General features: G+C 46.1%; 3 protein-coding genes, 1 long non-coding RNA gene and 1 other non-coding gene across 6 annotated transcripts; 4 read left to right on the top strand and 1 right to left on the bottom strand.

Annotated features, from left to right (window-relative positions):
* Window positions 1-32,011: 32,011 nt before the first annotated feature.
* Window positions 32,012-99,904, top strand: B4galnt2 (beta-1,4-N-acetyl-galactosaminyltransferase 2). Of its 2 annotated transcripts, XM_045159240.1 has the most exons (12): window positions 32,012-32,451; window positions 52,834-53,025; window positions 56,228-56,365; window positions 60,553-60,659; window positions 62,808-62,845; window positions 68,542-68,722; window positions 75,417-75,503; window positions 93,618-93,805; window positions 94,519-94,659; window positions 96,769-96,988; window positions 97,931-98,138; window positions 99,252-99,904. In XM_045159240.1, exons 1-11 carry the CDS (start codon window positions 32,246-32,248, stop codon window positions 98,134-98,136), a joined length of 1,704 nt encoding a protein of 567 aa, XP_045015175.1. In that variant the 5' UTR covers window positions 32,012-32,245; the 3' UTR covers window positions 98,137-98,138; window positions 99,252-99,904. The 2 variants fall into 2 exon arrangements, with proteins under 2 accessions (XP_045015175.1, XP_045015176.1); XM_045159241.1 differs by lacking the exon at window positions 99,252-99,904 and having other exon boundaries at window positions 96,823-96,988; window positions 97,931-98,544.
* LOC101608691 (heterogeneous nuclear ribonucleoprotein A1-like) lies at window positions 86,333-87,979 on the top strand. Its single transcript, XM_004655538.2, has one exon. It carries the CDS (start codon window positions 86,547-86,549, stop codon window positions 87,621-87,623), a length of 1,077 nt encoding a protein of 358 aa, XP_004655595.1. The 5' UTR covers window positions 86,333-86,546; the 3' UTR covers window positions 87,624-87,979.
* Window positions 99,905-106,732: 6,828 nt separating the features above from the next.
* Trnaq-uug lies at window positions 106,733-106,804 on the top strand. Its single transcript has one exon. It is a non-coding gene; the product is annotated as a tRNA-Gln (tRNA).
* A 571-nt stretch (window positions 106,805-107,375) lies between these two features.
* On the top strand, window positions 107,376-108,299 carry LOC123463499. The gene is made up of 2 exons (XR_006638976.1): window positions 107,376-107,518; window positions 107,647-108,299. It is a non-coding gene; the product is annotated as an uncharacterized LOC123463499 (long non-coding RNA).
* Window positions 108,300-122,108: 13,809 nt separating this feature from the next.
* LOC123463437 (solute carrier family 25 member 39-like) lies at window positions 122,109-123,458 on the bottom strand. Its single transcript, XM_045158913.1, is given in 2 exon segments — window positions 122,109-123,018; window positions 123,021-123,458. Coding segments are annotated over 2 exon segments (1,074 nt in total). The 5' UTR covers window positions 123,385-123,458; the 3' UTR covers window positions 122,109-122,308.
* Between the last annotated feature and the right edge of the window lie 19,287 nt (window positions 123,459-142,745).

The following is a 142,745-nucleotide window of genomic DNA, read 5'->3' as shown; positions in this document are numbered from 1 at the left end:
CAGACAGAGCCTGGACCCTGGGGGCAGAACATCAGTGCCTATTAACCACATGGTCCATGGGCATCCAGTTTTTCTCACCAGTGGTGCAGTTTTTATATTTTAAAATATTGCCTCCGTTTTATCGAGGAGAGAAATGATAACTAAAAAATATACCCTTTAAAGAAAACCTCTATTTCTTTATAAATATGGGAGCCAAGATTCCGTTCGTGGGAGAAAGACAAGGCCACCCTCTCGCCCTCAGAGAGACCAACTGGTTGGTCACTGTAATGCTTTGCATGTTTATTTTTTGGTTATTGTTTCGTTTCCATCCCATCTTGCTATTCTTCGTCTATATCATTCATAGACCATGGGGCAAGCAGATCCTTGGGTAACTGCCCCTCCCCATTTCCCTGTCTTCTAGAACTTGATGTGATTGATTCTAAAAGTGGACCCATTGTTAGGAAATTACAGACTTAGGTTGGTGTGGTGGCCAAGGGAGGCAAGGGATAGGGGGATGTACTTGAGACAGCTTCCTGCCTTGGTGTATCCTCCTACCGCTTTCTCTCCAAAACACCCCTTCGTAGGTCCCAGACCATCTAGTACAAAGAGAAGAAGCAAGAAAGCCTTTAGGGATGGTATCAGGCCAGTAGAATTAAGCCTCCCACCTGTTCCGGTCACACAAAGGGTCTCCCAGCTTCCCATCTCTGGCTCTATATGCTTTATCCCCAAATGAAGCAGACAGCATTCAGACATCGGCCATTTAGTGATTTAAAGCGGATTTCTAGCAGCAAGCATGCTTTGATTATCTGGTTCAAATGATCATCAGGGGGGGAAAAGTCCCACAGTACCTGAGATGTGATTGTTGCAGTGTTCAATTCCTCCGGGGCCTGCTCCTTCATACCTGAAGCCCAAGTCCTTTTCCTTTGACAGACTCAGCTCCCAGAAGAGACCAGGAAGTGTGGCAAGGGACTGGACAACTTACTTGGATTAGGCAAGGCTCCACTCATAGCTGATATTTGCCCAGCAGGAAGATTGTGAAAGTTAGCCCACCAGAAATCAAAAGAGTACAGGTTGGTGGCTAGAGGTTGGCAGGAGGAAGGACCTGTCTTGTTGGGTCTACCTGTGACCCAAAGGTCGGATCTTAGGGCAGCTCCTTGTCCTGCCCATCACCTCCTTTTTCCCATCTGTAGTGAGATAACTAACTATTGCAAAAAAAAGCACTTGGGAGATTTGGATAGTTTTGAGAAAAGTGACGTTTTGAAATGTTTCCATGAGCTGAGATAATGTGTGTATGAGTGTGTGTGCTACACACATTTTTATGTAAGGACCATCTCTTTAGGATCTATTTTTAAATTCTTTGAAACACATAGAAAACCAAAATGGTTTGATTCACTGACTTACTTTGAAGCTGCATCTGCCAGTTACACCCCAATGGCTTTAATCCCCTCTGGGGCCCAGTTGCCTTTTGCAGTTTGAGTCTCGGACTCAGCTCCTGGGAGGGTCTGGGTAGGAGAGAGCCATTATTCAGGTCAGGGCGCTGTATCACTCTTTCCTCCCCTCCTCCTGGTTCTTATCCACCTGTGTTTCCTTTTTCCTGAGCCTCTCCACTTCTGGGGGAAGTTGGGGGCTATTCTTATTTTTCTTCACTGTTGGCAGACAACACCCTATATAAAACCCAGAGGACACTGGAGTGGAGGGGGTGCTCCAGCTGGTTCTATGTGTCCGTTTTCCTCTGTGCCAAAGAGACAGACAGAGGCTGATAGGCTATTTCTGAATCAAGCAGTGGCCAGCCATCTTGATGCATTTCCCTGGGCCCTCTGTGAGGGGGAGGACAACCAGGAGACAGTGTGAACTAAAGACAGGTCCCCTCCCTTCTGAAGCTCCTTGGGGGACTTGGGAGTGGTGCTTGCCAAGGGTTAGAAAGCAGAGAAAAAGGGGTCCTTTGGCTCCCAGTTGCACTTTGGGAAGGGAGGAGATATTTAAGGCTCCTCTTTGTGGGACTGCTCTTGTCCCCTGCCCCCACTGCAGAGATGGCACCGTGGGGTTCCCTTCAGGCCTGGCAGACTGGCAGTGAGGAGGGGCCTCAGTTAGCTCTCATGGGTGCCTTCCCCTCCTCCCTCCCCAGACATACCCTCTGCCAAACTGGGAACCAGCCGTGCTGCGAACTACCTCAGAGCCCCGGGGGAGCTGGCGCCCTCAGGCACCTCGTCCTCCTCCTCTCTAGGGGTGGGGTCTCCTTTCTTTCCCCTCAGCGTTCATGCTGGAGAGCCCAGCGGCTTTGCCAGTCACACCACACGACTGTTTTGCCTGCTTGTTAAAGGCAGTAGAAGGAAAACAGCCCAGCCTGACACAGCGTTGCAGGAAGATTGAAGACAGATCCCCGCCAATGCCAGGGGACTTAAAAGCCATTTTCTTTCCAGATACTCGATGGTTTAGATGCAGAATGTTTCTCTTGTATTCAGACGTACAGTAACACCAGATGAACCTTCCGTTTCTTTCCTTTGGCTCCATCTCAGTGAGAGTACAGGACAGGGAAGAGGCCTCCTGACTGCGGAGGGATTGAGCGGATGGGCCTAAGCCCCAGCCTGACCCACAGTCTGGTGACGTCATTACTGATGCCCTCTAATAGTTGAATCTGGACTGACACGATGAATTTTTTTTTTCTTGTGGAATAGCAGGAAGCTCCCCTGGAGCGTGCGTTTTGAGTAACTACAGGTGATTGAATGCTACGAGTATAAATGGATTAACTACCTCAATCCTCACAGTAAGATTGGAACTAAAGGCAGGGTAGGAATCCCAGCCAGGACAAGAGAGGTGAGGCTCGTGCCACAAAAGGTTTGTCTTGGGGATCAGGCAGGCCTGCCAGGATCCCCACTCTTCATCGGTCGGGTTGGATATTTCGTCCCCCTTTCTGCCTTCCACGCCCGTGGTTCACCCCTTTTTCCACTAGCCTGTCCCTCTCTCCCCTGCTTTAGCTTGGATGGACCAGATAGTGAGGAAAGAATCGGGCAGAGGGGGCTGGCTGGCAGTGAACACTTGGGCTTGGTCTCCCAAGCCCAGCAGCCCTGGGAACAAAGGCCTCTTCAACGGGGTGTCTTCGAGATCCTCTACTCCACTGTACCCCTTCTCTGCCAAGACAGTTGGCTCTGAGAGAAGAGGTGGAGCAGTATCCTTCGCCCGTGGAGAATCTGATGGCCAGCCCGGTCAGGCTCACTCGGGCCATCTTTGTAGTTGGGGAGCCCCTTTGGGCAACCCAGCCCCTCCCCACCCTCTAATGGACCTCCTCATAGAAACCCCATTTCACTTTTGTTTTATCTACCTCTTAGCAAAACAATAGATAAATTAGGTAGTGGCAACTCCACTTGCTTAGGTTGGGGGGGTGGGATTTCTTTTTCCAAAGGAAAATAAACATTACCTTAAAAATAATTTCCAAAAAATCAAAAAAATTAATAGAAAAAAAAACAAAAAAAATTAAAGGAGGGAGATATTTTCCAGTGACCACTGGATTTTAATTTCTTAAACTGTTCTCCCCACGTCCCACAAATAAGTTTTACTCTTTGGCGATTTTTTTTCACTTGATAATGCGCTGGCTATGAACAGGTACAGCTTTCCCAGTGTGCCCCTTGGCTTGCCGCATCCCCACCCCAGACCTGCCAGTGAGACCTCCCTGTGCTTCTCACCCTAACCCTCCCAGCCAAGTGATTTCAGCCCCCCTCCCCCAGGAGCAGTGTCTTGGGAGTAGTTAGGTCCTGACTCACCTTTTCCTTTTGGTGGGGGGATTACCATTTGTGACATTTAGGTACAAATTCACATGAGCCACTGCTACTAAAGGTGTTCAGAATGAATTTGAGCAGATTGCGAATAAACACCCTTTGACATCTTGTTTTCCTTCACAACCTTGATTCTCATCCCCAAAATCAGAATGAATCAAAAGAGCTCCTATTTCCTTAAGGCAGAGTGGGTTGGTACAGTCCTGAGCTGTCCCTTCAAATAAGGAGTTATTTTTTCTGAATGCAAATGGGGGAGGGGCCGGAGGGCTAATTGTGATTTTAAAAGGAAAAAAAACCGTGTGATACCTTATTCTGTAATTGCAACAACTTTGGAAATTGTACTTGCCTGGAATTCTGCGAGCCATCACCACCCCGCATTTGATTGTGCCCGTCCTCCTCCCCGTCACCTGCTCTCCACTCTAGCGAAGGTGGGCAGCTGGCTCACTCAAGACTTGTGTTTTTTTTTCCTAATGAATGAGTACTCCAGGTTTCTTCCCTGTGAAGGTTGTTTCAGCCACAAACCAATTCATTCTGCTGTTTCAATTCAAAATAAAAGGAAACTTATATGAAAGTTAAATGTGTTTGTGTTTCGGGGGTCGGTTTTTTGGTTGGTTGGTTGGTTCTGAGGTAAGATGCACAAGTCTCTGCAAAAGAATTCTGCTTTCTAGGGACTTTAGTTGGAAATGTGTAAAGTTAGTTGTATTACTGACATTTAAAAACAGGCTTGGGGGCTGGAGAGATGACTTAGCAGTTAAGGCGTTTGCCTGCCAAAGCCAAAGGATCTCAGTTCCATTCTCCAGGGTCCACATAAGCAGGATGCGTAAGGGGACGCATGCATCTGGAGTCCGCCCGTTTGCAGTGGCTGGAGGCCCTGGGGTGCCCATTCTCTCTACCCCCCCCTCCCTCTTTCTCAAATAAGTAAATAAAATATTTTTAAAAAAGAAAAGAAAACAGGCTTGGAGTCGGGCATGGTAGTACACACCTGTAATCCCAGCACTCAGGAGACAGAGGTAGGAGGATCACTGTGAGTTCAAGGCCACCATGAGACTACACAAGTCAACTTGGGCTAGAGTGGTACCCTACCTCGAAAAACAAACAAAAATAAAGTAAAATCAGACTTGGAACATACAGACCAGACTGGCCTTAATTTTTTTTTTTTTTCCCAAGGTAGGGTCTCACTCTAGCTCAGGCTGACCTGGACTTCACTATGGAGTCTCAGGGTGGTCGCACCTCTGCCTCCATGTGCGCCACCACTGCCCAGGCCTGGCCTGGAATGTTGACTGATGCCTGGTGCAGCCGCCACCAGACTGCTTCATATCCTGCCAGACCCAGCTGGGGTTTTGTTTGGTTTTTTTGAGGTAGCGTCTCACTGTAGCTCAGGCTGACCTGGAATACACCTTAGTGACCCACTTCCTCTAGTAACACTCCATAATATTCCCAAACAGTGCCCCCAGTTTAGGGATATATAAAGCTATCTAGGGGATATCTTAAATTCAGATCACAATATAGCTTGTCTTCCATTGTTGTTTTTTTTTGTTTTGTTTTGTTTTTCGAGGTAGGGTCACACTCTGGTCCAGGCTGACCTGGAATTAACTCTGTCATCTCAGGGTGGCCTTGAACTCATGGCAGTCCTCCTACCTCTGCCTCCTGAGTGCTGGGATTAAAGGCGTGCGCCACCATGCCCGGCTTCCATTGTATTTTATTTTCACTATGCAAATCAGAAATGGCCATTGAGGATACGGAAAAAAAATACTCCATGTCAGAATTTTTTTTTAATCTTTTTATGTTTATTTATTTGAAAGTGACAGAGAGAATGGGTACTCCAGGGCCTCCGGCCACTGCAAACGAACTCCAGACACATGTGCCCCCTTGTGCATCTGGCTAACGTGGGTCCTGGGGAATCAAGCCTTGAACCGGTGTCCTAAGGCTTCACAGGCAAGCACTTAACTGCTAAGCCATCTCTCCAGCCCTCCATGTCAGAATTTTTTAATGTTTTTATTTTTCAGATAGAGAACAGGTATGTCCAGGCCTCCAGCCCCTGCATACAAACTCCAGATTCATGTGCCACTTTCTGCATCTGGCTTTGCATGGGTACTGAAAAATTGAGCCTGTGTTATTAGGCTTTTCATCACAAGCATATAGAAAATAAGGTAGGCTGTAGCTGGAGCCTGGCCAAGCCTACTGGCCCAGGTTCAATTCCCAAGTCATGCCCATAGGTAGGACACAAAGAGTGGTGTGGCACGAGTGTCTGTTCCTTGGCAGTGGCAAGAGGCCATGACACGAAATCTTTTATTTATTTGAGAGCGACAGACAGAGGGAGAAAGAGAGAGAGGGATGGGGGCACCAGGGCTTGCAGCCCCTGCAAACGAACTCCAGACGCGTGCACACTTAACTGTTAAGCCATCCCTCCAGCCCATAAAATCTTTTTTAAAATAAATTATACAGGGCTGGAGGGATGGTTTAACAGTTAAGGCGTTTGCCTGCAAAGCCAAAGGACCCAGGTTTGCTGCCCTAGGACCCACATTATTAGCCAGATGCACAAGGGGGCGCACGTGTTTGGAGTTTGTTTGCAGGGGCTGGAGGCCCTGGTGTGTCCATTCTTTCTCCCTCTCTCTCTCAAATAAATAAATAAATATGAAACATTTTAAAGCCTATATATATATATATATATAATTTATTTAATTTTGGTTTTTCGAGGTAGGGTCTCACTCTGGTCCAGGCTGACCTGGAATTAACTATGTAGTCTCAGGGTGGCCTCGAATTGATGGTGATCCTACTACCTCTGCCTCCGAAATGCTGGGATTAAAGTCATGCACCACCACTCCCAGCCTGTATATATTTTGTTTTTGTTTTTGGAGGTAGGATCTCACTGTAGCTCAGGCTGACCTTGAACTCACATTGATCCTCCTACCTCTGCATCCCGAGTGCCACGCCCAGACTATATATATATTTTTAACATTTTTATTTATTTCATTTATTTTCATTTATTTATTTGACAGAGAAAGAGGGAGACAGAATGGGCGCACCAGGGCCTCCAGTCACTGCAAATGAACTCCAGATGCATGTGCCTCCTTGTGCATCTGGCTAATGTGGATCCTGGGGAATCGAACCAGGGTCCTTTGGCTTTGCAGGCAAGCACCTTAACCACTACGCCATCCCTCTAGCCCAACTTTTTAAAATATATTTTGTGGGCTGGAGAGATGGCTTAGCGGTTAAGCGCTTGCCTGTGAAGCCTAAGGACCCCAGTTCAAGGCTCGGTTCCCAGGTCCCACATTAGCCAGATGCACAAGGGGGCGCACGCGTCTGGAGTTCGTTTGCAGAGGCTGGAAGCCCTGGCGCGCCCATTCTCTCTCTCTCCCTCTATCTGTCTTTCTCTCTCTGTCACTCTCAAATAAATAAATAAATAAAATATATTTTGTTAATTTATTTGAGAGTAAGAGGCAGAGAGAGAATGGGCATGCCAGGGCCTCCAGCCACTGCAAACAAACTCCAGATGCATGCACCACCACCTTGTGCATCTGGCTTACTTGGGTCCTAGGTAATTGAACCAGGATCCTTTTGCTTTGTAGGCAAACGCCTTAACAGCTAAGCCATCTTGCCAGCCCTTTTAAAAAATGTATATGTATTATTTATTTATTTGCAAACAGATAGATAGAAGAGAAACACAGAAGGAATGGATGCACCAGGTCCTCCAGCCACTGCAAAGGAACTCCAGATGCATGTGCCACTGTACCTGGCTTTACGTACTGGGGAATTGAACCAGGGTTGTTAAGTTCTGTAGGCAAGCACCTTAACCACTAAGCTACCTCTCTAGCCTCATAAAATCTTTTTTTGTTTTTGAGGTAGGGTTTCACTTTAGTCCAGGCTATCCTGGAATTCACTGTATAGTCCCAGGGTGGCCTCAAACTCAAGGTGATCCTTCTCCCCATAAAATCTTAATATGCAGCTTAATGTGGGAGCGCATGCCTTTAATCCCAGCAGAGGTAGTAGGATCCCTGTTAGTCCAAGACCCACTTGAGACTACATAGTGAGTTCCAGATTAGCCTGAGCTAGATTGTGATCCTACCTCCAAAAACAAAATTAAAAAAAAAAAAAAAAGCCTGTGGTGTATGGTGGAAGGAGCATTTAATCACAGCACTAAGGAGGCAAAATTAGGATCTCTGAGTTCAAGAACACCGAGACTACATAGTAAATTCCAGGCCAGCCTGGGCTAGAGTAAAAACCTACATTGAAACTTCCCCTCGCAAAAAAAAGGTGGCATGCTGTAGAGATGGCTTAGAGGTTGTTATTGTTTTGAGACAGGGTCTCACTTTTATCCAAGCTGATCTAAAACTCAGTCTGTAGCCAAGGCCTTTTGAGTGCTGGGATTAAAGGCATGGACCACCATACCTGGCTGACTTTGTTTTTTTTTGAGGTGGTGTCTCACTCTAGCCCAGGCTGACCTGGAAGATGAGATTAAACAAGAAAAATTTATTCATCAAGTAGAATTTACATAAGGATTTCAAGAAAATCAAGTAAATCTGTCACTAAAAAAAAAAAATACTAGTGTGCTCCAAGAAGTATAATACTTAACATCCTATTTTGATTATAAAGAGACATTAAATAACAAACATTTTAATAATGCCATTAAGATACTCTGATTCAAATCTTTGGTACAAATGCACTCCACACTGGTTATTGCTAAGGTCACAAATGAAATCCAGAGCTGGGTGTGACTCAGTAGAGAATGTTTGTCTGGCATGGCTCCTAATCACAAAACCAAGCAAAACAGTTACTACTTAGCCACATGCTAAACTTTATAGTTAGTATAATAGTACTAGACATTTAGTAGGGGGGAAATATAATATGAAGCCAGGGATGGTGGCGCATGCCTTTAATCCCAGCACTCAGGAGGCAGAGGTAGGAGGATTGCCATGAGTTCGAGGCCACCCTGAGACTACGGAGTAAATTCCAGGTCAGCCTGAGCTACAGTGAGACCCTACCACGACAAACCAAAAAGAAAAAAAGTGCATGGTGGTGCATGCCTTTAATCCCAGCACTCTGAGACTACATAGTGAATTCCAGGTCAGCCTGAGCTAGAGTGAAACCCTACCTTGAAAAAAAAAAAAATTCTATTGTCCTTTCCCTCCTGCTGAACCCCTTCTTCCCAACTAGTCCACATCTACTTTGATGTGTGTGCTTTTTTGTTTGTTTTTTTGTGTTTTGAGGTAGGGTTGCACTCTAGACCAGGATGACCTCGCTTTGTATTCTCAGGGTGGCCTTGAACTCATGGCGATCCTTCTACCTCTGCCTCCCGAGTGCTGGGATTAAAGGTGTGTGCCACCACACCCAGCTGTCCCACTTTTCAATTAGGATTGCTTTCATGAGCATGGGTGGAGGGTGATTTTCCCAAGCAAGGGCAATTTACCAGCATCTATATCACTGAACAAAATATCTCTTCCTCTCCCAGCAATCATTAACTGCCATTCACATACCAGATGGGGTGGGGCCTCCTGAGCCCCTTTACTGTTCATGAAATGTTGATAGGCTCAATCTTGGGCAGGTGACCCCAGCTACTGAGAATTCGTGAGTGTAATAGCCAGAAGGCTTCCTTCCACAACCACCTGCTACTTTTCTGAAAGTTAAACCTTTAAACCAATTTGCATGCCATGTGTTTGGACTGAAGACTAATCAGGGGCTGTTAGAATGGTCCACAGAAATCCTGGCTTCCAGGGCTGGGGAGATGCAGTGTCGCACAAGCCTGGCAACCGAAGCTTGGATCCCAGGAACCCACGCAAAGTAGTGCTTCTCTCTCCCACAGCAAGGGGAGGCCAGAGTCAGGAGAAGCTGGAAACTTACAAGCAGATTTTAGCTATGCAGTGACAAGTGGAAGGCAAGAACCAATACCTCAAGGTTGCTCTCTGACCTCCACACACGTACCATAAAATGTGGGTGCCTGGCATACCCACATACCACACCCACCCATCGACAAAGGAGTTCTGGGGTCCAAAAATCTAAAGACTGGGCTGGGGAGATGGCTTAGAAGTTAAGGAACTTGCCTGAGAAACTTAAGGACCCAGGTTCAATCCAGATGCACAAGATGGCACATGCATCTGGAGTTCATTTGCAGTGGTTGGAGCCCTGGTGTGCCCATTCTCTCTCTCTTTCTCATAAATAAATAAATCTGAAGATTACTTAGACCTTCTTTTTAGATGCAGGTAGAAGGGAGGAGACTTTTCAAAAGCACGAGGAAGAAGACCTCTGCCAAGGACAACTTCCCCACGAAGCTGCCCCATCACCAGAACACAAATAGTATAAATCCAGAGGAGTGACTACTGGATGCAAGAATGTTTAGTTCTCACTGCAGTCTATTACCTGAACGGACCTCACATTCCCTTAGTATCCCCAGATCATAGCTGGGGCATGGTAGCTCACACCTTTAATCCTAGCACTGGGGAGGTTGAGGTAGGAGAATCACCATGCATTTATAGTGAAATTCCCTAGTCACCTGGCCTGCAATGAGATCCTGTAAAAAAATAAAAATAATAAAAATAAAAGCCAGGTGTGGTGGTGCATGCCTTTAATCCCAGCACTTGGTAGGAGGCAGATCCTTTCTCATCTTCCTCCTTGATCACTTTATGGTGTCTTTTCTTAATTTTTCATTTATTTTAGTTAAAGTTATTTACTTGAGAGAGAGGGAGAATGGGCACGCCAGGGCCTACAGCCACTGCAAAGAACTCCAGACGCATGCGCCACCTTGTACATCTGGTTTATGTGGGTCCTGCGGAATCAAACCGAGGTCCTTTGGCTTTGCAGGCAAGCTCCTTCACCACTAAGCTATCTCTCCGGCCTTTTTCTTGCTTTTTATTATTTCCTGGGATGAGGACTTGCTCTGCAGCTCAGGCTGGTGTAGAACTCATTATGGAGTCCAGGTTGTCTCAAATGCGTGGCATGGCATTCCTCTACTTCACCTCACCAAACGCTGGGATTCCAGGCACGAGCCACCATGCCTGGCTTTCCTCAGTCACTTTAGAAGAGACCATGGAGGAATACATTGTTGTGTTGGCTGCAAACCTTCCTGTCTGGAGAAAGGCATGGAGATTATTTTACATCATTAGTCTCTTTCAGTCCAGGTTGGGGCACTATGCCAAAATAATTCACTCAAAACTGAACATTTTCTGGTTATTTGATTTCAAGCAATTTCATGGGCCAAAAGCCATGCCCACAATTCTTTCAAGCTTTTCTCTTCAGACTTAATATAAGATACAGAGTTTAACAAACTACATATCAGGCTTTTGTGGGGCCACATAGTTAATCCTGCTAGGAACCTTTTTGTCTAGTTGAACAGATCTCTAGGCACCACCTTAATCCTTTCAAACTCCTGCTACAAAGGGTGTGATAACCACACCTTTGATTTAGTCTTTGCCCTCTGGCCATGTGGTAGACTGCAGAAATGGCCACAGATTTCTCCAATGGCTGCTGCACTCCGCCTTTTTTGTGACTCTTGACAGTCTTCACAAGGAATGGGTTCTGTTTCTCACCCTCGTACTGTGAATTTAACCAGGTGGCCTTTTCTCTATTAGCTAAGTGATAAAAGGAGAGCCTTGAAAAGGGTTTTCTAGAAATAGGAGTCTAGCATGGTGGGAGGCCCTGGGCTGTCTCCAGCACTGGGCGTGGGGAGTGGAGAGGTATGCCCTCTCTTGCTAATCTTGTGACTGGACTGTGACAGCTCAAATAAACCAGGCTCATCCGCCCATTCGTAGTGAGCCAATTAAAACAGCCAAATGAGTAGAGAAAAGCTAGGCTGGGAAGGTAGCTCTGTGGGTAAAATGTTTGCAAGTCTGAGTTTGATCTTCAGTATACATGTAAATGGTAAATGCCTATAATTCCAGGGTTAAGGAGGTGGAGACAGGAGGTTCCTGCAGCTCACTGACCAGCCAGACCTCCCCTGTCTCAAAGGAGAGGGATGGACTGATTCCTGAGGATAACACCCAAGGCTGCGTTCTGGCTTCCACGCGCACGCAAACAAGCACCCACACAGAAACGAATATGCATGCATACTCACCACACGCATCCTGACTTGAGGATTCGATTTAAATTAGGCTTGCATACACAAGCAGTGTCAGTCAAGACGTGTCTTACCAACCACCTTAGCCGGGGTTCCTTTGTTACAGATTTTGAGAGTGGTCCTGTCTTTTTCTGCTCTGTCTGGGCTTAGCTTCAGGGTTAAAGTGTAGAGCACTAAACCTAGAACTCATTGTCTAGAAGGCAAACGCAGGCGTAGACAAAGGAGGACAAGATAAACAAGGCTCCGTTCTTAGAAAGTGAAGCAGCGCGCCCCAGGCTGCAGAAACCAGGGTGTCATCTGCTCTCAGAGATGTAAGTTAGGCATCAGGCTGAAGCAGTTTAGAGGTAACAAGGTCCTTCTGAAATGGGGTGTTGGGGGTTCAGCAGAATCCTTGAACACCAAACCCTGGGTTCATGTCTACTTTAAGTATATATATATTAGCCAGGCGTAGTGACACACGACTTTAATCCCAGCACTTAGGGGGCAGAGATAATTCCAGGTCAGCCTGGGCTAGAGCAAGACCCTACCTCACAAAACCAATAAATAATTTTTTTTAAACGCGTGTGTGTGTGTATACACATACACACACACATTTATATTTTATATTTATTTAACAGAGAAAGAATGAATGAGCACATCAGGGCCTCCAGCACTGCAAACAAACTCAGCACTGCAAACAAACTCCAGATACATGTGCCACCTAGTGCATCTGGCTTTATGTGAGACCTGGGGAATCAAACTGGGGTCCTTAGGCTTTGCTGGCAGGTGCCTTAATTGCTTAGCCTTCGCTCCAGCCCTCATGTTTACTTTTAACCAAAAAAAAAAAAAGTAAAATAAGATAATTATTAGATTATTTTATTTATTTAGGAAAGTACAAAAGCAAGGGAAGGAAAATCAATACACTTACGAGGCTTGAGAGCCCATGTGGTGGGCCTGGGAAAAAACCATGGAGGGAGTAAACTATAAGTTCAAGCTGGGCATGGTGGCGCAGTTGGGAGGCAGAGGTAGGAGGAGCACCATGAGTTCAAGGCAACCCTGAGACTACATAGTGAATACCAAGTCGGGGCTGGAGAGGTGGCTTAGTGGTTAAGGCACTTGCCTGAGAAGCCAAAGGCCCCAGGTTCAATTCCCCAGGACCCACATAAGCCAGATGCACAAAGTGGTGCATGCCTCTGAAGTTCATTTACAGTCAAAGGCCCTGGCTCTCTCTCTCTCTCTGCCTGTTTCTCTCTGTGTGTCAAATAAATAAAATATAAAATTAAAAAATAAAAATCCAAGTCAGCCTGAGCTACAATGAGATCCTACCACAAAAAAAAAAAAAAAAAAAAAAAAGCAAAGCTGGAGAAATGGCTTAGCAGTTAAGGCACATGCCTGCAAAGCCTAAGGACCCCGGTTCAATTATCCAGGTCCCACGTAAGTCAGATGCACATGGTGGCAAATGTGTCTGGAGTTTATTTGCAGTGGCTAGAGGCCCTGACACACCCATTCTCACTCCTTCTCTTTCTCTCCCTCTCTCTGTCTAATAAATAAATAAAAATAAAATCTTTTTAAAAAAATAAATGCTAACCCATAACCTGTTGGTCAAACAAATCACTCAGACAATATCTGAACCATCACAATGTCAAAAGCTTTTTTTTAAAAAAAAAGGCTGGAGAGATGGCTTAGCAGTTAAGGTGTTTGACTGCGAAGCCTAAGGACTCATGTTCAACACTCCAGATCCCATGTAAACCAGATGCACAAACGTGAGACAAGTGCAAGGTCATACAAGCCCATTAGGTGGTACAAGTGTCCGGATTGCAGTAGCTGAGGCCCTGGGCCAGTTCTCTCTCTCTAAAATAAAAAGGAAGGAAGGAAGGAAGGAAGGAAGAGTTCAGAGTTTCAAAGGGGAAAGTGGGGAGAGAGAGGAAATTACCATGGGATATCGTTTACAATTATTGAAGTTGTCAATAAAAAAAATAAATAATTTTTTAAAAAATAAATAAAAAATATACCAAACTGGGTGCTGGACTTGGTGGCACACACCTTTAATCCCACAATTGAGAGGCAGTGGTAGGAGAATCTCCGTGAGTTCGAGGCCACACTAATACTACACAGTGAATTCCACGTCATCCTGGGCTACAGCGAGACCCTATCTCAAAAAAAAAAAAAAAAAGATACCAATCTGGGTCTCTAGGGGCTTTCCCATTTTTCAGGAAGCCTTACTCCTGTCCTAGGTGGGCATAGCTTCTACATTTCTTTCCTTCTCTTAAGTTTAACCTGCCCTCCTAAACTCGAAACTCTCCCTGTAATAAAATCCCTCAAAGCGGGCGTGGTGGCACATGCCTTTAATCCCAGCACTCGGGAGGCAGAGGTAGGAGGATTGCCATGAGTTTGAGGCCACCCTGAGACTACATAGTTAATTCCAGATCAGCCTGAGCTAGAGTGAGACCCTACCTCGAAAAACCAAAAAAAAAGAGGAGCTGGTAGTCATCCCACATCTTGGCAAGTCATAGTGAGTCAAGTCTTTTTGGTATTCAGTCCTTGGACTCTGTTGTCTGGACAGTGATATCTTTTTGGGACCTGTAACCCAAACTACCTAACCTAAGTATTGCTTTTGTAGACTTTTTTTTTGGGGGGGGAGGACTTTTTGAGGTAGGGTCTCACTCTATCCTAGGCTGACCTGCAATTCACTATGGAGTCTCAGGGTGGCCTCAAACTCACAGCAATCCACCTACCTCTTCCTCCCTAGAACTGGGATTAAAGGCGTGCGCCACCACACTCTCTTTGCAGACTTTTTTTTTTTTAATTAAAAAAAATATATTTATTTATTTGACAGAGAAAGGGAGTGAAAGAGAAAGAATGGACACACCAGGGCCTTCAGTCACTGCAAACAAACTCCAGACACGTGTGTCCCCTAGTACATCTGGCTAACATGGGTACTGGGGAACCAAACCTGGGTCCGTTGGCTTTCCAGGCAAACACCTTAAATGCTAAGCCATCCTTCCAGCCCTTTGCAGACAGTTTTTTTAAAATTATTTTTGTTAACAACTTCCATGATTATAAGCAATATCCCATGGTAATGTCCTCCCCCCCCATTTTCCCCTTTGAAATTCCACTCTCCATCATATGCCCTCCCTCTCCAATCAATCTTTCATTTTGATGTCATGATCTTTTCCTCCTCTTATCATGGTCTTGTGTAGGTAGTGTCAGGCACTATGAGGTCATGGATATCCAGGCCATTTTATGTCTGGAGGGAGCACATTGTAAGGAGTCCTACCCTTCCTTTGGCTCTTACATTCTTTCTGCCACCTCTTCCTCATTCTACCCTGAGCCTTGAAAGGTGTGATCGAGATGTTTCTCAGTACTCCAGTCACTTCATTCCAGCACCATGATACCTTCTGAGTCATCCCAAGGTCAGTTTTAATGATGGCGTTAAGCTGTATACCTCACTACTTGGATACTGAGGGGACGTGTAAATTGATCTTTTATAACTTAGTGCGAACCATGACTGTGTAAATGATTCTTTCCTTGAGGATACACAGAGAGCTCTAGGGTGCTCGGATCTGTACATGTTCTTGTCTTATATGCACACTGTTAATACAGACCACTGTGGACAGCATTTTTATTCTTAAGTCTTGTTTCAAAGGGATTACTTTTTTTTTTATTTAAAAGGAAAGATTTTATTTTAGAAACTGACAATATTTTAGCTGAAAATTTCCTAGAGATGAATCAGATAAGAATAACTATAAACAGAATATAAAGTATCAGATATTAAAAGGCTATTAAAATTTAAAAAATAATGTAATCCAGTGTTAGTCAGTTTTCATTACTGTGGCAAAATCTTAACATCTTAAGGGAGGAAAACTTTATTTGGGTTCATGTTTCAATCCATGGACAGCTGGATTCTTTGCTGTTAGACTGCAGCGAGATAGAAAATGATGGTAGGACACACTGGTTGGCGCATGAGGCATAAGCTCACTTCATGGAGGCCGAGAAGCAGAGCAACGCGGAGGGAAAGTCGAGGGACAAGACCCACTCTTCAAAGGCTTGCTCCCAGTGACTTCCTCCAACTAGGCCCCGCCTCCTAATATTATATTCACCTGTGAATTTGTCAGTGGGATAATCTATTCGTTGATGAAGTTAGAGCCTGCATGATCCAAACACCTCTCAGATGCTCAACCAAGCTGGCTACCAAGCCATTAACACATTAGCCTTTGAAGGACATTTTTAGATTCAAAGTATAGTAACCAGATATTTAAAATCTAATAAGATTAAAAAGAGTGTGACCCAGTCACTAATCAAAGGGATTACTTTTCTTCCCATGCCTTATTGTATACAGAGTCATTTTTACAGCTCTGAGAGCAGCAGTAATGTCACCCTGCTGTCTTCGGTGCTACGACATATATATATATATATATATATATATATATATATATATATATATATATATATTTTAATTATTATTTTATTTATTTGAGAGTGACAGACACAAGAGACAAAGACAGATAGAGGGAGAGAGAGAGAATGGGCGCGCCAGGGCTTCCAGCCTCTGCAAACGAACTCCAGATGCGTGCGCCCCCTTGTGCATCTGGCTAACGTGGGACCTGGGGAACCGAGCCTCGAACCGGGGTCCTTAGGCTTCACAGGCAAGCGCTTAACCGCTCAGCCATCTCTCCAGCCCACTACGACATATATTTAAGCACTTTTCCTGCCTATGAGTTCGAGGCCACTCTGAGACTGAAGGGACCAAACTGACACCATGACAGGCTTCAGTGAGCTGCCACTCTAACTAGGCCTAAGTTTCAGTTTCCCAGAAAGGCGGGCAGGACTTCTGGAGAGAGCCTGTCCTGACATGTGGCCTGGACAATAGCAGCCCAGACGCTGAGTCAGTTCCTGGACATGCTGCCTGCCTAGCCAATCATTTTAAAGATTACCTAATACGTCAAAACCTTAGGACCAATCAAAAGAATACAAATACAGTTACTTTTCAAATTAGCCAATCATCTTAGAAAAGACTAAGCCCGCCAAAATTCCTCTAGCTGTGCTTAAAGGGAGCCTGTGAGCTCCTCTCAGGGTTGCCATTCTGCATGAGTGGTTGATCCCCGCATGCTGGCTGATTCGGCAGAGTAAATGTTCTTCATTTTTCCATACTGTTTGAGTCTTGGGTCTTTCTTCAGTGATTCTCGGACCCTTACAAGACTATGTAGTGAATTCCAGGTCAGCCTGAGCTAGAGCAAGACCTTACTTCGAAAAAACAAAACAAGCAAAATATGCAGGGATAAAAGATGTGTCATGACACCTGAACAGTATGAATAGGAAAAAGCCACACCTATGCAAATTTTCTTTCTTTCTTTTCTTTTTTTTCTCGAGGTAAGGTTTCACTGTAGCTCAGGCTGTCCTGGAATTCTCTATGTAGTCTCAGGGTGGCCTTGAACTCATGGTGATCCTCCTACCTCTGCCTCCAGAGAGCTACGATTAAAGGCGTGTGCCACCACGCCCAGCTCTATGCAAAATTTTATAGTATTATATTAACTGATTAGAACTTTGTGATCTTGGAGAATTGGGGTTGCAGATTCAGAACCAAATTATCTTGGGCTACCTTTATTCCCCATAAAAACCACACATTGCTCACCCAGTGTGGACCTAACACTCTCTTAACTATCAGATAAAAACCTTGGGGATACATTAACTTAACAAACCACTAGCTTCCACCACCCCAGAAGCTAGGAATGTGACCAGATAACAGCTAGGACCTGTAACTGATCTTTCCCTGATTTGCTATTACCTGTCTGCCTAATGTCCCCACCTACGTGCTGGAAACTTCTTTGATGACTTTCCTTTGTTGTGCCACTGTGTACGGAACTGCTTCCACACTGGACTGTGTTATTCAGGGCAGCCCAGACCATAGTTCCTAGTGTTTGGCTCAAAATAAACTCACTGGCTGGGAAGATGGCTTAGTGCTTAAAGACACTTGCTTGCAAGGCTTGTCAGCTCAGTTTCAATTCCCCAGCAATTCACATAGAGCCAGATGCAAAAAATGGCACGTGGGCTGAAGATACGGCTTAGTGGTTAAGGCCCTTGCCTGTGAAGCCTAAAGACCCAGGTTCAATTCCCCAGGACCCACAGAAAGCCAGATGCACAAGGTGGCCCATGTGTCTGGAGTTTGTTTGCAGTGGCTGGAGCCTTGGCATGCCCATTCTCTTTTATCTGTCTCTCTCTCTCTCTCTCTCTCAAAATAAGTAAAGAATATATTGATTTACTTTCTGAGAAAGAAACAAATAGACACCGAGAGAGAATGTCTCTTACATAAGAATATGAATAAATAAATAAATAAGACTTATATAGGAATAACTGCAAAATGGGATTCACGTTGTAACACTTTTCTGGAATGTATTCTTTTCACAAACCAAGTTCTTGATTAAAAACAAAGTTGGTCCAGGTTGGGGAAAGAATGTGGAGTTCTCTCTCTCTCTCTCTCCCCTGCCTCTGTCTCCCCTTGCCCATTCTCCTGCTAACTTCCTCTTTCTCCCTGTCTCTGAAATAAATAAATAAAACGTAAAAAAAAAAAAAAAGTTCAGAATGGAGCTGGGAATTTTTTTTTTTTTAATATAGGGTTTCATTCTAGCTCAGATTGACCTGGAATTCACTATGTGGTCTCAGGGTGGCCTTGAACTCATGGCAATCCTACCTCTCCCTCCCTAGTGCTGGGATTAAAGGTGTGTGCTACCATGCCTAGCTTCTTAAATATTTTATATTTTTGAATTTTTTTTTTGGTTTATTCTATTTGTTTGAGAGTGACAGACAGAGAGAGAAAGAGGGAGAGTGAGAGAGAGAGAGAATGGGCGCGCCAGGGCCTCCAGCCACTGCAAACGAACTCCAGATGTGTGCGCCCCCTTGTGCATCTGGCTAACGTGGGTCCTGGTGGAGTCAAGCCTCGAACCAAGGTCCTTAGGCCTCACAGGCAAGCGCTTAACCACTAAGCCATCTCTCCAGCCCACTTCTTAAATATTTTTAAAAAATATTTAAATTTTACTCAGTGGTAAATAAAAATGAAGTTATGAAATTTTCATGAAAAAGGATGGACCTGGAAAGGATTATACTAATTGAGGTAACCCAGGCCCAGAAAGCCAAACATCACATGTTCTCTCTCATATGTGGATCCTAGCTGCAAATGATTGGACTTCTGTGTGAGTAGGAAGAAAACTAGTAGCAAAGGCCAGTAGCTAGAAAAGAGATATAAAGGGAAGAGAAAGGAAGGGGGGGGGGTGGGGCGTACTTAATAGGATGGTATTGTATGTATGTAAGTAGAAGAATAGATTAATGGGGTTGAAAAGGCCCAAGTGAGGTCAGGGGAAGAGATTGAGTAAAGGAAAAGGTGGAGGGAGGGCTAATAAAAATCTAAGAGGATGCAAATAAATCATATGGAATCTTAGTTTTTTGAACAATGGAACACTCAGGAACCATCGATTGTTAATAGAAAATTTTCAGTGCCAGGGACGGGATACCTTCCAGTGAGTTGTTGGCCAGAGAGGTCCCTGATGTTCCCAAAACATCACAGGCCATGGCGGCACTAGGACCCGGCGGGCGGCACTAGGACCGGGCGGGGCGCGAGGACGCCGCCCGCCCCGCACACTCGCCGGCTCGGGCTCGCGGCGGCCCGAGGCCCTGGGCTCGGGCGGCGCGGCGCGCGGGTTGCGCGGGCTTTTGTTCGGCGCGTGGGCCGGCCGCTCGGGGGCCGGGTCCTGTGCCCGCCCGGTTCTGTCGCCGCCCGCCCCGCGCCCGCCCCGCGCATCTCTGTTTCGCTTCCCGCCCGCCAGGGCGCCCGTCCGCCGCCGCCCGAGCCGGACCAAAGAAGTAAACAACGCACCCTTTGTGGAAGTGACTGACATGTTTGGAGGGAAATGTACAATAGTTAAAAAGTAAAATCGTGTTTAAAGCTGCTCTTGGTTGGGTGATTTCTGCCAGCAATGCGAATCTGACTGAACCGGTAATGTTGGTACCAAGAGTGGTGTTGCTGCTAGGCACCTGACTGTGTGGCTTTGGCCTTATGGAGCTGATTTTCAAGAGGAATGTGGAAGGATTTTGAAACCTTGGCCTAAGAGACGCCTTGCCATGCTGCAAGTGCAGCTTGACGGACTACTCTGGTCAGAGTTTACAGACCTGAATGCGGTAAGAACTATGCACTGTGAGGTTTGGCTTGTGAAGGCGAGAAAGAGCTTTGTCTGGACTGGGCTTGAAGCAGTTTGTGTGAGAGGCTTGCTGTTATGCCCATGTCCTGAGAAGTTGTGCACGGTTGCTCTGTGTAGAAATGGATTGCTGTATGCAGAGGGGTTTGGCACCAAAAGAAATTTTTGGGCCAAAACTGTCTGTTCAGCTACAATTGTATGAAAGATTACTACCATTGAAATTGGGCCAGCTGATCTTCCTTATGACAACAGAAAAAATGCAGTCTTGAAGGGGCCTGAGTGTTGAAGGAGTGTCCTGTTCTTCAAAATGTGCTTTATTCCCTTCTGGATTAACAAATTGGCATGCTACCTGGTATTATGGAGTATAAGAAATTCAGGAAAGAGAGGGTCATTGAATTTGCAACATGGTTTTTGTGTGTTGGAAACGGCTGTGGGCAGTGTGAAGCAGGTTTGCTGGATGCCTGATGGAGCCCTGAGGATGAACCGTGGGTTGCAGTGGAGACCCAGTGGAGATGCCGGGACCACGAGACGGCTGCTAAGGAAAGCTGCCAGCCCAGATGTTTCCTGGACTCTGAGTAGCCTAGATGGAGGGGCAGAATTGGAACCCCAGAGAATTGTTACTGGTTAGAATTATCAGAGTTGGAGGTTTGTGACCGACTAGAGTTGTTGGTCTTGGAGCTACAGAGTTTGATGTTTGCCCTGGTTGTTTTAAATCTTGTATTGGTTAATATTTCTTTGCTATGCCCCCCCCCAAAAAAAAAAAAAACATTACAGGCCATGACTGAGACCCTTGGTTTCCCACCAGGAATAGATGGTTAAGACCCTATTGCTGAAAACTCCACATATGTGGGCTGCAAGGTCACTGAGAAATTCTGCTAGAGCTGAGCTGAAAACCTCCTCCATGTAGACCAGCTGACAGAAAGCTGGAAGAAGCCATTCTACATGCAGTTCAATGGCAGAGAGAGAAACCACCAGTAGAGATACTCAACAGTGGACACTGCAAAGGCTTATATTTGGCCAGCAAGGCCAAATGAGCCAAAGGGTGCAATAGTGGCACGTCTATCATTGTGGAAACCAACTGCCCTCTAAATGGACTAGAGGCCTGCTCTATGGGAGGGAATACATCCGTGATACTGAAAACCTACAACAGGGGTAGTCATGAGCCCTAGAGGTGTAACATCTGCTGCTATCTGACTAAATGTATATACTGTGCTCATCAAACTGCCCAGTAAACACTTCTCTTAATGTTCATTCCTATATAATTAATGCTACTCTCACTTTTGGTAGAGAACCTTCTCTTTTCAGATGGCAGTGACCTTGGGATGACTCAGAAGGCTTCGTGGTGCTGGAAAGAAGTGACTGGAGTGCTAAGTACTGCAGTATCTCTATCACACCTTCCAAGGCTCAGTGTCCATTGCGGAAGAGGTGGTGGAAAGGATGTAAGAGCCAAAGGAAGGGTAGGACTCCTTACAACATGTTCCTCCAGACACAAAATGGTCTGGATATCCATGATCTCACAGTGCCTGACTCTACCTACACAAGACCATCATAATAGGAGGAAAAGATCATGACATCGAAATAAAAGAGAGACTGATTGGAGGGGGAGGGGATATGATGGAGAGTGGAGTTTCAAAGGGGAAAACGGGGGGGGGGGGAGGACATTACCATGGGATATTGTTTATAATCATGGAAATTGTTAATAATAAATTGCAGGGAGCGGCTACAGACGCCATTACAAGATGGCGCTGACTTCCTGCTGAGAGTTGTGATGCACAACTCCCTACTTGGTCATATCCTGGCGACAGTCTTGCTTGATGCTGCGCGTGCACATGATGTAATGCATCCTGGGCCTATCCCGTGGCCCTGGGTGGTGGGTGAGCAGGTGGTGGCCAATCCGTAGGTGTCTTGTAGTATTACACCCTATAAAAGCAGCTACAGTCCTGCGCCCCGGCCCCTTCGCCATCAACTTTCCTGTTAACCAAGAGGCTCTCCAATAAAGTGTGATCGAGAAGGATCTTTGTTTGCTGGTCGTTCTTCTCCTGCTGGTCAGGGAGTTTGCCGCAATAAATAATAAAATAAAAAATTTAAAGCAGTAAACTTAACTCAATGCCTAATTTTTATCCCCAAGGTAATAAGAAAACCAGATCCAAGTTATCATGCCAATTACCTGTGTGGAACCCTTCCCCATTTGGGATAGGAGTTTTCTGCTGAACTGTTTTTTGTGTTGTTTTTTTTTTTTCCTTGTATGTGTGCATGTCTTTGTGGGTGTGGTGTGGTGTATGATGTGGAACCCCATATACTCTCCTGCAGTGGCTGGAGGGGAATGTCAGGTGATCTATTACATTGCTCTTCTGCTTGGTCTTGGTCTGAGCCTGTGTCTGTTTATTTTTGAAAGAGAGAGAGAGAAAAAGGCAGAGAGAGAGAGACAGAGTAGACACACCAGGGCCTTCAGCTGCTATAAAAACTACAGATGCATTTGCCCCCTTGTGGTACATTGTGACATTGTGTGCTTGCATTACTGCATTTGGCTACTTAGGACCTGGAAATTTGAACATGAGTTCCTAGGCTTCACAGGAAGCACCTTAACTGTTAAGCAATCTCTGCAGCCCTTTTTTTTTGGTGGTGGGGGGAGGTGTAGGGCCATGGTATAGCCCAGGCTGACCTGAAAATCATTATGTAGTCTCAGGTGGCCTTGTTCTCTTCCTACCTTTGCCTCATGAGTTCTGGGACTAAAGTCATGCACCGCCACACCCAGCTTTTTTCTTTTTTATTGAGGCAGGTTTTCACTCTAGCCCAGGTTAACCTGGAGTTAGTCACACTGACCTGCAATTTTCAACTTTCTGTGTGCTAGTAGTTAACTAAGGGTGTGGAAAGTGTGAGCTACCACTCCTGGCTCTTTGGTTTTTTTTTTTTTTTCCAAGATAGGGTCTTGCTCTAGCCCAGGCTGATCTGGAATCCACTGTGTAGTCTCAGGATGGCCTTGAGCTCACACACTCCTCCTACCTCTACCTCCCCAAGTGCTGGGATTAAAGGTATGTGCCACCACGCCTGGCTTTTTTTTTTTAATTTAATATTTTTATTTGTTTGAGAGTGTGTCTGGGACAGAAAGAGCATGGGTGCACCAGGACTTGGAGCTGCTGCAAACAAACTCCAGACTATGCACCAAGTGCATCTGGCTTACATGGGTCCTGAGGAATCAAAAATGGGTCCTTTCGCTTTGCCAGCAGGTGTCTTAACCTATAAGCCAGCCATCGCTCCAGCCTCCTTTATTTTTTAATATTTACTTATTTATTTATTTTTATTATTCAAGGCAAGGTGTCTATCTCAGGCTGACTTGGATTTCACTATGTAGTCTCAGGGTGGTGTCAAACTCATAGTGATCCTCCTACCTCTGCCTCTCAAGTGGTGGGACCTTTTTTTTCTTCAGATTCTCAGATCTCTGCTCCCCTATGTAGCTGGGGTTACAGGTGTGCAAGGCCAAGCCCAGCTGTTTAGGTGGGAGCTTGGCAGTATCAGGTCCCCTCAGGCCCTCAAGTTTGCATAGGAAGTGCATTTAACAGCTTGAGCCATCCTTCCAGCCCTGCTGTACTTTCCTTTTAAATTTGTTTTGTTTTTCTGAGGTAGGCTCTTGCTCTAGCCCAGGCATGGGGATCCTCCTACCTCTACCTCTTGAGTGCTGGGATTAAAGGCGTGTGCCACTATGCCTTGATTTTATTTATTTATTTATTTACCTTATTTTATTTTCGAGGTAGGGTCTCACTCTAGCCCAGGCTGACCTGGAATTCACTCTGTAGTCTCAGGGTGGCCTTGAACTCACTGTGATCATCCTACCTCTGCCTCCCGAGTGCTGGGATTAAAGGCGTGCGCCACCACGCCCAGCTCTTTTTTTCTTCTTTAAATGAAAGGCAGATGGACAGAGCCACTGCAAATTAACTCCAGTGTGTGCCCTTCTTGTGCATCTCACTGATGTGGCTACTGGGAAACAAACCTAGGTCCTTAGGCTCTGCAGACAAATTCCTTAACCACTAAGCCGTCTCTCCAGCCCTCTCCCACTCTCGATTAGGCTATAACCAAGGAGTTAAGGTGCCATAAAATCAGTAGTCACCCAAAACTACCTAGTCAGTGACCAGAAGGTAAAGCTTACAGGCTTTTTTTTAGATTGGAGCTAGAACTCAGAAGGCATGAGCGAGGGTCAAAGACATGGGAAAGCCCAGAATTTAAGCACAAGAAGGAAGGCAGAGCTCTTGCCCAAGTGATGACAAGAGTGGGTTTCTGGAAAAGGAAAAGCTTACAGATTGAGCCAGATAGGAACTTTCTAGATTTGGAGTGGGGGCTAAACTAGCCAGGCCAATAGATGGCTGTTCCTTTTTTCTTTTTCCAACACAGGGTCTTGTTCTAGCCCAGGCTGACCTGGAACTCGCTCTGTAATCCCTGGCTGGTCTTGAGCTCACAGTGATTCTCTTACCTCAGTTTCCAAATGCTGGGATGAAAGGCTTAGAAATGGCGCCATTAACCCCCACAACACGGATAGAACAGAGCTGAATGTACAACTCCAGTCAACCAGGAAAAAAACCAGCCTGCCTGGAACAGTAACGTTGCCCTGTGTTCAGCCTGGCTGATGGTGAGAGCCTCCAGAGCTTCTTCTGAACCAGGACAGTGTCAGTCTTAAGTGGTCAGTTCCAAGAGGTCAGCAATGGAGAATCTGGACTCTAAATTAGGGTTTGAATTGACTAGCCTTTGCCCAGGGGCTCGTGGACAGTCATTTCCAATGTCCCTTCTTTGCATACCTGTCACAGTCCCAGAAAAGCTTGCGGATTGGGGCAAGCTCTTGCTCAGTGACCCACGTGGCCTCACCTGCAGTAGGGTCCTGGTGGTGGTCTGTCAGGAGGAAAAGATCTTCTTTTGTCTTGGATGTCATACTTCCCTGGGGAGTGGGGAGGGAAAAACAGAATTGGCCCCAGTTCACTAAAGACACTTCAGGCTGAGAACAGAAAGACCTACTGGGGGAGAGAACATTAGCAGGTAACACCTCTCAGACCCTGTGTAGTACTTTTATTTGTTATTTATTTATTTGCGAGAGGGAGAGAGAGAATGCATGCACCAGATCCTCCAGCCACTGCAAATAAATTCGACTCATGTGCCACCTTGTGCATCTGGCTTATGTTGGTACTGGGGAACTGAACCTGGGGCCTTAGGCTTCACAAGTAAATACCTTAATTGCTAAGCCATCTCTCCAGCCCCAGTGTGGTGCTTTTATTAATAAACATATAGCCAGATGTGCTGGCACACACCTTTAGTCCCAGCACTCGGGAGGCATAGGTAGGATGATCACGGTGAGTTCGAGGCCACTCTGAGACTATATAATTAATTCCAGGTCAGCCTGGGTCAGAGTGAGACCCTACCTCGGGGAAAAAAAAAGAAAAGAAAAGAGCATGAAAAAGCATTGTGACTTGTAGGGGAAATGTGTTAAGAAACTTTTGGATTCCATATATTGCATGAGAATACATTCAAGTGTTCTCTGTGAACACTTTCCCCCTTCTTCCTGCTTAGTCTCCATGGCCACCGGTTTCCCGTTATGGAACTGGTCCCTAACATTCTTTGGCTATACCTTAAAGTGATTACTATTAATTAGTATTTGCCCATTCTTCTCCATTTCTGGTTTTTATTCTCTTCTTCCCTGTTATTATTTATTTATTTACTTTTTTGGGGGGGTTGAGGTAGGGTCTCACTAGCTTAGGCTGACCTGGAATTCACTACGTAGTCTCAGGGTAGCCTCGAACTCACAGTGATCCTCCTACCTCTGCCTCCCAAGTGCTGGGATTAAAGGCTTGTGCCACCACGCCTGACCTAAACTCATTTTAATTGATATTTTACTATGCTGATGTTGATATCTGTCTCATTCCACATTATCCTCAGCCAAGCTCTGAGCACTTACAATTCTCAGACTAATGACTGGAAGCTCAGAGAGAACCATCTGGAACGCTGAAGGTGGTAGCCTGCACAGCTGCTGTGCAATTGCAGTTGGCAGATGATCCTCACCCCTCTCATGTTCATCTGGTACCAACTCTTCGACAAGACCCTGGAAATTCTTTTTTTTGGGGGGGGTGGGGTTCAAGTTAGGGTCTTGCTCTAGCCCAGGCTGACCTGGAATTCATTATGTAGTCTCAAACTCATGGAGATCCTCCTACTTCTGCCTCATGAGTGCTGGGATTAAAGGTATGCACCACCACATCTGGCTTATGTATTTGCGTCTTTACTTATTTATTTGCAAGCAAGAGAGAGAGAGAAAGAAGAAAGATAGAAAGCACACAAGCAAATCCATAGGGATGTGCTTTTACGTGGGTACTGGGGAATTGAACTGGGGTCATTTGGCCTTGCAGGCAAGCACCATAATTGCTAATCCATCTCACCAGCCTTGTGTTATTTTTTATTTACAACTACCTTATATATAGTTTTAAGAATTTTTATTTTTCTTTATTACTTACAAGCAGAGAGAAAAATGGAGGGGGAGAGACTGAGAAAGAATGGGCTCACCAGGGCCTCTTGCCATTGCAAATAAACTAGATGCATGTGCCACTTAGTGCATCTGGTTTATTTACTTCAAAACTAGGGAATTGAACCCAGGCCTTCAGGCTTTGCAAGCAAACACCTGTAGCCACTGGGTCACCTTTCCAACCCAACTACTTTGAGTGTCATAGCCTGCCTTTTTTTTTTTGGAGGTAGTGTCTCGCTCTGTCCCAGGCCAACATATCCTGTCCTTTGTGGACACAGTACAGCATATGGAAACTGTTAAGAGTCTCAGGACCAGAACCCTAACAGGAAATGAGTTTAGGAGTAGACTAAAGCTGCAGATCAGGTCTGGAGAGACGGCTTTGCAATTAAGGCGCTTGCCCGTGAAGGCTAAAGACCCACGTTCTACTCTCCAGATCGCACATTAGCCAGGACACACACAAAGGCGAGGCAAGCTCAGGGTCGCACATGCTCACTAGGCGGTGCAAGCATCTGGAGTTCAATTACAGTGGCTGAAGCCCTGGTGCACCAATTTTCTTTTTCTCTTTCTCTCTAAAATAATTAAAAAAAAAAAAAAGTAAAGGTACAGAGTCGGGTGTGGTGACACACGCTTTTAATCCCAGCACTTGGGAGGCAGAGGTAGGAAGATGACTGTTGGGCCTTGAGAGGCCCGGTTGCAAGGGCTAGTGCAACTTTCTGAGCCTAGCTAAAGTTTGGCGACCTGTCTCTGGCCAGCTAGGACTCATCAGGGCGCCAAATTGCCTCTGGCCTGTTACTTCTGCAAAAAAGTTAAGAGTTCCTGCACTTAGAACCAATCATTTCAAAAGTCACAATATGCTATTGGCCCTTACACCTCATCCTTTCCTGAGATCCCCACCTTTGTTCTCAACGCTATATAAGCATGTGCCTGTTACAATAAAGTGAGATCCTGCTTCCACAATCTCCCGACTCAGTGTGTTTCTCTTTGGTGACTAGGAGGGGTCTGGGTCGTTGACACTCACCATCCCGCTGAGCCCCAAGGAGAGACCGGCGGGACCGGACCCGGCAGATGGCTGTGAGTTCAAGGCCATCTTCAGTCTACATAGTGAATTCCAAGTCAGCCTGGGCCAGAGTGAGATCCTTACTTCAGAAAAAAAAAGGTGCAGATCAAGATCAATTTCTTCCTGTGTCAATCCCACTGTTTCTACACCACAAAGCAACTGAACATCTAATAATCCTCCTGTGTCAAGGAGCAGTTGGCCATTTGAGGGTTCTTGCAAACACTTTTCTAAAGATTAGGCAATCTGGGGATGGAGCCAAGGATCACTATGTTGGGAAATAAGCTCAATTGGCCATTATCAACAGCCAAGCAGAGCAGTTTCCTCACTTGGAATGAGAGTTACTGCATTTGGCTTCAGAGGTCAGCACCTAAAGGAGAAAAGACCTGTTTAAAGAGGGTTCAACCCCCACCTTGAATTTTTTTTTTTTGTCTCCTCTAGCCCAGGCTGACCTAGAATTCACTAAGTAGTCTTAGGGTGGCCTCAAACTCATGGTGATCCTCCTACCTCTGCCTCCAGACTGCTGGGATTAATGGTATGTGCCACCACGCCTGGAACCCAAATTATATTTTGAACATAAACTCCCATCACTCTCTCCAGTGAGTATCAGGCAGTCCAAATTTCATGTTTGGTAAATTCTAGAATTAGCACGCTCTTGCTGCTACCTCCCAGATAATGGGACAAGATGTGATGCCCAGCCTGTACTTTGGCAAGCTATTCCCTGCTATGATGAACCTTCCCCTTGAGACTGGAAGCCAAAACAAAGCCTTCCTTTCCATGTGCTTTTGGGAAGGTGGTCAGGTGGGGAGGGGCACAGGCTGGGAGTTTGGAGATGCTAACCAGCTCATTTTGTCTACTTAAAAAAAGTTTTGTTTTTTTTTTTTTTTGTTTTGTTTTGTTTTTTAGAGGTAGGGTCTTACTCTAGCCCAGGCTGACCTGGAATTCACTATGTAGTCTCAGGCTGGCGATAGTCCTAACTCAGCCTCGGGAGTGCTGGGATTAAAGGCATGCACCTCCACATCAGGCTAAAAAATGTTTTATACTTGCCACTTAGCTGGGTCACAGTAAGACAGTACAATTCCATTTAAGAAGAGATCCTAGTTACTGAGGAAGTAGGCTCAGTCACCAAAGGCACTTGCTTGCAAAGCCTGCTGGCTGGGTTCAATTTCTAAGCCACCAATGTTACCCAGACTCAGAAAGTTGAGTGAGCATCTGGAGGAGTTTGTTTGCTGTGACAGGAGGTTCCGGAGGGCACCCTTCCCCCCCTCCCCAAGTGCATGAAGGCCAAATAAGAACACAAATTTTAGAGCCAGGTATGGTGGCCCACCTTTAAGCCCAGCACTTGAGTGGCAGAGGTAGTAGGATTGCCGTGAGTTCAAGGCCGCCCCTGGGACTAAAGCAAGACCCTACCTCGGAAACCGCCCCCCAAAAGAAAAACAAATTTTAAAAATTCTTAGAATCCCCCACCCCAAACACTGTTCTAGGTAATAAAAAGAATCAAAAAGGAGGGTGTGGTGGCGCATGCCTTTAATAACAGCACTTGGGAGGCAGAGGTAGGATCGCTGTGAGTTTGAGGCCAACCTGAGACTACAGAGTGAATTCCAGGTCAGCCTGGGCTAGAGCAAGACCCTACCACAAAAAAAAAAAAAAAGCAAAACAACAAATGGAATGAATAGTAAAAAGCAGCACCATCATGGCTCAGGGAAATTTTGCGGAAGAGGGGGCGGAAAGAATGTCAGAGTCACATGTTGGGTCATGATTTACAAAGACATACCAAATAACTGGGGGCTAACTCCACAATGCACGACCCATTTTCATTAACAAGGAGGGTCTAATGGGAGGGGGTAGATCACAGATGAGCCTAAATAATGGTACCAAACTGCCTGTATTTACTGAAAAGAAAACTAATAAATTAAATTAAATTTTAAAAAAAGCAGCAACAAAAATAAAGAGAGAGATTTATTCAATGTGGCTATTGAACAGAGACCCAGTGGCCCCCCTTCCCCCCCCCACACTCATATTCCTTGACATGAGGTTTAGGTTTTAATAGAGGGCTTGGGGGGGGGGGGATAAGAGGACCAGAGGTATGCATAGTTCAGCAGTCCAGGTCAAGGTATGGTCCCCTCCACCTTCCATCCCCCCAGTACTGGCTGGCCAGTCGCCACTGAGAGATGATCTAAAGAGTAGCGAGCTACAGAGTGTGAAATCTCTTGGGGGGTGGGGAGGGAGACACAGTTTTCCCCTGGGATCTGCAGCAGGCTTCTACCTTATCTTTCTCCCAACAGGAGATTCCGGAGGAAATGCCACTGTTTTGAGGTCTGTTGTTTCCACTAAGCCTAGGAACAGACACCAGTGTCTGTAGAATATCTATCTCCCTTCCTTCTAGACGCTCCCCTGCCGAGCCTCCATTCGCTCCATTCCATCCAGGTGTATGGGTGAGATGCCCAACACCTCTCATCAGAAAGATCTGAACGCAGGAAGGAAGGAGGCTTGTGGTGTTTGTTTGGTTTTCGAGGTAGGGCCACTCTCTCTAGCTCAGACTAACCTGGAATTCAGTGCAGTCTCAGAGTGGCTGCAAACTCACAGCGATCCTCCTATCTCAGCCACCCAAGTGCTGGGATTAAAGATGTTCACCACCATGCCTGGCTTTTTATTTTTATTTAAGGCATGGCATTTTTAACTCTTGAGCCTGAAGGAAAACAACAAAAACTCAACTTGAAGCCAGGTGTGGTGGCGCACACTTTAAATCCCAGCACTCAGGGAGGCATGGGTAGGAGGATCAATGTGAGCTCAAGACCACCCTGAAATTACAGAGTGAATTACAGATCAGCCTGGGCTAGAGAGATAACTTTAGCGGTTAAGGCGGTTGCCTGCAAGGCCAAATGATCCCGGTTCCATTCTCCAGGGCCCACATAAGCCAGATGCACAAGGGGGTGCATGTGTCTGGAATTCATTTTCAGTGGCTGGGTGCCCTGGCGCGCCCATTCTCTCTCTCCCCCTCTTTCCCTCTCTCAAATAAATAAATAAGATATTTAATAATAACAATAATAAAGCCCAGCCCAGCTTCTCCACTGACTGGTTCCCTTCACTTTTCTTCAGTTTCCTCCCCTTAACAGTGAGACCAAAGCTCAGCGCGGTGGCTCATGCCTTTAATCCCAGCTCTTGGGAGGCCGAGGTAGGAGTACTGTTGTGAGTTTGAGGCTAGAGCCATACCTATCTGGGAAAACAAAACAAACAAAATGTGACTCCAAACCAGGCATGGTGGCGCACCCCTTTAATCCCAGCACTTGGGAGGCAGAAATAGGAGGATTGCCTTGAGTTCAAAGCCACCCTGAGACAACCGAGTGAATTCCAGGTCAGTCTGGATTACAGCAAGATCCTACCTTGAAAAACAAAACAAAACAAAAGGCCATTACTTGCTGCGACCTGTCAGGGCCATTGTAATCGAAACAAATGACACGCTTACGTTAGTTCAGTTTTTCCAGAGGAGCTCACTGTGGATCTCTTAAGTGCCCTTAAACTGGGCGGGTGGTCACCGTCACGGTAGAGAGGCCGGGCGGGTGGTCACCGTCACGGTAGAGAGGTCTGGCGGGTGGTCACCGTCACCGTAGAGAAGCCGGGCGGGTGGTCACCGTCACGGTAGAGAGGTCTGGCGGGTGGTCACCGTCGCGGTAGAGAAGCAGGGCGGGTGGCCGCCGTCACCGTAGAGAGGCCGGGCGGGTGGTCACCGTCGCGGTAGAGAAGCCGGGCGGTTGGTCATCGTCACCGTAGAGAAGCCGGGCGGGTGGTCACCGTCACAGTAGAGAAGCCGGGCGGGTGGTCACCGTCGCGGTAGAGAAGCCGGGCGGGTGGTCATCGTCGCGGTAGAGAAGCCGGGCGGGTGGCCACCGTCACCGTAGAGAAGCCGGGCGGGTGGCCACCGTCACCGTAGAGAAGCCGGGCGGGTGGTCACCGTCACAGTAGAGAAGCCGGGCGGGTGGTCACCGTCGCGGTAGAGAAGCCGGGCGGGTGGTCATCGTCGCGGTAGAGAAGCCGGGCGGGTGGCCACCGTCACCGTAGAGAAGCCGGGCGGGTGGCCACCGTCACCGTAGAGAAGCCGGGCGGTTGGTCATCGTCACCGTAGAGAAGCCGGGCGGGTGGTCACCGTCACAGTAGAGAAGCCGGGCGGGTGGTCACCGTCGCGGTAGAGAAGCCGGGCGGGTGGTCATCGTCGCGGTAGAGAAGCCGGGCGGGTGGCCACCGTCACCGTAGAGAAGCCGGGCGGGTGGCCACCGTCACCGTAGAGAAGCCGGGCGGTTGGTCATCGTCACCGTAGAGAAGCCGGGCGGGTGGTCACCGTCACCGTAGAGAAGCCGGGCGGGTGGTCACCGTCGCGGTAGAGAAGCCGGGCGGGTGGTCATCGTCGCGGTAGAGAAGCCGGGCGGGTGGCCACCGTCACCGTAGAGAAGCCGGGCGGGTGGCCACCGTCACCGTAGAGAAGCCGGGCGGGTGGTCATCGTCACCGTAGAGAAGCCGGGCGGGTGGTCACCGTCACCGTAGAGAAGCCGGGCGGGTAGCCACCGTCACCGTAGAGAAGCCGGGCGGGTGGTCACCGTCACAGTAGAGAAGCCGGGCGGGTGGTCACCGGCCCTGTAGAGAAGCTGGGCGGATGGGCGCCGTCGGAGAGCTTCTGGAGTTTCTGGGTCTTCGGATCCGGGAAGTCCCAGGGGAAGCAAACCCCAACAGCGTAGGAAAACCATGTGCGCCCTGAGCGGCGGGAGGCCGGGCACAGCCGGCGCCCATCAGCTGGGCGGGGTGTGGGCGTCGAGGACTGGCAGCGCCCCGGGACTCGCCGCAGTCTCCTACGGACCGCCGGGCTCCGAGACTACCTGCCCAGGGGGCGCTCAGAGCGGGAGCCAGCGCTGCGCGGGGACGCCGCAGGGACTCGATATGGCTTGCGCGGGGTGAGTGTCCGGGGCGCGGGGCGCGGTGGTGCGGGGCCCCGGGAAGGAGCAGGTGCGCGGCCCCCGGCGTAGGTGGCCGGGGACGGCGCGTGCCCACGACACCGGCCGGACCACCCCCGCTCCGTCTCGAACACGGCGTCCGCACGCAAAGGACTGGCCGGTCCGTGGAGGTGGGGAGTCTCGGGAAGTGCAGGTGTGTTGGCAGAGGGCCTTGGGGACGCGGCTCCCACCTTGGTACCCAGGAGCGCTGACTTGGGATGGGGGCCGCCCTAGGGGCTGAGGGACGTGGTGGCGCACCCCTTTAACCCCAGCACTTGGGAGGCAGAAGTAGGAGGATTGCCATGAGTTCGAGGCCAGCCTGAGACTACATAGTGAATTCCAGGTCAGCCTGGGCTAGCGTGAGACCCTACCTCGGGGGACTATATACATTCCTCCGATATACATACACACACACACACACACACACACACACACACACACACACACACGTATGTATGTATAATTTCGACTCTTTAAGGCTGGCGAGATGGCTCAGGGGTAAGGCGCTTGTCCAGGGACCCAGCAGCGGCCAGCGGCAGGCACGGAGGCTCTGGGAAGCCCCTTCGCTGTAAGGTCCCCTCCCAGCTTTCCCGCAGACCCTGCGATTTCAAGCGATGGCTTTCAAGTTCGCGCTTGGCCGTGCGTGTCTGCGCCCTAGCGGATGTATGCAGAAGAGGGTGTGAAGTTAGCATGATAACAACGCAAAGGTGCTAGAGAGAGTAAACAGCTGGGTCACAAATCAAAAGACTCAAAAAAAAAAAAAAAAAGATTCAAATGAAGGGATCTGGGTCCAGAAGCGTGTGTGGCGCCAAAAAGCTGGTTAAGTAAGGACAGGAGTGTGAAGGCCTGTTTTTTTTTTTTTAATTAATTAATTAATTTTGTTTTGTTTTGTTATCCTTTGCAGGATCTCATTCTATCTAGCTCAGGCTGACCTGGAATTCGCTATGTAGTCTCAGGGTGGCCTCGAACTCATTGCAAACCTTCTATCTCTGCCTCCCAAGTGCTGGGATTAAAGGCGTGCGCCACCACGCTGGGCAAGTGAAGGCCTTTTAATCCTTAAAGCTGAGGAGCTTCAGCATCGCCTCATGTTCTATGGCCCATTAGTTAATCAGGGCACACTTGGCGTGAGGGGAAGACCAGTAGCTAAGTTAACCGTTAACTGGTTACAACTTGAAGATTTAATTCCAGGAAGTAGATTACATCAGGATGTACAAACATCTTTTAAAAAATGGAGATTGGCTAAGGAAGGAAGGAGGCATATATGTGTGTGAGGGGAATCCAATGGTTAGATCTATTTGATAGAAAAGACTTTGTGACACTATGGTGACAATTTTGACAGGAATCATTGTTCCCAGCCAGTCTTAGAATAATGCCATTATACAACGCATGCCTTGAAGATAAGATGTCCCTCCCAGTGAGAAGGAGACTATTTGGGTCTCCAGATGCCCCTCAGCCCAAGTGTAATCGTCAAGTGAACAGAATGTTTAAACCACCCCAGTCAGGTACTTGTTCCCCCATATCCTGTCTATCTGTATAGTTTCTTTAATTCCTTTATCTCAGTTATAACGGCTTTAGTTTGGTAGTTTGGTCATTATTTAAAGACAAAGTCTGACTTTTTTCTTTTTTTGTGAGAGAGAGAATGGGTGCTCCAGGGTTCCAGCCTCTGCAAATAAACTCCATATGCATGTGCTATTTTGTGCATCAGGCTTTACATGGGTACTGGGGAACCAAACTCCAGTAGTTAGGCATTGCAGGCAAGGACCTTAACTGCTGAGCCATCTGTCCAGACCCCACATTTCATTTTATTTTAAGGCAGAGTCACACTCTAGCCCAGGCTGACCTGGAATTCACCCTGTAGGCTGGCTTGGAATTTACAGTGATTCTCCTACCTCTGCCTCCAGAGCGCTGGGATTGCAAGCGTACATATACCACCATGAACACCTCTTTTTTTTTTTTTTTTCTTCTGAGGTAGGGTCTCACTCTGGTCCAGGCTGACCAGGAATTCACTATGTAGTCTCAGGGTGGCCTCGAACTTGTGGCATTCCTCTTACCTCTCCCTCCAGAGTGTGGGGATTAAAGGCGTGCGCCACCATGCCCAGCTTGTCCTCTTTAATTTCTAAAGGAGAAAAATGTGTTTCTTAGCCGGACGTGGTGGCACTCGGGAGGCAGAGGGAGGAGGATGACACACCTGCCCTTCAAGCACCCGGGCTCTGCTGCAAGGAATGAAGGATGAATGTCCTGTGGCCTTTCTTGGGGAACACATGTTGCAGACTTGACTCAAAAGATGTCCATGTGTCCCCCCCACACACACTGTGACTTTGGTGATCAGCTGTGAGGGGAGGAAACAGGGATCAACAGGGCCATGGCAGGCTCCAGAAAGAAGAGGAAAGAAGTGAATGGAGACACAGCAGTCGCCCGGTTTGATGCACGGAGCCCCAGAGGCACAGCCCCACAGTGGGGCCCATGGGTGGTTAGATCCTGCCATCTCAGCCTATCTGGAAAAATGACAGCACCTAACTTCATTCAGCTGGTGCCCAGCAATAGTTCAGTGTGTCCATTAGCTTCAGAAGGGCCCAGGACATAAACCTATTTGATTCTTCTTCTAAACCATCAACTCCAGGCCAAGGGCTGGAGCTGAACCCAGACACCAGCCTATCTGCTGCTCAAATCACCTTGCCAAAGAATTGCTTTTTTTTTTTTTCTCCTTCTTCTTTTTTTTTTTTCGAGGTTGGGTCTCAATCTAGCTCAGGCTGACCTAGAATTCACTATGTATTAGGGTGGCCACGAATTTACGGTGATCCTCCTACCTCTGCCTCCCAGCTGATGGAGTTTTGGGAATTAATGCTTTCTGGATGGAGTGTATTGTTGGGATCAGGCTTTGTGGGTGTTATAGCCAGTTTCCCCATGCCAGTGTTTGGCACACTCTCCTGTTGCTATTGTCTACATTATGTTGGCCAGGGGGTAATGTCCACCCTCTGCTCATGCCATCATTTTCCCCTGCCATCATGGAGCTTCCCCTCGAGCCTATAAGCCAAAATAAACCTCTTTTTCTCACAAGCTGCTCTTGGTTGGGTGATTTCTATCAGCAATGCGAACCTGACTGCAACACCCTCTCTAAGAGGAAAGCCTCGTCTTATTTTAATTTTTATTTTTATTTCGGTTTTTCGAATCAGGGCCTCATTCTGACCCAGGCTGACCTGGGATTCACTACATAGTCTCAGGGTGGCCTCGAACTCATGGCGATCCTCCTACCTCTGCCTCCCAAGTGCTGGGATTAAAGATGTGCACCACCATGCCCACTTAAAAAAAAAAAAAAATATATATATATATATATATATATATATATATATATATATAAAAATTTATTTGAGCAAGAGAGAGAGCGAGAGAGGAGAGAGAGACAGTGGGCATGCCAGAGACTCTAGCCACTGCATGCCAACTCCAGACTTGTGCATCTAGTTTATGTGGGCACTGGGGAATTGGACAATTGGACCTGGGTCTTTAGGCTTCACAGACAAGCTCCTTAACTACTAAGACGTCTCTTTAGCCTGTCCTTCTGTTTGAAGATCTGAGAAAACAGTAAGTCAGCTCTTTACCTTCTGGTGTAGGATGCCTGATGGGGGTTACTGATTTGTCAGTGTTCTCCCCAAAGGTCAATTTTTCTTTTCTTTCTTTCTTTCTTTCTTTCTTTCTTTCTTTCTTTCTTTCTTTCTTTCTTTCTTTCTTTTTTTCTTTCTTTCTTTCTTTCTTTCTTTCTTTCTTTCTTTCTTTCTTTCTTTCTTTCTTTCTTTCTTTCGAGGTAGGGCCTCACTCTAGCCCAGGCTGACCTGGCATTGACTAAGTAGGCTCAGGGTGGCCTCGAACTCACGGTGATCTTCCTAACTCTGCCTCCTGAGTGCTGGGATTAAAAGTATCTTTTTACCTTCAATAATTGCCTGGCCTTGAACTCACAGCAATCCTCCTACATCTACCGCCGGAGTGCTGGGACTAGTGACATGCACCATCATGCCCAGCTAAAAAAAAAAAAGGTTTTTTTTTTCTGGTTCTGAAGCTCAGTGCATTTTTTCTTTTTCTTTTTCTACTATCCAAGGCTAAGAACTCAGTAAGTTTAGATTTCCATCTTTCATATTTTTCTAATAAAATCATTTTAGTTTTATGTTTCCTTTTTGAAAGATATATGTAACATTGATGATGAATATAAAACAGTATAAAACAAATACTATCAAGCAACCACATTTAACATTAAAGATCAATGCTACTGATAAAAGGAGTTTGAAATCATGAGGATGACACAGAATTCCACAACACAATGACCATGCATTGAATTTAAAGCACAACAATTAAGTAAAAATGGCCTTCCTTGCAGATTCATTCAGACAGAAGCAAATCTGGTATTTTTTTTCCCCTGAGGTAGGGTCTCACTATAGCCCTGGCTGACCTGAAATAAACTATGCAGTCTCAGGTGGCCTCAAACTCATGGTGATCCTCCCACCTCTGCCTCCCAAGTATTGGAATTAAAGGTGTGCACCACCACACCTGGCTAAAACTTTTTTTTTTTTTTTTTTTTTTTTGAGGTAAGGTCTCACTCTAGTCCAGGCTGACCTGGAATTCACTATGCAGTCTCAGGGTGGCTTCGAACTCATGGCAATCCTCCTACCTCCCTGAGTGCCAGGATTAAAGGTGTGCACCACCATAGCCAGCTCAAAAAGCACTATTTAAATATATTTTTATCTATTTATTTTTGTTTTTTTGTTTTTTTTTTTTTTGTTTTTGTTTTTCGAGGTAGGGTCTCACTCTGGCTCAGGCTGACCTGGAATTCACTATGTAGTCTCAGGGTGGCCTCGAACTCTCGGTGATCCTCCTACCTCTGCCTCCTGAGTGCTGGGATTAAAGGCGTGCGCCACCACGCCCGGCTCTATTTATTTTTGAAGAGAGAGAGAGTATAGGCACACCAGGACTTCTTGCTTCTGCAAATGCGCTCTAGATGCATGCACCACTGTGCATCTGGCTTTATGTGGATACTGGGAAATTGAACCAAGACTGGCAGGCTATGCAAGCAAGCACCTTTAACTGCTGAACTATCTCTCCAATCTTCACCAGACTCAAGAATGGGAATTATCTTTCCTTTTCTCCATTCTGAGAATTCTCTTTTAAAGTGTCCCCCACTTTATTTTTATCTATTTATTGTGGTTTTTCCAGGTAGGGTCTCACTGTAGCCCAAGCTGACCTGGAATTCATTATGTAGTCTCAGGGTGGCCTCCAACTCACAGCAATCCTCCTGCCTCTGCCTCCCGAGTGCCGAGGCTAAAGGCGTGTGCCTCCACGCCCGGCTCCCCTTATTCTTGTCGGGCCTCCAGCCTGGGACAGACCCCCTGAGAGTCCTCTTCGTGAAAGTTGAGTTCATTAGTATCTAGGGTCCTGGGGCATCTGCCCAGTTTAGAGAACATAGTCTTACGTTCTGTTTCTCTCCATCTCTCCTTTGTGTCTCTCTAGGAGTCTGGTGGAACCAAATCAGGGCCACCAGACTTTGCAAGTAAGTGCCGTTAACTGCTGAGCATCTTCCAAGCCTGACAAGGTGCAACATAGAATAACTAGGGTTGAGCATGTAGCTCAGTTGGTAAGTTTGCCCAGCATTTGTGAAGCCCAGGGTTCTAGTCTCTGATTGAGGAAGATCACAAGTATGAGGCCAGGCTGGGATACTTAATAAGATTCTGTCTCAAAAGTTTAGGGCTAGACAAATGGCTTCGCAATTAAGGCGCATCCTGAGAAACCTATCCAGGCTTAATTCCCCAGGACCCAGGTAAGCCAGATGCACAAGACGGCACATGCATCTGGAGTTGGTCTGCAGAAGGCCTAACCTGCCCATTCTCTCTATCTGCTTCTTTCTCTCTGTAAAAAAAAAAAAAAAAGAGAGAGGTAAACCTTTACAAAGCGTCTGAAGGGCTGGAGAGATGGCTTAACGGTTGAGGTGCTTGCCTTCAAGGCCTGAGGACCCTGGTTCATTTCCTCAGCACCCATGTAAAACCAGATGTAGCTGGGCATGGTAGCACACACCTTTAATCCCAGCACTTGGGATGCAGAGGTAGGAGGACCTCCATGAGTTCGAGGCCACCCTGAGACTACATAGTGAATTCCAGGTCAGCCTGAGCTAGAGACCCTACCTCGAAAAACAAAAAAAGAAAAAAAAGAGAGAGAAATAAAACAGATGTACAAGGTAGTGCACACATCTGGAGGCCCTGGTATGTACCCATTCTCTCTCTCTCTCTACCTGTTTCTCTCCCTGTCTCAAATATTTAAAAAAAATTAAAAAGGGGGGTTGGAGAAATGGCTTAGCGGTTAAGTGCTTGCCTGTGAAGCCTAAGGACTTTGGCTCAAGGTTCAATTCCCCAGGACCCACGTAAACCAGATTCACAAGGTGGTGCATGCGTCTGGAGTTCCTTTGCAGTGGCTGGAGGCTCTGGCGCACCCATTCTCTCTCTCTCCCTCCCTCTTTCTCTCGGTCTATTGCTCTCAAATAACTAAATAAAAATAAAACTAACAAAAAAAATTTTTTAAATGTTTAAAAAGCGGGTAGTATGCGACAGGCCAGGCTGTCTGGGTTCAACTCCCAGGACCAAGCACCAAACCTAGAATGAGAACACTGACAAAGAACTCATGCGACAATGGCAAAAATTCAAGTGGGGGGAGTGCTTGCCTGTGGCATGCACAAAAGCCTGGGTTCTCAGCGCAGAGTTGATCCCAGCAAGCCTCCACTTCAACCTCCGAACACCTGAAATGATGGAACACTCAGGAGGAGGAGGAGTGGGGAGGAAGAGGATCAGAAGTCCTAGGTCATCTTCAACTACAGAGCAAGTTGGGGAGGAGGAGACCCTCTCTATAAAGAAACACTGGAAACTAGTACTTCGGCACATGAGCCAGCGGAGTAGAGTAGGTAAACACAATTCAGCACATAAAATATACTACTATAAAAATTTATCATGTCGGGTGTGGTGGTGGACGCCTTTTGTTCCAGCACTCTGGAGGCTAAGAGGATTGCTAAGAGTTTGAGGCCAGCCTGGGCTACAGTGAGACCCTTGGGGAAAAAAAGGTCTTTTGGCCTTGAAAATAAGTCATATACATATGTGTGTGTGTGTGTGTGTGTGTGTGTGTACACATGCATAATGTATGGTGGGTCGTCTCCTTCTGCTTCATATTGAGGCAGGGTTTCTCCTTGGTCACCATTCCCTTTGTGAGCTTATGGTAAACCCTGGGCTTGATCTTTCTTCTTGCTTTAGGGGCGCTGGGATTACAAAACCCTGCCTCAGCTTCCTGCTTCCATGTGTGTTCTGGGAGGCCAGACTCAGGCACTCAGAGAAGTTTTTTTGTTTGTTTCTTTGTTTTGCCACAGGACATAGCCGTGGGCTGGACTGGAACATAGGCCCTCCTGCCACGTGGTATTTAAAATTATAAGCGTTGCTGGGCATGGTGGTGTGTTGCGTACTTTTGATTCCAGCACTCTGGAGGCAGAATTCCAGGTCAGCCTGGGCTAAAGTGAAACCCTACCTCGAAAAAACAAAAAGAAAAGCAAAATAATAATAATAACTAAATAAAGAAATAAAACAAAATTACAAACAAGGCTGGAGAGATGGTTGAGCCGTTAAGGCACTTGATTGTGAAGCGTAAGGGATCCAGATTCAAAGCCCCAATAAACCCCATGTAAGCACAAGGTGATGCATGTGTCTGGAGTTCATTTGCAGTCACTAGAGATCCTGGTGTTCTCACTCTCTTTGTGCCTCCCTCTCTCTCAAATAATAAATAAGTATTTTAAAAAAAATTATAAGCATCAGAAAGAATGTAAGAGTCAAAGGAAGGGTAGGACTCCTTACAACGTGCTCCCTCCAGACATAAAATGGCCTGGATATCCATGACCTCATAGTGCCTGACACTACCTACATAAGACCATCATAAGAGGAGGAAAAGATCATGACATCAAAAGAAAAGAGACTGATTGAGATGGGGAGAGGATATGATGGAGAATGGAATTTCAAAGGGGAAGATGGGAGAGGGAGGGTATTACCATGGGATATTTTTTATAATCATGGAAAATGTTAATAAAAATTGAGAAAATAAATAAATAAAAGTACAGATTTATTCTGTACAGAGTAAAACATAAAAAAAGTAAATAAATAAAAATTGACCCCAAGTAAACTCAATGGCAATAAAGGACTTACTAAGAAAAAAAAATCATAAGCATCAAGGCTCAGAAGATGGCTTAGTGGTTAAAGGTGCTTGCTTGCCAAGCCTGCTGACCTGGGTTCAATTACCCAGGTGCCCACATATACTAGATGTACAAAGTGGCATATATATGCAGGGTTCTTTTGCGGTGGCAAGAAGCCCTGGCATGTCCATTCTCTCTCTCTTCACGAATTAATAAACAAAAATAGTCTCAAAAATTTAGGCACCGAGCTTAGTGTGGTGGCGCATGCCTTTAATTCCAGCACTCAGGAAGCAGAGGTAGAAGAATCGCTTTGAGTTCAAAGCCAATTTGGAACTACATAGTGAATTCTTGGTTAACCTGAGCTAGAGTGAGACCCTACTTTGAAAAAAATAAAAATAAAAAAGGGGGCTAGAGAGATTGCTCAATGGTTAAAGGTGCTTGCTTGGACCTGACAGCCTGGATTTGATTCTCTAATACCTACATAAAGTCAGATGCACAAAGTGGCTCATGCATCTGTAGTTCCTTTGCAGTGTCAAAAGGCCCTGGTGTGCCCATTCTCTCTTTCTCTGTCTCATCTTCCTTCCTTCCTTGCAAATAAATAAAAAGTAAAGGGCTGGAGGGATGGTTTAGTGGTTAAGGCGTTTGCCTGCAAAGCCAAAGGACCCAGGTTCGATTCCCCAGGACCCATGTTAGCCAGCTACACAAGGGGACACACATGTCTGGAGTTCATTTACAGTGGCTGGAGGCCCTGACTTGCCCATTTCCATTCTCTCTCCCCCTATTTCTCTGTCAAATAAATAAATAAATAAGTAATTAAAAAAAGAAAAATAGTGGGCTGGAGAGATGGTTCAGTGGTTAAGGCACTTGCCTGCAAAGCCAGAGGACCCTACTTCGATTCCCCAGGGCCTACATAAGCCAAATGCACAGGTGGTGCATGTGTTTGGAGTTTGTTTGCAGCAGCTGGAGGCCCTGGTGTGTCCATTCTCTCTATCTGTCTCTTTCTTTATCAAATAAATATATATATAATTTTTTTTTTAATAAGAGAGAGAGGATAGGTGGGTCAGGGCCCCTAGCCCCTGTCAATGAACTCCAGATGTGTGCATCACTTTGTGCATCTGGCTTTACATGGGTCCTGGAAAATCAAAGCTGTTCTTAGGCTTTGATAGCAAACAGCTTAACAGCTGAACCATCTCTCCAGCACACACACACACACACACACACACACACACATGCAAGCGTATATGTATGTATTTGGTTTTTCAAGGTAGAGTCTCGTTCTAGTCCAGGCGGACGTGGAATTCACTGTGTAGTCTCTGGGTGGCCTTGAACTCATGGTGATCCTCCTACCTCTGCCTCCCAAGTGCTGGAATGAAAGGCATGCACCACTATGCATGGTCATATTTATTTTATTTTTTTCTGATGCAATTATTTTTATTTTTTGTCTTTTTGATCAAGTAGAATATGAAGCTAATTTAAGGTGATATAGTTATTGAAAAATTATGAAAAAGTCTTAAGAGTTCACTAAGGGATTGAAGGTTTTTTTTTTTCTTTTCTCTTTTAAAATTTTTCTTTATTTCAGAGAGAGAGAAATAGATGGGGAGGGAGAGGGAGAGAGAGAATGGGCATGTCAGGGCCTCTAGCCACTGCAAAGGAACTCCAGGCTCATATGCCCCTTTGTGCACCTGGCTTACGTCCTGGGGAATTGAACCTGGGTCCTTTGGTTTTGTAGACAAGCGCCTTAACCACAAAGCCATTTCTCCAGCCTGGGAATAAAGGTTTTTTTTTGTTTTTTTTTTACAGTTTTAGATCAGTGGATTCTTAAGCAATTATAATTTTAAGACTATTTACATTATACTAAGTTATTCTCTAATGTTACATGTGAAATGTATTAAAGTCCTTTTTATTTATTTATTTTTATTGACAGTTTCCATAATTGTACACAAAAACCCATGGTAATTCCCTCCCTCCCCCCATTTTCCCCTTTGAAATTCCACTGTCTATCATATCCCCTCCCCCTCTCAGTCAGTCTCTCTTTTATTTTGATGTCATGGTTTTTTCCTCCTTGTTTGATGGTCTTGTGTAGGTAGTGCCAGGCACTGTGAGGTCATGCATATCCAGGTCATTTTTGTGTCTCTCTCTTTCTTTTGGTCCGATTTGCTATTGTTGTCTCTTTATTTAGGCCAAGGGTTGCTTGATGAGGAAGTACAGATTCCTGACTCAAGTCATCTCTGCATTCCATTCTTTTCAGGTGTCCCGTCATCAGAATGGGGACTGATAACCTGAAAACGCCTTGACCTCTGCCCTGGTAGTTCAGCATCCTCATAGATGACTTACTTCATTCTCAAATTCACTAACTTTCTGATGCATGTTTCCCCCAGGATTCATAGGCAGTTTGCTCATCAATATTCTTGTTTCTGACTGTAGTCGCTCGTTCAAGATAAATGTGGGTATATCTGTATCTTTTGACCAGTGTTCCATTCGTACCTCAGTCTTCTTTGCTTTGGCAACGTCTCTGTTTTTTGCTTCAAGACTGAAGCTCAAAGCTAAAACCCTAGGTTCTTTAAAAAGTCTTCAAATAAAGCTGTGGTAAGCTTCTTCTTTTCCAATTTTATCTAACTGTGTTGATCTGGAGTTGTCAATCCTTTTTTTAAGTTCCTCATTTACTTTTGGATTAGGTTGGAATACAAATTCCAGGTCTGCCCGCGTCACTATATCCTCCAGGTTACAGTCCAAAATACACTCTGATGAACTTTAATTTAAAAATTAAGCACATGCAGCCAGGCGTGGCACACACCTTTAATCCCAGCACTCGGTGGGGCAGAGAGAGGTAGGAGGTTCACTGTGAGTTTGAGGCCACCCTGAGTCTAGTGAATTCCAGGTCAGCTTGGGCTAGAGTAAGACCCTACCCCAAACTGCACACACCCCCCCAAAAAAAGAGAAAGAATTACAAGTGTGCACCACCCCACTTGTCTCTAAACATATTTGAATGAAAGTTACTATGACTACTTAAAAACTTGATGGGGGGTTGGAGAGATGGCTTAACAGTTAAGCGCTTGCCTGTGAAACCTAAGGACCTTGGTTCAAGGCTCGATTCCCCAGGACCCACATAAGCAGATGCACAAGGGGGTGCATACATCTGGAGTTCGTTTGCGGTGGCTGGAGGCCCTGGCGTGTCCATTCTCTCTCTCTCTCTCTCTCTCTTTTTCTCTCTCTGCCTCTTTCTCTGTCTGTTGCTCTCAAATAAATAAAAATAAACAAAAAATATATTAAATATTATATATAAAATATTTTTTAAAAAAGCTTGACCTGGGCTGAAGGATCCACTTAGATTAGAGTACCTTTTGGCTAAAGACTATAGTTCCTCTTTAGTTGGAACTCCATGGAAACCTACCATATGGCAGCTGGCTTCCTATAGCAAATCACCTAAGAGCACATGAAAATGAAGGCCACAGTGTCTTTATTACCTAACCACAAAAGGAGCCCATGTTATATATGTGTTCGTTTATCACAAGCTAGCCGACAGCACAGCCATGTAGCTAATCCTCCAAAGACCCTGATTGGTGAGCTGAATCTCTGTTTGCTATTGACAGGTGCCAGATGTTGGGTTTTATGGATACTGTTACAAGAAGCCAGTGCAATGTGGTTAGTTAACTGATAAGGGGGAGGTGTCTTTCTTGAGAGGAGAGGAGAGGAGAGGAGAGGAGAGGAGAGGAGAGGAGAGGAGAGGAGAGGAGAGGAGAGGAGAGGAGAGGAGAGGAGAGGAGAGGAGAGGAGAGGAGAGGAAAGGAAAGGAAAGGAAAGGAAAGGAAAGGAAAGGAAAGGAAAGGAAAGGAAAGGAAAGGAAAGGAAAGGAAAGGAAAGGAAAGGAAAGGAAGAAAGAAATGGGTATGGGGCTGGGCATGGTGGCACACGCCTTTAATCCCAGCACTTGGGAGGCAGAGGTAGGAGAATCACTGGGAGTTCGAGGCTACCTTGAAACTACATAGAGAATTCTGTCCCCTCACTGCTGACAATGGCTTCTAAAATATATACATATATTTTTTTAACCTGTGAGAGTATGTGTGTGGATGGGCACATGAGTTCATGTGCCCCTGCGGGAGACTGCCTGCGGGGGGGCGCTCACCTGCAGAGGCGGCTGGAGCAGAACTTTGGCTGTCCTGCTCTGTTGCTCTACCATCTATTCTTTCTTTGAATGCTTTTGTTTGTTTATGTGTCAGAAAGAGACAGAAGGTGTGTGTGTGGGGGGGGAGTGAGCATGAGCCCGGCGAAGCAGAGAGCATACCTTTAATCCTGGCACTCGTGAGGCAGGAGGATCTCCATGAGTTCGAGGCCACCCTGAGACTACAGAGTGAATTCCAGGTCAGCCTGAGCCAGAGTGAGACCCTACCTCGAAAAACCAATAAATAAATAAATAAAAGTGAGTATGGGCCAGGGCCTTACTGCCACTGTCGAGGAATCCCAGATGCATGTGTCACTTTGTGCATCTGGCTTCATGTACTGGGAAATTGAACCTGGGCCATCAGGCTTTGCAAGGAAAGTCTTTTAACTGCTGAGCCATCCCCCTAGCCCTCTTCCATCAATTCATATATATATATATATATATATATATATATATATATATATATATATATATATATATTTGAGACAGAGAGAGAATGGGTGCACCATGGCCTCCAGCTATTGCAAACAAATTCCAGACGCATGCACCAATTTGTGCATCTACGTGGGTACTGGGGAATCGAACCTAGGTCTTTTGGCTCTGCCAGCAAGCACTTTAACCACTAAGCCATCTCTCCAGCCTTATTTAATTTTAGGTTTATATAGGGTCGTGCTACATAGACTAGGCTACCTTAAATTTACAGCAATCCTCCTGCCTCTTAAGCACTGATGTTACAGTGTACATCACCAGTTCAGCTGATAATTGTTTTATTATATAAATGACAAAATTATGGTGATGTGGGGCCTGATATGTAAGGCAGTGGCTAAGCACTCACCTGGATTTGATCCCCAGCACTGAACACACACACAAAAAAAAAACACCAACAAGCTGGGTGTGGTGGGCTCACCTTCAATCCAAGCACTTGGGAAGCAGACGTAACAGAATCATCGTGAGTTTGAGGCCACCCTGAGACTACATAGTGAATTCCAGATCAGCCTGGGCTAGAGTAAGACCCTACTTCATTAAAAACAAACAAACAGGGCTGGAGAGATGGCTTAGCGGTAAAGCGCTTGCCTGTGAAGCCTAAGGATCCCGGTTCGAGGCTCAGTTCCCCAGGTCCCACATTAGCCAGATGCACAAGGGGGCGCACGCATCTGGAGTTCGTTTGCAGAGGCTGGAAGCCCTGGCGCGCCCATTCTCTCTCTCTCCCTCTATCTGTCTTTCTCTCTGTGTCTGTCGCTCTCAAATAAATAAATTAATTAATTAAAAAATATTTAAAAAAACAAACAAACAACAACAACAAAAATTGAAAACAGCTGTGCTTCCTGGCTCTAGGGAGATTTGTCCAGCTCTGTTCCAGCTCAGGCCTGACAAGCCTTCCCTACCACGATCAAATCTACCAACTGGATCTGTAAGCTAAAAGAATCTTTTTCTCTCCCTTAAAACACACACACACACACACACACACACACACACACACACACACACATAGATACACATCATGACCTATAGTTTAGTCATCTATTGTATAGTCTGGGAAGGTACTGATTGTTCCTTGGGACAAACAATCTGCCACGTGTTTATCGGCTTGTAAAATCCTAGTGGTAAATCTTAAACTTATAAGCAAATAAAGGCATTTACTGTAAAAAGAATTGTATGAGATATGATGTCATAAGCTTGTAAATTTAGCATTTGGTATGTGGGAGCAGGAGGATCAAGAGCTCAAAGTCCTAGGCTGGAGAGATGGCTCAGTGGAAAGGAGAACTTGCTTGCAAACCTGATGGCCTGGTTTAAATTCTCCAGTAGCCACGTAACTCCAGTTGCACAAAGTGGCACTTTGGTCTGGGCTTTGTTTGCACTGGCCGGAAGCCCTTGTGTACCTATTCTCACTGTTTCTGTGTGTGTGCGTGTGAGTGTGTCTGCAAATAAAAATATGTTTTAAAAAGCCAAGAGTTGTGGTACATGCCTTTAATCCCAGTACTCAGGAGGCAGAGTCGGAGGAACACTGAGTTTGGGCCCAGTCTGGGACTAATGAGTGAGTTGCAGGTCAGCTTGGGCTAGAGTGAGACCCTACCTCCCAAAACAAAACAAAAAGACTTCAGAATTCTTTTCATGGGCTGAAGAGATGGCTTAGTGGTTGAGGCATTTACCTTCAAAGCCTGAGGACTCAGGTTTGATTCTCCAGGACCCAAGTAAGCCAGATGCTCAAGGGGCACATGCATCTGGAGTTTGTTTGCAGTGGCTGGAAGCCCTGGTGTGCCCATTCAATCTCTCTCTCTCTCTCTCTCTCTCTCTCTCACTATGCCTTTTTCCCTCTCTCAAATAAATCAATAAAAATGAAATGTTAAAAAAAGGTTTTAGCTGGTGATGCATGCCTTTAATCCTAATCACTGTGAGTTCAAGGCCACCCTGAGACTACATAGTGAATTTCAAGTCAGCTGGAGCTAGAGTGAGACCTTACCTCAAAAAAAGAAAAGAAAAACAAAAAGGTTTTAGTAATACTTCAAATTGATGAGGACATGTTATTTGATTTTTTGGGGTATATTAAAATTTATATGGAGTACTCTACTTGCTTGTGAGCCGATGTTTTCTTATCAGCAATATAGGCAATATATTTTAACAGCTGTTTGCAGTTTAAATTTAAAATTAATACATTTTTTTATTTTTCCTGGAGAAGACTCTAGCCTGTGGGAGTGGCCTGTATGCCTTTGGGGGAGGCATGTAGTCAAAGGTGTCACAAAGGACAACTTTTTTTCTTTTGGTTTTTCGAGGTAGGGTCTCACTCTAGCCCAGGCTGACCTGGAAGTCACTATGGAGTCTCAGGGTGGCCTTGAACTCACGGCGATCCTCCTACCTCTGCCTCCTGAGTGCTGGGATTAAAGGTGTGCACCTCCATGCCCAGTGATCTGCCAGATTTTTAAGCATTTTTTTTTTTAATTTCAAGTTCCACCTTGCCCGATTTGTTAACATAATGGCAGTTTTCTTCTTTAAGAAGAGGCAAGTCAGCCGGGCGTGGTGGCGCACACCTTTAATCCCAGCACTCGGGAGGCAGAGGTAGGAGGATCGCTGTGAATTCGTGGCCAGCTTGAGACTCCATAGTGACTTCCAGGTCAGCCTAGAGTGAGACCCTTCCTTGAAAACCTTCCCCTCCACCGAAACAAAGTAGAGGCAAGTCCCTCCCTCCTTTGACTCCTGTCAAGGGGTTGGCAGTTCTGTAAGGTCAAGCACTGAGAAATGAGCGGTAGCAGAGGGAACGGGAGAGAGAAGGGCACATGGGTAAGCACTACCAGGTGGATGGGCAAGGCAGCAGCACTGATTAGCTGGAGGTCTTGGACCAAGTGGAAGGTGCCCTCAGGACTGGTTATAGGCCGGACAGGGGGGTTGTGGGTAGAAGAGGTGGGCAGAGGCCAGCCTGAAGGAGGTGAGAGATAATGGGTGTAAGTCCCTGACAGTGTTTGAGTGAGATCCTTGAGTTTGATATAAACAGGTGGGTGGTGAGAGGCAAATATAGGCGATTAAGTGTCCCACACTTGGGGGTCATCCTCAGAAGAAGGAAGGAGAAAGTTTGGGGTCTTGGTAAGGAATGCAGCAGGGGTAACAATGAAGATTGAGGGTCAGTGGGAGGCCAGGAAGAGGAAAAGGTTTTTTTTTTTCCTTTTGGTTTTCCGAGATAGGGTTTCACACTAACCCAGGCTGACCTGGAATTCACTATCTTAGGGTGGCCTGGAACTCACAATGATCCTCCTACCTCTGCCCCCTTAGTGCTGGGATTAAAGGTGTGCACCACCGTGCCTGGCTCAGAGAGAGAGAGTTTTTGCATGAGGTCTAGGCCCAGAAGTGGAGTGGGGCAAGAAGGCACCCCGAGAAAGGAGTGGGGGAGCAGAGTGCCCCAAATATTGCAGGACGGGCATGTAAAAAGAATGAAAAATGCATGAATATAGAGAATTTTGGACCATTTGCCTATTATCTATAAATAAGTACAAATTTGGAAATCAAAATTTCTGGCCATATAGACCCATTGTGCAATTTATATTGTGGCCAAGCTATATTATAGTAAAAAATTTGGTGGCAAGGCTTAATATCTCCCTGGATTCCTAGTGGTTTTAAGTTCGTACAGAGACAAACCAGCGGGGTGATGGGGCTGATTTAGAGGCCTCGTTTCCCCTCTCAGGTGAGAGGAAGGGTACACAGGAGACGGGAAAGGAGGAAACCAGAGCTAGAAGTAAAGGAGAGGAGAAAGGAGGAAAGTGTCCCAAAGCTGGCAAAGTAAGCCAAAAGGCATCCCTTAGGGCTCGGTAGTCCAGACAGCGTCTCCCTCGAGACCTGGGGTGCCCAGCAGCGTGCAGGGAGTGTAACCTGGCGTGCCAACACAGCTTAGACAAGAAAGGGATAAACCCAAGACCAGGCCAACCCGTGAGGGACACTTACTGAGGAGAGAGGAGACCAAGAAAGACAGAAGAGGGAGGGCAGATCACAGTGGGCGGGAGAGCTGGCGCCAGGTGGAGATGGTCCAAAGCCTTCAGAGGGTCAGTGGCAGCTCGGTTGATCGGTCAGGGAAAGGAGGGCCAGCTCCCCGAGAGGGCAACCGGGAACCTCCTACCCAAGTCACAGCTCCAGATGTAAGGTTTGAGAATGACCATGCAAGAATGCTCAGAAGCAAAATAAAAGTTTTATTTTATTTAAATTTATTTTGACTTTTATTTATTTATTTGAGAGTGACAGACAGAGAGAGAAAGCGGCAGATAGAGAGAGAGAGAACGGGCGCGCCAGGGCTTCCAGCCACTGCAAACGAACTCCAGACGCGTGCGCCCCCTTGTGCATCTGGCTAACGAACCGAGCCTCGAACCGGGGTCCTTAGGCTTCACAGGCAAGCGCTTAACCGCTAATCCATCTCTCCAGCCCCAAAGTAAAAGTTTTATTTGGGAAAGACATGGCTGCGAGGCTGTCTAATGAGAGAAGAGCCTGGCACCTTGGTTTGTGAAGGTTAGGTTTTATAAATCCTGTCACTGGGTGGGGGGTAAGGGAATGGGGGCTCATTTGTGAAGAGGAGTTTCTTCAGGGGAATTTTCCTGTTAATCCCAAAATTATGGCCAGGCAATTAGGGTGTGTCATCCAAACAGAGGCTCTTGAGATAAAGTAAACAGAAAAGTGTGGCCTAGGGGCGAGGATGGCTTCTGAGGAATGCAGTCAGCCTGGTTCTTGCATTTTCCTCTTATCACCATTTTGTCTTCTGTAATGACTCCATCATGGGACCTGGTCAGCACCAAAAGGTGTGAGTCTCCCACAGCAGGGAGAAGAAATGAGGATCCCTGGGGTCTATTAAATGAAATCCAAGTCCTAGTCCGCACTGCGAAATCAATCGATTGATGCCTCACCGGAAATTCCTTGGGTTGAAGTGGTCAGAAACGGCCAGTCCTGACCCCTTTATGCCTGAGATTAAGAGGGAAGAGGGGAATTTTAATGGAGTGAAATTCCCCCCCCCCTCCAAGGAGGAATACCTGGACACAAGAGTAGAACTGACAGTGTATAAAGAAATCAGAAGTAGGAGAATGTTGTGGATATGGGGTATTATCCATGCCAGTTTTTTTTATTCTTATTTTTATTTTTTGTTTTTTTTTTTTTAAATTTTTTTGTTATTTTTATTTATTTATTTATTTGAGAGTAACAGAGAGAGAAAGAGGCAGATAGAGAGAGGGAGAGAGGGAGAGAGGGAATGGGCGCGCCAGGGCCTCCAGCCACTGCAAACAAATTCCAAACGCGTGTGCCCCCTTGTGCATCTGGCTAACGTGGGTCCTGGGGAGTCGAGCCTAGAACCGAGGTCCTTAGGCTTCACAGGCAAGCACCTAACCGCTAAGCCATCTCTCCAGCACTATTTTTTGGTTTTTTTGAGATAGGGTATACTACAGCCCAGGCTGACCTGAAATTCACTATGTAGTCTCTGGGTGGCCTTGAACTCATGGTGATCCTCCTACCTCTTCCTTCTGAGTGTTGGGATTAATGGCATATGCTACCATGCCCAGTGACCATTTCAGTTTTTGAAGTTTTAAAAATCTTTAGCTACCAGGTGTGGTGGCACAAAACTTTAATCCCAACACTCGGGTGGCAGAGGTAGGAGGACTACCACAAGTTTGAGGCTACCCTGAAACTATATAGTGAACTCCAGGTTAGCCTGGATTAGAATGAGAACCTACCTTGGGGGGGGGGAACACTTAAAAACTTTGGAATTTGGCTGGGCATGGTGGCTCATGCCCTTAATCCCAGAACTCAGGAGGCAGAGGTAGGAGGATTGCTGTGAGTTCGAGGTCACCCTGGAACTACATAATGAATTCCAGGTCAGCCTGGGCTAGAGTGAAGCCCTACCTCAAAAAAACAAAAAGAAAACTAAAAAGAAGAAAGAAAAAGTGGATAAAGAGACAAGAGGGAAGGTCCAGCTCAACAGCAGACTTTATTTGGGCATCCTGAGAAGGGCTCTGACCAGGCAGGTCAAAAAGCAACCGCCCGGGCTGGGGACATGACTTAGCAGTTAAGGCACTTACCCAGGTTCAGTTCCCCAGATCCTCGGTAAGCCAGAGACACAAGGTGGCGCATGAGCACAAGGTGGCGCACACATCTTGAGTGCCATCACTGTGGCTGGAGGCCCTGGCACAACATTTCTCTCTCTGTGTCTCCCTCGTTCTCGCTCTTGCTCTTGTGGCTTGTATCATTAAAAAAATAAAATGAGGCAGCCAGGCGTGGTGGCGCACGCCTTTATTCCCAGCGCTCGGGAGGCAGAGGCAGAGGTAGGAGGATCATCGTGAGTTCAAGGCCAGCCTGAGCTGGAGTGAGACACTATCTCGGAAAACCAAATATAAATAAATAATAAAACTCCATTATAGAACATGGGATACTTATAGGGTGGTGGGAGTCACTGGAATTCTTTGGTTGCAGGGTGGTCTGTCTTGCCTCAGGCCTTGGGTCCCTTCAGGGACATGATAATCAGACAGGTGGTTTAGGCCATCGCAGGAAAGTGACTTTGGGGACCAGTGCTCCGGCTCTGGGAATGTGAGAACTGGGACGGGTGGTTGGGTCAGAGTTCCAGGATGAGCCATTCTGGTTCTAACTAAAGGTGTGTTTCCCTTTCTGCTACGTGAGATTATAGGGGGATCGAGTGGGGCTTTAGATGGAAAAGAGCAGGAGCTGCTAGGGTGGCACAGGATCTAGAACATGTTCTTTGACTGGAAAGAGATTCCCAGAAAGTTGCAGGCTTGCAGCTGGCAAGGGAGAAGGGTCTGTGTAAGTACTAACTGTGCTGGAATTCCTGATCCTCTGCTGGCTCGGGGCTTTAGCCAGATGCCTGTGTTTGTGTTTGGGGGGAGGGGGGTGTTTCCCTTCCCATGTCCCAGAGTTTCCCCTGTCCTTTTGTCCTGCCTCAATTTTAAGACGTTTAGAAATTGTATGATTTTTTTAAAAATTTATTCTTTTTTTTTTTTGAAGAAGGGTCACACTCTAGGCTGACCTGGAATTTACACTGTAGTCCCAAGCTGGCCTTGAACTCACAGCAATTCTCCTACCTCTGCCTCCCAAGTGCTGGAGCTCCTTTTATTTATTTATTTATTTTTCCGAGGTAGGGTCTCACTCTAGCCCAGGATGACCTGGAATTCACTCTGTAGTCCCAGGATGGCCTCGAACTCATGGTGATCCTCCTACCTCTGCCTCCTGAGTGCTGGGATTAAAGGTGTGTGCTACCACACCCAACTTTTTTTAATTTCAAATTTTTATTAACAACTTCCATGATTATACAATATATCCCATGGTAATACCATCCCTCCCCCCACATGCCCAGCTTTTTTGCTTGTTTTTGTGACATTATATAGTATAGCATTGTCTAGTCTCAAATTCGGCCAGTCTATCTTTAGCTTCCTGGGTACTGGGATCACAGGCGTAGAACACCATGCCTGGGTCAAGACAAAGACGTAAATGCATTCTCTTCTGTGCATGTGTCCCATAGATGCAGACGATGGTGGCTCCCCAAGATTTTCTTCTCAGCCGCTGGATTGTGCGTTGTTCTGTTTATACTCAAAAGTGTTTACCTTCAGGCCAAATTTGACAGCTTCAAGCCTGAACCTTCCAGACCTCCTCTGGTGCTGAAACTTCTCCCTGAGGTGCAGCTCAGGAACCTCTTTACCTACAATGGCATCTGGTGAGACTTTTGGATCGATCGCGCTCCTCACTGCAGCCTTCCTTGCTCTCTCTTCCTTGGCGCTCTCATGGGGCATTGAGCTCTGCAGAGGCTGACTCCTAAAGCCATTCCCAGACACCAGGCCTGATCTGTGGGGCTTGGAATCTGCTCTCTATAGCACCCAGCAAAATCCCCTAAAGCCTTGGAGGGCTCATGGGACTAACATCACAGAGATGCTTGTCCTGTTCTCTGCTGTAGTGGAACTGGTTGCCACCAAAGTTCCCTTGTGTGATGTTTCAAGAAGCTAGGTGCAGAGCCGGGCATGCCCGCACATGCCTTGAATCAAAGCACTTGGGAAGCAGAGGTAGGAGGATCGCCATGATTTTGAGGCCAGCCTAAGACTACGTAGTTTTTTGCAGTCAGGTTTGCATTGCTGGCAGAAATCACCCGACCAAGAACAGCTTGTAGGGGATAAAAGGGTTTACTGTGGCTTACAGGCTCGAGGGGAAATTCCATGATGGCAGGAGGAAATGATCGCACGAGCAGAGGGTGGACATCACCTCCTGGCCAACATCAGGTGGACAACAGCAGCAGGAGGATGTACCACACACTGGCAAGGGGCAACTGGCTATAATACCCACAAGCCAGCCCCCAATTATACACTGCTTCCAAATCTCTATCAGCTGGGGACCTAGCATTCAGAACTCTTAAGTTTTTGGAGGACACTTGAATTGAACCAACACTTGCCCCTGGCCCCCATAAACTGATAGCCACCCATGATGTAAAATGCAATGCATTCAGTCCAAATTTGAAAGTTCCCATGGTTCCCCCCCACCCCCACCAGAGGTAGGGTCTCACTGTAGCCCAAGCTGACCTGGAATTCACTATATAGTCTAAGGGAGGCCTCAAACTCATGATGATCCTCCTACCTCTGCCTCCCAAGTGCTGGGATTAAAGGTGTGCGCCACCATGCCTGGCTAAGTCCCCATAGTTTTTATCAAGCCTAATTATGTTCAAACATTCCCATAGTCCAAGATATTTTAACTGAACCATACATATCAAAAATAAATAAATAAAATAAATCCTTCTAAAATCTATAATGACACAGAATAAACATTCACACTGCAAAAGGTGGCATTGGGCATAGCAAAAATAAAAATCAACCAATATACTAGTTAAACAAGACAAACATCAAACTCTGTAGTTCCAAGTCCAACAACTCTAACCAGTGACAAGTCTCCAAGTCCAATAATTCTAACCAGCAACAAGTCTCTGGAGTTCCAATTCTGCCTCTCTACTCACAGTCCTGGAATTCACCTGGGGTGGCAGCTCTCCTTAACAGCATCTCGTGGGTCTGGCATCTCCACCGGGTCTCCACTGCATACCATGATCCATCCTCATGACTCCATTGGGTCTCCATGCAGGCAATCTTTAGCAGACCTGCTTCACACTGCCCATGGCTGTTTCCAAAACACAAGACTGTGTTGCAAATTCGATGATCCTACCTTGCCTGCATCCAGCCACTACAAACTCCAGATGTATGCATCCCCTTGTGCATCTGGCTCACGTGGGTTCTGGGGGTGTAAAACCTGGGTCCTTTGGCTTTGCAGGCAAGCGCCTTAACTACTAAGCCATTTCTCCAGCCCTCCTGCATTTCTTGTACTCCATAATACCAGGTGGGGTGCCAGTTTGTTAAACCAAGGGGGAATAAAGCAACTTTGAAGAACTGGGCACTCCTTCGGCATTCAGGCCCCTTCAGAAGACTCTATTCTTTCTGCTATCCCAGTGCAGCTTAGCTGGCCCAATCTCAATGGTTACAATGTCTTATACACTTGCAGTGAGCAGGCAGGGTTTCAGCCCAGAGATTTAATTTCTGTGCCATATTCTTCTTCTCACACCAGTCCATTTCTACACAATGCAACCCTGTACAAGTTCTCAGGACATGGGCATAACAACAAGCCTCTTACACAAATTGCTTCTAGCCCAGCCCAAGCAAAGCTCTTTCTCATCTTCATAAACCAAACTCACAGCCCATAGTTCTTACTGCATTCAAGTCTTTCAACTCTGACCAGAATGGTCCATCAGGTATCTCTTAGGCCAACGTTTCAAATCCTTCCACATTCCTCTTGAAAATCAGCTCCCAAAGGCCAAAGCCACACAGTCCAGTTTCTAGCAGCAATAATCCCAGTCCTTGGGATCGACTTTACTGTTGCAGTCAGGTTTGCATTGTTAGCAGAAAATAGCTGACCAACAGCAGCTTGTGGGGACAAAGGGGTTTATTTTGGCTTACAGGCTCAAGCGGGAGCTCCATGATGGCAGGGAAAACAATGGCATGAGCAGAGGGTGGACATCACCTCCTGGCCAACAGGAGGACAATAACAGGTGGACAATAGCAACAGGAGAGTGTGCCAAACACTGGCAAGGGGACACTGGCTATAACACCCATAAGCCCGCCCCCAACAACACAGTGCCTCCGGCAGGCATTAATTCCCAAATCTCCATCAGCTGGGAACATGGTATTCAGAACACCTAAGTTTATGGGAACATCTGAATCAAACCACAATAGTGAATTCCAGTTCATCCTGGACTAGAGGGAGACCCTATCTCAAAAAAAACTTAAAAACAAAAAAAAAAGAAGCTACGTCCAGTGGGGAGTGGAGATAACTCAATCAGTAAAGGTCGCCAAGCATGAGGCCCTGAGTGTGTGCCCCAGAACGCGTGTACAAATGCCACCCATGCCAGGCATTTGTTTGCAGCAGAAGAAGACCCTGGTGTGTACATGCATGTGTGCACGTGTGCAGACAAATGAATATTTCATTAAAAAGTAGATGGACATAGTAGCAAACACAGTTTAATTCCAGCACTCAGGAGTATGAGATAGGAGGATTGCTGTGAGCTCAAGTTCAGCCTGGGCCTACAGAGAGTTCCAGGACAGTCTGGGCTAGAGAGATACCCTACCTTGAAAAACTTAAAAAAAAAAACCCAAAAAACAGAAAAATCAAAAGAGAGCCTCCTGAACTTCTTACCTCTTGCCTGCCTTCTGTCTCTGAGGCACCGCTGTTGGAGGGAAGGTTCCCGTGTCTCAACCCATTTATGACAGCCTGGGTGTGGGCAAGGAGATTTTCACGGTGGGTGACGCATCCATGCTGTTAGACCTTGGGTTCCTTCCTGCCCTTCAGCCTGCCACCCACCCAGCTGTGCTGACAGCTCTCTTGCTTGTTAGGCTCTTCCCTAAAAACCAGTGCGACTGTGACTCCATGCACCTACGACGCAGATACAACTTTCAGGATGCCTACGACCCCGCAGAACTGCAAGCGGTGAAGGCCCGGAGACAGCTGGAGCTGGAGCATTTTCAGAGGAGGTGATGAGGGGCTGTGGGGGCGCTTGGGTCCCCAGGGAGAGCCAAAGTTCACTCTGTTCTTTTTCTTTCTTTCTTTAAAAATGTATTTATTTATCCACTCTATTCTTTTTGTTTTCAAGTGACCAATAAATATTTTTTGGAGGAATATTTTTTCTTAATTTTAAATCTTTTAAAGTTTTTGCCTTTTTTTTTTTTTTGACAACTTGCATAATTGTAAACAATATCCCATGGTAATTCCCTTCCTCCCCCAACTTTCCCCTTTGAAACTCCAACTCTCCATCATATCCCCCTCCCCCTCTCAATCAGTCTCTCTCTCTCTTTTTTTAAATTTTTCTTATCTCTCTTTTTTTTTAATTTATTTAGTCGTTTGAGAGCGACAGAGAGAGAGAGAGGCGGAGAGAGAGAATGGGCGTGCCAGGGCCTCCAGCCGCTGCAAACAAACTCCAGACGCGTGCACCCCCTTGTGCATCTGGCTAACGTTGGTACTAGGGAACTGAGCTTCGAACTGGGGTCCTTAGGCTACACAGGCAAGCACTTAACTGCTAAGCCATCTCTCCATCCCCTCTCTTTTATTTTGATATCATGATCTTTTCCTCCTATTATGATGGTCTTGTGTAGGTAGTGTCAGGCACTGTGAGGTCATGGATATCCAGGCCATTTTGTGTCTGGAGGAGCACGTTGTAAGGAGTCCTACCCTTCCTTTGGCTCTTACATTCTGTCTGCCACCTATTCCGCAATGGATTCTGAGCCGTGGAAGGTGTGATAGAGATGTTTCAGTGCTGAGAACTCCTCTGTCACTTCTTCACCATGATGCTTTCTGAGTTATCTCAAGGTCACTGCCAGCTGAAAAGAGAAGCTTCTCTAACCGAAAGTGAGAGTAGCATGAATATATGGGTATGAACATTAAAAGAAGTGCTTATTGGGCAGTTTGATAAGCATAATACATACATTTAGCCAGACAGCATCAGACGATACACCCCTAGGACTCATGACTACCCCTGTTGTAGGTTCAGTATCAGGGATGTATTTCCTCCCATGGAGCGGGCCTCCAGTCCAATAAGAGGGCAGATAGTTTCCTCCTTAATAGATGTGCCACTAACCAATAAATATTTTAATTGTTGGCAAAAAGGAAATTAAAACCTATACTAGGTGACTTCTCATCTCCACTCACTGCCTCATGAGGACTGATTGGGGATCCCCATGGGAGGAGTGTGGGAGACAGTATGGAAATAAGGTGAGCATCCTGTGGGAGGGGACAGGGCCACAGTGAGGCTCAAAGGCCTCACAACATGAACACAGACTTTAGGCACAGCCCACCACAACCTGCCCCTTGGCCCTGTTTTCACTCTATTCTTGAGGGCATGAGAGGCACTAGGAAAAAAAAGCAGGACCACACTCTCTTGAAGGTTCCCCTGAGAGGAACTATTGGGAATAAGCAGGGGGCAGGAAATGGTAACAGAGTGTCCAAGCAAGCGCCTTTAACCACTTAACCATCTCTCCAGCCAGGAGGAGCAGGGCCTTCAAAGGAAATCCACACACACCCCCCCAACCAGGTAGGGTCTCACTCTCACTCTAGCCCAGGCTGACCTGGAATTCACTATGTCACTATGTCTAGCTACAAAGAAAAAAAAGTTTTGTTTTGTTTTTTTAAATTTATTTATTTGACAGAAAAAGAGGAGAGAGAGAGAGAATGGGCCCACCAGGGCTTCCAGCCACTGCAAACAAACTCCAGAAGCGTGTGCCCCTTTGTGCATCTGACTAACATTGGTGCTGAGGCATCTGACCTGGGTCTTTTGGCTTTGCAGGCAAACACCTTAACCCGCTAAGCCATCCTCCCAGCCCACAAAGAAAATTTTGCATGCAAAAAACTGTTTCAACTGGGTGTGATGGTGCACGCCTTTATCCCCAGCACTTGGGAAGCAGAGGTAGGAGGATTGCCAGGACAGCCTGGGCTAGAGTGAGGCCCTACCTTGAAAAAAATAAATAAATAAAAAATAAATAAAAGGGGCAGGGGGTGAGGCGATGGTTCTTTGTACACTGCTCACAGCTCAAGCTGGAGAGAACTGAGTTCATCCCTCAGTTCCCGTAGCCTGTAGTCCCAACACGCTGACCCTGACGGTGAGCTGGGGGATAGAGACAGGAGAATTTCCCAAAAGCTCGTGGCAAGTTCAAAGAAGGGTAGACTGGGCTGGAGAGATGGCTTAGCGGTTAAGCGCTTGCCTGTGAAGCCTAAGGACCCCGGTTCGAGGCTCAGTTCCCCAGGTCCCACGTTAGCCAGATGCACAAGGGGGCGCACGCGTCTGGAGTTCGCTTGCAGAGGCTGGAAGCCCTGGCGCGCCCATTCTCTCTCTCTCCCTCTATCTGTCTTTCTCTCTGTGTCTGTCGCTCTCAAATAAATAAATAAATAAATAAATAAATAAATAAATAAATAAATAAATAAAAAAAAAAGAAGGGTAGACTGAGAATCTAAGGTGAGAAACCCTGCCTCAAATGAGGAAGACCTGCCCTCTGACCTCCATTTGTGCACCACGACACGCACACGCTTGCACTCACAAATAAATTTTTAAAATGCAAACTTGGGCTGGACGTGATGGTGTACACCAAACTTTAATCCCAGCACTAGGGAGGCAGAGGCAGGAGGATTGCCGTGACTTCTAGGCCACCCTGAGACTACACAGTGCATTCCAGGTCAGCATGGGCCAGAGCAAGACCCTACCTCAGGAAAATAAAATGCAAACTTATGCCAAGGGTAGAAGAGCCTGGGATCAACACATAAGAATCTGAAGTGAGGTTCTAAACAGCAGGCAGCGCCTAGATTCCTCACATCAATGTTCTGCAGCACGACGTATCAGCTATGAAGCCAGGAAAGGCTCCTGTGACACTTGTGTCTATAATCTAAGACTAGGACTGCTTACCACAGACACAAATGAGTATATGCAATTTAAAACTGTGTCGTTGACATGGAAGAGCCAACAAGAATCTCAAAGTCACTGCTGCAAGGGTTGGGGTTGAAGCTCTGTCTCCTGGGGTGACCTGGACAGCTGGGTTTGTTGAAATCTCTTGGTTGTCAGTTTGTTATTTCAAGTAGTGTATGTTAAGTCTTTTCTGACATACCTGAGAATTAAAAAAAAAAAAAAATTAAAAAAAATTAATTTATTTGAGAGGTGGCGGGGAGAGAGAGGAAGGAAAAAAAAAATGGGTGTGCCATGGCCTCTAGCCCCTGTAAAGGAACTCCAGACACATGTGCCACTTTGTGACTCTGACGTGGGTCCTGGAGGATAGAACTACAATCCTTTGGCTTTGCAGGCAAGCACCTTAACTGCTAAACCATCTTTCCAGCCCTTGATTTTTTATTTTTGTTTTTCAAGGTAGGGTCTCACTCTAGCCCAGGCTGACCTGGAATTCGCTATGGAGTCTTAGGGTGGCTTTGAACTCATGGTGATCCACCTACCTCTGCCTTCCGAATGCTGGGATTAAAGGCATGTGCCACTACGCCTGGCCCTAATTTTTTTTAATTCTACTTATATGAAAAATGAAGAAAATGATAGAGAGAGTAAGTACGAGCATGTCAGGGTCTCTTGCCATTACAAACCAACCCCAGATGGATGCATGCAACTTTGTGCATCAGGAATTAGATGAGTACTGGGAAATCCTACCAAGACTGTGCAAGCAAATAACTTTGACAACTGAGTCATCTCTCCAGCCCAAAAAGAGAGAGAGAAAGAGGCAGAGACAGAGAATGGGTGCACAGGGCCTTCAGCCACTAAATGAACTCCAGACACATGTGCCACCTTGTACATCTGGCTTACATGGGTCCTGGGCAATCAAACCTGAATCCTTTGGCTTCAAAGGCAAATGCCTTAACTGCTAAGCCATCTCTTCAGCCCAGCCCATCTACTTTTTTTTGTTGTTGTTGTTTGTTTGTTTTTTTTCAAGGTAGGGTCTCACTCTAGCCCAGGCTGACCTGGAATTCACTATGTAGTCTCAGGGTGGCCTCCAACTCACGGCGATCCTCCTACCTCTGCCTCCCGAGTGCTGGGATTAAAGGTGTGTGCCACCACGCCCGGGCAGCCCATCTACTTTTGATTTCTCACCCTGGCAGGTTGGGCTCTGGACACAGGGCCCACCTTGAGGGCCAACCAGCATGAGAGCAGCTGCTCAAGCTTACACTAGTGTTCTTCCTGCAGAGAAGGGCTGCCCCGCCCACCACCCCTGCTGGCCCAGCCCAACCTCCCCTTTGGCTACCCAGTCCACGGAGTGGAAGTGATGCCCATGCACACAATTCTCATCCCAGGTAAGTATGTTCACCTCCTAAGAGACTGCAAACATCGTTCTTTCTGTCCCTAGGTAAAAGGAGAGAGCAGAAGAAAGCAGGCATTTATTTAGCACCATGCAGGAGGCTTGATGTGATTTCATTCATGATGTTGCTTTCTTTATTTCTTTTGTATTTATTTTATTATTTATTTATTTATTTATTTGGTTTTTCGAGACAGGGTCTCACTCTGGCTCAGGCTGACCTGGAATTCACTATGTAGTCTCAGGGTGACCTTGATCCTCCTACCTCTGCCTCCCAAGTGCTGGGATTAAAGGCATATGCCACCACGCCTGGCTATTTTTTTAAATTAATTTGCAAGGAGAGAGAGAGAGAGAGAGAGAGGGAGGGAGAGAGAGGAAAGAGAGACAAAGAGAATGGGTGCACCTGGGCCTCTGGCCACTGCAAACGAAGTCCAGAAGCATGCCCCACTTTGTGCATCTGGCTTACTTGGGTACTGAGGAACAGAACCTGGGTTTGCAGACAAGTGCCTTAACCACTAAACCATCCCTCCAGCCTCCCATCCCCTGGGTTTCTTTCTTGTTTCCACAGCCTGGAATCTGCCCTCATGGTTGTCCTTTCCCTGGGAATCTGAGGTAATAGTGAAGAGGAGAATCTATGTGCCTCTGGGAATCATTTTGTTTTGTTTTGTTTTCCTGGTAAAGTCTCACTCTAGCCCAGTCTGGCCTTGAACTCACATCGATCCTCCTACCTCTGCCTCCTGAGTGTGTATCACCACACCCAGCCTATTGATTCTACTTTTGTTTTTATTTTTACTTTTTAAAATATTTTATCTTGGGCTAGAGGGGTTGCTTAGTGGTTAAGGCCTTTGCCTGCAAAGCCAAAGGACCCAGGTTCGGTTCCCCAGGACCCACATTAGCCAGATGCACAAAGGGGCACCTGCGTCTGGAGTTCGTTTGCAGTGGCTGGAAGCCCTGGTGCGCCCATTCTCTCCATCTCTCTCTCCCTCTCCCTCCCTCCCTCTCTCTCTCTCTCTCTCTCTCTCTCTCTCTGTCTCTCTTTTCCCCTCTTTCTCTGTCAAATAAATAAAATAGTTGAAAATATATTTTATCTTATTTTTGTTTTGTTTTTCAAAGTAGAGTCTCACTATAACCCAGGCTGACCTAGAATTCACTAGGTAGTTTCAGGATGGCCTTGAACTCATGGTAATCCTTTTACCTCTGCCTCCTGAGTGCTGGGATTAAAGGCATGTGTCACCACACCTGGCCTAAAATATTTTATTTATTTATTTTTTTGAGGTAGAGTCTCACTCTAGCTCAGGCTGATCTGGAATTCACAGTTCACTATTTTATTTTAATTTATTTATTACGGGGGGACGGGAATCGGGCACACCAGCACCTCTAGCCACTGTAAAGGAACTCCAGACACATGTGCCACCATGTGCATCTGGCTTACATGGGTCCTGGGGCATTGAACCTGAGTCTTTAAGGATTCTCAGGCAAGCACCTTAACCACTAAGCCATCTCTGATCTCTGAAGCCCCTTGATTCTACTCTCTTTCTTTACTTTTTTTTCTCCCCTTTTTTGGTTTTTCAAGTTAGGATGTTGCTCTAGCCCAAGCTGACCTCTAATTCAGTATGTCATCTCAGGGTGGCCTCGAACTCACAGTGATCCTCCTACCTCTGCCTCCCAAGTGCTGGGATGAAAGGTGTGTGCCACCAGACACTGCAAGACCCTTTTTTGTTTGTTTTTATTTTGTTTTATTTTTTATTCTGAGATAAAGAGAGGAAGCTGGGGGGGATGGGCATGTCAGGACCTTCAGCCTACTGCAAATGAACGCCAGATGTGTGCGCCCCCTTGTGGCACGTGTGCGACAGTGCGTGCTTGCATCTCTGTGCATCTGGCTATGGGGGACCTGGAGATTTGAACATGAGTTCTTAGGCTTCGCAGGCAAGCACCTTAACTGCTAAGCCATCCCTCTAGCCCGATTTTGAGACTGTGAAGCCAGGTGAGAGGTGCAGGGGTGGGGAGTGTGTCAGCCCCACTCTGGAGTTGTGGTGGTACTTGGAAGGGCTCTCCAGAAGGCACAGGAGTCAGAACTAGGGGGAGCATCAGAACCTTGGTGTCATCTCATGTGACATGTTTTTGTCCTTTTCCCTGTGTCCTCCAGGCCTTCAGTATGAAGGGCCAGATGCCCCCGTCTATGAGGTAAGTGTCCCCTTCTCCGTTCTTTCCACACTGAGCATCCTACACTCACTCCCTCCATGTGGCTGCTCTCAGCCTTTCACAAGCCCCGATCCCTTAACCCACCGAAACGGCACATGCGTCTACAATGGGTGGGGATGGAGCGAGGGCTGCACAGGCGTTTTGTAGCTAGAGGAGCAGCTGCAGGGCGGACCTCCAAGGCCACGCCAGGCACAGGGCCAGCGAGGTGGCTGCTGTTCATGCTATGGGAGGAGGATGCTACCATTCACCGCTGCTGCCTGTGACCAGTCAAAGAACCGAGAGCCTCGCTGTGGTCTCCCTGTTGCGTGGATGGTCAAGTCCAGGTCTTAGGAAGCAACTTCTGACCGGACGTAATCTCATCCAAAAAGGGGCCTGGGAAATGAGGCTTTCATCTTCCCATCTCTGCTGGCCAAACAGGGTGGAGTGGAGGACAGGTGAGCCACTGCGTATCCTCTGGAGGCCCCTCTGTTCCCTGAGCAAGGCCCCCATCACCTGATCCCTGCTGTCATTTTTATTTATTTATTTATTTATATGCTTTGTTTTTTGAAATATTTTTATTTATTTATTTGAGAATGACAGACAAAGAGAGAGAAAGAAGCAGATAGAGAGAGACAAAGAGAATGGGTGCACCAGGGCCTCCAGCCACTGCAAACGAACTCCAGATGTGTGTGCCCCCTTGTGCATCTGGCTAAAGTGGGTCCTGGGGAATTGAGCCTTGAACCGGGGTCCTTAGGCTTCACAGGCGAGCGCTTAACCACTAAGCCATCTCTCCAGCCCTTATGTTTTTTGTTTTTTTTTTTTTGAGGTAGGGTCTCACTCTGGCCCAGGCTGACCTGGAATTCACTATGTAGTCTCAGGGTGGCCTCAAACTCATAGTGATCCTCCTACATCTTGCCTCCTGAGTGCTGGGATTAAAGGTGTGTGCTACCATGCCTGGATTTTTTAACTTTTTTTTTTTTTTTTTTTTTTTGGTTTTTCGAGGTAGGGTCTCACTCTGGTCCAGGCTGACCTGGAATTAACTCTGTAGTCTCAGGGTGGCCTTGAACTCAAGGCAATCCTTCTACCTCTGCCTCCCAAGTGCTGGGATTAAAGGCGTGCGCCATCATGCCTGGCAGATTTTTTAACTTTTTAAAATTTATGTTTTTAAATTTTTTGTTTGCTCTTATTTATTTATTTGAGAGGAACAGATAGACAGTGAGAAAAAGAGGCAGAAAAAGAGAGAGAGAATTGAGCGCACCAGGGCCTCTAGCCACTGCAAACAAACTCCAGATGCCTGCGCCACCTTGTGCATCTGGCTTATGTGGGTCCTGGGGAATCAAGCCTCGAACAGGGGTCCTCAGGCTTCACAGGCAAGTGCTTAACCACTAAGCCATCTCTACAGCCCCCCCCCCCACTTTTTATGTTTAGAGACAGAGAAAGAAATGGCATGCCAGGGCCTCAGTCACTGCAATCTAATTCTAGACGCTTTCGCTTCCTAGTGGGCATATGTGGCCTTGTGCTTGCCTCATCTTTGTGCGTCTGGCGTATGTGGGATCTGGAGAGTAGAAAACACGGGTCCTTAGGCGTCCCAAGCAAGCGTCTTAACCCCTGAGCCATCTTTCCATCCCTGCTGCCATTTTTCACATTGCTCTGATTGATTATCCATCTGTCACCTATTTTCTATCATCTATCTATCTACCTGTCTGCCTATCTATCTATCTATCTATCTGTCTATCTATCACCTCTCTATCATGTATCGATGGAACCCAGGGAGAGCTATGCCGCCAGCTTCTTCCGTTATCTGCTTATCTCGTATGGCCTGGTGGAGGTAGCTGTATGTCCCCGCCTCTCCTCTTCTGCACTGGAGCACTGCTTCCTGGAGGCGGGTCGTATGTCTCCGTCACTCCTATATATAGGAATTTGGTTCTCAGAGAATGGCCACTGAATGGCCCCAGTTTTCAGCACGAGTGAAATAACCCAGTCGACTTCTTGTATCCTGCTAGAGACCAGAGGAGAGAGTGGAGACAGACAGAATGGTGGTGGGGGTGGAGAGAAGCCGGCCCACTTCTAGCCGCAGTTTTAGGTGGAATTGGCAGGATCTGCTCCCAAGTGGGCTGCAGTTGAGGAAAGAAAGCGAACCAGAAGGACTTATCTTTGGACGCTTGGGCAGCCAAGTGGAAAAAAGGCTTTCTCAAGGCAGGGAAGGACTGGGGTGGAGGGAGCAATGGGGTTTTATCAGCAAGAAAATGATGAATAGGTTTCTTTTGTTTTGTTTTCTGTATTACTGGGTAGTGAACCCGGGCCCTGTGCATTCTAGGCAAGCACTCCACCAGTCTACTATATTTTCAGCCCTTTATTTTGATTCTTTGTTGTTTTATTCAAGGCATAGTCTCACTCCAGCCCAGGCTGACCTGGCACTCACTCTGTAGCCGGGATTGGCCTCAAACTCACAGCGATCCTCCTAACTTAGCTTCCCAAGTGCTGGAATTAAAGGCATGTACTAGGCTGAAGAGATGGCTCAGCAGTTAAGGTGCTTGCCTGTAAAGCCTAATTACCTGGGTTTGATTCCACAGTACCCACATAAAGCTAGATACAGTGTAGCATATATCTGGAGTTTGTTTGCAGCAGCTGGAGGCCCCTGGCACATCCATTTTCTCTGTCTCTGTCTCTCTCTCTCTTTTTCCCTTGGTTTTTCGAGATAGGGTTTCTCTCTAGCCCAGGCTGACCTGGAATTCACTCTGGATTCTCACGGTGGCCTCGAACTCATGGCAGTCCTCCTACCTCTGCCTCCTTAAGCAGTTAAGGCGCTTGCCTGCAAAACCTAAGGACCCAGGTTCAGTTTTTTCAGGTCCCACATAAGCAAGATGCATGGGTCTGGAGTTTGTTTGCAGTAGCTAGAGGCCCTGGTATGCCCATTTTTTTTCTCTCTCTCCCTCTTTCTATCTCTAATAAACAAATAAAGATGAAAACTTTAAAACAATGTACTGGTAGGGCTATAGACATGGCTTAGTGGTTAAGGTGCTTGCCTACAAAGCCTAAGGACCCTGGTTTGCCTCCCCAGAACCTATGTTAGCCAGATGCCCATGTGGGCTTGTGCACTGAAGTTGGTGTGCCCATTCTGTCTCTCTGCCTATCTCTCTCTGTATCTCAAATAAATAAATGAATTTTAAAATTTATTGACAATGTCCATAAATATAAACAATATAACATAATCATAATCACCTCCCATCATCCTCCCATTTCCCTCTCACAAATCCCCGGCTACTGAATCTCTTTTTCTTTCTAACTAGTTTCTCTTTACTTGTTTGTTTGTGTTGGTTTTTTGAGGTAGGGTTTCATTCTAGTCTAGGCTGACCTGGAATTCACTATGTAGTCTCAGGGTGCCCTTGAACTCATGGCTATCCCCCTACCTCTGCCTCTGAGTGCTGGGATTAAAGGCATGTGCCACCATGCCCAGCTAAAAATCTTTAATTTTGATTAACCCTCCACCCACCTTCTCTTTTCCTCTGTCCCCTCCCTTTAGACCATCCCTCCAGTATTCTGTCCCTGTACTTATAGATCCACTTATATATCTACTATACCTTCCCCCAAACCCTTCCTCTCTTCCCTCCCTCATAGCCCCTTTCTAGCTTCCTAGTCTCTACTATAGACTTTTATTCCAACTCACACAAATCTATAACATTTGAATCTAGGATCCACATATGAGAGAGTACATATGGCATTTGATTTTCGGGAATTATATGACTTAATCTTTTAATCTATAATCTTTTCCACATCCATCCACCTTGTTGCAAGCTTAATAATTTTCAGTTTTTTACAGCTGAGTAAGACTCCATTGTGTAATTAAATATACCACATCTTCATTATCTATTCGTCATCAGATACTTTTTATTTATTTATTTTTATTTTTTTGGTTTTTCAAGGTAGGGTCTTACTTTAGCTCAGGCCCTGGAATTCACTATGGAGTCTCAGGGTAACCTTGAACTCACAGTGATCCTCCTACCTCTGCCTCCTGAGTGCTGGGATTAAAGGTGTGCTCCACCATGCCCAACTATCAGACACACTTTGAAAAGTATATTTTACTTTGATTTATTTATTTGAGAGAGAGAATGAGTTACACCAGGGCCTTCAGCTACTGCAAACAAACTTCAGTTGCATGTACCACCTTGTACATCTGGCTTATGTGGGTCCTGGGGAATTGAACCTGGATCCTTTGGCTTTGCAGGCAAGTGCCTTAACTGCTAAGCCATCTCTCCAGCCCCTCAGGCACGTTTTGAAACCATCTGAAAACAGGTGGTATTTAAAGCAACAGGGATGGCTGAACTCCTCGGCAATAGCAGGGAGCTGTGCTACAGTAAGAGGAGAAGGGATCCGCAACTCACCATGAAAAACTCCCTCTGGAGGTTAGTGAGAAGCAGGAAGAGGGTTCGGCAAACAAGTCAAAGTGGAAGCTGTGTCGGGCTGGAGAGATGGCTTAATGGTTAAGGCATTCTTCTGCAAAGCCAAAGGACCCACGTTCGATTCCCTAGGACCCATGTAAGCCAGATACACAGGGGTGCACGTGTCTGGAGTTCATTTGCAGTGGCCTGGTGCACCCATTCTGTCTCTCTCTCACCCCTCTTTCTCTCTGTCAACTAAGTAAATAAATAAAAATAAAGTATTTTTTTAAAAAGTGGAAGCAGTAAAGTTCCACACCACTGCTTGGGAGGCAGAGGCAGGAAGCAGGGGGACTTTTTTTTTTTTTTTTTTCCAAGGTAGAGTCTCACTCTAGCCCAGACTGACCTGGAATTCACTATGTAGTCTCAGGGTGGTCTCAAACTCACAGCGCTTCTGCTACCTCCGCCTCCCAAGTGCTGCGATTAAAGGCGTGAGCCACCACTCCTGGCCAGGTGGACTTCTTGAAGCTAGGACTGCCAGGTTGGCCTAGACAACATACTGAGACCTCTCCTTAAAGAAAGAAGTCTAGGGCTGGAGAGATGGCTTAGCTTAGCATTTAAGGCCCTTGCCTACAAAGTGAAAGGGCTCTCTGGTTCAATTCTCCAGGACCCATGTAAGCCAGATGCACAAAGTGGAGCATGCATTTGGAGTTCATTTATACTGACTGGAGACCCTGGCATACCCATTCTCTCTCTTACTCTCTCTCCCTCTCAAATAATAAATAAAAAAGAAGTATAGGGCTGGAGAGATGGCTTAGTGATTAAGGTGCTTGCCTCGGGCCCCTGGCACATGCATTCTCTCTCTCTCTCTCTCTCTCTCTCTCCTTTCTTTCTTTCTCTCTCTCTCTCAAATAAAGAAATAAAAATTAATATTAAAAAAAGAAAGAAGTCTAGAGGAATGGCAACCCCAAAAGCCAAAAGATCAGAATATTTTCAGGAGTAAGTTTTTGGTGCAGGCGGGTGGAAAATTGGTTAACTAGACCAGCAACCCCCGGCAGAGGCAGCCCTGCATCTCGGGGCAGCTGTCAGTCCTGGGTGCTGTGCCCCTTGCAGGCTATCCTGAGTACATGCTTTCACCATGAATGGGTATTTTCCAATCCTGGTGTTGAACATCATCATTCTTTCAGGGCTGGAGGGGTGGGGGAATAGAGTTATTGTCCAGTGGGTATAAAGGTTCATCTGGGTATGTGAAAGAACTTCTAGAGATGGGTATGGTGGTGAGATAACAGCACAATAATATGAATAATCCTTAATACCACCTAGGTCACCCTGAGAGCTTCTCTGGGGATCCTGAACACCCTTGCTGACATCCCAGACAATGTGGTACAGGGCAGAGGCCAGAAGCAGCTGACCATTTTGACCAGTGACCGGAAGCTTCTGAAGTTTGTCCTTGCACATGTGACATACACCAGCAAGGTGTACCAGCATAACAAAGTGGACACAGGTGAGACCTGTCTCTGACTTGTCAGATGCTTTTAAGATTCTTCCTGTTCACCTGGTTCTAGCCCTTGACACCTAACTTCGCGATTACCGTACTCAGCAGTAGCCACAGAGAAACTGGAGGAGGAAGCAGGTCATCCGTGCTGCTCACCTTGAACGCGGTGGCGCCCGCTGAGGAGGCCCCGTGTCAGTCACCCGCCCTCGCTGTTACAGGTACCTGTGAGAATCAGCAGAAAAGACTTCTAGGCCGGTCTCTCCCTCTAGCCCAGGCTGATCTGGGATTCACTTCATAGTCTCAGGCTGGCCTCCAGCTCACAGCGATCCTCCTACTTTGGCCTCCCGAGTGCTGGGAATAAAAGCGTGTATCACCACGTCCAGCATTAAAAAATGTTTTCATTAAACCGGGGGTGGTGGCGCATGCCTTTAATCCCAGCACTTGGGAGGCAGAGGTAGGAGGATGGCCATGAGTTCAAGGCCGCCCTGGGAATACAGAGTAAATATCAGGTCAGCTTGAGCTAGAGTGAGACCCTACCTTGAAAAAAAAAAAAAAAAAAACCCCAAAAAACAAAAAACAAAAAAAAATTTTTTTCATTGATAATTTTTATACATGTACATAATGAATGTGTTTTGATCATAATCCCCTCTCATTGCCTTCTTTTGTACTTCCCCATCATCTCCTTTTCACTGAACCCTTTCTTCTTTCCAAATAGTACTGCGTCTATATTGATGGGTTTTTGTTTTAATTTTTTCATGATGACATGTTGATGGGCCCAGTATTATACAGGGCCTATGCAGGCAATTGCAGCCTCTCTGAGGTCACGATGCAGTATCCACATCATGTCTGGAAGACTGTTCCAAGCGCTCCTCCTCCTCATCCTCTGGCTCTTACATTCTTTTTTTTTTTTTTTTTTTTTTTGAGGTAGGGTCTCACTCTAGCTCAGGCTGACCTGGGATTCACTATGTAGTCTCAGGCAGGCCTTGAACTCATAGTGATCCTCCCACCTCTGCCTCCTGAGTGCTGGGATTAAAGGCGTGCACCACCATGGCTGGCCACGTTTGGCTCTTACATTCTTTCCACCACCTCTTCTGCAATGCTCCAAGCCTTGGAAGGCACAATAGTAATGCCTTATTTAGTGCTAAGCATTCAGCAGTTACTTGTTTTTAGCACTGCATTAAGTTTTGAGTCTCCCTTACAGATCTGGCGATTTTCAAAAGGAAACTTCTCTAACCAAAAAAGTGAGGGCAGCACTAAGCTATGGAAATAAACATAAATATTTAGAGGGCAATTTGATGGGCACAACATATCCATTTGTCCAAACAACAGTGATAACTTCCCTTAGGCCCTATGAACTTTCCAGCCATAAGCTTTCAAAAAAAAATGTAGGCCAGGCATAGTCGCCTATACCTTTAATCCTAGCACTTTGGAGACAGAGGTAGGAGGATCACTGTGAGTTCAAGGCTACCCTAAGACCACATAGTGAATTCCAGGTCAGCCTGAGCTAGAGCGAGACCCTACCTTGGGAAAAAAAAAAAAAAAAAAAAAAGACTGGAGAGATGGTTTAGTGGTTAAGGTACTCACCTGCGAAGCCTAAGCTTCATTTTTCACTCTCCAGGTCCCACGTAAGCCAGACACAGTGATGCAAGCACACAAGGTCACACATGCACAGGAGGGGACACATGTGTCTGGAGTTTGGTTGCAGCGACTGGAGGCCCTGGCACACCAATTCTCTCTCTTGCATTAAAAAAAAAAAGAAAAGCAGCCTGTTGGGCTTGCCTCAAAAAAAAAAAAACCACCAAAAATATTATTTTGGTGTGGGTGGGAAGTGTGCCATGACACTCCTGTGGAATAGGAGGGTAAGTTCAGGCGTCTGTGTCTGTCACTGAAGAGGAAGGAAGTGGGTCCTGCCATCCTCCTCAAGGGCATGCCCACAGTGATCTGAAGATCTCTCACTGGACTCCTTAAAGGCTCCACGGCACCTCACAGCGCCGCCATGCTGGTCTGGACCACGTGAACCCTTGGGGGACACTTATTCAAACCATAGCAACATCCAGTCCTCTTTGTTTTTGAGATCGTATCTCATATGGCCCAGGCTGGCCTCAAACTTGCTGTGTAGGCAAAGGTGACCTTGAACTCTGACCTTCCTGCCTGCACATCACAAGTCCTGGGGTTATAGTCATACACCTCCATTTCTGATTTTATGTGGTGCTGGGAATTAAACCCAGGGCTCCCAGTGTGCTAGACCAAACACTCAACCAACCGAGCTACATCTCTAGGGTCTCCTATAATCCAGATTGCTTTCAAATTTGCTATGAGGCCAATGCTGGCTGGCCTTGAGCCCCAATCCTCTTATATCCCATCTGTTAGGCTTATAGTCATGGTCATGCAGCACCAAGCCCAGTTCATTCTTTGTTTGTTTGTCTGTCTGTTTTATTTTAAAAGTAGGATCTTCCTCTAGCTCAGGCTGACCTGCAATTCACTATGTAGTCTCAGGGTGGCCTGGAACTCATGGAGATCCTCCACCCCCATACCTCTGCCTCCCAAGTGTTGGGATTAAAGGCATGTGCCACCACACCTAGCTCAAGCCCCCCCCCCCTTTTTTAATGTGTGAAAGGGAGAGTGAGAGAGAGAGAGGGAAAGAGAGAATTAGCATGTCAGGGCCTTCAGCCACTGCCATTGAACTCCAGAAGTGTGTACGTACCCCCTTGTGCACATGTGCGACCTTGTGAGCTTGTGTCACTTTGTGCGTCTGGCTAATGTGGGACCTGGAAAATCAAACTTGAGTCCCTAGGCTTTGTTGGCAAGTGCTGTAACCCCTAAGCCATCTTTCCAGCCCAATATATATATATTTAGTTTTGCAAGTAGGGGGTCTCACTCTATCCCAGATTTATCTAGCATTCACTATGTCATCTCTGGGTGGCCTTGAACTCGTAGCAATCCTCCTACCTCTGCCTCCTAAGCACTGGGATTAAGGTGTATGCCACCATTCTTGGCTAAGATTTTTTTAAGTTTTTTGAGATAAGGTCTTGCTTTAGCCCAGTCTGTCTTAGAATTCACTATGTATTCTCAGGGTGGCCTCCAAATTACACTGATCCTCCTACCTCTCCCTCCCAAGTGCTGGGATTAAAGGTGTATGCTATCACACCCAGCTCATTATTATTTTTTTTTGACAGCTTCCATAATTGTAAACAATATCCTCTGGTAATTTCCTCCCTTCTCCCACTTTCCCCTTTGAAACTCCACTCTCCATCATGTCCCCTCCCCCTCTCAATCAGTGTAGCAGACAGCTTCAGGTTCCTTGAGATGAACTTCCAGACCAGGCAAAGTTATGGAGGAAAGGATTTACTGAAGCTTACAGATCCAGGGGGAGTTCCATAATGGCAGAAGCTGGCCTGTTTTCACAGAACTAAACAGAGAGAGAGAGAAAAAAAAAAAAAGCATAAGCCTAAAAGTCAAAAGCCACACAGCACAGCACACTTCAGGAACTCCCGCTAGGCACACTTTGTATATCTTTTGATTGAAATCTGAAACCCACCACCATACCTTAAGATCCGCCCAGTGACACCACCTCCAGCCAGGTGGCTGCAGATTCAAACTACAAACTAGTAAAATACTGAATATATTGGGGACCATCTATTCAAACTACCACAATCTGTCTCTCTTTTGTTTTGATCTCATGATCTTTTCCTCCTAATATAATGGTCTTGAGTAGGGGATATTTAGGCCATTTTGTGTCTGGAGGAGAACATCATAAGAACATCTACCCTTCCTTTAACTCTTACATTCTTTCCACTACCTCTTCCACAATGGACCCTAAGCCTTGGAAGCACCAAGGTGTCTTCTGAGTCATCCCAAGGTCACTGCCATCTGAAAAGAGAAGCTTCTTTAACCAGAAGTGACAGTAGCATTAACATATGGTATGAACATTAAGAGAAGTATTTACTGGACAGTTTGGTGAGCATACTGTATACATTTAGCCAGACAGCAGCAGACGTTATACCCCAAGGGCTCATGACTACCCCTGTTGTAGGTTTTCAGTGTCAGGGATGTATTCCCTCCCATGGAGTGGGCCTCCAGTCAAATTAGAGGGCTATTGGTTTACCCCATAACAGACGTGCCACTCTTGCACCTGTTGGCTCATTTGGCCTGGCTAGTCAAATATAAAACTTGTAGTGTCCACTGTTAAGTATCTTCACTGGTGATTTCTTTCTCTCCCATTGAACTGCATGCACCATGGCTTTTTTCAGCTTTCTGTAAGCTGGTCTACATGGAGGAAGGTTTTAGCTCAGTTCCAGTAGGAATTCTTAGTGACTTGCAGCCCAAGTATGTGCAGTCGTCAGCAATAGGGTCTTACCATGTATTCCTGGTGGGAAACTAAGACCCTTACAATGGCCTGTAATGTTTTGGGGGCAGTAAGGACCTTCCTGGCCAACAATTCCCTGAAAGGTATCCCTGGCACTGAAAATTTTCTAGCAACAATCTATGGCTCCTGAGTGTTCCATTGTCCAAAAGAGTAGGTTTCCATATGACTTATTTATATCCTCTTAGATTTTGATTAGCCCTGCCTCCACCTTTCCTTTACTCAGTCTCTTCCCCTGATCTCACTTGGGCCTTTTCACCCCCATTAATCTATTCTTCTACTTACATATATACAATACCAGCTGGGTGTGGTGGCGCACGCCTTTAATCCCAGCACTCGGGAGGCAGAGGTAGGAGGATCGCCATGAGTTTGAGGCCACCCTTAGACTACATAGTGAATTCCAGGTCAGCCTGGGACAAAGTGAGACCCTACCTCAAAAAAAAACAACAAAACAGCAACAACAACAACAACAACAAAAAAAAAAACCAAAGAAGCAAAAAACACATATACAATACCATCCTGCTAAGTCCCCCCTTCCTCCCTTTATATCTCCTTTCTAGCTTGATGGCCTCTGCTACTGAGTTTTCTTCCTACTCACTTGGAAGGCAGAGGTAGGAGGATCACTGGGAGTTTGAGGCTACCCTGAAACTACATAGTGAATACCAGATCAGCCTGGGCAAAATCTACCTAGAAAAAAGCAAAAAAAATTTTTTGTTTATTTATTTATTTATTTATTTATTTATTTATTTATTTGAGAGAGATAGGGAGAGAGAAAGAGGCAGATGGAGAATGGGCATGCCAGGGCCTCTATCCACTGCAAATGAACTCCAGATGCATGGACTACCTTGTGCATCTGGCTTACGTGGGAACTGGGAATTGAACTTGGGTCCTTAGGCTTTGTAAGCAAGCACGCAAGCACCTTAACCGCTAAGCCATCTCTCCAATTCCTCACTTTTTTTTTTTTTTGTTTACTTGTTTTGTATTTTGAGGCAGGGTGCCATAAATGGCTTTGGAACTCAATCTATAGCCCAGGCTGGGCTCCTGAGTGCCGACTGCTGGGATTATAGGGGTGTTGTTTGTTTATTTATTTATTTATTATTTTAATTTTATTTTTTTCAAGGTAAGGCTTCACTCTAGCCCAGGCTTTATTTATTTATTTATTTTTGAGGTAGGGTCTCACTCTAGCCCAAGCTGACCTGGAATTCATTATGTAGTCTCAGGGTGACCTCAAACTCATGGAGATCCTCCTATCTCTGCCTCCCCAGTGCTAGGATTAAAGGAGTATGCCACCAAGCCCAGCAAAGCCCCTCCCCCCCTTTTTTACATAAAATATATTTTATTGGGCTGGAGTGATGGCTTAGTGGTTAAGGCACTTGCCTGCAAAGCGTAAAGGACCTGGGTTTGATTCCTCAGAACCCATGTAAGCTGGATGCATAACAAAGCCTATTTCTATAAAAAAATTGTTTTTAATTTAATTTTATTATTTATTTAGTTAGTTGAGAGAGAGAGAGAGAGAGACACTGGATGTGCCAGGGCCTCCAGCCACACAAAGGAACTCCAGATGTATACACCCCCTTGTGCATCTGGCTTACATGGGTCCTGGGGAGTGGAACCTGGGTCCTTTGACTTTGCAGGCAAGTGCCTTAACCACTAAGGTATTTCTTCAGCTCCAATTTTTTAAGTTTTTCAATTTAATTTTATTTATTCGAGAGAGGGAAAGAAGCAGGAGAGAGAGAAAGAGAGAGAGAGAGAGACTTGGCACACCTGGGCCTTCAGCCACTGGAAATGAACTCCAGACATATGTGCCACCTTGTGCATCTGGCTTACATATGTCCTGGGGAATCAAACATGGATTCTTTGGCTTTGCATGCAAGTAAGTACCTTAACCACTAAGCCATCTCTCCAGCCCTATAAAAAATTTTTTATTACCTGGGCATGATAGCACACTCCTTTAGTTTTATTTATTTGTAAGCAAAAAGAGATTGAAGACAGACTGACAGACAGAAAGAATGGGTATGTCAGTTCATCCAGCAGCTGCAAAAGGACTCCAGATATATGTGCCACTTTGTGCATCTGGCTCTACATGGGTAATGGGGAATCAAACTTGGGTTGTTAGGCTCTGTAGGCAAGGGCTATAACCACTGAGCAATCTCCTTGGCCTCTATTTATTTTTGTAGCAGTTAAAAACTTGTCCTCAGAGTAGCTGTGCTGGTCCTCAATCTCCTCCCAGCAGACTCTCCCTGCTAGTTACCCGCCTCCATCAAGTCCACTTCCCTGGGGAAGCACGGAGTCTGTCTATATCTCATGTCACCTGAGCTCTGACCTTTCTTCTCTCTCCAGTGAGTTTGGAGTACAAGTCCTCAGTGGCCAAATTTCCAGTGACCATCCGCCATCCTGCCATCCCCAGGTTACATGACCCTGGACCAGGTAAGGCTCCTCACCATGGAGCTCCAAAGTGGCATCCAATAGAGCAGTTGGTGAAATTCAGAAAATACCTCGCTTCTTGTTTTTGTCATTCACCTCCTCTTTCTTTTCATTTTGTCTTTCTTCTTTGAAGTCAGGGCCTCCTGTAGGCCACTCACTATGTAGTGGAGAATGATCTTGAACTCCTTATCCTTCAACCCCCACTTCCCAAGTTCTGGTATTACAGGTATGTGCCACCATTACAACTGGGTTGGTTTGTTTGCTTTTTTTTTTTTTTTTTCCCTCAAGACAACGTCACACTCTAGCCCAGGCTGACCTGTAAGTCACTCTGTAGACAGGCTGGTAATTATCCTACCTCAACCTTCTGAATGCTGGGATTAAAAATATTAGCCATGGAGACACATGCCTTTAATCCCAGCACTCCGGAGGCAGAGGTAGGAGGATCGTTTTGAGTTCAAGGCTACCCTGAGACTACATAGTGAATTCTATTGGGTCAGGAATTGCACAAATAATGAGGCAGGGACTGCTCGAGCTCAAAAACCAGAGAAAGTTTATTATAGCCAAGGCAAGACACAGCTGATCGATCGGGGACTCAACCAGACTCGGGAGCTGGTACTGCGACCCCGGAGTAGTGGCTCACAGGCTTTTTAAAGAAAAATCACAACCAGGCAAAACACAACCAGGTACTAGGCAAATAATGTACAGCCAGGGAGGAGTGGGGTGACCTTTACCAGGATTGGTCGGTTCCAGGTGGAGAAATACATTGTGCTATATAACTATAGTTAAGGAACTAGTTGCTTTGGGTCCAGGGTGTTGGGCAACATAGGGGGTATTCAGAGAAGGGATCTGACTTTTCATTGGTTGGCTTGGTTACAGAGAAATACCTTGCCATCCCTGGAACTGGAGATCAATAAGTGTACATGAACAATATGGAGAGTGTTTAACAGAATGGAGTTCCTATGGTCAACTTACAAAATGGAGTTTTTATGGCTAGCTTAGTCCTTTCATTCCCCCTTTGACTTGTGACTGAATCAAAACTTTGATTCAAGATCATGCCCCTCAGATAATCCTGTGACTAGAAGGTTACACTGGGCTCTGAGCACCATAAGTCTTATAGATGAGACCCTTTGTTTAACACATTGGATCAACCAATTAAGGATACAGGGTCCTGTGGTCAGTGCTATCAGTAGGAGAAAGAATGAGCCGGCGAGGGCAGAAAACAGGGTAGTTAGCCAAGGGGACCATTTGAACATTTTGTGAAACCAACCATTCATTGTCTTTTTGTCTGTTTTCTATATCTGTTTTCAGGAGGGCCAGAGTTTGTCTGATGACCCCTGAATTATTAGCATAAAAACAGCAGGTTTCTCCTAATGCTGCACATAGTCCTCCTTTCTTAAGACAAGAGCCTCTTCTGTTTGAAGGACTATTTCAGCCAAAGAATCGACTTGGTTTTCTAATAAGGCCATTGCTTCACGAAGTCTTGTTAAGTCCCTGTTTACTCCTTCATTTAGCTGTTGATTATTGGAGAGTCTGAGGGCCAATGAGGTGGCCCCAGTGGCAGCAGACCCTGTTATCCCCATTCCCACTAAGGCGGGGATTAGAATGGGAACGGAACTCTGAAAACTGTAAGGGCCGAGAGAAGGGATTAGATGTTAATGGCCTGTTTCTCCTCCATAATAGAGTATCCTGGGCAGAACCATTACTAAGATACAGAATTCAGGGCTGTTTTTCTTTGTGAGCAAGGACACTGAGAGGCAAGGTGTCAAGCCTAGAGCACAAGCAAAGCTTGCCCCGTTGGGGGCAGCTAGCAATCCTTTCCAGGAGTTGGAGACTCGAACAACATGGGCGAAGGAAGGATGACATCGTGACGGGTAGGGGAGCCCTTTCTCTGACTGATAGTTGTCAGAGCGAAAGCAGGTGCCATTTCCTGAGATGTCACCCACAGTGATGGAGGATGACCAAGGTCCTGAGTGAGAGTTGTTAGAGGGGACAGTCTATAGCTTAGAAAATGGAAGGGAGTCGTGAAAGGCCATGCCTGTAAAATGGGGGGGGGGGTGGTCTAGGGTCCAGATAAAGCTAGCAGTCTTTAGTGGCATCAGGGGTACTAGAATTTAGGAATGAGTATGTGGCATTAACTAGGTCCACTAGGGTAGCAACAGATGGAGAGGTTAGGTCTCTGGGGGTGGTCTGGAGGCCTTTGACAGTATAGCTCTATGTAGAGAGGCTAGGAGTCTGGTGGGGAGATTGGGCATAGATTCCTTCTGGGGCACACACTGAGTAGTAAAAGAAGTCCCAGGGTCTGGGCCTTGAATATAAGCTCTTAGCCCCAAGTTCTTCCTATCTGCCAGGACTTGAGGTCTGGCTTCCATCTTTCTACCAGTAGGTGACTAGGATGACATGCATGGCCCCAACTACTTGACTTATAGGGGTAGATGCGGGAAAGGTGGACAGAGAGGTCGGGATCTGGATTGGTGACTTTCCGTTTTTCAGGATTCACATCCCCATTCTACACAAAAATTAGTCCCTTCAGTGCAAGGACGACCATCCACTTATAGATCCATGGGGCACAGGTAATAAGTGTATGCAAGTAAATTGAGGCTTCCAAAGGGAATTTGGCCCTTTGGTAACTCCCAAATAGAGGGCCAGAGGTCTACAGGGTGTACCCGAAAGTAAGGTTGTTGGTTTAGGCCACTGGGAGAAAGGCTAGATAGGACCTTTTCTGTTTTTGTATCAGCCAGCCTCCAGACACAAGGTGGGAATTCATTGGCCAATGGGGGGCCATATGAGGAGTTTAGGAGTCTGGACACTCTGAAAGATAAAGTATTAGAAGGAGATAAGAAATTAAAGTCACAATGGCTGACGAACTAGCTTGACTTGCAGAGGGTCAGGTGGTTGGATGTCGCTGAGCCCCCCATCTGGAGTCGGGGTCATTGTGTCTTCCGTCCAGCAAGAGTTTGGATGTGGGAGCTGAGAATCCAAGTCCAGGTGCTGTCTACCTTGACTGCTGTTGGGGTGGGGAGGATGACAGAGTGTGATCCTTTCCACCACGGGCCAAGGTTTTCTTTATGGTATCTCTCGACCCAAACCCAGTCCCCAGGTTTGTGTCCATGGGGTTTGGCAGGTGGCAACTCATAGACTTGCGTCAGGATATTATCCTGGGCTGTCTGTAGTGCCTGGATAGATTCGAGAAAATTAAATTGAGATATCTCAGCTAGCAATTCTGTCTGGAGTTTGGGAAGTAGGGGAGGTGGCCTCCCAAAAATGATCTCAAAGGGAGTCAAGCCATAGTGTAAGGAGTATTCTGGGTGCTGAACAGGGCAAAGAGTAGGAAGGCTGTCCAGTCCTCACCAGTTTCAAGAGTTAATTTAGATAGGGTTTCCTTTAAAGTCTGATTCATCCTTTCTACCTGTTCTGAGCTTTGGGGGTGATAAGCACAATGAAGTTTCCAATGATTACAAACAATATCCCATGGTAATACCCTCCCTTCCCCCACTTTTCCCTTTGAAACTCCATTCTCCATCATATCCCCTCCCCATCTCAATAAGTCTCTCTTTTCTTTTGATGTCATGATCTTTTCCTCCTCTTATGATGGTCTTGTGTAGGTAGAGTCAGGCACTGTGAGGTCATGGATATCCAGGCCATTTTATGTCTAGGGGGAGCATGTTGTAAGGAGTCCTACCCTATCTTTGGCTCTTACATTCCTTCCGCCACCTCTTCCGCATTAGACCCTGAGTCTTGGAAGGTGTGATAGAGATATTAAAGCAGTGAGCACTCTGGTCACTTCTTTCCAGCAGCATGATGCCTTCTGAGTCATACCAAGGTCACTGCCATCTGAAAAGAGAATAGCATTAATACAAAGGTATGAACATTAAGAGAAGTGCTTACTGGGCAGTTTGATAAGCATAATATATACATTTAGCCAGACAGCAGCAGACGTTACACCCCTAGGGCTCATGACTACCCCTGTTTTAAGTTTTCAGGATCAGAGATATATTACCTCCCATGGAGTGGACCTCCAGTCAAATTAGAGGGCAGTTGGTTTCTACCATGACAGATGTGCCACTATTGTACCCGTTGGCTCATTTGGCCTGGCTGGCCAAATATAAAGCTTGCAGTGTCCACAGTTGGGTATATTCATTGGTGTTTTCCCTTTCTCCCATTGAACTGCATGCAGAATGGCTTCTTCCAGTTTTCTGTCAGCTGGTCTACATGGAGGAGGTTATTAGCTCAGTTCCAGCAGGATTTCTCAGTGGCCTTGCAGCCCAAGTATGTGGAATCTTCAGCAATAGGGTCTTACCATCTATTCCTGGTGGGAAACCAAAGGCCTTGGCAATGGCCTGTAATGTTTTGAGGGCATCAGGAGCCTCCCTGGCCAACAACTCACTGGAAGGTATCCCTTCCCTGGCACTGAAAATTTTCTAGCAATAATCTATGGCTCCTGAGTGTTCCATTGTCCAAAAAAGTAGGATTCCATATGATTTATTTATATCCTCTTAGATTTTGATTAGCCCTCCCTCCACCTGTCCTTTACTCAATCTCTTCCCCTGACCTCACTTATATAATAATATAATAATAATAATAATTGGTGACCCTAAACCAGATCCAAAGGGTTGCAAGTGGACAACCCAGTGGCCAGTGGAGGGGCCAAGGCATCCCCCAGTCCCCTCCACTTCTGCAACCAATAGCACACCTGCCTATTCTCCTTTGAGCCTCAGATTGTCTAGACACCAGAAGACCAGAAAAATCAAAACCAAAATAGATTTAGCAGGCGGCCTGGAACCAAGGATCCTGTGCCTCAAGTTGTACAATCTTACTGGGGCCTCCAAAATGCTGGGTCAGGAATCGCACAAATAATGAGGCAGGGAATGTTCAAGCTCAAAAACCAGAGCAAGTTTATTATAGCCAAGGCAAGACATAGCTGATCGATCAGGGATGCAGCCAGACTCGGGAGCTGGTACTTTGACCCCCCAAAGGAGTGGCTTACAGGCTTTTTAAAGAAAAATCACAAGCAAGCACTAGGCAATGTACAGCCAGGGGAGGAGTGGGGTGACCTTTAACAGAATTGGTGGGTTCCAGATGCAGAAATACATTGTAACTATGTAACTATAGTTAGGGAACTAGTTGCTTTGATGCCAGGATGTTGGCAAGCATAGAGGGTATTCAGAGAGGGGATCTGACTTTTCATTGGTTGGCTCAGTTACAGAGAAATACCTTGTCTTCCCTGGAATTGGGGATCAACAAGAGTACATGAACAATATGGAGAGTGTTTAACAAAATGGAGTTCCTATGGTCAACTTAGAAAATGGAGGGTTTTTTTTTGTTGTTGTTGTTTTGAGATAGGGTCTCACTCTGGTCCAGACTGACCTGGAATTCACTATGTAGTTTCAGGGTGGCCTTGAATTTATGGTGATCCTGCTACCTCAGCCTCCCAAGTGCTGGGATTAAAGGCGTGCACCACCACACCCACCCCAAAATGGGCTTAGTCCTTTCAAATTCCAGGTCAGCCTGGGCTAGAGACCCTACCTAGAAAAAAAAAAAAAAAAATAGAGGAGAGAAAAAAATTAAGGTGGCAATTGCCTTAACGGCTGAGACATCTTTGAGCCCCCTCTTCAGAATTTTATTGGAATTACACTGAATTTATAGATAATTGACAACTCTAAAAGTTGCATATATCCAACCAGAAATCTGGAATTTATTTCTACATATTATAATCTCTTTTTAAAGTCTGGATTTAATGTTTGGATTTTTGTGGTGGTTATTGTTTTCAAGACAGGGTCTCACTCTAGCCCAAGCTGACCTGATCCTCACTCTGTAGTGACAGGCTGGTCTCAGTCACAGTGATCCTCCTACCTCTGCCTCCCGAGTGCTGAGATTAAAGGTGTGCACCACTACACCAGGCTTTTCCTAGGTGATTATTTTCTTGGGGGTAGGGTGGGGTTGGTTTTTAAAGGTACGGTCTCACTCTAGCCCAGGCTGACCCGGAATTCACTATGCAATCTCAGGATGGCCTAGAACTCATGGCAATCATACCTCTGTTCCCTCCTGGCACTGGCATTAAAAACATAGACCACCACACTGGCTATCCTCGGTAATTCTAAATCCCATTACGTTAAGAAAATTAACAATCACAGATCCACACCTTGTCAATTTGGTACCAAAACACATCTATCATCATCATTATTATCTTTTATTTATTTATTTTTTTTTTGGTTTTTGGAGGTAAGGTCTCACTCTAGTCCATGCTGACCTGGAATTCACTATGTAGTTTCAGGGTGGCCTTGAACTCACTGTGATCCTCCTACCTCTGCCTCCCGAGTGCTGGGATTAAAGGCGTGTGCCACCACACCCACCATTCTTATTATTATTGCTGTTTAGAGACAGGATGTGGCTACATAGTCCTGTCTAACCTGGAACTTGATATGTAAATGAGACTGGCCTCAAACTTGTATTGGGATTGCAGGTATAAACTATCAAGCCCAGTGGAAACACATCACTTTTTTTTTGTTTTATTTTGTTCTGTTTTTGAGGTAGGGTCTTGCTCTAGTGCAGGCTGACCTGGAATTCACTATATAGTCTCAAACTGGCCTTGAACTCACTGTGATCCTCAGATCTCTGCCTCTAGAGTGCTGGGATTAAAGGCGTGCGCCACCATGTCTGACCATATTGGTTTTAAAATATTTTGCCGGGCGTGGTGGCGCACGCCTTTAATCCCAACACTCTAGAGGCAGAGGTAGGAGGATCGCCATGAGTTCAAGGCCACCCTGAGACACCACAGTGAATTCCAGGTCAGCCTGGGCTAGAGTGAGACCCTACCTCGAAAAACCAAAAAACAAAACAAAACAAAACTATATATATATATATATATATATATATATATGTATATATATATATATATATATATATATATATATATATATCCCTATCCCCTAAAGCCTCATATTTATCTCATAATGCAAAATTCCTTTTTTTTATTCCATAAAAATTCCATATCTAATACTTCTAAAATTTTCTAAAAGTATAAGTGTAGAGAGTCTCTTCTGAGACTCAAACTTTTTATTTTATTTTATTTTTTTTGGTTTTTCAAGGTAGGGCCTCATTTTCACCCAGGCTGACGTGGAATTCACTAGATAGTCTCAGGCTGGCCTCAAACTCACAGCGATCCTACTTACCTTTTACTCCAGACTGCTGGGATTAAAGGTGTGCACCACCATACCAGGCCATACTCTTTTTTTTTTTTTTTTTTTAATTTTTTTTGAGGTAGGGTCTCACTCTAGCCCAGGCTGACCTGGAATTCACTCTATAATCTCAAGGTGGCCACGAACTCGTGGCAATCCTCCTACCTCTGCCTCCCAAGTGCTGGGATTAAAGGCGTGCGCCACCATACCAGGCTGGAGGAGAGAAAGCACAGGCACACCAGGGCCTCTTGCCACTGCAAACAAACCCCAGACACACGCACTACTCTGTACATCAGACTTTATGTGGGCCCTGAGGAATCGAAGTTGGCACTGCTAGCTGCTAAGCTATCTGCCCAGTCCACAAACTCTTGACTGTCTGCCCCTATAAAATCGAAACACAAGTTTCTCGCAGACTCTTAGTCTGTGATAGCACAGAATTCATATTCTCATTCCAAAAGGGAGGAATGGGACACAAGCAAGGAAAAACCACGTAAAGGCCAGAACAAAAGCCAGCAGGCAAACAACACACCCTGTGGCTCCATCTGGACCCCAATGGGCTTGGGAGCTGTGTCCCTCCAGTTCTGTTGTGTGTAGCAACGTAACTTCTGTCTTGGGGCCAGCTCCACTCTGTGTCTTTAGCTTTCCTTGGCAGAAAGGAAATCCCATAGTCTCATAGGTGTTAGTAGCACCCTGGGGTCTTAGCTACCACCTGCGCTTCACCTCCACTGAATGTCTGATTCTGCCACGCATTGCCCAGTGTCTGTGGCTTTCTCTGGAACCTTGGAAGGTACAAGCCTTCTGGACCCTGTAGCCTGTAAAGCCAGAGCCTGTGGACACAACCACCAGATTGTGCTGACCGCTCAAGATATGGCATAGCCCCCTTCTCCCACAGCTGCAGTGGTCTCTGCCTTGGTGGTTAAGTCTGGAAAATATTATCCTAGGCAAATCCTTTAGAAGGGAACTCTTGTCAGCTGCATTTTCACTTCAGGCTCTCCACTCAAATAAATTTGCATTTTCACAAGTCAGAGCCTTAAAAAAAAAAAAATTAGGGCTGGAGAGATGGCTTAGTGGTTAAGCACTTGCCTGCGAAGCCTAAGAACCCACGTTAGCCAGATGTTCAAGGGAGCGCACATGTCTGGAGTTTGTTTACAGTGGCTGGAAGCCCTGGCGCACCCATTCTCTCTTTCTGCTTCTTTCTCTGTCTGTAACTCTCAAATAAATAAATAAAAATAAACAAAAATAAATTTATATAAAAAAAATTAGTATTGGAGAGATGGTTTAGCAGTTAAGGAGCTTGCCTGCAAAGCCAAAGGACCCAGGCTCAACTCCCCAGGACCTACATAAGCCAGATGCACAAGGTAGCACATGCATCTGGAGTTCATTTGCAGTGGCGAGAGGCACTGTCATGCCCAGTCTCTCTCTCTCTCTCTCTCTCTCTCTAATAAATAAATAATCTTTTTGTTTTTCAAGGTAGGGTATCATTCTAGGCCAGGCTGACCTGGAATTCACTATGTAGTCTCAGAGTGACGTCAAACTCATGGCAATCCTCGTACCTCTGCCTCCCACATTCTGGGGTTAAAGGCATGTGCCACCATGCCCAGTTTAAATAAGTCTTTTTAAAAAAATGAAAATAAATAAAAATAAATTAGCTGGGTGTGGTGGTGCATGCTTTTAATCCCAGCACTCAGAAGGCAGAGGTAGAAGGATCATTGTGAGTTTGAGGCCAGCCTGGGACTACATAATGAATTCCAGGTCAGCCTGGGCGACAGTGAGACTCTACTTCAAAAAACCAAAAGAAGAAATCATTTATTTGCACGTGTGTGTGCACACATACACCAAGATCTCTCGCCATTGCTCACTATAAACCGATCTCTTATAACATTTTTTCAATTCCTCTTTCCTTGGGTGGTTGGGGAATTAAACCTGGGCCAACAGGCTTTGCAAGCAAGTGCCTTTAACCACTAAGCCATTGCCCCAGACACAGTTGGAGCCTTTTTCTTTCTTTTTGCACTTCCAGGTAGGTTCTCACTTCACCCCTGACTGACTTGGAACTCACTCTATGGTCCCAAGCTGGCCTCAAATACAGCTGCCTCCTGAATGCTGGTATTAAAGGCATGAGCCAGCACACCTGGCTTGGAGCCTTTTTTTTTTTTTTTGGTTTTTCAAGGTAGGGTTTCACTCTAGCCCAGGCTAATCTGGAATTCACTATGGAGTCTAAGAGTGGCCTTGAATTCACTCCGTGATCCTCTTACTTCTGTCTCTGAGTGCACTACGCCAGTGTTTTTTGTTTGTTTTTCAAGATAGGGTCTCACTCTAGCTTAGGCTAACCTGGAATTCACCATGTGGTCTCAAGGTGGTCTCAAACTCACAGCAATCCTCCTACCTCTGTCTCCCAAGTGCTGGAATTAAAGGTGTGTGCCACCATACCCAGTTCTTTGGAGCCTTAGAAAGAAGTTGTATGTGTATATATATTTTAATTTATTTTTATATTATTTTTTTATTTTTGTTTTTCAAGGGATGGTTTCACTCTATCTCAGGCTGACCTGGAATTCACCATGTAGTCTCAGGGTGGCCTCAAACTCATGACAATCCTCTTACCTCTATCTTCCGAGTGCTGGAATTGAAGGCCTGCGCCACCATGCCTGGCTTTATTTTTTAATTTTTTATTTATTTGACAGGAAGATAGAAAGAGATGTACCAAGGCCTCCTGCCTTTGCAAATGAACTGCAACTTTGTGCATTTGGCTTTAAGTGGGTACTAGGGAATTGAACCTAGGTTGTTAAGCTTTGCAAGCAAGTGCCTTAAGGATTGAACCGTTTCTCCAGCTCCCGAAGTTTCTTTCTTTTTGAATTTTCGAGGTAGGGTCTCACGAGCTCAGGCTGACCAGGAATTCACTATGTAGTTTTAGGGTGGCCTCAAACTCACAGTGATCCTCCTACCTCTGCCTCCTGAGTGCTGGGATTAAAAGCGTGTGCCACCACGCCTGGCTTGCTTTCTTTCTCTTTCTTTTTTTTACGAGTTAGGGTCTCGCTGTAGCCCCAGCAGGTCTACAATTCACTATGTAGTTTCAGCTGGCCTCGAACTCACAATCCTCCTACCTCTTTCTCCTACGTGCTGGGATTAAAGGTGTGGGCCACCACGCCTGGCCTTTAGTTTCTTTTTAATCATACTTGCTGTCTCTGCACCAGCCCTGTCCGCAACTTTAAATTCACGTTACCTTACCTTGCTAAACTACACTTTTATGGAAACCCCCCCCCCCCCATCTTTCTTCTCCACTTAATTCTCTCTATCACAGCAGACTTGGACAGTGTAACTATTCCAGTGCCTGGGCGCCCTGCTATCTTGAAATTACATCTGCCAAAAAAATGTACTCCAATACTTGTAATCTGTTTATTTATTTTCGAGGTAAGCTCTCGCCATAGTACAAAAACGTGCTCCCGGCCAGCCAGGGCCAGAGCTAGACCCTAACTCGAAAAAAAACAAAACCAACCAAACAAAAAAAAACAACTACTCAGCCACCAATGAAATGAGTCCAATGGCGGAGCCCGCGCGTCATCGAGAGCGCGGCCACGTTGACCAATAGAAAGATGATGAAATTTGAACTGTCCAATCACAGCAGGCGGAGGGCGGGCTCTTCCAACGCGAGCGCGGAGAGGCGGGATAACTCGGCGAGTCTGAAGGTGGGCCGGCCGGGAAGTTCCTGGGCTCGCTCTCTTCTTCCTGTGGGCCGCCGAGGCACGTTCCCGGGCTCCGTCCCTTCCTTCCTTTCCTTCCTTCCTGCCTTCCGCGTGCGGTCGTGCTTCTTTATTTCCTCCCCCCCTTCGCTGGAAGCGTCGGCCGCCCGAAAGCCGCTTCTCCTCTCACCGCCGTCATGTCCGAATCCGAGTCGCCGAAGGTGCCCGAACAGCTCCGGAAGCTCTTCATCGGCGGGCTGAACTTCGAAACCACCGACGAGAGTCTGAAGCGCCACTTCGAGCAGTGGGGCACGCTCACCGACTGCGTGGTGATGCGACACCCCAACTCCAAGCGCCCGCGGGGCTTCGGCTTCGTGACCTACTCCAGCGTGGAGGAGGTGGACGCGGCCATGAACGCCAGGCCCCACAAGGTGGACGGGCGAGTGGTGGAGCTGAAGAGGGCCGTGTCCAGGGAAGACTCGCAGAGACCCGGGGCCCACCTGACCGTGAAGAAGATCTTCGTCGGCGGCATCAAGGAGGAGACGGAGGAGCATCACCTGCGTGACTACTTCGAGCAGTACGGCAAGATCGAAGCCGTTGAGATCCTCACCGACCGGGACAGCGGCAAGAAGAGGGGCTTCGCCTTCGTGACCTTTGATGACCCTGACACCGTGGATAAGATCGTCATCCAGAAGCACCACACGGTGAATGGCCGCTACTGTGAAGTAAGTAAAGCCCTGTCGAAGCAAGAGATGGCTTCGTCCAGCCAAAGAGGTCCCAGTGGCTCTGGAAACTTTGGCGGCCGTGGACGTGGTTTTGGTGGCGGTGACGATTTTGGTTGTGGAGGCTTTGGTGGTGGCGGATATGGCGACGACGGTGGGGACGGCTATGATGGATTTGGTTTCGATGGTGGCTATGGAGGAGGCGGCCCTGGTTACTCTGGAGGAAGCCGAGGCTATGGAAGAGGTGGACAGGGCTATGGGAACCAGGGCAGTGGCTACGGCTGGGGTGGCAGCTATGACGGCTATAACCACAGAGGAGGAGGAGGCAGAGGCAGCTTTGGCGGCGGTAGTGGAAGCTACCAGGAGTTCTGCAGTTACAACCACCTAGCTTCGAATTTCGGACCCATGAAAGGAGGAAACTTTGGGGGCAGGAGCTCGGGCCCCTATGGCGGTTCAGACCAGTATTTTGCCAGACCACAAAACCAAGGTGGCTATGGCGGTTCCAGCAGCAGCAGCAGCAGCAGTAGTTATGGCCGTGGGGGAAGATTTTAATTACTGCCCCGGACACCAAGCTTAGCAAGAGAGGAGAACCAGAGAAGTGACCGGGAAGCTACGGGTCACAGTGGTGGCAGGGCGAAGAAGACATGTGATAGAACAATACTCGTGTGTATGGGCAAGAAAAGAAAAAAAAAGAAAAAGAAAAAGAAAAAAAAAAAACAACTCTCAAGGACTGTATTTGTGACAAATTGTATAACAGGTTATTTTAGTTTCAGTTCTGTGGAAAGTATAGTGCATTCCTCCAACAAAGGGTTTTAATGTAAACTTTTTTTTTTCACCCATGCTGTTGATTGCTAAATGTAATAGTCTGATCATAGCGCTGAATAAATGTTTGGTTTTTTTTTAATCAATTCTGTGTTTGTTTTCTTTTTTCTTTCTTTTTTTTTTTTTTACACCCCCTTTTAATGTAGGGTCTCACTGTAGCTCAGGCTGACCTGGAATTCACGATGTAGTCTCAGCGTGGCCTCGAACTCACTGTGATCCTCCTACCTCACCTCGAGTGCCGGGATTAAAGGCGTGCACCACCACTCCTGGCAATGCTTTGTCTTTATGCATGTTGAGTTGATTTTTAGAAATATTCTTTCACAATTAAGGAAATAGGCTGGGCGTGGTGGCACAAGCCTTTAATCCCAAAACTCAAGGAGGCAGAGGTAGGAGGATTACTGTAAATTCGAGGTCAACCTGGGCTAGGGTGAGACCCTATCTCAAAAAAAAAAAAAAAAAGCATTTCCTATGATGGTGCGGAAGGCGGAAGCTGCGTGTGTGGCCCAGTGGTAGAGGGCTTGGCCTAACAAGCATGCAGCCCTCTGATCTCCCAGGATTCAATCGGCATAATCTTGATTCTAGAGCCTCATGCATGCTAAGGCAAGTGCTCTACCACTGAGCTACACGCCCCTAATCGAGCATTGAGCCCATTCTTTGATTATTTTATTATTTTGTTTTTGAGGTAGGGCCTCGAACTCACCATGATCCTCCCACCTCTGGCTCTGAGTGCTGGGATTGAATGCGTGGGCTACTACGCTCAGTTTAATTTTTTTTTTTTTTAAGAATTAGGAAAAAATTTTTTTCCGAGGTAGGGTTTCACTGTAGCACAGGCTGGCCTGGCATTCACTATGTAGTCTCAGGGTGGCTTCAACTCAAGGTGATCCTCCTACTTCTGTCTCCCAAGTGCTGAGATTAAAGGCGTACACCACCATGCCAGTAGAGTTAAGATTTTTTTTTTCCTTTGGGTTTTCTATATAGGTTCTCACTGTAGCTCAGACTGATCTGGAATTCACTTTGTAGTCTCAGAGTGGCTTCAAACTCATGGTGAGCCTTTTCTCTGCCTCTTGAGTGCTGGGATTAAAGGCGTGGGCCACCAAACTCAAGGTTTTTTTGTTTTGTTTTGTTTTTTTGAGGTAGGGTCTCACTGGAATTCACTATGTAGTCTCAGTCTCAGGGTGGCCTCGAACACTCGGCGATCCTCCTACCTCTGCCTCCTGAGTGCTGGGATTAAAGGCGTGCACCACCACGCCCGGCCAAGGGTTTTTTTTTTTTTTTTCATATTTGAGAGCAAGAAACAGGGAGAGTGTGAGAATGGGCTCATCAGGGCCTCTAGCTACTCCATACAAACTCCAGATTTGTGCCACCTTGTGCATCTGGCTTCACGTGGGTACTGGGAAATCAAACCTGGGTACTTTGGCTTTGCAAGCAAGCACCTTAACTGGTAAGCCATTTCACTTGTTTTTGTTTTCCAAGGTAGGGTCTCACTAGCGCAGGCTGACATGGAATTCACTGTCATCCCTGGGTGGCCTCGAACTCATGGTGATCCTCCTACCTCTGCCCCCCCCCCCCAGTGCTGGAATTAAAGGCGTGCGCCACCACCCTTTTTAAAAAACTTATTTGCAAGCCGAGAGACTGAGAATGTGTGCGCCAGGCCCTCTAGCTACTGCAGGTGAACTCTAGGTATGAGTACTACTTGTGCATCTTTATGTGGGTACTGGTGAATTGAATCCCCATCCTTAGGCTTTGCAGGCAAGTGCCTTAACCACTGAACAATCTCCCCAAACGTTTTTAAATTTTTAAAAATTTTTTTACATAGGGTCTCACTGTAGCTCAGGCTGACCTGGAATTCACTATGTATTCTCAGGCTGGCCTTGAACTCATGGTGATCCTATTCCTCCTGCTTCCTAAGTGCTGGAATTAAAGGCTTACACCACCATCTTGGCTTTTGTTTTTGTTTTGTTTTTTTTGGTTTTTTGAGGTAGGGTCTCACTCTGGTCCAGGCTGACCTGGAATTAACTCTGTCATCTCAGGGTGGCCTTGAACTCATGTAAATCCTCTTACCTCTGCCTCCTGAGTGCTGGGATTAAAGGCGTGCGCCACCACGCCAGGCTTTGGCTTTTGTTTTTTAAAGTAGGGTCTCCTGCTCACTTAGGTCGACCCAGGCTGACCTGGAATTCAATTCACTATGTAGTCTCAGGGTGGCTTCGAACCCAAGGCAATCCTCCTACCTTTGCCTCCCAAATGCTGGGATTAAAGGTGTGGTCTGCCACACCTAGCTTATTCCCAGTTTTATGCAAATTATGTGCCTTTAATTTTTTGGGGGGGGGTACTGTCATGCGGTGGTGCATACCTTTAATCCCCATACTTGAGGTAAGATCTCTGAGTTCAAGGCCAGCCTGGGACTACATAGTGAATTCCAGATCAGCCTGGGCTAGAGGGAGATCCTACCTCCAAAACAAAAACCTCAAGAAAGAATTAAGGTTTGGAGCCGGGAGTGGTGGTGCATCCCAGCACTCTGGGAGGCAGAGGTAGTTGGATCACCATGAATTTGAGGCAGCCCTGAAGACTATGTGTAGTGAACTCCAGGTCAGCATAGGCTAAAGCGAGACCCTGGGGGGGGGGGGGCGGGATTTAAGGGTTGGAGAGATGGCTTAGTGTTTAAGGTTCTTACCTGCAAAGCCAAAGAACCCAGGTTCTGTTTCTCTGGATTGATGTAAGCCAGATGACAAAGTGGCACATTTGTTTGGAGTTTTCTGCAGTGGCTGGATGCTCTGGTGCACTCATTCTCTCAAATAAGTAAAAATAAAATATTTTTAAAAAATTAGCCGAGCGTGGTGGAACATGTGGGAGGCAGAGATAGGAGGATCACTGTGAGTTCTGGGCTACCCTGAGACTATATAGTGAATTCCAGGTCAGCCTGAGCTAGGGTGAGACCCTGCCCCGAAAAAAAAAAAAATCTTCCAGTCTCTTCTCTTTGGGGCTCTGTGACCCCTCCATATGGAACCACTGGGGTTTTCCGGGAATCTCAAATCGGAGTATTAACGTGGATGGAAGTAGGTTACAGAGGCCAACAGAAAATGAAGAACTCAGCAGGAAAATAACACAATGGAGCCATCACAGCCAGAAAAGGAAAAAGGTAAAAAAATTTAATCACACTGGGTAACCTTAGCCAGGTAGGAAGACTGGTGAGTTCGACACCACCCTGGGCTACAGAGTGAGTTCCAGGAAAGACTAGAATTCCGGCCTTCACTGAATTTTGGAAAAAAATATTTGTTAATTTGGCAAGGAAAGAAAGAATGAGAGTGGGTGTGTCTGGTCCTCTTGCCCTGCTGAGCCATCTCTTCAGACCCCCTACCATTTTGTTTTTGACAAAAGTTTTCATAGAGCCTAGGCTGGCCTTTAACTCGCCAGGTAGCCAAGGATGACCTTAAATTTACAGACATACACACCACCATTCCTAGTTCATGTGATACTGGTGGTTAAGGCCTGGCCCTTGAAAAGCAAGTACTCTATAACTGAACTATGTCTCCAGCTCACAGCAGACAGATTCTTTTTAAATTTTTTGTTTGTTTTTTTGAGGTAGGGTTTCACTCTAGCTCAGGCTCTCCTGGAATTCACTATGGAGTCTCATGGTGGCTTCAAACTCATGGCAATCCTTCTACCTCCCAAGTGCTGGGATTAAAGGCGTGTGCCACCATGCCTGGCTCTAAAAATATTTTTGGTTTGTTTATTTGAGAGAGAGAAAGAGAATGGATGTGTCAGGGCCTCCAGCCACTGCAAAGGAACTCCAGACGCGTGCACCCCCTTGTGCATCTGGCTTAAGTGGGTCCTGGGGAATCGAACCTTGAACCGGGGTTCTTAGGCTTCACAGGCAAGCGCTTAACTGCAAAGCCATCCCTCCAGCTCCAGACAGATTCTAATTAAATCTGCCCAGTGGACAAGGGGAACAAACACTGAAATGTGACAGAGGTTCCAAAACTGGGTGGTGGGGAAGCCTGGTGTGGTGGTATATGCCTTTAATCCTACCACTTGGGAGGCAGAGATAGGATCGCCATGAGTTCGAGGCTACTCTAAGACTACATGGTGAATTCCAGGTCAACCTAGGCTAGAGTGAAACCCTGCCTCCAAAAATAACAAAAATAATCCAGGGCCTAGCGTGGTGGTGCACGCTTTTAATCTCAGGATTTGGGAAGCAGAGGTAGGATTGCCATGAGTTTGAGGGCACTGAGACTGCATAGTAAATTCTAGGTCAGCCTGAACTAGAGTGAGATCCTATCTCAGAAAACCAATAATAATAATCTGGGCTGGAGAAATGGCTTAGTGGTTAAAGACGCTTGCCTGCAAAGTCTAAGGACCCAGGTTCAATTTCCTAGGACCCATGTAAGCCAGATGCACAAGGGGACACATGCATCTGGAGTTTGTTTGCAGTGGTTGCAGGCCCTGGCAAGCCCATTCTGTCTGTCTCTCTCCGCCTGCCTGCCTATTTTTATACCCCCTCTCTCTGTCTTTCAAATTAATAACTAAAAATAAATTATTTTTTTTAAAGTAAACTGGGCGTGGTGGTGCTCACCTTTAATCCCAGCACTTGGGAGGCAGTGATAGGAGGATCATTGTGAGTTCAAGGCCACATTGAGACTACATAGTGAATTCCAGGTCAGCCTGGAGTATAGTGAGACCCTTTCTCAAAAAAAAAAAAAAAAAAAAAAAAAAAGGGCAGGGGAGATGGCTTAGAGGTTATGGCGCTTGCCTGTGAAGCTTAAGGATCCAGGTTTGATCCTCCAGACCCCATTTTAGCCAGCTGCACAAAGTAGCACATGCATCTGGAGTTGGTTTGCTGTGGCTAGAAGCCCTGGTGCACCCATTCTCTCCCTCCCTATCTCTCTAATAAGTAAATATATAAAAATAAATATTAAAAAAATTCAGAAAGTGGGGCTGGAGAGATGGCTTAGCAGTTAAGGTACATGCCTATGAAGCCTAAGGATCCAGGTTCGATTCTCCAGGTCCCACGTAAATCAGGTGCACGTGGTGGCATATGCATCTGGAGTTCCTGTGCAGTGGCTAAAGGCACTGACACACCTATTCTATCTGCCCTTCTCTTTGTCTCAAATAAGTTAAAAAATTGTATTTATATATAATTATATATAATATATATATTTAAAAGTAAATAAAAATAAATGGTGTGCCAGGCATGGTGGCGTATGCCCTTAATCCCAGCACTTGGGAGGCAGAGGTAGGAGGATCACTGTGAGTTCGAGGCCACCCTGAGAATGCAGAGTGAATTCCAGGTCTGCCAGAGCTAGAGTGAAACCCTACCTTGAGAAAACAAGTAAATAAATAAATATGGCCAGGCATGGTAACCCATGCCTTTAATCCCAGCTTTTGGGAGGCAGAGATAGGATTGAGTTCAAGACCAGCCTGGGCTAATGTGAGACCCCATCTTGAAGAAAACAAAAATAACTGAACGGATGAGATATGGCTCATCCGGTAAAGGCACTTAACTCACAAAGTTTGACGACCCTGATTCTCCAGTACCCAGGTAAAGCCAGGAGCACAGTGTCTGGAGTTCTGTTTATAGTGGCAGGAGGCCCTGGTGTGCTCATTCTCTGATTCTCTTTTTCAAATAAATAAAATATTGGGGTGGAAAATGGAATAAAACAAATGCAGGCAGTGAGATTTCTTGTGTCCATGTTTTTGTTTTTGTTTTTGTTTTTGTTTTTCCCCCAGAGAGGAAGCTTAGAAACCTAGTGACCATTGCCACCAAGACTTTCCTTCGTCCCCACAAGCTGATGACCCTGCTGCAGAGTATCCGGAAGTATTACCCAGACTTGACAGTGATCGTGGCTGACGACAGCAAGCAGCCCCTGAACATTCAAGATGACTACGTGGAGTATTACTCCATGCCCTTTGGAAAGGTATTCTCTTAAGACTGGGTAGCACCTGGTTCCCAGAAGGGGAAGGCCCCAGCTTCAGGACCCTTTGGTGGTCTTCCATGGAAGTAGCTGTGCAATGGGAACAGGCAGATCCTCTCCAAGCCAAACTGAGAGACAGCTGGGCATGACTGCGCGCATCTTTAATCCTAGCACTCGGGAGGCAGAGGATCTTTGTGAGTTCAAGGCCAGCCTGGGATTACAGTGAGTTCCAGGTCAGCCTGGGCTAGAGTGAGACCCTACCTTGGCGAAGAAAAAAGAAAAGCAAAACATAACAAACAGATTGAGAGACAAATTGGGCCACACCTTACTGTTCCACATCATCGGGCTGGTTATTCTTTTTTTTTTTTTTAAGTAGGGTCTTGCTCTATAGCCCAGGCTGACCTAGAATTCACTGTATAGTCTCAGACTGGCTTTGAACTCATGGCAATCCTCCTACCTCTGCCTCCCGAGTCTGGGATTAAAGGCGTGCGCCAGAATGGACGGCTGACATATTCTTAAAGTGTCTGACAGAGGGTTCCTGACATGTAGGCCACAACAGCAATGACATTTCTCATTCATATGACGGCATCCAAGCTAGGGTGTCTGTCTCTCCCCCTTCCCTTCTGACCTAGCCCATCTGGGGTGGGAGGCAGCTGGGCAAGATTCAGAAAACTCCCTAATTAGCAGTCATTGAACTGACCTTGTGGCACCCACAGGGTTGGTTTGCTGGCAGGAACCTTGCCATCTCTCAGGTCACCACTAAGTACGTCCTCTGGGTGGACGATGACTTTCTCTTCACCAACAAGACCAAGATTGAGGTGCTGGTAGATGTCCTGGAGAAAACCGAACTGGATGTGGTAAGAGACAATTGCCGGTCTCACCCCAACTGCAGCCTGTAGCTATTGGGAGAGGTGGCAGGAAAGAGAGAGAGAGAGAGAGGAGAGAGTGTCTTACTGAAGAGCAGAGGAAGAGAGAAGGGAGGGGTCTGATGTAAACGAGCAGCCCCAAAGCATCACATGAGGAGCCAGGAGGTACATGCATGTTGCTTTTGCATACAAGCTTACTTTAAAAAAATTTATGTATATGTATATATATGTGTATGTATGTTTGTTTGGGGTTTTTGTTTGTTTGTTTTTTAGAGCGAGAGAAAGAGGTAGCTAGAGAGAGAATGGGTGCACCAGGACCTCTAGCCACTGCAAACGAACTCCAGATGCATGTACCACCTTATGCATCTGGCTTTATGTGGGTGCTTGGGAATTGAACTTGCTCTAAAGGCAAGTGCCTTAAATGCTAAGCCATCTCTCCAGCCATTTTGTGAGATAGTTTCTCTATAGACCTGGAATTCACTATGTAGTCTCAGGCTGGACCCAAACTCAGCTATCCTCCTACTTCTGCCTCCTGAACTGGGACTAAAGGTGTATGCCACCAGCAGAGAAAAAAGAATTATATACAGGTGGGTTAGGGATGTAGTTTAGTTAGTTGAGCACTTTTACCTAGAGTGAGACCCTACCTCGAAAAAACAAAAAACAATAAATAAATAAGCCACATACAGAGAAAAAAAGTTTAAGAACAAGTCACCATTATAAAACCGCATAGTATTAGAAGTGTTTCATAATTTGGGTTGTATTTCAAATTTTGCATATTTGCATATGCAGAATGAAAAATCTTAGTAGTAGGATACAAGTGTAAACGTGACTACATAGCCTAAAGATAATTTTATACAGCATTTGTGAGTGTGTGTACATGCATGTGTGTATGTGTGGTCATATGTATGAACACACGGTGTGTATGTGTGGAGGCCAGAGATTGATATCAGATGTCTTCCTCAATTGCTATTCCCTTTATTTTATTTTTTAATATTTTATTTATTTATTTGAGAGAGAAAATGGCAGATAGAATGGGTGCACCAGATCTCTAGCCACTACAAACGATCTCCAGACATATCCACTACCTTGTACATCTGGCTTACGTGGGTACTTGGAAATTGAACCTGAGTCTTTGGGCTTCCCAGACAAGTGCCTTAACTGCTAAGCCATCTCTCCAGCCCAATAAACATTAAAAAATATTTTTCATTTATCTGCGAATAGAGAATGATAAGAGAGCTGGAGGGAATGGGTGCATCAGGGTTTCTTGCCACTGCAAACGAACTCCAGATGTATGAACTTCTTTGTGCATCTGGTTTTACATGGGTACTGGGGAATCGAACCCAGGCTTTCAGGCTTTGCAAACAAACTCCTTTAATCGCTGAGTCATCTCTCCAGCCCCTCCCTGCCCCAGGCAATCTTGATGTGAACATTTGGCCCAAGTCCAAAAGGCAGACAACTGTTCACACTATAGCCAGCTCTCCCCTGGGGAGATGGAGACTCAGCACTTAGGTCCCTGAGGAGAGCTACTGAGTATAGGCAAAAGGCAGCCAGTACACCTCCATCCATTTGTCTTGTTCCCAGCCAGGAGCTGTGTCCCAAGCTACCTTCCACGTTGTCGGCTCCAGAATGACCTCTGAGCTGCCCAGCAAAGTACTCATGGGACATATGCACATGTATATGGTTAAGTCCAGGTAAAACAGGATGGAGGTGATGAGAGATGGCTCAACTGATGCTCCTGGTTCAATACTCCAGTACCCCAGTACCTATGTAAAGCCAGATGCACAAGGTGGCACATGCGTCTGGAGTTTGTTTGCAGTGGCCAGAGGCCCTAGCGTGCTCATTCTCTCTCTCCATCTCTCTCAAATAAATAAATGAAATATTTAAATTAAAATGTTTTTTAAAAAAAAGATTTTCTGGGGTAGGCAGGGATTCAGTGAAAGACACAGCATCACTATGGGAAGAGCTGTGACCACATGGCAGAGAGTCACTGAAGGTCATCTGAATGGTAAAATGGTTTAAAAAAAGGTTAGTCTAGAAAGGCTTCCTGGAAGGATGAATGCAAGTCTGAGCTCACCCCTAGTTTCTGTGCCTCCTGGCTAGGTGGGAGGCAGTGTGCTGGGAAATGTGTACCAGTTCAAATTGTTGCTGGAACAGAGCAAGAATGGGGACTGCCTCCACCAGAGATCGGGAGGATTCCAGCTTCTCGATGGCTTCCCCAACTGCGTGGTGACCAGTGGTGTCGTCAACTTCTTCCTGGCTCACACGGAACGGCTCCTGAGAGTTGGCTTTGATCCCCGCCTACAAAGAGTCGCTCACTTAGGTAAGAGGCTGGGAAGCTTTGATGGGGGTCGGCATAGGGGGGTGAGGTGGGAGGTCCACCTTGAAGCCTGTTCTTGCTAAGGACCACACCAGTACGTCTCCGTTCGCCCAGCCTGGGGAACGCATGGCCCGTCTTGCCGTCTTCACCTCTCTTTCATCTCGGTGTCTCCGCTGGGCTGTCCCTGCCTGGCGGTGACGCACTGCCTTCCTACAGCCCTCTCCCCACCCTGCTTCGCATTGTTCTTTCAGAAAGTCTTTCCTATTAAGCTTCAACTGGCAGTGGTCCTCTCCCTTCCCCCTTTTATTTCTTCCACCCTGGATCCCACAGCTGTCTTTAGTGGAAACCTGATGTGCCTCTGCCTGTATCCCTATGTGAGAAGTGAACTTGTGTGGGACTGGAGAGATGGCTCAGTGGTTAAAGGTGCTTGCTTGCAAAGCCCGATGGCCCAGTTTCAATTCTCTAATACACACATAAAGCCAGATGCACAGTGGCACCTGCATCTGGAGTATGCATTTGCAGTGGCTGAAGGCATTGGTGGTCCCGTACTTGCTCTCTGTCTCTGCCTCTGTTTCTATCTCTCAAGTAAATGAATTAAATATTTTTAAAAAATGAATTTGTCAGCTGGGTGTGTTGTCGCATACCTCAATCCCAGCACTCGGGAGGCAGAGGTAGGAGGATCGCCGTGACTTCAAGGCCACCCTGAGACTACATAGTGAATTCCAGGTCAGCCTGAGCTAGGGTGAGACCCTACCTCGAAAAACAAAACAAATAAACAAACAAAAATTGTTCCCTCTCTACCCCAGGACAAAGTGTGGCTTCACACGGGGCTGGACCTCCTCATGAGTGGGATGAGTGGGAGCCGTGTCCTCTCCTCATGGTGGGGGAGAAGCCTGGCTCTTTGACTACAGCTCCCCTTTCTTCTCCCCCTCTCTCTCTTTGCAGAGTTCTTTGTTGATGGGCTGGGGACCCTGCTAGTGGGCTCATGCCCAGAGGTGATTATAGGTCACCAGCCACATACACCAGTGACGGACTCAGAGTGGGCCACCCTGGAGAAATCCTATAGCAAGTACCGGACCAACACGAATGCCCAGATCCAGTACAAGCTGGCGCTCCACTACTTTAAGAATCATCTCCAGTGCTCCACATAAAGGTGCAGGACTTAGGAAACACAGCAGGCTGAATGACTGGGGGCATCTGAAACCGTGGGACTGGCATTTAGGGCTATGGAAAAGGGGACTCCTACCAAGAGAAACATGGACCAAAGTGGCTGGTAGATAGGCCAAAAAGCTTAAGGGTTATTAGAAACGGGCCATCTAGGGCTGGAGAGATGATGGCTTAGTGGTTAAGGCACTTGCCAGCAAAGCCAAAGGTTTGAACCCAGTTTCAAATCCCCAGTACCCACATAAAGCCAGATGCACAAGGTGGCGCCTTCATCTGGAGTTTATTCTGGTGCACCCATTCTCTATCTGCATCTTTCTCACTTAAATCAATAAATTTTAAAAATGGGCCAACCACTACCCAGGTCAGTGGAGATCACTGTCCTAACAATTATCACCTCATCCCATTTGATCTGTGGGGCGTGGTGGCATACCCCTTTAATCCTAGCACTTGAGAGGTAGAGGTCAGAGGATCACAGTGAGTTCAGAGCTAGCCTGGGACTACAGAGTGAGTTCTAGGTCAGCCTGGGCTAGAGTGATACCCTACCTCGGAGTATAAATAAAATAAATAAATAAATAAATAAATAAATAAATAGGGTGAGGTTGTAGCTCATTTGGCAGAGTGCTTGCCTAGCATGCACAAAGCCCTGGGTTCGATCCCTAGCACTGCCCAGCCCTAGGGAGATAGCAGCAAGAGGGTGAGAAGTATAAAGTCATCCTTTGCTACATAATAATTTTGAGGCCAGCCTGTACTATATAGAACCCTGCTTCTAATCCTGCAATAAAAGAATATGTTTGCTGGGCGTGGTGGTACACTCAGCACTCAGAAGGCAGAGGTTAGGAGGATCACCATGAGTTCAAGACCACCCTGAGACTACCTAGTGAATTCCAGATCAACTTGGGCTAGAATAAGTCTCTTCCCAAAAAACAAACAAACAAAAAACAGATCAAAACAAACAAAAAAAGAATTTGCTGGTTTATGACCTCCATCAAGAGAATGGTGGCAGGGTCCTAGAAGACTGGCGAAAATTCTGTAATCAGAAATATGAATCATATGTTTGTTTTTTTTTTTTAATCATATGTTTTTATGTGGGTCTGTTTTGTAGATTCAAGATAACATGAGGACAGGGGAGATGACTCAGTGGTTTAAAGAGGCTAGTCTTGATTCAGTTCCTAAGTACTCAAGTAAAGATGGATGAACCAAGTAGCACACTCATCTAGAATTCATATGCAGTGACGCCCCTACTCTCAAGTAAATAAAACTACTTCTTAAAAAACATGGCTCAGAAAAGTTAAAAAAGAAAAGAAAAGAAAACGTGAATAGCCGGGGTCCTTAACTTGCCACTTGCAGCCTGGCTCACACCGCCGTGGAACTGATGGTGAGGGCTGCCAAAACTAGACTCTGGTAAGCGAACAGTAAGTAGAGAGCTGATGGGTGACCGTGGTGAGAGAACAGTAGCTGTGGACGGGCCATGCGTGGAACATGTTGTCAGTTCTTCTCTTGGGTAACTGTGTGGATGTTCAATGCGATTAAAGAAAAATACTGAAACTGAAAAACTTCGGAGCAAACACAAGGAACTGAGCTTTAAAGACAGCCATAAGCTTTTGTAAGCCACAGACAAGTGAAACTTAATGTGGATCATTCCTGGTACATTCTTAGGTTAGCTGGAAACAAAACTTAACCGTAGCTGATCATAAGCAACCAACTGACATGATTGTATGAATGATTTCTTATTAAAATTAAGCCTTTAAACTGTGATTTTTGTTTGTTTGTGTGTTTGTTTTTTTGGTTTTTCTAGGTAGGGTCTCACTCTAGCCCAGGCTGACCTGGAATTCACTATGGAGTCTCAGGGTGGCCTTGAACTCACGGCGATCCACCTACCTCTGCCTTCTGAGTGCTGGGATTAAAGGTGTGTGCCACCACGCTCGGCTGTTTGTTTTGAAGATGGGTTTCACTCTAGCCCAGGTGGACCTGGAACTCACTATGTAGTCTCATTGTGGCCTTGGAACTCATTCTGCCTCTGCCTCTTGAGTTGCTGGGACTGAAGATATGCAGCACCATACCCAGCAGGTTCTTTTGTGTTTTGAAGCAGGGTCTCACTCTAACCCAACTGACCTGGAACTCACTGTGTAGTCCAGGCTGGCTTCAAACTCACAGAGATCCTTCTACCTCAGCTTCCGGAGTGCTAGGATTAAAAGAGTGCACCACCTAGCCCAGTTAACTTAGTGGGTTCAGGACAGCCTGGGCGACAGATGGAGACTATGTCTCCCCCATCTCCCCAAAAAAGAGAAAAAATAAAACTACTAGGATTGGAGAAATGGCTTAGTGGTTAAGGCACTTGCCTGAAAAGCCAAAGGACCCAGGTTTGATTCCCCAGAACCCACAAAAGCCAGATGCACAAGGGGTGCATGCATCTGAAGTTCTTTCCCAGAGGCTGGGGCTCTGACATGCCCATTCTCTGTCTCTCTCTGTGTCTCTCTATCTGCCTCTTTCTCTCAGATAAATAAAAATAAGTAATAAAAATATTAAAAATTAAAAAGGGAGTGGAAAGATGGCTCAGTGGTTAGGGTGTTTGCCTGCAAAGCCTAATGACCCCTGAGTCAAATCCCCAGTACCTACATAGAGCTCGATGCACAATGTGGCACCTGTTTCTGGAGTTCGTTTGCAGCGGCTGGAGGCCCTGGCATAGCCATTCTCTCTGACAGTCTGTCTCTGCTTGCAAATATGTAAGTAAAAATACTTAAAAATCGGGACTGGAGAGATGGCTCAATGGGTAAGGCACTTGCCTGCAAAGCCTAAGGGCCCAGGTTCAATTCCCCAGTACCAGTACTTGCTTCAACAGCACACATACTAAGTTTGGAACAGTTCCCCAGTACCCAGTTAAAGCTAGATGCACAAAGGGCATTCTTTTGTAGCAGTTGGAGGTCCTAGTGCATCCATTCTCTCTGTCTCTTCTATCTCTACTTATAAGTAAATAAAAATTTAAAGTATTTAAAATATGCTGGACATGGTGGTAAACACCTTTAATCCTAGTATTTGGGCGACAGAGTTAGGAGGATCACTGAGTTCGAGGCCAGCCTGAGACTACAACAAAACAGCAACAAGGGCTGGAGAGATGGCTTAGCAGTTAAGGCACTTGCCTGTGAAGCCTAAGGACCCATGTTCGACTCTCCAGATCCCACATAAGCCAGACACACAAGGTGGTGCACACATCTGGAGTTCGGTTGTAGTGGGTGGAGGCCCTGGGATGCCAATTCATTAAAAAAAAAAAAAAAAAAAGCTGGTCATGGTGGCACATGCCTTTAATTCCAGCCCTTGGGAGGCAGAGGTAGGATTGCCATGAGTTTGAGGCCACCCTCAGACTACATAGTGAATTCCAGGTCAGCCTGGATCAGAATGAAACCCTACCACAAAAAACAAAACAAAAAAAATTAACTCTATAAAATAATGTTATCCATGGCCAAATGTGTGGTACACACTTGTAATTCCAGCACTTGGAAACTAAGGTAGTTTGCCACTGGGTGGATGCCAGCCTGGGCTTCATGAGCCTCTGTTAATAAATAAAATGTTAACAAAACAAGTCTCTCTCTCTCTTTTTTTTTTTTTTTTTTTGGAGATAGGGTCTCCCTCTAGTTTGGGACTGATTCTGATTGAGACAGAATGGTCTGCAATATACTGTGTAGCCCTGGCTAGTCTCAACCATGTGGCAGTCCTCCAACTTCAGTTTCCACACTGCTGGGATTATAGGTATGAGCCATTATATCTGGTTTGACTGTAATATTTTTTAAGTATTTTGTTTTCTTGACTAGTTTTACAAATATTTATATTTATTTGCTAGAGAGGAGAAAATGGACATGCCAGGGTCTCTTGCCACTGTAAAGAACTGCAAGCACGTGGGCCACATTGTGCAACTGGCTCTATATGGGTACTTGGGAATCCAACCTGGGTCAGTAGGCTTTGCAAGCAAGTACCTTTAACCACTAAGCAATCTTCCCAGCCCCTTGACTTTAATTTTGGAATATTTTGGCTTGGGGGTTGGGGAATTGGACACTCCAATGGCAGCTATAACCTATTTTACAGCTCCCTCTTGACAGGCTTACCATCATTAGGCTCAGGCACAGTATGTTCTGCATTCCTAGAAATATCCGCTGCCATGGGGAAGAGCAGTCAGCTGTAGCCCTGGCAGGGTGTCTGCCGCTCTCTTCCCCAGGAACTGTCCTGGTTCAAATGCACAGGGCACCTGGAACCAAGGGCCGATCAGATCTTGTCTTCTTGAAGGTGGAGTGCTGGGGAGTAATCCCAGTACTGGGGAGGCAGGGGTAGGAGGATCACTGTGAGTTCGAGTCCAGCTTGAGACTTCATAGTGAATCCAAGGTTAACCTGGGCCAGTGCAAGACCCTACCTAGACAAAAATAAATAAATAAATAAAAACATAGGTGCTAGAGAGAAGGCTCAGCAGTTAAGGTGCTTGCCTGCAAAGCCTATGACCCTGGTTTGATTCCCCAGTACCCAAGTAAAGCCAGGTGCAAAAAGTGGCCCATGTATCTGGAGTTCTTTGCACTGGCTGGAGTCCCTGGCGTGCCAGTTCTCTCTGTCTCTTTCTATGCAGGCAAATAATAAGTAATGTAAACAAAAAAAAACAAAGTAAATGCAGTCATTTAAAAAGTCCTTTGCTAGCCTGGTGTGGTGGCACGTGCGCCTTTAATTCTGCCTTTCAGGAGGCAGAGGTAGAAGGGATTACCATGAGTTTGAGGCCATGGTGAGATTATATAGTGAATTCCAGGTCAGCCTGAGCTACAGTAAGAGCCTACCTTGAAAAACAAAAAAAAAAAAAAAAAAAAAAAAAAAGTGCCTTGCTACCTGAGACCAAGACCAAGTGGGGAAGCAAGACCAGTCCCCTGTTGCCAAATATACCCAAGGTCACCTAATTATGATCTGGAGTCCTATCTAGTGGCTCCTGGCTTCTAACAGTAGTACAATGGCTGAGTCACATGCAGTAAATCTTCCTATCTATCCCTGAAAAAAATACAAAGATGCTTCCTTTGTCCTTGAGACTTTCTTTTTCTTTCTTTCTTTTTTTTGGGTTGGGGGGCGGTTGCTGTTGAGGTAGGGTCTCACTCTAGCCAAGGCTGACCTGGAATTCACTATGTATTCTCAGGCTGGCCTTGAACTCACTCATAGCAATCCTCCTACCTGTGCCTCCCTAGTGCTGGGATTAAAGGAGTACACCACCACACCTGGCCTTTTTCTCAGTTTTTGAGGTAGGGTCTAACTGTAGTTCAGGCACGGTGATCCTCCTACCTCTGCCTCCGGAAAGTACTAGGATTCAAAGGTCGCACCTTATTTACTTGAGCAAGAGGTAGAAAATGGAGGCCAGGTGTGGTGGCACATGTCTTTAATCCCAGCACTCGAGAGGTAGAGGTAGGAGAATCTCTATGAGTTCGAGACCCCCTTGAGACTCAGTAATGAATTCCAAGTCAGCCTGGGCTAGAGTGAGACTCTACCTTAAAAAAAAAAAAAAAAAAATATATATATATATATATATATATATATATATATAGAGAGAGAGAGAGAGAGAGAGAGAGAGAGAGAGAGAGAAAAGAAAAGAAAAAAAGAGTGATGAGAGAATGGGTACACCAAGGCCTCTAGCTCTAGCCACTGCAACTCCAGATGCATGTGCCACCAGCGTATGTGGTACTGGGGAATCGAACCTGGGTCCTTAAGCTTTCCAGGCAAGCATATTGATAGTTAAGCCATCTCTCCAGTCCCAAGGGATTTTTTTTTTTTTTAAAGTATACTTACTTGGCTGGGGAGATGGCTCAGTGGATAAATATATTTGCTTATTTGAGAACAGAGAATGGGTGTGCCAGGGTCTCTTGCCGCTATGAACTCCAGACACATGGCTTTATGTGCATACTGGGGAATTGAACCCCATCTGTAAGACTTTGTAAGCAAGTATCTTTAATTGCTAAGCTATTTCCTCAGCCCTTAACATAATTTTTTTTTTTTTTTGAGGTAAGGTCTTGCTGTAGCCCAGACTGACCTGGAATTCACTGTAGTTTCAGGGTTGCCTCGAACTCATGATCCTCCTACCTCTGCCTCCCAAGTGCTGGCTAGTTATTTTATTTGAGAGAGAAAGAGGCAAGAGAATGGATATGCCAGGGCCTGCAGCCACTGCAAACGAACTCCAGATACATGTACTGCCTTGTATATCTGGCTTTTGTGGGTTGTTGGGAATTGGACCTGAAACCAGTTTTTGTTTGTTTTTTTTTTAATTTGAGAGGCAGATAAGGAGAATGGACACACCAGGGCCTCTAGCCACTGCAAATGAACTCCAGATGTAAGGGCCTTAATCGCTAAGCCATCTCTCCAGCCCTAAACCAGTTTTTTAAAGTAGGGTCTCACTCACTGTAGCTCAGGGTGACCTGGAATTCACTATGTAGTTTTAGACTGGCCTTGAACAGAGATCCTCCTGCCTCTGCCTCCTGAGTGCTGGGATTAAAGGTGTGTACCACCATTCTTGGTTGAAGAATATCTTTAGTCTCTTTCCTGGACTTCTTTCATTTTGAGGTAGGGTCTCAGTCTAGCCCAGGCTGACCTGGAATTCACTCTTTAGTCACAACAATTCTACTTCTGCCTCCCAAAGGCTTAGATTAATGGTGGGCAACACACGCCAGGCAGGACACTTTTTTGTTCTTGGAGGCAGGGCTGGCCTCATACTCACTATTTATCTGAGGATGACTTTGAACTCTTGATCCTCCTACATCTAGGCAAGCGCTACTACCAAATATGGCATATCCTAGACTTTTCTATCATGAGATGCCATTTTTTGTTTGTTTGTTTTTTTTCCAGGTAGGGTCTCACTGCAGCCCAGGCCTACCTGAAACTGTGTAGTCTCAGGGTGGCCTTGAACTCCTGGTGTTCCTCCTACCTCTGCCACCCAAATGCTGGGATTAAAGGCGTGCACCACCACACTTGGCATGAGATGCTATCTTTAGGATGTCATACACTGTGGATTTATGTTAAACTGGTTTTATCTTCCTATTCTGTTTTATTGCTTAAAATTGATAATTGAGCTGGAGCTGGATGTAGTGGCACACACCTTTAATCCCCCCCACTTGGGAGGCAGAAATAGGAAACCACCTCCCATGACCCTAAGTTTTCACTGCTGGGCTGGGTGAATAAGAGGGTTGGTAGAAGGGTCTGAGCCCCACTGTTGATGTGGTTATCACTCCAGTGAATAATGACAAAGTCAGGGTCCTTAGCAGTCTGCTTGGTATACCAGTTGGGGTGCCAGTGGACATGGCATGGCCACCTCACTGCCTTAGGGACATTGGTGTCAGTCATAGCCATCACCCGCATCGGACAAATTCTAAAATGTCCCAGCTTCTGTATTTTGGATTCTAAGTCTTAACTGCCCAAGCTAAAGACATACACTTTCCACTCTGGCTTCAAGCTGCCTGGAGAGAATTTATGTGCCTTCGGGTACAGCCTTGCCTGTCATTCAGATTCCCACAATGTTGGATTCCTGAAGAAGGATGTGCAAAACAAATGACAAGTGTTCACTACACATGTGTATAACTTTTACGTTTGTACAAAAGTGGGGTCTTACTATACCCACTAACTGGGAATTAGATTCTTGGGTGGATCTTATTTTTGTCTTTCATCTCAGTACAATGTTATTATTCCCTAAATCCTTGCACAGTATGACACTACCAACTTTCCCTGTACTGTGCACAGCTTAGAACATAACCTTGAACGTGTATGTTGGCCCAACAGAATAAGGTCTCAAAGATGAAATGGCATGTAAATGCAGTTACCAGACAGACCTGCAAAAGACATGAAACATGGCAGCAAAACCTTCAGCCTTTTTTTTTTTTTTTTTAACTGATCTGTAGGATAAGCGATTAAAGGGAGCTGTCTCGCCCATCATGTGCCTGTCCTTTAAACACTTTTGAACGCCAGCAGATCCCAGAGAGCCGGTTTGGAAGCACACGGAAGTGGGGGGAGGGGGTTAAGAGGAAACATCCCCCGAGCTGGAGCCACAAGGATCGGGTGGGGGCCGCACTCTGCGTCTCCCCCTGCGCAGCCCAACTACGCCAGGGCTTTGAACCGCTGTCCCACAAGGCGCCGGCCCGCTTCCTTCCCCGCTTGGCCAAAGCGTCGTCACCACAGGCCTCGTTATATATATAGATTTTTTTTTTATTTATGTGTATAAATAAATAAACAAGTAGAATCCCCGGGCTGCATGAACCGAACTTCCTGCTCGGAGTGCGGAGCTTTTTCCGGACTCAGTCCGACCCAGCATCCTCTCCGGCCACCCTCGGGCCTTCTGGGGCGCGGGCCTGGGCCCCTGGAGGAGCGCGGGGAGAGCGGCAGGAAGAGGTGACGCTACGCGGGCCTGGAACGTTCGGAACGCCAGGGCACAGGGGGAACCTTTGTCGCTCCGTTTCCGTGCGCCGCGGACAGCCCCGGCCCGGGACCCAGGATTGGAGCCGGGTGAGTCCGGGATGCAACCAAACTTTGAAAAGGTTGCCCAACCCTACGTTACTAGAGAAGGCTCCCTGTCGCCTAAAGCCGCCAGCAGGTCCCATGGTGTAATGGTTAGCACTCTGGACTTTGAATCCAGCGATCCGAGTTCAAATCTCGGTGGGACCTCACTCATCTTTTTCTAAAATTAGTCTTTAAAAAAAAAAAAATCCCTGTTTAGGGGACTGCCCACCTCGAGTTGTAACCGGGCGGAGCTGACCTACGGGACTTCCCTCCCCTCTCTCTCAACACGCTTACATTTCAGGGAAGGGGTTCCCGGGAATCTCAGTGAGCAGGCGCGAGAGTCAGGAGAAAAAAAAAAAAAAAACCACAAGCGTGTGAAGGGAGACTTTAACCACGGCAGGACCCAGAAGGGAAGCGGACGGAAGAACCCGAAGACTCCCGAGGCTACTGCTGCAGGGCGGGGCGCAGCGGCAACCCGCGCGCCTAGAAGCCCCGCCCACTCCACGCGCGCCCCGACGCCTCCTCTTATTGGCTAGTTGCGCAGAGTGACGCGTGATTGCGCAGCAGCGAATGAAATGGCGGGATTGAGCCCGGGAGGCGGGGAGACAGGAGTCCGTGGGCTCCAATTGGTCACGACCAAGAACCGCGGGTTGGGGTTCCAGAAGGCTCTGTGTTTGGCGCTCGGAAACCCCGGGGGTGTTTGTCTTGGTTGAGCGGTGCAGCCTGTGAGGTTGTTTGTGTCTTCTCCTTATAAACACTCGAGGTGGCGGTGTAGGGTCTCCAGCCCCTTCGGGTGTCCCCCGGCCTTCGTCACCGCCCGTGGCGTGTTCTCCGAGGACAGGATCCGCTGGGCCGATGCAGACCTAGCGTCCTTGACCTGTGAGGGAAGGCTAGTGCAGCGAAGTGTTTTCTTACCCGGCCTCGTGTCTGGGTTTTGTGGTGTCTGTCCCCCCTGGGGGTGGCGAGTGACGAGGGATCGCGCAGACGCATGATTAATCTCCCTGCAGGGTGATGGACACTGTGACTCTATGTTCCTTTGGGAGGATGCCATGGAAACAGAAAGGATGCTGGCTCGGCTCTCCTCTCCCCCAGCAGCCTTGCTCGCAGCCCCGACCCACGCACTCCTTGGGCGTTTGCATGGATGGTGTGCCTGAGCCGTCCCAGCTTCAAAACTATCTGAGTGTGAGCGGAGAGGTGGGAGAACCTGGTCCATCAATGAGTACAGTCCAACTACGCCGTGGACAATGTAAGAGCTAAGAAATTAACATGTTGCCCTTAGCTTCGGTAACCCTGCTTGCCAGCACTCCAGCTGACAGTAGTACTGCCATATTAAAACAGGTAGCCATTTTAGTCAGTATCCCCCTCCCTTGCAGATACTGGGAACTGAGGCGAGGGGACACTTTACCACCGAAAGCCCCGGCCCAACTTGGTGGTTAGATCTGTCAAACACCTGGCCATGAACAGAAAATCCCTAACCATGGGACCCCAAATACCCAATCAATGCAAAGGTCGTGTGTTACACAGAATTGTGGTTTTTGCCTTTATAACCCCTGCCCCTGCCCCGAGTCGAGGCTCACTCTCTCACACCCACTGCGTGGGTCTGTGTGGAGACTGGGTCCAGGCCTTGGCTTGCACTACAATAAAGGAAACTTGCTGCTAATTGCATCGGAGTGACCATCTCGGTTCTTTGCGGCCGATCTCTGGGTGACATCCTGAGGGTCTTGACCCTGAGTAGGGGGTCTTGGCACTTAATTTGGGGGCTAGTTCACGGATGGCAGCAGCTTCATCAAAGATGGACACAGGTATGCGGGGGCAGCAGTCGCTTCAGGGGCAGATGTTATTTGGGCGGAACCCCTTCCAATGGGCATCTCAGCCCAGAGGGCAGAACTCCTAGCCCTCACTAAAGCCTTACAACTGGGAACCAACAAAAAATTAAATATATACACAGACAGGCGGTATGCATTTGCTACGGCTCATGTCCATGGAGCAATATACAGGGAAAGGGGACTTTTAACCGCAGAAGGAAAAACTATTAAAAATAAACAAGAAATTCTGGATCTGCTCCAAGCCCTCTGGGGTCCCACTCAGGTGGCTAGGACATCAGAAAGGGGACGGACTAATTCCCCTGGGCAGCAACTTAGTGATCAGACAGCTAAACAAGTAGCCCTCGCTGCTAAGGTGGTGACCCCTGTCCTGGTTGACCCCGGAAGCAGAAAACTCCCTGATGTCCCTAAATATTCTACAGAGGATCTTGCTTGGATTAGTCAACTAAAAGGAACTAATAAATCAGATGACTGGTGGAAAACAGAATGGCCGCCTAATTTTTACCCCAAAGACTGGGACAAAGAATTCTAAAGAAGGTCCATCACTCCACTCACTTGGGAATCAGGCGGATGCAGAAGTTACTGAGAAACTCCCACTTAAAAATACGGGGCATTAGCCAAATTATTGAACGAATTGTGTCTAATTGCCAGCCTTACTGTATGACTAATGCTACTGCTCTTCCCTCCAATCCAGGAACTAGGCTAAGAGGAACTAGACCAGGGGCCTACTGGGAATTGGACTTTACTGAAATTAAGACTAGAAAGTCAGGATACAAGTATCTTAGTGTTTGTAGATACTTTCTCTGGATGGATAGAAAGCTTTCCCCACTAAGACTGAAACTGCCCAGGTTGTTGCTAAGAAGATACTAGAAGAAATACTGCCCAGGTATGGTTTCCCAGTCTCTTTAGGTTCAGATAATGGACCAGCTTTTATATCACAGGTAAGTCAGGGAGTAGCCACTGCTCTGGGGGCCAATTGGAAATTACATTGTGCTTATCGCCCTCAGAGTTCAGGACAGGTAGAGAGAATGAATAGAACTTTGAAGGAGACTTTGACTCAATTGCCTTTGGAGACGGGCTTGGATTGGGTGGCTCTCCTCCCCTTTGCTCTGTTTAGGGTCCAGAATTCCCCATATCACATGTGTCTAACCCCTTTTGAAATAGTGTTTGGAGTACCTCCTCCCATCATCCTGAGCCTCCAGACCGATCTCCTAACGCAGATGGACAACCAAGACCTAATTCATTTAAAGCGCTTACAGCTTGCCCATAAAAAGGTCTGGCCCCACCTAAGAGCTGGTTATGAAACTGTTGTTCCCCCAAAGCCCCACAAGTTTCAGCCACGAGACAAAGTGTTTGTCAGGAGATACCAGCGGAGAAGTCTGGAACCCAGATGGAAGGGTCCTTACATCATGTTGACTACTCCTACGGCTGTAAAGGTGGACGGTATAACATGGATCCATTGGGCCCACGTAAAGGCAGTCCCCTGGAAGGCCAGAGATGCCTGGACGAGTCACCCAGATCCAGAAGATCCACTCAAGCTTCGTCTCCACTGAGATGTTACATCTCAAACTACAGCCCCTGGAGGCTTGTGATGGTTCTCATGTTACCAATTGTGTGTATTGCCCCTAACCCACATGTTCCCTTAAATCTAACATGGGAGATGCACAGTGTAGCCACCTCAGAGACTTTAAATTCTACCACTGGTATATATACCCCCTCTGGACTTGGTTCCCAGAATTATATTTTGAGCTGGGAACCTTTATTGAGGTATCTTTTGTAGATGGTTCCTCCAAAACCACAATTTTTATGTTTGCCCAGGATATATAACTGACAAAAAACATCGTAAAGAGTGTGGGGGAACTGAAAGTTATTATTGTAAATCAGGGGCCTGTGTTTCCACAGTTGACATATGGTGGGAGGCACCAAAAAAGGATGATTTAATTTACATAACCAGAGGTCCCAAACCCCCTTGTTTAAAAGTACAATCGGGTCCTCTAAGAGGACTCTCAGAAAGGGATGGAAAGGGACGCTGTAACCCGATTAAACTTTCCTTTACTGATCGTGGCAAACAAGATCAAAGGTGGCAACAAGGATTAATTTGGGGGGTGAAACTGTACCAAAGTGGCTGGAGCTCACATGAAGCAGGCCTCCTGGGAGCACGTTTACACGTTTCTTACCCTAGAAGTCCACCTGTAGGCCCAAATGAAGTTCTGGCCCGGCCTTTATCTGTGCTCCCCAGGCCTTAACCATTGCCTACTTCACCCCCCTCCATCGACCCTTCCCCTATTTCCCTTACTCCCCCTGTCCCCACCCTTAACCACCCCTCTGAAAGCAACCCCGTCCTTGACCTTTTAGAGCACTCCTACTGATTTTTTTTTTAAATTACTTATTTATTTATTTGAGAGCGACAGACAGAGAGAGAAGGACAGATAGAGGGAGAGAGAGAGAATGGGTGCGCCAGGGCTTCCAGCCACTGTAAACGAACTCCAGACGTGAGCGACGTGAGCGCCCCCTTGTGCATCTGGCTAACGTTGGACCTGGGGAACCGAGCCTCGAACCGGGGTCCTTAGGCTTCACAGGCAAGCGCTTAACCGCCAAGCCATCTCTTCCAGCCCACTCCTACAGATTTTTAAATGCTTCTGTACCCGAATCTACTACTGCTTGTTGGCTTTGCTATGACATTCAGCCCCCATATTATGAGGGCATTGCAGGACATGGTAATTATACAAGTGCTAATGATGCTTCTAGTTGTAGATGGCAACAAAAAGCCCAGTTAACTTTAACGTCTGTCACTGGACAGGGACTGTGTATAGGAACAGTGCCCCTGGATCAGACCCAACTTTGCCTGATCACCTGTCTGCCTATCTTCTCCCTCCCCCCCGATAGGTGGTGGGCATGTTCCACGGGGTTAACTCCCTGTGTCCAGCTAAAAGTTCTTAATCAGTCATGAGATTTTTGTGTGTTGGTTACACTGGTGCCCAGGCTCCTTTACCATACAGAGGATGAGTTATTTACCCGTTTGGAACGACCACAGCTGAGAAGAACTAAACGAGAGGCCATCACGGCTCTCACTATAGGCCTTATATTTGGGGCTGGACTAGCTGGGGTGGGCACGGCAGCCCTAGTTACTCAGAAAAGTTATTACTCCAGCCTGAGGACAGCTATTGATGCAGACATAGAGAGGACAGAGACTTCAGCCTCTCACCTTCTGGAGTCACTGACCTCTCTATCTGAGGTAGTATTACAGAACAGAAGAGGGCTAGATTTACTTTTTCTTCAACAAGGTGGTCTCTGTGCAGCTTTGGGAGAAGAATGCTCTTTTTATGTGGATCATTCAGATGTGGTTAAAGATTCCATGGCAAAGGTGGTCTAGCAAAAAGAAAACGAGAACAAAAAAACTCTCAAGGCTGGTTTGAGTCCATGTTTAACCACTCTCCATGGTTTACTACTTTAATATCTGCCTTAATAGGACCTTTAGCTATTTTCTTAGTTATACTCACCATAGGGCCCTGCATACTTAATAGGCTTGTCAGATTTGTCAAAGACTGTGTTAATTCAGTCCAATTGATGGTTCTCAAGGCTCAATACCATACTGTTGCTGTTCGTGAGCCTGACAACATATAAGGAACCAAGATTGGCTCCTCAAGAAACATAAAGAGGGGGGAATATAAGATCTAAGGAATAAACATGTTGCCCTTAGCTTCGGTAACCCTGCTTGCCAGCACTCCAGCTGACAGTAGTACTGCCATATTAAACAGGTAGCCATTGTAGTCAGTATGCTCAGCTTGAGTTCCGAGAAATCCCCCTCCCTTGCAGATACTGGGAACTGGGGCGGGGGGGGGAGGACATTTTACCACCGAAAGCCCCGGCCCAACTTGGTGGTTAGATCTGTAAAACCCCTGGCCATGATCAGAAAGTCCCTAACCATGGGACCCCAAATACCCAATCAATGCAAAGGTCGTGTGTTACACAGAATTGTGGTTTTTGCCTTTATAACCCCTGCCCCTGCCCCGAGTCAGGGCTCACTCTCTCACACCCACTGCGTGGGTCTGTGTGGAGACTGGGTCCAGGCCTTGGCTTGCACTACAATAAAGGAAACTTGCTGCTAATTGCATCAGAGTGACCATCTCGGTTCTTTGCGGCGGATCTCTGGGTGACATCCTGAGGGTCTTGACCCCGGGTAGGGAGTCTTGGCACTTCAGAAATAAGGCAGTGCAAGGATAGATTCCCAAGATGGAAGAAAATAGAGACAACAGATTTATAACAAAGGTGGTGCAACAGAGGAGTGGGGGAAAGGACCTGCTTCTCTTCCTCCCTCCCTTCCTCCCTCTCTCTCTCCCTCCTCCTTCCTTCCTTCCTTCCTTTTCCCGAGGTAGGGTCTCACTCTAGCCCATGCTGACCTTGAATTCACTCTGTATTCCTAGGGTGGCCTTGAACTCACTGCGATCCTCCTACCTTTGCCTCCCGAGGGCTGGTATTAAAGGAATGGTCACCACGCCTGGCTATTTTACTTTACTTTTCTTTCTTTCTTTTTGTATTCATTATTTATTTATTAGAGAGAGGAAGAGGCAGGTAGAGATAGAGAATGGGTGCACCAAGGCCTCCAGGCACTGCAAATGAACGCCATATGCCTGACCTACATGGGTTTTGGGGAATTAAACCTGGGTCCTTAGGCTTTGTAGGCAAACACTTTAACCGCTAAGCCATCTCTCCAGCCCAGAACCTACTTTTCAGTAAGCTCTTCCGGGACAATTCTGTCAATATGGGAAATTGGATTCCTTTCTAACTAAGCCCTGTAGTCTCCGGCTGTTTCTCTCTCACACACATGAATAATTTCTATTTTGGTCAGGCACGGTGGCACCTGCCTTTAATTCCAGCACTGGGGAGGCAGAGGTAGGTAAATCTCCATGAGTTCAAGGTTCTTAGATCAAGATGGGCTTCCCTAAAATGGAGTCACCGAAGACAGCAGGATGGTGACATACCAGGGAGTGGGTCATCCACATTCCTCAAGTAACTGCCCGGTCATTATCCCTTCCCATAAAGAAACCTTTCTTTTACTTTCCCCTTCCTTACCTATCCCCAATTGAAGAGCTGTATTGAAGCCCACTATCTGTAATCCGAAATGGACTGCTCCACTTTTTTTTTTTTTCTGCTTTCCATATTTTATTTAAAAAAAAAATACAGAATAGATCAAAAAGAATCATCAAGGATATAGGTGCCAGACACAGGCCAAGAGGGTAGCAAGCAAATGTACCTCAGCAACACGAGGGACTTCATCATGCCTTATTTTAAAAGCTGTCCCTAACACAGCTAGCTCAGTTTTCACTGACTTAGCTGCTGCGGCCTACAACCATGGCATAGGAGCTGGTCTGCCTCACAAGGCCGCAGCTGAAGGACCCCTTGTTCACAAAGGCTTTTCTTTTTTTCTTTTTTCTTTTTCTTTGGTTTTTCGAGGTAGGGTCTCACTCTGCTCAAGCTGACCTGGAATTCACTATGTAGTCTCAGGGTGGCCTCGAACTCACGGCGATCCTCCTACCTTTGCCTCCCGAGTGCTGGGATTAAAGGCGTGCGCCACCACGCCCGGCTACAAAGGCTTTTCTTTATAGCAGTACTCTTGGCCAAAAGGAATGCCATATGGTTTCATTCACTGTCCAATGCAGACTACCTTCATGGTGTTGTGAAAACTGTTTTCATTCTTATTAAAATGTAGCCACTTGGACTGCTCCACTTTTGAGAGTCAGTCCTGGCAGCCAGTGTTTTTCCTGAATAAAAGATTCCATCTTTGCCTCAGAGGGGACTGCCTGGTCTTGGTCATTCCTGAATCTTACTTCTGGTGCTTGTGACTCGGAAGAGGATCCCAGTTGCCCTCTTGATCAGCCAGACCTACTTTTCCCATGACCAGACCACTGAGCTGCCATTTGACGCTCTAAAGGCCTCGGGCCATCTCTGTCTGGTACAGGCTCTCACACCCTCTACGATTTGTCCTCACTCCTCTTCCCTTCCTCATCTCCCTTCTTGGTAAGTGTCCCTCTCGGGTTGGCCTGCTCTCCGGGTTCACCCTTCCTCTCGGAAGCTGTGCTGGCACGCCAGGCTACAGCCCAACCCCTGGGCTCCAGAAAGACACACTCTGGACACCTTGGGTCTATGGCTACCTGGTCTACCGCACCCTAAGGGGCGCCTTTTAGTTCAGTTGCACCATCTCGGGACACCCCCTCTCCCTCTCCCTCCTGAGCTCTCATCTTCCATAGCCAGCAGCTTTTGCCATCAGGAGCACAGGTGCCCGCCTCGCCCTCTAACAGGCTAAAAAGCTGACAGTTGCGACCTGTGTGGCCTCTGCCCACGTGGGAGGTGCAGGCCCCGTTCACCCTAACAGGGCAGGGGGTCATATTGGTGCTCTGTGTAAACCCAGCTTAAGCTCTGGTTTATTTTTTTTATTTTTATTTTTTTTTTTAATTTATTTATTTATTTATTTATTTATTTGAGAGCGACAGACACAGAGAGAAAGACAGATAAAGGGAGAGAGAGAGAATGGGCGCGCCAGGGCTTCCAGCCTCTGCAAACGAACTCCAGACGCGTGCGCCCCCTTGTGCATCTGGCTAACGTGGGACCTGGGGAACCGAGCCTTGAACCGGGGTCCTTAGGCTTCACAGGCAAGCGCTTAACCGCTAAGCCATCTCTCCAGCCCGCTCTGGTTTATTTTTCTCTCACCCTTGTTTTGCTCTTTCCCTGTCTCCTTAAGAACTTAAAGCCTCTACGACTCTTGGACGACATCTTATCTTTCTCTGCAACTCTGTTTGGCCACATCCATAAGCTGGGCAATGGATCCAAATGGCCTGAGAATGATACTTTTGATTTCCAAATTCTCACTGACTTAAAAGACTTCTGGCAATGTACAGGCAAATGGTCCGAAATACCCTGTTTTTCATTCTGTGTGCAGGGCCTTCTCTCTGCACTACCTGCTTGTCTAACCAGGTCCTTCTAGCCCCTCCCCCATACTCATTCTCACCCTCTGCTTTTGACCCTGACAGCCCCACCGGCTCCTCCAGCTCCCTCAGTCTCTCCTGATAATAAGGTTTGATTTTAATAGAAATTTAAAGTGGAAATGCATAACATCCGAATGAATGAATGAATGTGTGAGGGGGAAATGGTTATCTAGAATCTATATGAAAGGTACGCTTGAAATGAATGTGTGTGTGAGAATATGTACGCGGCTCACAGTCCTAAGGCTGTAGAGTGACTTCCGTTCTGAGCAGTGCCATTTCACTGTGGGGATGTTCCCACCAAGCCCGCTGTAAGAGACGGCATAGCCAATTTTTACTGTTGAGTGTCCCCCAGAAGGAACACTAAAAGTAATTCAGATCACAGACAAAAAAAAAGATGCAAGATTCTCCTGCTCTTAAAGAGTTGTAAAATGGCAGGATCGAAAAGCAGCCTATAGCCCTGAGGGAAGATCAAAGCTCTCCCTGGAATTTAAGGAAAAAAAAAAAAAAAAAAAAAAAGGCTCTTTCCTAGCTTCCCTGCCATGCAGAGCCAGGGCACTGCAAGCCCAGGGCGTCTCAGGATCCTGGCCCCAGCGTGATGCTGAATGAATGCCAAGTCACTATGAGGGCTTCTTATAAGAAATCTGTAAGTGTTTTATGTTTTTTTTTTTTTTTCTATGCTGCTATGGGACTACTGACAGACAGCAGCTTCAAGATTTATGTTTAAATTTAAAGTACTCGATACTAAATTTGTAAAAAAAATTTTAAGATTTCTAATATTTAAATCTGCTTTCATTTTTTTTTGTTGTTGTTGTTGTTTTTTCGAGGTAGGGTCTCACTCTGGCTCAGGCTGACCTGGAACTCACTATGTAGTCTCAGGGTGGCCTCGAACGCTCGGCGATCCTCCTACCTCTGCCTCCCGAGTGCTGGGATTAAAGGCGTGCGCCACCATGCCCGGCTATTGCTTTCATATTTCTAACAATGTGTTTCAGGAAAGTTATAAGAAACAAAGTTCCAAAATCTATATGTTTATTCTGGGTAAATAGCATAAGTCAAATCTGTTCTACTCTTTCTTTTAAAAAGTTATTTCAGGAGCCGGGCGTGGTGGCGCACACCTTTAATCCCAGCACTCGGGAGGCAGAGGTAGGAGGATCGCCGAGTGTTCGAGGCCACCCTGAGACTACATAGTGAGTTCCAGGTCAGCCTGGACCAGAGTGAGACCCTACCTCGAAAAACCAAAAAAAAAAAAAGTTATTTCAAAAGGCCTTTTGAGAAAAAAAAAAATGGTCATATTAAAAGTGTTATGAGGGCTGGAGAGATGGCTTAGCGGTTAAACGCTTGCCTGTGAAGCCTGAGGACCCCGGTTCAAGGCTCGATTCCCCAGGACCCACGTTAGCCAGATGCACAAGGGGCGCACAAGCCTGGAGTTCATTTGCAGTGGCTGGAAGCCCTGGCGTGCCCACTCTCCTCTCTGTATCTCTGCCTCTTTCTCTCTCTGTTGCTCTCAAAAAATAAATAAAAATAAACAAAACAAAATTTAAAAAAGTGTTATGATAAGGATAAAAGTTTTTGTTGGTAGTTATGAGATGAACTGGCTGAAAAACCCTGCCTCAAAAAAAAAAAAAAATCTTGCCAGCTGTGGTGGTGCATGCTTTTAATCCCAGCTCTTGGGAGGCAGAGGTAGGAGGATTGCTGTGAGTTCGAGGCCACCCTGAGACTACATAGTTAATTCCAGGTCAGCCTGGGCTACACTGAGGCCCTACCTCAAAAGAAAAAAAAATCTCACAGAGAAACTATTTACTCTCCCCCCACCATTTTATAAGGTAAATAGACCACATTTGAAATGTTAAACAGTATTTACCTGTCACATACTTAAAAAATCCATTTATTTCATGGTGAACAGTAAGAAAAATTCTAAACAAAGTTGTTATAATTGTAAGTTATAATTCCTCAATTCCTCCAACAATCAGTCTTAATACTTTAATTTTAACTTACATCATTACTGAACAAGTTTACCAAAGAACCACAAACAGAATTATAAAGTTGGTTAAGGTTTGAATAGTTACAGATTGTGTCATAAAATTTTGTGTATGTCTGAAATTCAATATAGTTCTATAAAATTGATTTGGAAGGGCTGGAGAGATGGCTTAGTGGTTAAGCGCTTGCCTGTGAAGACTAAGGACCCCTGTTCGAGGCTTGATTCCCCAGGACCCATGTTAGCCAGATGCATAAGGGGACGCGTGCATCTTGAGTTTGTTTGCAGTGGCTAGAGAGAGGCCCTGGCACATCCATTCTCTCTCTATCTGCCTCTCTCTCTCTCTGTCACTCTCAAATAAACATAAAAGAAAAAAAATTTTAATTTTTTGGTTTATCTTTATTTATTTATTTGAGAGTGACAGACAGAGAAAGAGGCAGAGAGAGAGAGAGGAGAGTGGGCACGCCAGGGCCTCTAGCCACTGCAGACGATTTCCAAATGTGTGCGCCCCCTTGTGCATCTGGCTAATGTGGGTCCTGGGGAATCGAGCCTTGAACCGGGGTCCTTAGTTTTCACAGGCAAGCGCTTAACCGCTAAGCCATCTCTCCAACCCCCCAAAAATTTTTTTAAATTGATTTGGAAGAGATTAAAAATACTTCTTAGCAGTTAAAGGTGCTTATTTGCAAAGCCACATGCACATAGTGGAACATGCATTTGAAAATTGTTTTGGAAATCCTTTGCAGTGGCATGTGGCCCTGACATGCTCATTCCCTCTTTTTGTTGTTGTTGTTGTTTTGGTTTTTTGAGGTCAGGTCTTACTCTAGCCCAGGCTGACCTGGAATTCACTATGGAGTCTCAGGGTGGCCTCATACTCAACAGTGATCCTCCTACCTCTGCCTCCCAAGTGCTGGGATTAAAGGCATGCACCACCACGCCTGTCTCTCCAAGCCCTTCTTATTTATTTATTTTGGTTTTTGGAGGTAGGGTCTCACTCTAGCCCAGGCTGACCTGGAATTCACTATGGAGTCTCAGGGTGGCCTTGAACTCATGGCGATCCTCCTACCTCTGCCTCCCGAGTGCTGGGATTAAAGGTGTGTGCTACACCCGGTTTATCATTCCCTCTCTTTTTCATGAGACTTGTCTCCTTTTTTATTAGATCATGGCAGTTTAATCCAGTTCCTCTATTCTTTGGGTATGTTAAATATAACTCAAGTAATTTCAAAAACTGATTTATAGATTAGATAGACATTTTATTTAGCTTTTAAAATTGCTAAATCTCCTCATAAAATATATATTATATAAAGGCATTCCACCTCTGATAAACTTTAAAAATTATGAAATTTTTCATGTCTTCATATGTAAGCTACATATTTTAGATTTTTTGTTTACTTTAAATTCTGTCAGTAGATCTTTTGATCATAGTTTACTCTCTGTAGCCTCATGTGCCTTAGATATATAAACTCTACTTTTGGTTAATATCAGACTTTTCCAGATATCAGAATATTGTAATTTGGTTTATACAAAGTCCATGATGTTTGGCTATCAATAGGCATGCATCATCATGCCTGGCTAAAACTCTGTGATTTTAAGATGGTTCTGGTCTTCTTCATGCTGGTTTTGCTAGATTATCACTGAGGTTAAAATCTAAGTCTTATAAAAAGTGACTTATTGTGGTTTTGTTCTTAGAAAAGCTGAAAAAGTTCCCCATGTCTTAGAAAAATTTACTGTATATAAACAATGTTAATATAGTTTGTCTAAGTTTCATATAACAATCATAAATATTTCTTTAGCTAAGCCTTAAAATTGTTCAGTGGTAAAAAGTACTTATTTAGGAAATTACTTTGTGTCTTTCATATTGTCTCTAATGTGACAACAATGACCAAGTTTTATTTTATTCTTCAGCTATGTATAATCAGTCTCAATCAAGGTTTCAGATAATTAACTGTCTCATATCTGATATCTTAAGTTCATTACTTATAGAGATCTTGATACTTAAAATATGTTTCCTGCCCTAGAAAAATAATCTTAAATTGCTGTTCTACTTCCAGTTTGAGGGGTAATTGGTACTTAATTGGTATACAGACTAACCAAAGTTGTTTTCAAACACAGATGTTAAGTTTTTATACTGTCTTGTCTTTTTCCTGGCATACAATATCTAGATTAAATCAATTGCCTTAAAATTATTGATAAAATACTGTTTTCAGGGCTACTAAAATGTTCTGCCTATACTTATAACTGACAGATACTTAAAAGAAAAAATGTGTATGCTTCCTGTATCCCAGTTATAGCTTATACTGTCCCCTGACCACTAAACTTAAATGTTAATCAGAATTATTTTAAACTATTGTGTCATTCTCTAACCAGATCTGCTTTGCTAACTAGGTATGTTCTGTACCCTTTTAATTAATGTGTTTTGCTAATCAGATATGTACAGTCTGAGTGAGTAATAACCACATGTAGAAGCCAAAGTCAATTGGAAACATTGGAGTTAAAAGGATAACCAATATTTTGGTTCCTGCTTCCAGGTCAGAAGGCCACAGGATATGATGGAATACTTGCTAACATCTAGCCTCTGGTAGGTTACCTATCTTCTTGATAAGAGATGATGTGGAGACCCAGAAATGAGTTCCAAGTCAGGGTATCTGCAACAGGAGAGTCACATTGGAAGAAAATCAGTCCTCTGGGCTTTGAAAAGAGGGAGGACCTTGACTTATCCTAGCAGATGACAATGCTGAGAGTCATAGAACTCCTCACAGGTTCCTGAAAGTCTCCTGCAGACTCATTATTGACCTCCAAAGTATACAGTTACTTCTGGCAGCCTACATGGTCTTAATCACCAATGAGAAAAATATAACTACAATATAAACAATAATTCAGACTAATAGATTCCTCTCTGATGCTGACTTATAATATTAGACTTGATCATTAACTCATACCTTCTGCCTCTGCCTATCTCTGATTAACTTCACCTACCCTGACCCCAGCTCTTCCCACTTGCCTTAGCTAGAATCAGAGATATTCCTCAGGCCCCCTCCATTCCTTAGCCCTTACCGTATCTTTTTTTTTTTTCTCAATTTTTATTAACATTTTCCATGATTATAAAAAATATTCCATGGTAATACCCTCCCCCTCCCACTTTCCCCTTTGAAATTCCACTCTCCATCATATCCCCTCCCCATCTCAATCAGTCCCTCTTTTATTTTGATGTCATGATCTTTTCCTCCTCTTATGATGATCTCATGTAGGTAGTGTCAGGCACTATGAGGTCATGGATATCCAGGCCATTTTGTGTCTGGAGGAGCATGTTGTAAGGAGTCCTACCCTTCCTTTGGCTCTTACATTCTTTCTGCCACCTCTTCCACATTAGACCCTGAGCCTTAGAAGGTGTGATCAAGATGTTACTCAGTACTTCAGTCACTTCTTTCCAACATTATGATACCTTCTGAGTCATCCCAAGGTCACTGCCATCTGAAAAGAAAAGATTCTCTACCCAAAGTGAGAGTAGCATTAACATAAGGGTATAAATATTAAGAGTTCTAACTGGGCAGTTTGGTAAGCATAGTATATACACTTATCCAGACATCAGCAGATGTTACACCCCTAGGGCTCATGACTATCGCTGTTTTAAGTTTTCAGTATCAGGGATGTATTCCCCCGCATGGAGTGGGCCTCCAGTCCAGTTGAAGGGCAGTTGGTTTCCACCATGACAGATGTGCCACTATTACACCCATTGGCTCATTTGGGCTGGCTGGCCAATTATAAGGCTTGCAGTGTCCACTGTTGAGTATCTTCATGGTGTTTTCTCTTTCTCCCATTAAACTACATGTAGAATGGCTTCTTCCAGATTTCTGTCAGCTGGTCTACATGGAGGAGGTTATCAGCTCAGTTCCAGCAGGAGTTTTCAGTGGCCTTGCAGCCAGCCCAAGTATGTGGAGTCTTCAGCAGTAGGGTCTTACCATCAATTCCTGGTGGGAACCTTACCGTATCTTTTCCAGGGATAAGTACACTGCCACCCAATGGACACTCTCATACTTAAACCTCTCTTGTGTTCCTACTCTTCCCCTGATCCTGAAATGCCCCTCTGCCTCTTCTCTCTTGCCCCAAGCCCTCTATCACTTGCCTCTGAATGCTCATCCTCCCTTTACACTTGGCGTTTTGACAAGAGTAACAAGCTTCCTTATTCTTCTGTTTTCCCACGGGGTGCACCGAGTCCATCTCCCTCACCTCTCTATAACAGGTGCCTGCCAGCAACTGCCCTGAAGCCAGCACAATACAGGGCTGGTATGAGATTGGTCTCTGCTTCACTCAGGACCAAGTCATAACAACATGCGACACTAGCGCTATCGATCTCACCACTCTGCCACCTCTGGCCACCATGAAACTGCCTCCTCAACTTGCCCTGAAGAGAGAACCTTCATTCTTTTTTTTTTTTTTTTTTTTTTTTTTTTGGTTTTTTGAGGTAGGGTCTCACTCTAGCCCAGGCTGACCTGGAATTCACTATGGAGTCTCAGGGTGGCCTCGAACTCATGGCGACCCTCCTACCTCTGCCTCCCCAGTGCTGGGATTAAAGGCGTGCGCCACCACGTCCAGCTAGAGAACCTTCATTTCTTTTTTTTTTTTTTTGACAAAGCCAGGCCCAGGGTCTTGGGACTGAGCCACAGCAGCAAACAAAGGAAACACAAAGAAAGGGCATCTGTCACATTTGGTCTTGAACTTGGGTGGGAGAAAGTAAAAATTTAGGGAAGGGGACAGCAGAAATCAAGCTGTGAGGATAGCCTGGGTGACCAGGCTGGGAGGGAAGGACGTGTGGTTCCTCCCCAGTACTGAGGCAAAGGCACTTGGCTGTCTTCTGCCCCTACCCCTGCACGGGCTGGGTGGCTCCTCGACCCTCTCAGTGGCCGAGAGGCTTTTCCTGGTTCAGCCTCTGGAAGAAGCTTTTGCCAAACTCATAGGTGCTGATCATGATGGCACAGGAGGGCGCAGCCTTGATGATCCTTGGGAGGTAACCTGCAAACAGCCCTCTGGTGCCCGATTCAGCCCGGATTCTCCACATCAGTATCCAGGTGGAGTCAGCTCCCGGGGGGTTCACTCTCACAGCTTCCACGGCTGCCAGGGCAACCTGCCGTTGGGTCTTCACAACATCAAAGGGTAGAGTCAAGGTGGCAGCCACCATTCCTGAGATGCCACCAGCCACAAAGCTGATACCCACGGATGTCTGGTCGTTTGGTCCATGCCCATTCAGCCAGCCCTTCACCAGCTCATAGTTGAACCAGTAGAGAGCTGAGAAGGGCACATCTCTAAGGGCTGAGGGACCCCAGCCCAGCCACAGTGAACGCCAACCCCCCTGAGCCACTGCAGACTGGACACAGGTGGCTAGCTCCCGGTATGACACGTGCTGAGCCTGCAACTTGGGCCGCACAAGCTCCAGGGGGCTGGTCATTGTCACAGTGCCCAATCGGGCCAGTGCGCCAGCCACCATGGGTGTGTAGAGGTCAGAGGGGAAGGCTCGGCCACAAAGGAAAGCCTTGAGTTGGTCACAGGCAGTGAAGTAGACGGCGGTAGCTGGCACAGTCATCACCAAGGTGGCTGGAAGGCCGCTCACAGGGTCCTGGTGCCCTCATGCCTCACAATCTTCACAAAGGCGTCCACGGTGCCAGTGAAGCGGGTAGGATCTTGAAACCAGGTGGTGCAGCGGGTACCATTTGGGCAAAGATACAAGGGTTCCAGAACACCATTGCAGTACAGGAGGCATTTCCCTGGGGATTGGAGAGAGGAGGGTGATTTGGTAGAGAGACTCCAGAATCTGGAGGAAGGTGTCAGCTCACTGGCCACCGAGGGTCTCTGAGACTGCAGGCGGACCTTCACCACGTCCAGGGGTGTCATGAAGAGGGAGGTGACCACAGCCCCAGCTCCTGAGGCCACCATCTGTTGAAGGGGGCTAATGCCCCCAGGATCCTGATCACCCATCTTGAGAGTTTCAGTCCTGGCTCCGAGCGTGTCCTTGCGCGTCACCGCGCCGGGGGCCTGGCGGGCCCATAGCGGCTCCGCAGCCGGTGGAGGGTCGGCGCGTGCCCGCCGCGCACCGTGGCAGGACTGGGCCCTCTTTTTTTTTTTTTTTTTTAATAACTTTTTAAATTATTTATTTATTTATTTGAGAGCGACAGACACACAGAGAAAGACAGATAGAGGGAGAGAAAGAGAGAGAATGGGCGCGCCAGGGCTTCCAGCCTCTGCAAACGAACTCCAGACGCGTGCGCCCCCTTGTGCATCTGGCTAACGTGGGACCTGGGGAACCGAGCCTCGAACCGGGGTCCTTAGGCTTCATAGGCAAGCGCTTAACCGCTAAGCCATCTCTCCAGCCATCTCTCCAGCCCACCTTCATTTCTTATCATTAACCTAAGGCTGGAATGTTAGGTCAAGATGAGCTTCCCCAAAATGGAGTCAGCAGGATGGTGACATACCAGGGAGTGGGTCATCTACATTCCTCAAGAAACTGCCTAGCCATCATCCTTTCCTTGCCTAACAATGCCCCAGGTCTAGGTGTCCTGCCCGCTTATCTCTCCGGACACCAGGTTACTGTTCTGATGTCACACCTTGGCTATCTTAGATCTCCCCTAAAGAAACCTTTCTTTTACTTCTCCCTTCCTCACCTTTCCCCAACTGAAGAGCTGTATTAAAGCCCACTATCTGTTATCCCAAATGGACTGCTTCACTTTTGAGTCAGTCCTGGCAGCTTATGTTTATCCCAAATAAAAGCTTCCATCTTTGCCTCAGAGTGGTCTGCGTGGTCTTGGTCACGCCTGAACTTTACAGAGTCCACCCTGCGACTACATAGTGAACTTCAGGTTAACCTGGACTAGAGAGGGAGAATTTATCTTGGAAAAAAAAAAAAAAAACCTGAGTGTGGTGGTACATGACTTTAATCCCAGGCCTTGGAAGGGAGAGGTAGGAAGATCACTGTGAGTTCAAGGCCACCCTGAGACTATATAGTGAATTCCAGGTCAGCCTGGGCTAGAGTGAGACCCTACCTGAAAAACAACAACAGCAACAACAACAAAATTAAATAGTATGTTGGGAGTTTGACCCTCAACACTGAAATATGTACTCAGTTTTTACAGTATAACTTAACAATAATAATATACATCTTTAATCTCAGCACTTGGGAGGCAGAGGTAAGTGGATTGCCATGAGTTTGAGGCCACCCTGAGAGACTCCATAGTGAATTCCAGGTCAGCCTGGGCTAGAGTGAGGTCCTACCTTGAAAAAAAAATTAAATAATATGAATCTTCACAGAAGTATAAATAGGTGGAAAAGAGTTTTAAATAGTTAAAGTTAAGAGATATATTTTTTTAATAAGATATTCATCACTTGTGATGGCCCACACTGTTAATCTCAGCATTTTAATCCCAACACTCAAGAAGCAGAGGTAAGAGGATTGCTGTGAGTTCCAGGCCAGCCTGAAACTACAAAGTGTTCCAGATTGCCATTCTGGAGTGAGATCCTACCTGGAAACAACAGAGATGTTAGAGATAGTCATACCTTATGGGTTAGAATTTCACTCTTGTCCAAACACTGTGACTACAAGAAGGTGAGATGCTTGCACAACTTTTCTTTTTCCAAGGTAGGGTCTCACCTTAGCTCAGGCTGACCTGGAATTCACTATGCAGTTTTAGGGTGGCCTTGAACTCTTGGAGATCCTCCTACCTCTGCCTACCAAGTGCTGGGATTAAAGGCGTACACCACCACGCTTGGCGACCTTTTTGCATATGGTTTACATGGGTGGCTGGGGAATTGAACCTAGGCTGTCAGATTTTGCAAGTAAATTCTTTAACCATGGAGATGTCTTCCCAGTCCCAAGAAGACTTCTCTTCTCTTCTCTTCTCTTCTCTTCTCTTCTCTTCTCTTCTCTTCTCTTCTCTTTTCTCTTCTCTTTTATTTTTCTCTTAAGATAGGGTCCTCTAATCCAGGCTGACCTGGAATTCACTATGTAGTCTCAGGGTGACCTTGAACTCACAGTGATCCTCCTACGTCTGCCTCCCGAGTGCTGGGATTAAAGGCATACGCCAACATGCCCAGCTTAATTTTTTAAATTTATTTAGTTGTAAGGAGATAGACAGAGACTAGGCATGCCAGGACCTCTAGATGCTGCAAACAAACTCCAGAAGCACGCACCACTATGTGCATCTGGCTTTATGTGGGTCCTGAGGAATCAAGCCCAGGTCGTCAGGCTTTGTAGGAAGGCACCTTAACCATTGAGTGATCTCTCCAGTCCAATAAAACTTTTTATTTATTTATTTATTTAGTTAGTTATTTGGAGGGAGAGGGAGGAAGAGGCAGAGAGAGAGAATACTGGCATGCCAAGGCCTCTAGCCACTGCAAAGGAACTTCAAATGCTTGTGCCACCTTGTACATCTGTCTTTACATGAGTCCTGGGGAATTGAACCCGGGTCCTTGAGCTTCATTCCCATCACTCAGGAGGGGCTGAAGCAGGAGGATGGCTGTGAGTTCGAGGCCACCCTGAGAATACATAGTGAATTACAGGTCAGCCTGGACTACAGCAAAACTGTACCTCAAAAAAAAATTAATAAAAAATGAAAAAAAGAGCCAAGATAGGAGGATCACGTTGAGTTCAAGCCCAGCCTGAAACTACAGTGTGAATTCCAGGTCAGCCTGGACTAGAGTGAGACCCTACTTGGAAAAAAAAAAAAAAAAGGAGCCCAGGGTGGTGGCACACGCCTTTAATCCCAGCACTCGGGAGGCAAAAGTAAGAGGATTGCCATGAGTTCTAGGCCACCCTGAGACTACATAGTGAATTCCAGTCAACCTGGGCTAGAGTGAATGACCCTACCTTGAAAAGCCAAAAAAAAAAAAAAAAAGGTGGGCTGTGGAGAGATAGCTGAGTGAAGGCGCTTGCCTGTGAAACCCAAGGACCCAGGTTTGATTCCTCAGGACCCACATAAGCCTGTTGCACAGGTGGTGCATGTGTCTGGAGTTCATCTGCAGTGGCTAGAGGCTCTGGTGGCCATTCTCCATCTGCCTCTCTGTCTCTTTCTTATCTAATAAATAAGTTAAAAGAAATTTACAACCAGGTGTGGAAATGCATGCCTTTCCAGCATTTGGGAGGCTGAGGTAAGAAGGTTTCCATGAGTTCAAGGCCAGCCTGGAGCTACAGCATTCCAAGTCAGCCTAGGTTAGTATGAAACCCTGCATCTAAAACAACAGATAAAATAAATGAAAAAGAAAGGAGGCTATACAGGGTGTGGTGGCGCACACCTCTAATCCCAGCACTCGGGAGGCAGAGGTTAGGAAGATTGCTATGAGTTCAAGGCCATCATGAATGAGATTGTAGAGCCCAGGTCAGCCTGGTCTAAAGTGAGACACTACCTCAAAAAAAAAAAAAAAAAAAAAAAGAGAGAGAGAGAGAGAGAGAGAGAGAGAGAAAGAGCAGTATGGTTTTTGCCTTCATTAGACATGAAGAATTGGAGGCGTTTTGGGACTGGAGAGATGGATCAGCTTTAAGATGCTTGCTGGCAAAGACTAAAGACCCCAGTTTGATTTCCCAGTACCTATGTAAAGCCAGATACACAAAGTGATGCATGCATCTGCAGTTTGTTTGCAGTGGCTAGAGACCCTGGCACACCCATTCTTTCTCTCTCTCTCTTTCTCTGCTTGTAGATAAATAAATATTTTTATGTCCACTTATTAATTTATTTATATTTGCCAGCAGGCTTTCTTTTTTTCCCCCCTAGTCACCAGCTTATTTTTATTTTTTTCTTCAATTTTTTTATTAACAACTTCCATGATTATAAACAATATCCCATGGTAATGCCCTCCCTTCCCTCACTTTCCCCTTTGAAACGCCATTCTCCATTATATCCCCTCCCCCTCTCAATCAGTCTCATTTATTTATTTGTTTATTTATTTTGTTTTTTCAAGGTAAGGTCTCAGTCTAGCCCAGGCTGTCCTGGAATTCACTATGGAGTCTCAGGGTGGCCTCAAACTCATGGCAATCCTCCTACCTCTGCTTCCCGAGTGCTGGGATTAAAGTCATGTGCCACAATGCCCGGCTAGTCTCTTTTATTTTGATGTCATCTTTTCCTTCTATTACGATGGTCTTGTGTAGGTAGTGTCAGGCATTGTGAGGTCATGGATATCCAGGCCATTTTGTGTCTGGGGGAAGCACATTGTAAGGAGTCCTACCCTTCCTTTGGCTCTTACATTCTTTCCGCCACCTCTTCTGCAATGGACCTTGAGCCTTGGAAGGTGTGATAGAGATACTGCAGTGCTGAGCACTCCTGTCACTTCTTTCCAGCACCATGATGCCTTCTGAGTCATCCCAAGGTCACTGCCATCTGAAAAGAGAAGATTCTCTACCACAGGTGAGAGTAGCATTAACATATGGGTATGAACATTAAGAGAAGTGCTTACTGTGCAGTTTGGTGAGCATAGTATATACATTTAGCCAGACAGCAGCAGATATTACACTCCTAGGGCTCATGACTACCTCTGTTGTAGGTTTTTATTATCAGGGATATATTCCCTCCCATGGAGTGGGCCTCCAGTCAAATTAGAGGGTGGTTGGTTTCGCCCATAACAGACCTGCCACTATTGCACCCATTGGCTCATTTGGCCTGGCTGGCCAAATTTAAGGCTTGCAATGTCCACTGTTGAGTATCTTCACTGGTGATTTCTCTCTCTCCCATTAAACTGCATACAGCATGGCTTTTTCCAGCTTTCTGTTAGCTGGTCTACATGGAGGAGGTTATCAGCTCAGCTCCAGCAGGGTTTCTCAGTGACCTTGCAGCCCAAGTATGTGGAGTCTTCAGCAATAGGGTCTTACTATCTATTCCTGGTGGGAAACCAAGGGCTTTGGCAATGGCCTGTAATGTTTTGGGGGCATCAGGTACCTTCCTGGCCTTCTTTTGGTTTTTTAAGGTAGGGTCTCACTCTGGTCCAGGCTGACCTGGAATTAACTATGTAGCCTCAATGTGGCCTCAAACTCATGGCAATCTTCCTACCTCTGCCTCCCAAGTGCTGGGATTAAAGTTGTGTGCCACCACTCCTGGCTTTTTTTGGTTTTTCTGAGGTAAGGTCTCAATCTAAACTGTGCTGACCTGGATATAGTCTCAGGTTGGCCTTGAACTCACAGCAATCTTCCTACATATGCCTCTCGAGTGATAGCATTAAAGGTCTGCACCACCACGCCCAGCTCTGTCTTTTAAATTTTATTTATTTGCACACACACACAGAAAGAATGGGTGCACTAGGGCCTTTAGCCACTAAACAAACTCCAGAGGCATGTGCCCCTTTGTGCATCTGGCTTTATGTGGGTCGTTAAACCCAGGTCGTTAGGCTTTTCAGGCAAGCACCTTAACTGCTAGCTAAGCTGTCTCTCCAGCCCTAAATTTGTTTTTGTTGTTTGTTTTTTGTTTTGTTGAGGTAGGGTCTCACTCTAGCCCAGGCTGACCTGAAATTCACTCTGTAGTCTCAGGGTGGCCTTGAACTCACAGTGATCCTCTTACCTCTGTCTCCTGAGTGCTAGAATTCAAGGTGTGTGCCAACATGCCCGACTCATCCTGACCTTTTTAAAATTTTTTTTTGTTTATTTTTACTTATTTATTTGAGAACGACAGACAGAAAGAGGCAGATAAAAAGAAAGAATGGGCGCACCAGGGACTCCAGCCACTGCAAACAAACTCCAGACGCATTTGCTCCCTTGTGCAACTGGCTTACATGGTCCTGGGGAATCAATCCTCTAACGGGGGTCCTTAGGCTTCACAGGTGAGCACTTAACCACTAAACTATCTCCCCGGCCCAACTTTTTAAAAAATTAAATATTTTTATTGATTTGCAAAGGGAGAAGAGAGAATGAATGAGAATGGTGCTTGCCCCAGGGCCTCTTGCTCTTGCAAGTACATGCACCGCTTTTTGCATCTGGCTTTACATGGGTACTAGGGAACCGAAGCCCACTGCAGACACATCTCTCCAAGGGTCTCATGTGATCCAGGCTGGCCTCAAACTCCTTCTGTTCCTCAGATCTCTGCTTCCATCTCTGCTGAAAGTAAAGACATGTCAACACACCCAGTTTTATGCAGTGTTGGGAATTGAACCTAGGATTTTGTATATGCTGAGCAAGTAATTTTACCACTGAGCTAAATCTTTATCCTGGGCTGAAGACATTGCTCAGTGGTTAGGGTGCTTGCCTGCAAAGCCTAAGGACCCTGGTTCAAGTCCCTGTATCCATGTAAAGCAAGATGCACAAAGTGGTGCATGCACCTGGAGTTTTGTTTTGTTTTTTTTTTGCACTGGCAGGAGGCCTTGTTGTGTACTCTCTCTCTCCTTGGAAATAAGTTAACTAAAAAAGTCAATTAATCCCTAGCCCAGCCTGCCATCCTGCATTTGATTCCACAAGAATTTTTTAAATATTTTATTTATTTGAAAGAGAGAAAGAGGCAGACAGTGTGTGTGAGAGAGAAAGGGAGAGGAATGGGCACGCCAGGGCCTCTAGCCACTGCAAATGAAATCTAGATACATGTGCCCACCCTTGTGCATCTGGTTTATGTGGGTCCTGGAGAATCAAACCTGGATCCTTTGGCTTTGCAGGCAAATGTCTTAACTGCTAAGCCATCTCCCCAGCCCCTCTACAAGGAATTTTCACCACCAGCTCACAGCTCCATTTACCATGAGTTTCGCTACCAGTTTTCAGGGATTTCACAATGTTTTGTTTGTTCCTTGGTACCAATCCCCTCAGTCAGATAATCTATTTTACTTTACAAGCCAACACACACATACACATATAGCAACAACAACTAAAAAAAAAATTAAGATACCTGAGCCAGGTAGTAGCTCATGGTTATAATCCCAGCACTCAGGAAGTGAAGGCAGGAGTCGAAGGTTGACCTCAGCTACGTAAGTGAATGAAAACTGAGCAGCCTTGGCTGCAGGTATCAGAAAAAAGGGGGGGGGGCACAAAAGAAACAGTATTTATCCTTAAATTATAAAAGTATACTCTAGGGGGCTGGAGAGATGGCTTAGCAGTTAAGCGCTTTCTTGTGAAGCCTAAGGACCCTGGTTCGAGGCTCGATTCCCCAGGACCCACGTTAGCCAGATGCACAAGGGGGCGCATATGTCTGGAGTTCGTTTGCAGTGGCTGGAGGCCCTGGTGTGCTCATTCTCTCTCTCTCTCTCTGCCTATTTCCCTCTCTCTCTCTGTTGCTCTCAAGTAAATAAACAAACAAACAAAAAATATACTCTAGGGATGAAGAGATGGCTTAGCGGTTACGGCACTTCCCTGCAAAGCCAAAGGACCCAGGTTTGATTCCCCAGAACCCATGGAAGCCAGATGCACAAGGTAGTGCATACCTCTAGAGTTCATTTGCAGTGGCTAGAGGTCCTGGCGTGCCCATTCTCTCTATCCCCCTCTCTCTCTCTCTCAAATAATTAAATAAAAATAAAATATTTTTAAAAAGTATACTCTGGCTACACATGATGGTGCATGCCTTTAATCCCAGCACTCAGGAGTCAGAGGTAGGAGACTCACCGAGAGTTCGAGGCCACCCTGAGACTACATGGTGAATTCCAGGTCAGCCTGGACTAGAGTGAAACTCTACCTCATAAAACCAAAAGAATAAAATAAAATAAAGCACACTCTGATTATTTCCCATGTATGTTATTTTTTTTTCAAAGCTGGTTCTAACTTACCAAGTTGATTTTATAACCACAGTTTGTAAAACACAGAAACTCACCACCATCCCTCATCTTCCTCCTAGCTCCGTCCAGCTTCTCCAACCTCACCACCTTCTCGTCCTAGAGCCAAGAGCTTCGGACAGAACTGTCCCTTCACAATAGCCAGAGTAACCTTTCTAGTTTTATTGCCTGGGGACAGCATTTTCTGGAAGGTACCATGTTGTCCCAGCCAGCATCACCAGCAGAGGGCAGTGCCCCAGCCCCGATGAAGTTGCTTCCTTCCTAAGACTGTCCCTTCCTCACGTTGGGTTTTCACTGGAACAGGAGTGTATAACACTCAGCTCACTGCTTAGCACAAGGCAGGACTGTGAATCTGAAAACACGTGCACTCATTTCACATCGGTTGGCTGAGCGCCCACCAAGGTCATAAAGTGAAGCAAACTTTGATGTCTGTCTTTAAGAAACTTGAAATCTTTTTGTTGTTGTTGTTGTTGCTTTTGTTTTTTCAAGGAAGAGTTCTGCTGTAGCCCAGGCTGACCTGGAATTCACTATGTAGTCTCAGGGTGGCCTCAAACTCATTGTGCAAACTCATTGTGATCCTCCTACCTCTGCCTCCTGAATGCTGGGATTAAAGACGTGCGCCACCATGCCCAGCTAAGAAACTTGAAATCTTGTTGGCAAAATCAAAACTAGCTGGTGCATGCCTCCAGGGATGGCTGAAGTAGGAGAACATTGCATTTGAGGCCAGCCTGGGCTACCTAGCAAGTTCCAGGCCAGCCCAGGACACATACTGAAATCCTGTCTCAAAACAAAACCAGCACTAAAAAGGGCTGTGCGCTTGTTTTGTGTATGTGTGATTCGTATGCGTGCATAAAGGCAAGGGATAGATGTCTTCCTTGACTACTCTCTACTTGGATTCTTTGAGACAGGGTCCCTCAGTGAACCTAGAAATCCATCTGAACTTCCCCAGCGCAGCAATCACAGGCAGGCACCACAGCACTTTTTCATGGGTTCTGGGGACCAGAATTCAGGTCCTCACACTTGACTGGCCAGCACTTTATCTGCTGAGCCCTCTTCCCAGCCCTCAAAGGAAGAGTTTTAGCATTTTAAGCAAGGACACTAAATAGAACACAGGAGAACAGACAGGTGGAGAGCATGCTGTGCGGGAAGGGAGCTCAATGGAGGATGTGCACCCATGGGTGGGGGGAAGTGCAGTATTTTTTTTTTTTTCTTTTTTGAGGTAAGGCATCACTCTAGCTCAGGCTGACGTGGAATTCACTATGTAATCTCAGGGAGGTCTTGAACTCATGGCAGTCCCCCTACCTCTGCCTCCCTCCTGAGTGCTGGGATTAAAGACGTGAGCCACTATGCCCAGCTTTATTTTTTTAGTTTTTTGTTAATATTAATTATTTATTTATTTGAGAGAGAGGAAGAGAGAGAATGGGTGCACCAGAGCCTCCAGCCACTGCAACGAACTCCAGACACATGTGCCCCTTTGTGCATCTGGCTTACGTGGGTCCTGGGGAATCAAACCAAGGTCTTCTTTCTTTGCAGGCAAATGCCTTAACTGCTAAGCCACCTCTCCAGTCTGCAGCTTCAATTTTTTATTTTATTTTTTGGCTTTTCAAGGTAGGGTTTCGCTCTAGCCCAGGCTAACCTGGAATTCACTATGTAGTCTCAGGGTGGCCTCGAACTCACAGTAATCCTCCTACCTCTGCCTCCTGAGTGCTGAAAAATAAAGGCACACACTACCATGACTGGCAATTTTTTTTTTCTTTTTTGAGTAAGCAAAAGGAGAGTTACTGAGAAAGGTAGAAATACCTTAAAGTGTCAGGACAAACATGTTTAGGGTTTTGGCTGGCATCCAAAGAAGAGAAAGTTTAAAAACAAAAGTAAAGCTTTCCGAGTTACAGCTCAGCAAAGCAAGCAGGTCAGCAGTGAGGATCCGTGAGTAACTGCTTCATTTTTAAAAATATTTTATTTATTTATGTAGAGAGGGAATAGGCATGTCAGGGCTTCTTGCCACTAAAACTGAACTCCAGATACATTTGAGGCTAGCCCAGGCTACATGAGACCCTATCTCAAACAGAAAAAGAGAAATTAGCATGGTTAGGAGGGTGGGAGAGAAGCAGCAAGTCCTCGTGGGGTTCTGTTCTGGCCTCTGTTGTTCCTGCTTCCCTCCCTCTAGTCTTGACCCCACAGGCAATAAATCACCCATGGACCCCATCCCCCTGGCCTAATAAGAAAGGTCAGCTGGGTGTGGCGGCACGCCTTTAATCCCAGCACTCGGGAGGCAGAGGTAGGAGGATCGCCGTGAGTTCCAGGCCACCTGAGACTACATAGTGAATTCCAGGTCAGCCTGAGCCAGAGTGAGACCCTATTTCCAAACAACAACAACAAAAATCAGATGCCAGCAGAAGGGCTGGAGCGGGTCTCATAGTGCTCATTCTACACTTTGCCCCGGATAAGCTCCCTGACTCCTCTATCCGACTGGGCACCTGCCTCTCTACTGGCCACGCTGTACATGGGGACTTAGTTTTAAAATTATTAAAGATTTCAGGATGGTGACAGCAGAGCATCACACGATCATAGGACTCTCTAAGCCTGAGGCCTGTGTGACATCTCAGGTGGAATGTCCTGTCCCCCACTTCTGCCTCTAGGCCTCTGGTAGGGAACTTAGAAGATGGGACAAGAGATGGTTAAAATGCATGCGCACGCACACACACGTAGGAAAATGGGCTCCTAGCTCAGGTGGGCTTGGAACATTTTCTGTAGCCCAGGTTGGCCTTCAACTCACCAAGAGCCTCCTACCTCAGCTTCCTCAGTGCTAGGATTAAAGGCATGTCTCACCATACCCAGCTAAGGGTTAATCATTTTCTACCCAAAATATCAATGTGGCCTGAGTTAAGACCCTGTATCCTTGTCCCTCCCCTCCTCAAGCTTCTGGAGAGATCTAGAAGGCATAACAGGTAGGCAGGGCAAAATGGCCTCATCTAGTAGAAAAGATTTTGAGCTGCTGCTGGTCCAAGGAGCTGTTCCCGCCTCCTTCTGAGGGTTAGAGGTGGATTCATCGTGGGAGTGTGTGATGGAGGGTGGAAGGAAGATGACACAGAGTTTGAAACTTGAGAATGACTTGGCTCCATATTAACCAGGAAATCAAGAAGTTCAAGTGCTGGCCAGACTTTGGCACACGCCTTTAATCCCAGCATTCAGGAGGCAGAGGCAGGATGACCTCCATGAGTTCGAGGCCACCCTGAGACTACATAGTGAATTCCAGATTAGCCTGGGCTAGAGCAAGACCCTAACTTGGAAAAAAACAAAGAAAAAAAAAAAACCAAATGAATAAAAAAAAGTTCAAGTGAGCCGGGCGTGGTGGCGCACGCCTTTAATCCTAGTACTAGGGAGGCAGAGGTAGGAGGGTCGCCGTGTGTTCGAGGCCACCCTGAGACTACAGAGTTGATTCCAGGTCAGCCTGGACCAGAGTGAGACCTTACCTCAAAAAGCCAAAAAAAAAAAAAAGTTCAAGTGCACCCCTTACCAATTCCTCCCCTTCCTTGGCTTAGCCTGAGTTGACTCTTCAGGATCATCTGAGCTACAATGGCCTGCTCTGTGCTTGGTGCCCTCACACCTCTGACCCACCGCCCTTGGTCCTCTTCTCTGCCCTTCCTCTGTCTAGCCTGAGCTGCCGGTGTTTGTCCAAGTTCTATTCATGGCTCTCTTCTCTCATGATGCACAGCCCTCTTAAGCAATCTCTTTGGCTTTCCTAGCAAGTACCTTAACTGCTAAAGCCATCTCTCTAATCCACGCTGACCTGGAATTCACTATGTAGTCTCCGGGTGGCCTCGAACTCACGGCGATCCTCCTACCTCTGCCTCCTGAGTGTTGGGATTAAAGGTGTGAGCCACCAAGCCAGGCTAGTCAGTTTTTATTTTTTTCCCCAAGGTAGGGTATCGCTATACTCACTTTAGCCCAGGCTAACCTGGAACTCACTATGTAGTCTCAGGCTTGTGTCAAACTCATGGTGCTTCTCCTACCTCTGCCACCTGAATGCTGGGATGAAAGGCATGTGTCACCAGGCCTGTCTATTTTTGGTTTTTCTAACACTAGCCCAGGCTGACCTGGAACTCACTCTGTAGTTCCAAGCTGATCTCAAACATTACATTTGAATTTAATAAAGAAATGAAGAGCTGGAGGGATGACTTAGAGGTTAAGGCATTTGCCTGCAAAACCAAAGGACCCAGGTTTGATTCCCCAGGACCCACGTAAGCCAGATGCACAAGGAGGTATATGTGTCTAGATTTTGTTTACAGTGGCTGGAGACCCTTAGGTGCACCCATTCTCTCTCTCTTAAATAAATAAATAAATAAATAAATAAATAAATAAATAAATAAATAAATAAATATGAAAGTATTCAAGGCTGGGCGTGGTGGCGCACGCCTTAAGTCCCAGCACTTGGAAGGCAGAGGTAGGAGGACCGCTATGAGTTCAAGGCTACCATGAGACTCCATAGTGAATTCCAGGTCAGCCTGGGCTAGAGTGAGACCCTACCTCAAAAAAAAAATTTAATAAAAGGAAATACAACTTGTACATACACTGATCCAAAACCTTCTCATGGGTTGGGGATTTAGCTTCATGGATGAGTGCTTGCCTAGCAAATACTGGGTTTGGTCCTCAGCAGTGGGGGGGAAATAGTAAAAAACAAACAAACAAACAAAAACCTTGTATTAAACACCAGGTAGAACAGTTCTCAGCATTTTTACCAAGAACACTTCATTTATGTATTTACTTTTTTTTTTTTTTTTTTTTTTTTGAGGTAGGGTCTCCCTCTAGCCATGGCTTATCTGGAATTCACTCTGAAGCCTCCGGATGGCCTTGAACTCATGATGTTCACCCTACTTCAGTCTCCCCAGTGCTGGGATTAAGAACACCTTTATTATTGAAGCACTAATCAAAATGCAATCAGGTTGGGGACGAGGGACAGAAAGAAGGTAAGAGCCACACAGTAGGAGGGTGCACGGTGAGCCAGTGGTCTTCCGGCGTGAACCTGGGTGCATCCATGACTCACAGAGACAAACCAAGTCACTTAACTCCTCACAGCTCTCCTGTGTCCCAGCGGTGACAGTACTGAGACAAGGCCTGCCCTGTCCTCACACTGACCCCTCGCTGCGCAGGACAGCATGCTCCACATACATCCTGAGTAAGTAACCCTCAGGAAAATATAGACAGTGTCAACTTTAGGACCTTTTTAAATATATTTTTTTTAAATTTTTATTTATTTATTTGAGAACGACAGACACAGAGAGAAAGACAGATAGAGGGAGAGAGAGAGAATGGGCGCGCCAGGGCTTCCAGCCGCTGCAAACGAACTCCAGACCCGTGCGCCCCCTTGTGCATCTGGCTAACGTGGGACCTGGGGAACCGAGCCTCAAACCGGGGTCCTTAGGCTTCACAGGCAAGCGCTTAACCGCTAAGTCATCTCTCCAGCCCTTGTAACCCTTTTGTGACTCACTCACACAATTTCCACATGGTACACTCTTCTGGAAGTAATACAATGCTACATTAGATGATGCTTCTTATTCTTTTTTTTTTTTTTTTTAATACATCTCTGTTTCAATTGTATCTTTTTTTTCTTTTAATTTATTTATTTTTGAGAGTGAGAGTGACAGACAGAGAGAGAAAGAGGCAGATAGAGAGAGACAGAATGGGCGCACCAGGGCCTCTGGCCACTGCAAATGAACTCCAGACAATGGCACCCCCTTGTGCATCTGGCTAACATGGGTCCTGGGGAATCTAGCCTTGAACAGGGGTCCTCAGGCTTCACAGGCAAGCGCTTAACTGCTAAGCCATCTCTCCAGCCCAATGCTTCTTCTTCTTCTTTTTTTTTTTTTGGTTCTTTTTGGTTTGGCCTCAAACCCGATTACCATGAATTCAAGACTACCTCCCAAGAGGCAGAGGTAGGAGGATTGCCACGAGTTCAAGGCCGCCCTGAGACTATATAGTGAATTCCAGGTCAGCCTAGGCTAGAGTGAGACCCTACCTTGAAAAAAAATAGGGGCTCAGGTTGGAGAGATAGCTTAGTGGTTAAGACACTTGCTTACAAAGCCAAAGGACCCAGGTTTGATTCCCCAGTACCCATGTAAAGCCAGATGTGGGGCACGCATCTGAAATTTGTTTGCAGTGGCTAGAGGCCCTGACATGCCTGTTCTCTCTCTGCCTCTCTATGTGTGCGTATTTCTCCCACTCATATAAATAAACAAATAAATAAAATATTTAAGGGCTGGAGAGATGGCTTAGCGGTTAAGCGCTTGCCTGTGAAGCCTAAGGACCCCGGTTCGAGGCTCGGTTCCCCAGGTCCCATGTTAGCCAGATGCACAAGGGGGCGCACGCGTCTGGAGTTCGTTTGCAGAGGCTGGAGGCCCTGGCGCGCCCATTCTCTCTCTCTTCCTCTATCTGTCTTTCTCTCTGTGTCTGTCACTCTCAGATAAATAAATAAAAAAATGAACAAAAAAATATTTAAAAAAAAATATTTAAAAAATATGGGCTAGAGGCACTTGGTTTCCCACCATGAATAAATGGTAAGACCCAGAGGTAGGAGGATCACTGTGAGTTCGAGGCTACCCTGAGACTATATAGTGAATTCCAGGTCAGCCTGGGCTGGAGTGAGACCCTATCTGGAGAAACAAAAAAAAAAAAAAAAAAAAAAAAAAAAAAAAAAAAGACCCTATTGCTGAAGATTTCATATACTTAGGCTGCAAGGTCACTGAGTAATCCTGCTGGAGCTGAGTTGAAAACTTTCTTCATGTAGACCAGCTGACAAAAGCTGAAAAAAGCTATGCTGGGGCTGGCTTAGCAGTTAAGGTGCTGCCTGTGAAGCTTAAGGACCCAGGTCTCACATAAGCAAGACACACATGGTGGCGCATGTGTCTGGAGTTCATTGGCAGTGGCTGAAAGCCCTGGTATGACCATTTTCACTCTCTGTCTCTCTCTCTCTCTCCCTCCCTCCCTCCCTCTCTCTGTCACAAATAATTAAATAAAATAGATAAATAAAATGTTAAAAAAACAAAAAAGCTACATTGCATGCAGTTCAATGGGAGAGGGAGAAATCACCAGTGAAGATACTCAACAGTGGGCACTGCAAGCCTTAAATTTGGCCACCCAGGTCAAATGAGCCAATGGGTGCAATAGTGGCACGTCTGTTAAGGCAAAAACAAACCACACTCTAGTTTGACTGGAGACCAGCTCCATGGGAAGGAATACATCCCTAATACTGAAAACCTACAACAGGGGTAGTCATGAGCCCTAGGGGTGTAACATCTGCTTCTGTCTGGTTAAATGTATATACCATGCTCACCAAACTGCCCCAGCAAGCACTTTTCTTATTCCCTGCAAAGCCTAACAACCTGGGTTCTATTCCTCAGTACCCACATAAAGCCAGATGCACAAAGTGCCACATGCATCTAGAGTTTGTTTGCAGTGGCTAGAGGCCCTGGTGCATCCATTCTCTCTCTCTGCTTACAAATAAGTAAATAAATAAATTTTTTTTATAAATAAATATTTTTTTTAAAACAATAGGTGGGAACAAGCTGGGCGTGGTGATGCACGCCTTTAATCCCAGCACTCAGGAGGCAGAGGTAGGAGGATTACCAAGAGTTCAAGGCCACCCTGAGACTACATAGTGAATTCCGGGTCAGCCTGAGCTAGAGTGAGACCCTACCTCGAAAAACAACACAAAACAAAACAAACAAACAAAGGTGGGGACATAAAATTAGCATTACCTCATTCTTCACCAGAGTTGTTCCAATATGTCGTGTACAGAATGAAGGAAATTAAGCCGGGCGTGGTGGCACACGACTTTAATCCCAGCATTTGGTAGGCAGAGGTAGGAGGCTCACCATGAGTTCAGGCCACCCTAAGACTACATAGTGAACTCCAGGTCAACCTAGGCTAGAGTGAGACCCTCCCTTGAAAAACAAAAACAAAAATAAACGAGCAAAAAAAATTCTGTGTGTCTCGTCTCGTAAAGTCAAGAAACACCACCAGTACAAATATCTTTCTTTCTTCTTCCTTTTTTTTTTTTTTTTTTTTTTGCCCCCAAGGTAGGGTTTTGCTCTAGCCCAGGCTGACCTGGAAAATTCACTATGTAGTCTCAGGGTGGCCTTGAACTCACAGCAAATCCTCCTACCTCTGTCTTCCAAGTGCTAGGATTAAAGGCATGGGCTGCCACACCTGGCCCAGTACAAATGTCTTTCTGATCAGTGCCATCCACAGAATCCTGACTCATGAGAGAAGCAAAGCAAGCTGTTCGCAGGGTGGCTCTGGAAGCCAACAGAGTAAAGATCTTCCTTTTCTTGGATTCCTGGAAAGTGATCAAGGTTCTAATCAGATGCTCAAGGTCTTGGAGTGTAGCTGAAGGACTTGAAGACAAGGAAGGCTGAGCTGGGAGAGTTGCTGAGGTTGGACCCTTTGCAGTGACCTGGGGCACTGAGAATATTTATATCATGAATTAACTTCTCTCTATTTTATTTTATATTTTTCTGAGGCAGGGTTTCACTCTAGCCCAAGCTGTCCTGGAACCTCTCTTTAATTTTCAAAGTTTTTATTATTTTTTTCAAAACAAGGTTTCACTCTAGCCCAGGCTGATCTCAAATAAACTCTGCAGTCCTGAGCTAGCCTCAGGTCATCCATCCTCTTACCTCAATGCTGGGATTGAAGGCGTCTGCCACCGTACCAGGCAGTCTCTTCCCCTCTTCCTCCTGTCTCTCATGAACCCAGGACCTTGCACATGCGAGGCAAGGGCTCTACCACTGAGATGCATTACCAGTTTTGCGCCATAAATGTTTCTCTCCTGCTTTTCATAACCCACAGTTGGCATGACTGCAAGCCTGACCAATTGTCATGAAACTGAGTAGTGAGAGAAGCAGGAGGAGGCATTATGCATGGGTGGGACAACATGGCCTTCCCTGCATCCTGGCCAGTGTCGCCCTACCACTGCCCTAGGAGCCAGCAGTACTTATAATGCCGAGCCCTTCATATAGGACCAGACCTCAGGGCCTCAAGACACCAGCCAGTCGTCGGTGGCAGGCCAGTGGAGGGGTGCAAGATTGTCTCCACTGAAACAGGCACTCATTCTGGAATCGTGTTTGAATTCTCCAGCATCTGTGGGTCATGGAATGTCTTTTAGATAGCCATGGCACTTTAGAGTACACTATCTGAAACCAAACAGCTCTTCCCAGAAAATGAAGGAAGGCACTAGCTGTACTATGAGCCCTAGGGAAAAAAATAGTAAAAAACACTAGCTATCACCAAAACCAGACAAAGAACCAAAAAAAAAAAAAAAAAAGAAAGAAAGAAAATCCAGACCAATCCCCCTCATGAACATAGATGCAAAAATTCTCAACAAAATATTGGCAAACAGAATACTAGAATATATCAGAAAGATCATTCACCCTGACCAAGTAGGCTTTATCCCAGAGATGCAGGGATGGCTCAACATATGCAAATCGATAGATATAATGCATTATATAAATGGACTGAAGGACAAAAATTACATGATCATCTCATTAGATGCAGAAAAAGCATTTCACAAAATCCAACATCCCTTCATGATAAAAGTCCTACAGAGACTGGGAATAGAAGGAACATATCTCTATATAATAAAGGCTATCTATGACAACCCTATAGCCAACATATTACTAGATGGAGAAAAACTTGAAGCTTTTCCTCTAAAATCAGGAACAAGACAAGGGTGTCCACTATCCCTACTTTTATTTAATATAGTACTGGAAGTCTTAGCCATAGCAACAAGGCAAGAAATGAATATAAAAGGGATACAAATTGGAAAGGAAGAAATCAAGTTATCATTATTTGCAGATGACATGATTCTGTAAATAAAGGACCCTAAAAACTACCAGCAAACTGCTAGAGCTGATAAACACCTACAGCCATGTAGCAGGATACAAAATAAATACAACAAACACACAGAGGATGAAGTCAGAAAGTCACTCCCATTCATAATTGCATCAAAAAATAAAATAAAATAAAGTACCTTGGAATAAACCTAACTAAGGAAGTGAAGGTTCTCTACAATGAAAACTTTAGAACATTCAAGTGAGAAATTGCAGAAGACACTAAGAAATGGAAAAACATCCCTTATAGCCAGGCGTGGTGGCGCACGCCTTTAATCCCAGCACTCGGGAGGCAGAGGTAGGAGGATCACCGTGAGTTCAAGGCCACCCTGAGACTCCATAGTGAATCCCAGGTCAGTCTGAGCTACAGTGAGACCCCACCTCGGAAAATAAAACAAAACAAACAAACAAACAAAAAAATCCCTTGTTCTTGGATTGGAAGAATCAATATTGTGAAAATGGTAATCTTACCAAAAGCAATATGCCCATTTAATGTAATCCCCATCAAAATTCCAATGGCATTCTTCACCGAAATAGAAAAACAAATCCAAAAATTCATTTGGAAACACACAAAACTTGAATATCTGAAACAATTTTGAGCAACAAAAATAAGGCTGGTGGTATCATCATACCTGATTTTAACCTATACTACAGAGCTATAGTAACAAAAACAGCATGGTACTGGCACAAAAGCAGACTCGTAGATTAATGGAACAGACTAGAGGACCCAGATGTAAGTCTGAGTAGCTATATCCACCTGATATTCTACAAATTGCGAAAAATACTCATTGGAGAAAAGACAGCATCTTCAGTCAGTGGTGCTGGGAAAACTGGAAATGTATCTGTAGAAGGATGAAAACAGATTCTTCTCTCTCTCCATGCACAAGAATTAAGTCCAAATGGATTAAAGACCTTAACATCAGACCTGAAACTCTGAAACTGGTAGAGGAAAGTAGGGGAAACCCTTCAACATTATTGATCTTGGCAAATACTTTCTGAATATAACCCCAATTGTTCAGGCAATAAAGCCACAGATTAACCCCTAGGACCACATGAAATTACAAAGCTTTTGTATGGCAAAGGACGCTGTGAATAAAACAAAGAGGCAACCTACAGAATGGGAAAAAGTCTTTGCCAGCTATACATCTGATAGAGGATTAATATCTAGGGTATACAAAGAACTCAAAAACTTAAATAATAAGAAATTAAACAACCCAATTAAAAAATGGGCTATGGTTGGGCGTGGCGGTGCACGCCTTTTATCCCAGCACTTGGGAGACTTAGGTAGGTGGATCACCATGAGTTCAAGGCCACCCTGAGACTACATAATGAGTTCAGCCTGGACTAGAGTGAGACCCTACCTCAAAAAAAAAAAAAAAAAAAGGGCTACAGAACTAAAGAGAGAGTTCTCAAAGAAAGAAATACAGATGGCATATAAACATCTAAAAAATGTTCTACATCCCTAGCCATCAGGGAAATGCAGATTAAAACTACATTGAGATTCCATCTCACTCCTGTCAGATTGGCTACCATCATTACCATCATGAAAACTAATGACCATAAATGCTGGCAAGGATGCAGAAAAAGAGGAACCCTTCAACACTGTTGGTGGGAATGCAATCTGGTCCAGCCATCGTGGAAATCAGTGTGGAGGTTCCTGAGACAGCTACAAGCAGATTTACCATATGACCCAGCTATAGCACTCCTACGCATATATCGTAAGGACTCGTCTCACTA

Source organism: Jaculus jaculus, chromosome 9 (genome assembly GCF_020740685.1).
Source record: "Jaculus jaculus isolate mJacJac1 chromosome 9, mJacJac1.mat.Y.cur, whole genome shotgun sequence".
Classification (NCBI taxonomy): Eukaryota; Metazoa; Chordata; class Mammalia; order Rodentia; family Dipodidae; genus Jaculus; species Jaculus jaculus.
Note: the sequence above shows the minus strand (reverse complement) of the source record. Positions and strands in the feature narration are given on the sequence as shown.

Bases quoted from the DNA above. Each gene is read 5' to 3' on its own strand.
- LOC101608691 (XM_004655538.2), top strand. From the start codon at position 86,547: ATGTCCGAATCCGAGTCGCCGAAGGTGCCCGAACAGCTCCGGAAGCTC.
- B4galnt2 (XM_045159240.1), top strand. From the start codon at position 32,246: ATGTGCGCCCTGAGCGGCGGGAGGCCGGGCACAGCCGGCGCCCATCAG. The intron at 56,366-60,552 runs GTGATGAGGGGC...TTCTTCCTGCAG, and splicing joins CTGGAGCATTTTCAGAGGAG to AGAAGGGCTGCCCCGCCCAC. The intron at 60,660-62,807 runs GTAAGTATGTTC...TGTGTCCTCCAG, and splicing joins GCACACAATTCTCATCCCAG to GCCTTCAGTATGAAGGGCCA.